Source organism: Haliotis rubra, unplaced genomic scaffold (genome assembly GCF_003918875.1).
Source record: "Haliotis rubra isolate DU_JTF1 unplaced genomic scaffold, ASM391887v1 Scf306, whole genome shotgun sequence".
NCBI lineage: Eukaryota > Metazoa > Mollusca > Gastropoda > Lepetellida > Haliotidae > Haliotis > Haliotis rubra.
Genome location: NW_025766976.1, coordinates 898,260 through 1,042,438, shown reverse-complemented (window position 1 = coordinate 1,042,438; position 144,179 = coordinate 898,260). Strand labels below are relative to the sequence as shown.

Genomic DNA, 144,179 nt, shown 5'->3' with positions numbered 1-144,179 from the left:
GTGGTACTCTGTCCCCTCCCAGAGAAGGATTCAACTGCGGCCTTGAGACAGGTGAGTCATTAAAAACTCAAGGAGTGAATGAGTGAGTGAGTGATGCTCGCCTCAGAAGGATGCTCGTCTCAGAAGATTAGTACTTTGGTGAAACGAACAACCACGGGAGTGATGCTGTCATGCCTAGATAAATAAAAAATATCCATGAATGACACCAACGATCGTAGGTTCCTGTCATGCTAAAGGGACGCAACTCTGTATACCTAATGGCGGCTCCTAAAACGGAGTGGTCGCTGGTAGCCTGCTCGAGAATATTCCAATATGCCAACACTATTTATGTATGTTTCAAGTGTTTTTTTATGCTTATTATGCATCATTACAGGCTACATTTACACAAAGCTTGGAGAGAGGTGGAGATTGTGGCTGCGGTACTTCCTGTATGACTGAGAGACAGAAAGGAGCGAGGGAGGAGAGATTAAAAAAAAGAGAGGGAGGAGGAGAGAGAAGTGAGAAAAGAGAGAGAAGAGTGATTAATAGACAGAAAAGAGAGTGGGGGAGAGGGAATTGAGAGTAAAGAGAGAGGAGAGATTAGTAGAAAATGAAGAGGGGAGAGGGCAGTGAGAGAAAAGAGAAAAGAGAAGTGAGGGAAAGAGAAAAGAGGGGGTAGAGCAGCGACAGGAGAGAGAGAGGGAGGGAGAGAGGGGAGGGGAGGAGGGGGAGAGAGAGAAAGAGAGAGAGGAGAGACTTGGGAGGGGAGAGAGGGGGAGGGAGAGAGAGAGGGGAGAGAGAGAAAGGGGAGTGAGAAAGAGGGGGAGGAGAGAGTGAGATAGAGAGGGATAAATAAATGATACATGTAGATATATATACATTGGGAGTTGATACATCGCATTCGTTTCTAATACAAATGAAAGTACATTTGACCATTATTAAGGAAATGGTTATGCATTATAGGGTGAAGTAGAATATAGATGGATAAAAAATATTACTTCCTTCAGCAATATATCATGATTGAGTCCAATGACCTACATCACCGCCCTATACCCCCCACTCCCTCATCATCACCACAATCTCCCCCGTAATAAATGACCAGTAGGTAATAAAATCACTGATAACTTTCTGCAATGAATATTATGACCTATTTCCTGTATGTGTTACGGGGTGCTAGGTGTTGCGCCGCCAGGGGGTATGATTAGCCTTATATTCCCGAACATCCCTCTTTGGCGTATTGCAATAGACACGGCCTCGTATTACAACACTGTCACTCTGTCAACGTGTGTGTGTTGGGTGGGGCGGGATCATGCGATGACCATAATGAATGTCGGATGTTATGGTGTCTGTCCCTCCTCTCCCGGGGGTGAGGGCAATGGGACGGAATGATGACGATCACCAGGTGGTACTGTTAGATATGAAGAACAATGACTTGACTTTCCATAAGAATAACAGGGTGTGGTTGTCCTGGTGATATAGTGGCCAGATCCGTGGAATTGCTTAAAAATAAAGTCCGGTTGAACAATCCAAACGGGGCCAGATCATATCAAGGGTAAGATAGTTTTATATCTGTGAAGCCATAAATGTTTTTTGTGTGTGGACACAATGCGGGCGAATGAGTAATGGAGAATGTATGGAGAGCAGTTCTACCACAGAAAGTGTCACTTGTACTATTAAGCCTCCGGTTGTCATCTGATCCGCTAGACACTAGTGTTTGTCGATGCATCTCCAACATCTGAAACATTATTTCATGATTTCTAAACAAATCAGGTAAAAAAGGTCGTGTTTAATATTTCATGAGATGTAATGCTCTAAAAGGTAATAAGATAAGCATTAAATCATGAATTTTCAATGACCTCTTGAACTATGTGTGATAAATATTCTTGATAATGTTACAACAATGTGCGTTATGTACTTGCCACCGAGAAACCCATTATATAAAGTATAATGGCACTAACGTAATTTGATAGTATATACAAAAAGATCGATTTAATGTTGAAACATTCTAACATGCGACATATCATCATTGTCAATATTGTACATTCAGTTTAATCTGGCCAAGCTGATGAAATTAGTCACGCATTACCACTAAAATGTAAAAGAGATTTATTTTACACTTCTATAATTTTACGGAATTTTTCAGTTTTTGTCTTTTCCAATACTTCTCTACAGCAAGGCAGCGCCAGTACTTTTATAGATTTCTGACAGCTTTGTCAAAACATACAGAGACATTACGAAAAACATCCAGACTTGGTTGAATGCATGTGTACTTAAGAATTTAAGAGAAAAAACATCACGTGATACTGTCCAGGGCAAGGTAGGATGAAACTGCCACACGAGTACATGCGTGACGTGATGCAACAAACAACATATGTTACCCTTTTATGCAAACGAATGGACAGGGCACTCTAACCGGCCTGTTCACAACTAATCATTGATGTGTAATGATACAATTTTTACTATACATTTTCAGCGATATATTTCCTTTTTACTCCCAATGGATTCTTTTCCCGCGGATAGTCGAGATCGGTTGTGCTACGAAGCTGACGTTATATATTACGACGATTTTTCATTATGATAATTATTGCTACTCTCCATGGACCATAGAACGATATTATTATCCAACGACCATTCATGAAATAATACCGGCTTGGCAAAACTTGATTACTTGTTTATGTCTACTGCTCCTACAAACAAAATTTTCAAATGTTTGGATAACACAAAGTTGTGACAATATCTGCTAAATTTATACAGATACCCTTCAAAGATGAAATCCACTCCTTCAGCATCCGCCCATATCGTACAGTCCAAGGCTTCGTGTTCCGCACTATTTTCAAATGTACCCATCCAGAACGAAATACAATCAACTCCCTGTACCACTTTATGCACTATACAAATAATGCTCTAAATTTCAAAAGATTTCTTTATCCCTTTTTCAGGATTTTGTAGATGAAATTTAATATTGCCTAATATATCGCCTGACCAAGCACATACAATCTTTTCTGTGGCATTTGTCATCTCGCCGGGAAGCCTGGCATACCAAAACAAACATCCTGTCTTGGCATGTTGGGTTGTGTTGACAAAATTAAACTGTCCGCGAAAAAAATATCTTAGGATTCTGCATAATTTGACTGACTGTGTTTTGGGTACTATTTCCCCACAGGACAAAGGACCTTTAGTTAGTTGAGCAGCGATCCAGCGACAGGATCCAGCGATTATTGCCATCTGATGTTCACATATTATGATTATGAACGTTGTTTGGTCAGCTGGCTGAGGAGGATGGAAATGTGTCGCTCTGGGTTCATCCCAACACCACGTCTACCACGACGTACAAATACTTTTCACTGCTTCAGATTCTTTAAACCCAATCCACTCGCTAGTATCAAAATGCATGTCTTTGTAGATCACGTGAATTCTGCAGCCTGTAACAGGACGAAGTGCGAAAATGGAGGAACATGCTACACAGGGGCAGATAACTCTACTTCCTGCTATTGTCCAGAGGACTACTACGGACTCACGTGTTCGTACAGGCGATGTAAGAATTATAGTTTTTAATAATCTATCACAATGCTGATTGATATTAACAATACCCACACTGTCTCAACACACGTCCTTAGAGGCGAACAGGGCTCCGCGATGTTGCTTATATATATATTGCTCTATTTCACTGACACAAACAAAGTAACGCAAACAATATTATAATAACTACATAAAAATACGTATTTATATAACCGTGAACATCCGGGTTAGAATTGGTCTCCAGCAACCCATGCTTATCGTAAGAGGCGACTAACGGGATCGGGTTGTCAGGCTCGCTGACTTGGTTGACACAGTCATCGTATCCCAATTGATGCTCATGCAGTTGATCACTGGATTGTCTGGTCCAGACTCGAGTATTTCCATACCGCCGCAATACAGCTGGAATATTGCTGGGTGTTAGAACCAACCAACCAACTTATTTATATGACTAGAATGAAGTCATGACATAAACATTATGTTATAGTTATATAGCTGAGGTTTCAGCTGCCAGAAGTAAAGCAAAATCTAATGGGTGACCCAGTCCACTAATTCGCATCTTGCAATAAACATAGGTTGCTTTAGACACATTCCATCCCTGAACCCTCACGGGTGACATAAAATGCACATTAGGCGATACAGTCTGATCCGAATTGGAAAATACATACATGTACTTTAATCTTTAAGACCGATAGTTTTAAGTATAAAAAAGGATGTGAATATGCCTTCCTTCCCACGTACTTTCATACAAGAAATGGTTGTAAAAAAGAGCTGCAGACCCTTGCTTGTAATGCATTGCAGTTGGAAGTTCATTTGAATAGGTCCGTTTTATACTTAAGAAAATAAAGTGAAATTATAGATTTAAACAGAATCGAAGGAAGTATTTGTATGAGGACATGTTTCATCACTCGTTCTAATTGCTCCTTTGATGACAAACTAGATGACGCAGAGAGCACTGCAACTAAGATGATCATCAACATCAACCCATCCTCCAACTTCCTCGGCCTCATCTACGTTTCCGGCTACCGAAACATCCCTGACTGTCTGTTGGCTCGTGTTCCTGACCCCCCTGACCCAGCTGACGACGTCCCCGACCACTTGGAGGGATACTACGGAGATTTCGACCATACAGGCGACGTATGTGGGGACGCCTCAAAGGTGAGGGTACAGGACTGACTTGTTGTGGGTTGGGGTGGGTGGGGAGGACAGTGGTAGGGGGAGGTAAGATGCGATAACAGTTTTAGGTACTAACCCAACGTGTTGTGTGTCGGGAGGGAAGAAGAGGTAGATCATACAGGTGATGATTATGTGGACACCTAGAGAGTTAGGGTTTACCGCCGACATATTGCGAGTGAGAAAGAGGGGGCAGGGAGGACAGGCGCGTGGCAAGCCATTGTTTTCGTGTGAGCTCGATAGGTTGCAAAGCTTTTTATTTAGATAGTATCGAGGGCTTGCCCAACTTTCATAGCAAAATCTTGTGTAAGCCTGGGCCCTTATTCTCGAAACGTCCGTAGCCCTAAAAATTCTTAACTTTGATCGTAGCCGGTGTGTTAAGAATGGGCTTAAGAAGTTCGTAGGGTTACTTACGTTTCGGGAATAGCTAGCCTGGTCTTCTTTTATAATGGTAGGTACTATCATACAGGCGATAAGTATGGGGGCACCTAAGGTTTAGGTAACATTCACCAGGGATGGCTGTGAGGTGAGATATCAAAACTAACTGGATGCGATTGCGGCCGCGGGTGTCTCATGATCTGACCAGTGGTATTCTTGTAGACGTCTCGAAGGTGAGGGTACACTACTAATCAGTAATGTTGTGTCGATACCCGTCCGGATCCGAGTCTGAGGAAAATGGCGGTCCTGGGTTCGACGAAGACGACGTTCGAGTGAATAAGAGATCCAACAGTTTATGACTTTTAAAAGATAAAATATTCAGCGTGTGAATATCATTCTAAGATGCCTAGCGGTTAGAATAATCGAAAAAAAATACATTATCAGACAATAAAGGTATAGTTTTTTGATGACGTAACAATTAAATGACGTTATCCCGTCACTGCGCCATTCTAGTGTGCCCCCTCGTAATCGAACCATTTTTACATTACATCACAATGTAAGCGACGTCACGATGCATGTCAGTTGTCATCGCCTCGTACGGCCTCCTACAGTAAACTACACCGTTGCATCCAGTTTCTTGGTTTGCTGTTGCTTCACGCAGCTAACATCACTGGTGGAAACATTACGTTTATGCTTTACGACGGTTAAAATGTCTCATTTCGACTCACAAGTTTTCAGCGACACGGTAACGTTCGTAATGTGTACATTCCCACAATGCAATTGTGGAATGTCGCTTGACTACTCAACTTCCTCTGGATGTACTGATCTAAACTTACGCTGGTAGTAGAAATGCAACGTTCATATTGCCCCATATGGTTTATGTTAATGACAGATGTGATTAAAATAATTCAAAGAAGATATTTAATCCGAACGTAAACCGTCATCAAACTGGGGCAGACACATCAATAGAACAGCGCGCCAGTTAGCCCTGTGCGAGGATTCTTAATTTAGGTCACCGGCACCGTCGTTTGTTTTCTGCCTTAAATTAATCGTAATTATCTTTAGAAAGTATTAAATTTGGCATCTTAGAAAAGAAATACAGTTCGCCCTACCACCATGTATAGTGTAATTAAACACACTTTCGCCCTGAACTTTTATAACGTTAAAGCACTCGGACGCAAGCGTCCTCGTGCTTTAACTATAACAGTTCAGGGCAAAAGTGTGTTTTATTACACTATACATAGTGGTAGAGCGAAGTGTATTTCTTAATTACATGCATTACGTTCATTGCACTTAACGCTGATTGTCAAAGTGTATGATTCATTAAATATATGTATATATCAATAACATGACATCACTAACATTACAACATCATTAAGTGATTATTTTATGGAATACTTGAAGATAATCTTACGAAATATAATTCCCATATTGCTTTAGAATAGTACAACCGTAGTCCGCCAGGTGACCATCCAGTTCAGAGACACCTACATCACCGGCCTTGACCTTCAAGTGACGCTGACTAATACCCTCAATCTCAGTGGTGTCGACGTCGCTGCAACGTCCTTTTCCGTTGCTGCAGATGAGTATGTCAGTGGAACATTTCACACTGCAATAGTTACCGAACAGGCCAGAATTCTTTTTAAAATGATTGAAATGCAAGAAATGGTAACCCGTCGGTGAAGTATTTGCTACAGGTATCATAGATCTAATAGATTATGTGGTTTGGACTTTATATTTGCAATGTTTCGTGGGCTAGTTTTAGCCTAGATTGAATTAAGTTTGTAATGTTATTTCTTAATTTTCTTTCTGGCAGTTTATGATAATTCTGTTTCTTACTATGTGTATGTATTTCTATATCTAAATTGTCTAAGTTGGAAAGAGGCGATTTCCATGCTTGAAGATAATACCATTACAAAGTCTGTCCAAACTAACTGCAAATATTTTGATTTATTTTTGTAACTTTTATTTACTCAAAATTGGTTATATTATCTGTTATTGTGTACAGGTAATATTAACTATATCCGGTTATTTTAATAAAAAAATTGTTAAATCTTAATAGAGCCAAAAAGTAACAATTACAAATTATTACTATTTTTGTACTTATTGGAGTGAAACAACAAACGTGCTGTCCACGTAATCGATGTTCCAGTAAATCACGAAACTATCAAATGAATATGGATTTTAGTGTTACAAACTGACATGTTCAAAATGAAACCATGCAAATTCTTACTACTTTACGTTAAATCTCTATCAGACAACAGGGCCTTATAATCCATCCATGTTGTTTTTCACATTGTCCAGGTTTGTTCTGAAACGGCAAGTGGTAAGCAGTACCTTCAATCCGGTTACCATGGTAATTACCACAGTTGATGGAACTGTACTGGTGGACACACCCGTCTCAGTTGGCATGGTGCTTGTGTTTACATTCAGCGTCCCCCCCCATCTGGTAAATATATCACTAACCATTATGCTCACTTGCTGGAATTTATTAGCATGTAGAGTCCGGCATGACATATGAATAGATATAGATCGATCATGCCCTTATTAGCTCAAAATACAGGTCTGCCTAACAAAATAATTCATTTCAAACTGTGTTTCGGAAAATATAATCCCCAGTCGCCCGGATTAACAGTGTCTGGATTAACAAAACCTCGATGTGGAGTAATATCTTTAGCATACGTTTAAATGAAGTTAATGAAAACAGTATTCTACAAAGATTTCGTGACTGACACCGTTTCTCGTATGATGAATATTCATAAGCCCGGATACCCGTGAAGATCCGGGTTAGAATTGGTCTTCAGTAACCCATGCATGTCGTAAGAGACGGGGTCGGGTGGTCAGGCTCGCTGACTTGGTTGACACATGTCATCGTATCCACGTTTCGTGGATCGATGTCCATGCTGTTGATCACTTGATTGTCCATATAGCTGGAATAGCTAACAAAAACCCAAAACAAACGTAAGCCCGATCCCGTTTATCCAAACACCCCGCCTTCCTGGCGATTACTGTTGGGAGCGATATGTTAATCCGGACATCCGATAATTCGAACGAATTTACAATACAATAATACAACGTCAGAGGATATTCAGTCTCGAATATCTACAGAAACACATTTGTTTGGATGCAGTAGGCAGTGAAAACTGTATAACGAATGGGTCACAGAAACAGACACTGTGACGACATTAGCTGATACAGAAAAGGGTAAGCATGTCTTGCTCAACGGGTATCATATACGCCTTGTATTTACAAGGAGTTGGAAATGTGTCTACTTTGTCATTCGCCAACCCCCAAGGGATGCTTGTCAAACAAGTTAGTCTTTCTTGCCTGACGTCGCACAGCAGTACATGCGACATCATGTGATCGCTGGACCAGAAAATCCAGTGACTGATTTGGTAAAAACTTGCCGCGTACAAATTCAAGGAACGCCATCTTTTGAAAAAGTAGTTGTTACACTGTTTTTACATGTGAAGTAAGAGGCTGACGGACTGCTTTTAGAAATATTCCACAATATCACGGCAAGGGACACGCGAAATGGGCTTCAAGCTATGTACCCGTGAAGAGAATAGAACTTGGGACTTTGGCGTAATGAATGAACGCTTTATCCACAAGACTACTCCACAGCTTTAGATACAAGTGAAAGATAAAGTTGAATGGTGACTTAATCTAACAAATTAGCATTTATATAACCTCAGCGTTAACTAATTTACAAAATTAATCAATCACATCAATATCATTCACTGATCCATAAATTGAAAAGACATGAACATACACCAGGATAATTTGTAGGGTTGCACGATATTACCATTTTACCGGTATATTGCAATACGCTTTTCAAACGATACGTATTGCAATATTTTTTCTGAGAACCGGTATATTGGATAAAGAATATATCTTAATTTTTTTGTTATTATCTTTATGGTTTAAATTAAAATCTACACATACTTTCATGCACAGCAAATGTTTCCCTTCGTTATTTAATGACAAAGGGCCATACTGTAGCACTATAAAGTGTATAAAAAAGAAAATAGAATCCATGACTATGCAACCTAATTTCGAGATTTCTGTCATCAGAACCATAAAATATATTTTTAGGGACTTTTAATGTAGAAAATAGAATTGACATACACAATTAGTGTCACTCACTGTCAAATATCTTAGTTCCCTATATATAGCAATACGTATCGCAATATGGTTACCTGAATCGCAACATAGTGCAATACAATGTATTTGCCAATACACAGCCCTAATAATTTCGCCAATTATATCCTTCCCGTCGATCAAATTATCAATTGTGCGTGGTCAACGTCTTCTAAGGATATTCTATTTGATCGGGTGTTTCTCCTCTCGGGCTAGACAGACATCTGGAGCCAATAACCGTGGTCCATTCTGACGCACTGATTTAGCTCAAGGTGTAGATGTAAACAATTGAACCAGATAATGATCATTGATCGTGCCACAATCATAACTACATGGTCATGATGACCCTTTGAGAACTACTAAGAGTTCATTCTCTTCCGACATATAGTCACGATATGGCTGAAATATTGCCGATGTGACTTTAAATTTTAACTCACTCTTCCGACATATTAAGGTAAAAAAGTGTAACAGCCTCTCTTTACAAAGAAGAGAAACGCGTGTTGCTTAGAGTAATCGCATTATTCGGAACTGATCACAAATCAGACATTTAAGTAATGAGGAAATATGACATAGAAACGAATTTCACAAACGTTGTAACGGAGCATTGTAAAGTGACTGAAGCGGCCTACAAATCATCCCCGTAACACCTTTATATGATCAGAGTTTGCAGCTTTGAGACTTGAGACAGCTGTCGTCACAAACGGCCCTCCGGATACAGCCACAGATGCTGTTACCTTGGTTACAGGAGGGTAAGAAAATTACAGCAGATGTTCTGAGACCGGGAAATAATGATTTTTAACACATCTATATATAATGCAGATCGTTTTGTGAAATGTGTGCCGAGTTATCTCCCTTAGTACACATGTGTATATTTTCGACCATATGCAATAACTGTATATATATATTGGTAAACAGAATTTTATATGTTGTTGAATATATCATTTGTTTCCGTGAAGGTGTTTGGACACGACGGTGTTGTCGGTGTTGGAGGACGTTCCCGGCCCCCCTGACCCCGCCGTCAAGTCAACTATCACTTTCCGATTGAGAACTTTTAAGTTCGTCTCCAGCGACAGCATTGCTCTCCGGTTTATTGTTAAAGTCTGCATCGTGGACGACGACTGTGAAAGTGTGAGTTTACGAATACGTACTCGGCAAGAACAAAACATGTCTACCGTGACCTTTACTTCCATGACCACCAGGAGCGGTTTGATAGCCTAGTGGTTAAAGCGTTCACTCGTCCCGTCGAAGACCCGGGTTCGATTCCCCCTCATGGGTACAATGTGTAAAGCCTATTTCTGGTGTCCCCACGCCGTGATAATAATAATAATAACAATAATAATGTTAAGTGTTGCGCCTAGAATCCAACACGATGCTGCTCTGTGGCGTTACATTATTACCCTGACGGAATTGTACTTTCAAAGCCGCTATAGGTCCGTAGATCCCATTTTCAACAGCTGGGTGGACTTAGTGCAAAGTGGACTAAGAATCTTGCCCAGGTACACAACACAGTATGAGACCCAGGTCACAAATTTTGGTGTCTCCACCGGGATGATTCGAACCCGGGCCTGTGGCGTGAGAGGCCAGCATGCTAACCACTACACCACTGTGCTCCACTGTGATATTGCTTGAATATTGCTAAAAACGGCGTCAAACAATACACACTCACTCCTTGACCACTACGGTAAGCCGTAAGAGTCAAACTACTTGAGGTCACTTAGATTACTGCGTGTAAGCATACCCCGTAGGTGTGGATCATTATTCATAATACGACCACTGGGCTCTCTGGTCCAGGGCCTAGATTTTCTGCTGCTAATGTATGGCACTTACGACTATCTTAGCGCTGAGAGAGCTTCGAAAATCGAGGCCCAGACTCGCTTATCCATAGGCACCGTAATGTAGCTGGAATATGTTTTCATGGGGTGTAAAACAACGCTCAAATCCAGATATGATTATGTACATGAAATGATATACGAGGGTGAATAGATAACTAAATGAAATTTGCTTAAACGCTTACTCGGGTATTTTGACATGGAGAACGATTTACATTCGCTGGATGCTCTATCGTGCACTATGCTGATTTTGAAAGGCAGTTGTACATGATCCTTCTGTTCTGACGTCATTTGTTTTCACAAGTCACATGTTTCAGGTCCCGTGTCCTAGCAGTAGTCGACGGAGACGTTCTCTTGACCAAGACGAGGCCGAGCTGACCAGGGTGCTCACGATATTGGATCCTCAGCCCAATAGGTCAGGTAGGTACCCGGCAGTGGATTGGCGTGGGTGACTCTTGATACAAGTACAACTTATGAAGCCACATGCATGTGTCTCATGCACGAATGCGTCCCATGCATGAATGCGCCCAGTGCATGACTGAGAGAGTTTGGTTTTACGCCGCTTTTAGCAATATTCCAGCAACATCACGGCGGGGGACACCTGAAATGGGCTTCACACATTGTACCCATGTGGGGATTCGAACCCGGGTCTTCGGTGTGACGAGCCAACGCTTTAACCATTAGGCTACCCCACCGCCCCCAGTGCATGAATGTGTCCCACCGCTGTACATGCGTTATGGCAGGCGCAACGCTAAACTCGGCATAAAACAACATCCTCTCGCCGATCTTCATCAATATTAGATCAGGGTCCGATGTCCTATGTTTCTTATTTGGACAGTATGAGAAGTGTAATATGAGCCTCTGGCTTGTTATGCAACCTTACAACAGTATGTTTTACTGCTATCGATTACTACAAAACATTACTTCGTTCAGCAGGTGATATAAATCACATCATGAAAGATTCGTGGATGGCATTCTATATATCTGAATCACATGTAAAGGTTTTGAAAGCAAACTCGCTCGGAAGTGTTGAAGTTAGCAAGTACCTTACATGTTCTTAGAAATTGACTGTCACATGAGAATGCTCGGGATAACTTGCATTTGATTACATATGATGTACAAAATATAATTATATATATAGTTCAAGTACAGTGATTGTACAATGTACATATGTTTTGTCATATGTCTTATTCACTCAGATAATAATAACTTCATTTTATACATGCCCAAAAATGTTTTTCAAGGTCATGGACCATCGGAACAAGCGACAAAGAACGCCGGAAGTGACGTTTTCCTCATAACTGTGACGTCAGAGGCCACGGTACTCATTCTGTTTTCCGCGATACTTGGGATAATAATCATGTGTTTCTGTCGCCGGAGGAAGTCCCGAGTACACCAACAGACACAGACAGAGAGCAGGACCCTCGTACAGACGTTTAGGCACTAACAGAGCAGGAAATCTCTTGGACATACTGGCCGTGCCTCCAGTTCTCACAGATGTTTAGGGACATCAGAACCTTTGACAAGATGATGTTATTTTTGAGACAAAAAATTTATCAACATTTGGGAATTGAGTGTGTGTGCGTGCGTGCGTGTACGTGCGTTTGCGTGAGGGGATACCGAAGGGCGCTTTTCGAGAATTATTAATCAAGGCACCACACACTTTTGGGTGGACGTAAAATATTTATTTGGCTTAACATTCAGTGCCTGAGTATGGTTTTATGCTGCGTTTAGCAATGTTCCAGCAACATCACGGCGGGGGACACCAGAAATGGGCTTCACACATTGTACCTATATAGGGAATCAAACCTGGGCCTTCGGCGTGACAAGCAAATGGTTTAACCACTAGGCTACCCCACCGCCCTTAACATCCAGTGTGTAGGGGAGACCGGGGTCAATTGTAACACGTTTTACTTAACGTCTTGTAATTCGATACTAGTCGACCGCTCACAAAGTTAATCGGTACTAACTAGTACATTCGCATCTTGGTTTTATACCTCAGTGTCATTTAAAGTTCACTATCATGTCGTTACAAAGTTATTACGTATCAAATGCAATGACTGCAAGTGTTACAATTGACCCCCCAGCACGGGGCAATTGTAACAGGCGGATGGGGCAATTGTAAAAAAGAAGGTTCAAATGTAACAATCTGTTTATTTTCCAAATAAAATCAAAATATAATGTGGAAAGATGTTATCTTGATCAATTGAGGTGGAAATGGATTAACATTAAACCTTTATCCCCATCGACATTTAAAATGTTTTGGTTTAATATTCTTGTATTGGTATGCCTAAAATATAATACAAAGACTAACACAAGAATGTGTCACCCGAGGGCTAATACTATCAACATTACACTGAACATGTTCTACTATGATAAAACTAGTAAAGAACTAACATAAAACCTTCATCATAATTTGCTTCATTATCATAACACAAGGGAAAATTACATGGGGCAATTGTAAAACAGTGTTACAATTGCCCCCGATGGTAGTAGCCATGTTTCATGCCACGTCACACGTTAACAACTTTGGGCTTCTCAAATATTTCTACTTCAAAATATGTCGTAATACCTCAATTTTACACTTGTTAATTAGTTTCATACCAAGCAACATTTACTGCATTAAGAACCTTTTATTACGTTTTGTGAAAATTTACTTTCCCATGTGAAAAACGATTCTTCGTTAACTGTATCTCGCCATGAGCGAGCAGCTGAAAAACGCCTGGATGTGTACCGTAGGAAAGTAAAGGGAAATAACTCTACTCACCTACACTATGCTTGAGCGAAAACTATTAGAGTAATCGCCCGTGTTACAATTGACCCGTGTTACATTTGACCCCGGTCTCCCCTACTAAATAATTTCAAAACCTTTACCGACAATATCAAATTTCCATCAATGATATGCTCCCCAACTGGAGATGCTGCAGTTGTCAGCAATTCGGTATAAAAGTTCCTGTATTGAGATTGCATTGCACGTGAATCTTAACTTAACAGTTAGTGTGTGGACATTGCAAACATTACTGTTATAACCCCCAGCTGTGTTAGTATCTGTTAGTATCACCAAAGACCAAAGTTGAAACCATCGTAAACGCTCGATGCATCGCAAACATCATCATTATCATCGTCGACGTCGTTATTATCGTCAACAACCGAGTGGTCTGTGTTCACTATGCATAATTGTCAGACCAACACACCATCCAGGCTTGAATACTAGCCTATCCTTCAGCCAGGTGACGCCCATTGGGATAGCTGAAGATTCTTTGAAGCGGAGTTTATATTATACAGTCTGTAACAAACAGGCAACTACCAAAGAAACATGTGTTCATTTATTTCATGTTGAATAAAAATATATCGCCATTATCAATTTATGCAAGATGTATCAAGTTTTTTTTCACTACAGACATTTTAGAATTTGTACAAAGTACATGTTTAACATTAAACAATTATTTTGCTGTATAAAAAGGTAAACAAACATGTTTAAAATGACCACAGTGACGAATGGCAATCACCCAAGTTTTGACAATGCAAAAAGATTCAAATATATCTGTTCATATTTGGTCCCCGTAAACAACCAAACATAGTTACATATATGCGTTTATTGTATTTGTTTTCCTTGAATAAACTGTACAGTATTGCAATCGTGGTTATTTAGAAACGATACAGCGGCGTCTCTCAACTTTCTACAGTTATATTTTGTCCAGTCGGGGAAAATGTATTACATATGTCATTGTGTTGCTTGAAGTGTGTCAATTTTAAGCTTACACTAGACGCCAAAGAAACGTTACCCTCCTACCTTTATGAATTACTGAAAAACTATCAAAGATATTTTAGAAGGTTTTAGTTTACAAGAAAGCTTAACAACACAGCTTTATGCAAATCACGAAAAATAATTCTCAAATGGATTTATATTTGGAAGAAATGCTTCTTTTTGAGACGTGTTATATTGTCCTATATTCGTCCAAGCCGAAATAAACCAATAATATTTATTTTGATGTCCAAAAGAAAGGTTGAAATAAAATTCTGCTTTGGGACAATGATAAACCATTTAAAGTCACCATTTTTCAACTATTAAAACAAGAAACAACTATTGTAGAGTGTGTAAAATTGTAAAATAATCATTGCTATGATTTCAGTCTTTTACACATTTCTGCTGATTTGCATTAGTGAAAACAAGTAAAACGTATCTTGATATTGTGAAAAAATGTTTAGGAACATCTACAATTATCTTTGTTAAAATGTTTGCTTGCAAAGTAACATTTTTCCATTTTCTGTTTACACATAGCAGTATCAATCGCCAAAACGTAGCAATATTCAAACCGTATTTACATCCATTTCACATGCAGAATGATTCTATAGGGTATAAAGAGAGCCTCGAAGACATGGTCTGATACACAAGTACGAGAAATATGCCACGATTAACAGCTAAGGGAGAGAAAGAGCCATTGGGATGGTGCAGATGGGGTCGACATACAATGCTGTTGCCAACGCCCACGGATGCCACCGTACCACGGTTATAAGACTTATTCAGGGCTTCAGACAGACTGGGATCACCGTAGACAGACCAAGAAGTGGACGTCCACGCATCACAACGCCAACTGGGGAGGGTAACGTTTCTTTGGGCGTTTAGTGTATATTATCATATGTTGTATTACTGTCTTAACAACATTAAAGGTTATGTGGGCCCCGTTTCACAAAGCTATCGTAGCGCTACGACAGTAGTAAGCTAATCTATAGGAGGTATAGGAGGTACGAATGCCACGAGAAAAGTTACGAGATCTTAAGGTTACGAGAGCTTTGAGAAATTGGGCCCTGGTGTGTTGCATAAACATATTGCAATGATATTTTGATACGAAGTGATAACAATTCTAACATAACCAAAATCGCATAAACATTATGGGTCCAAAGCTATAATACATGTATGCTCGGCAAGGCACCAATTGACCACAAGCGCACATTTGTACATAGCGAATAATTCACACTAAATATCTCACCGGAAAATATACAATCATTGTATTTTTCTTCTAATGATTTCAGGCTATTACCATAACCTTGATGATTACATACGAAAAATTTGCAAACCTTAAAACTCACTAACGTTATCCCCAAACCAATCTTTGATTATGTTTCTACAAACCCGACGCAGACAGAACTATCTGGCAAGGAAAAGAAAGTATCTATATACTTGACAACTTGATTTGTCACAATGTAAAACAAAATGCCCGTGATATATCGCAAATCAAACATCGTCTTCTTGATTTTAGTCACCATCAAACATAGATGTATATTATGATGTATTTTTTCACTGCTAAACATCCATATTAATGAAAATCTGGGACTATTCTAGCCATGAATGTCTTTTTACTGCTGGAAAAAATGTTTGGAAAAGTGTTTACGTGGAAAGATCAAATGTGGCTTCATTCGTTATCCACAAAATTTCCGTGACATTTCCGTGATTTTTTCAAACTTGGAAAGACAACTTTCTTAAGCTTCATTGCACTCGTTGACATGCTCCTTTCGCCAACTAATATGTTTATATTTGCTGAAGCGCACGAGTTTAATTTGTGAACGTGGGAAACACAAAGATATAAGAATGCGCTACTACTGTGTTAGTGTTCTAATTAGCCCCCTCTTCCATAAGCTATTATATATCATATTATATTATTATAAACTACCCATCTTCGTAAACGCATTCATCTGGTTACAACGTAAAGTGACATATTGTTTCACCGAACTGGTTGAATATGTATTGCGGCCACTTAGTTTCGTCACTATTCGTGTTTAAAATGCAAACAGGGTGTTTATTCAACACTTACACATACAAATGCTACATAAAGATTATACGATCAGATGAAAACTCTCGTCATTAAAAATACATGTATACAGTTAAGTGAGTGAGTTTAGGTTTACGCCGCTTTTAGCAATATTCTAGCAATATGATGACAGGGGACACCAGAAATGGGCTTCACATAATGTGCCTATGTTGGGAATCGAACCCGGGTTGAATTCCTTAACCACTAGGCTACCCCACTGCCCCTGGATACACTTAAGACAACTTAAGTCCCTTTAGTTATAAACTCTTCAAATAAAAAACTATACATACCTAGCATATACTGCAATATATATATCTATACATTTATTGTTGTGTTGTCAAAACGTCAAAAAATGAACGTGTCCATAAAAGCAAACCACCATCTCGTTTACACGTACAGCAGGGACATCTCCACCAACCGGTGCTAGATTTTTAACACCGCTGTTTATGCGGTACGAAAGCTCATGGCAACAGAGACGATAGGGGGCAATGAAGAGTCACACCACATAGCGTAAGCATTATAAATAATGTCAATAAAAAAATTATGGCCGATTGCAATTTTCGTAACAAGAAAGGGTTTCACTCTTATAGCAACGTAATTAAGCATAACTTTACAAAAATATATAACAGATTTCTAATATATTGCCAGTAAATATTGATGTTTAAGCTGAAGCAAATTGCATTGGGCGAAAAAGACAAACTAGTGGTGAAAATTATACAATGGATCACTCGAAATCAGAGATTACACCAGGGCCCCGTTTCACAAAGCTCTCGTAGGCCTAAGATCTCGTAACTTTTCTCGTAGCATTCGTACCTCCTATACTGTAACATAGGGAGTACGAATGCTACGAGAAAAGTTACGAGATCTTAGGCTTACGAGAGTTTTGTGAAACGGGGCCCTGGTGTTTGTGAACGGAAATATCGATTTTATACTGAAGCAAAATCCCATTGGGCGAACAAGACAAAATAGTGGTGAAAATTATTTGAATGAATCACTAGATATATATGACGACACCAGATGATTCCGAAATGAAATATCGACTTCACGCTGAAACAGATTCCATTGGACGAACGTAGAGGTGAAAATTATTTGAATGAATCCCTCTAAATCAGTGCTGCCACCAGGTGTTCGAAATAAATGGAGTAATTTTAATCATGCTCCTTCCCTACCGGTAGTACATAGGTAGAGTAAATCAAGAAAACGCTTGTCATGAGCTAAACATTTCAAAGACACTCGACCACAATAGGAGGTTATACTGGTGTTGAGATCATGTTGAAGTGCATCGTATCATAGATTAGTCTGTTTATTTTAACTTTTTCTGTCTGTCAGCCAACAAACCAGTACCAGCTGGTGAGACTCGTTAGCTAATCAGAGTTAAAAGTTGGCTGGAGAGAGCCGAGGAAGGGACATCGAGGGCTGGTATTCCGATTGGGGGACGTCGACGACCTTGGTGCCAGCCTTCAGCAGCTTGCACGTCATCACCATACAAGCGATCATGAGGATGATGACAGTTGCCGCCATTATCGCCAGGACAACGATGATCTCCTTCTTCATCAGACATTCGTTCTCGCCTGCCTGTTTGGAGGAGTCGTTCTTGCACTCATCTGGAGACAGAAGTCGGAAAGTGTGAAAGTCGGAACCCGAACTAAGAGTTCATCACCCAAAAGTGTCATTTTTACTGGATGTTTCATTTTTTGTGAAGAATACATATCTGATAAATATTCGAAACTTTGATACTTTATAATACAAATTTTTTGTTAAATGGCATTTATTAAATGATCAACTCAGGCACATGATAAATATCATATTTATCAAGTGAGCAAGCTCGAACATTACATGTAGGGTACAAGCTGGGCTACGCATCTCAGAGATATGCTATTGTTGTTCGATTTTTGTTGGTGGTGGTGTTGATGATGGTGGCGGTGGTAGTAGTGGTGGTGGTAGTGGTGGTGGTAGTGGTGTATAGTTTGCTGAACGCCGCACTCAGCAATATTCCAGCTCTATGGCGGCGGTCAGTAAATAATCGAGTCTGGACCAGACATTCCAGTGATCAACAGCATGAACATCGATCTACGTTACTGGGATCCGATGACATGTGTCAACCAAGTCAGCGACTCTGACCACCCGATCCCGTTAGTCGCCTTTTACGACAAGCATGGGTTGCTGAAAACCAATTCTATCCCGGTTTTTCACTGGTTAGTGGTGTATAGTAGTAGATGTAGTAGTAGTAGCACAGTAGTAGTAGTAGTAGTAGCAGCAGCAGCAGCAGCAGCAGCAGCAGTGCTGTTGTTATTATTGTTATTACCTTCACCGAACGCAGTGGAAGATGAATTCATCTGTCTACAACGTCTCAAACGATTTTATCACCGTTGTGATAAAACTCTGAGCTGATGCATCAATATGAGATTAGGAAGTCTATGTTTTTCTACTCTTTCTCAGGAAAACGTAAGGTAAGGAATAACATACTATGGATGACGTGAATTAAAATTAACGTCACATCGGCAATATTTCAGCCACATAGTGGCTAGAGGAGTGACGTAATATACGTTCCACGCATATTATTTTGAAAGTTTAAAAAACTCACACGTGAGAGATTCGCAGTTTCGAATAACTTCAAAAATGATATATAAATATGGATCTGTTCGGCTTACCTGGCGTCTTATCTGTGGGAGATTGTCCGGCTGCGGCGGCCGCTTGAGGGTCCTCAGTAACCTTGACAACCGTCTGGATGGTCTTCTGGTTTCCAACGTCCCTCTTCCGGCGCCCGGTGGTTGATGGCGAAGCTTGTCCGTTACACGTAGGCTACAACAATCAACACATACAAGGCAGGTGCTACGATGGGTGAAAACCACCTTCATAATGAACTGATGGATATAACGAACAGTTTTTGTGTGTCCGGGCTATTTATGTTAAGTTTACTGCTTATTTCAAACTACGGTTGTACGGTTCGCGGTCTCTTCGAGTTCGTATAAACGTGACCGCCTCCATGGTGTAGTGGTTAGAGCGTCCGCCCGGAGAGCGGAAGGTCGCGGGTTCGATCCCCGACCGCGTCATACCAAAAGACGTTAAAATGGTACTTGTTGGTCCCTGCCTGGCGCTCGGCATTAATTGGTACAACAAGGACTGGTCGGCTCGGAGTCAGTATAATGTGTCTGAGTGGGGTATTCATGCTTCACTGCGGCGTGGTATCTCAGTGGGCTAGCACTATAAAACCAGGTTCAGTCTGGGCTAGTACAAGCAGCCGCACCTACACATACACACGCATGCACGTCGTCATATGAGCCAAATATTCTCTAGCGCGACGTTAAACCCAATTTCACCTCACCTCGTATAAACGTATATGTTGTCTAATCCAGACAAAATAGTTGTACTGCTGTGATATAGCTGGAATATTGTTGAGTACAGGGTAAAACAACGAACACGTAAGAGTTTCATGTTGCAAAAATACAGCGTTACTAGACGCTGTTCTCACGTCTGAGTGACTGCTATGGTAAGAGCGAAATGTGCCACAGTCGTAATGTGTCATTTTGTTTGTCTGCCAGGGATGAAATCTCAGTTTCGTTACCTCATCACACAGGCCATCTGATGTAGTTATTGTATTGTCTTGATGCTGTTGAATTTCAGTGATAACTTTTGATATGATTCAGAAACTTTTCACTCTGGTTCTGGGCCCCGTTCCACAAAGCGATCGTAGCGCTAAGATGATCGTAACTGCCATACTTTAACATAGACTTACGACAATCGTAGCGCTACGATCGCTTTGAGGAACGGGGCCCTGAGCGCGCCATGAGGTTATACAAATACATATAAAAGTGGCCCGGACACTCTCAGTCGGAATATACATAACAAATTTAGGAATAATATATATTTATTACAGTCATTTTGTGATGGCATTCGAAATATACTTCCCATCAAAAGACTTACTTAAAGCACTCACTATATGTTATGCGCATAATATGGTTACATCGAAGATCAATTTCTCCACTAACTTAGGGGAACCAACTGCAAACCTTGTGCTGATGAATTGCACGAAGAGTATGCATTAAAATGCTGAAAAGCATGTGCAAATATCGAAAGGCATGGCGTATGTATACCAAGGGACGCAACTCGTGTTCGACACAGGGTGGAAACAATGTCGAGCCAAGAAATGTCATGTGAAAAACCTAAGCGTTGTTATACGATAGTACACACTCTGGAAGTTTGAAGGTGTCAACGTTTGGCATTCATTAATACTTTCTTATTTCCTGTCTTTAAATTACATTGACATCGCTTCTAGTGGAGTTTCTGTTTCGTTGTAACATTCGTCAGTAGGTTACCAGTGAAAGCTTATGGCATCCGTCACCTGGTTAGGTACATATCTGAACGTCATTTGTTTTTCTAATGGTGAAATCTCGTTACTATGGACTCCTTTAATCCGGGGACCTGTTCTTCTGGACGCTTACCATTGTTTCATTGTTTGTTTATCGTCGCACTCAGAAATATTCTAACTGTATGTTCTGTAAATAATCGGGTTTTGGCAAAGCAGTCTCGTGAGAGACATCATGGCATCCTCTACACAACTAAGGTACAATGGCAGGCATGTACCAAGAATTTGGAGTTTACTTTAGTAAGATATACAGATCTACTTACCAAATCACACGCTGGGTCACCGGCCTTGCATATCCTGGCATTGCATGTGAACCCCACACTGTCTGAGTCGACAAATTTAAACACTTTGACTATCACTGTGACTATTCTGTTGTCAGATGATCTCTCGAAGGTCGACAACACGGAATCAGCATCGGTGGCAGGGCACCTTGTCACATGAACAAGTACATTAAAACAAAAACATAATAAATAGAACTCCATGAACCTTTAAATGTTTTTAACGCGGCACTTAGTCTGTCTCACAGTGCCTGGACCATATTATTTTGCCTACAGCCTAGCACTCCCTGCAATGCTAAAGCCCTAAATGAAGCAAGTCTAGATTTCCCCAGGTTCAGGCTCTGAATCTCTAGTCTCCCAGGGGTTCCTTTTCAATTTAAATGGGTTTATTTGTTACAATCAAAATTATATATTCAGAGGCTAAGCGTTAGTCTACGCCGCACTCAGCAATATTCCAGCTATATGACGGCGGTCGGTACATAATCGAATCTGGACCAGACAATCCAGTGATCAACAGCAGGAACATCGATCTACGCAACTGGGATACGATGACATGTTGTCAACCAAGTCAGCGAGCCTGACCACTCGATACTGTTAGTCGTCCGGACCTCTGACCATCCTCAAGACGAGTTCCATCTTATGGCAAGAATGCGTTGCTTAAAACCAATTCTAACCTGTCTAGCTATTCTCGAAACGTTCGTAGCCCTACGAACTTCTTAAGCCCATTCTTAACACATTGGCTACGATCAAAGTTAAGAATTCTTAGGGCTACGAACGTTTCGAGAATAAGGCCCCAGGTTCTTAAGGAGGTCACGCACACGTATAATATGGTGACTTCGTAATAAAACAAAACAAAGATGCATTTGCGCAGTACTAGGTTCGTCGTGATTCAGTTGACATGATCTTTGACCCCTTACAGACGTCAGCGTAGCAACGACGACATTGATGTATCAACGGATACAAGTCCCGGTGATCACCTCTACCTGCGCACAACCTCCCTGGTAATGGTTGGTTTGTTGTTGAACGCCGCACTCAGTAATTTTCCAGCTATACGCAGCGGTCTGTAAATAATCGAGCCTGGACCAGACAATCCAGCGACTGTGATATTTGAATTTGAATTTGTATTTGTATATATGTTTACAATATATGGTCTTGTACCACCAAGGTGGTTTATGAGAATAAAGAATTGAATTGAAATTGATACGATGACATGTGTCAACCAAGTCAGCGAGCCTGAGCACCCGATCCCGTAAATCGCCTCTTACGACAAGCATGGGTTACAGAAGACCAATTATAACCCGGATCTTCACGGGTCTCCCTAGTAAAGGGAGTGTGCCTATACTTACTTGGACTGACTGACTGAGTTTGGTTTTACGCCTCTTTTAGCAATATTCCAGCAACATCACGGCGGGGGACACCAGAAATGGGCTTCACACATTGTGCCCATGTGGGGATTCGAATCCGGGTCTTCGGCGTGACGAGCCAACGCTTTAACCATTAGGCTACCCCACCTCCCCTATACTTACTTGGAGGTTATGATAACGAACGTGCTACCGCCTGCTTTGGTGTCATTCGCTGTGAGAGTCTCCACAGCTACCGCAACATAGCCTGAAACAGAACCAAGAGCTTACATTCTCGCAGCCAAAGACAGAGCTGATCTGAGCCTTATACGAAACACTTGACTTCATAGGAAATATGTTGTTAGGATTGTTGTTTATCTTTGAGAAAATTGGTGTTCGTTGATGATAACAAAAGTAGAAAAAAATCATTTTAAGTCTGTTTCTGAAGGTACAGTTAAACTACCCCGACGTGATATAACGAGCATACTGTAAGAACAGTGTTTATACCGAACTTATACATTTATCTCCGATCCGTCAACATTCTTGCCCAAACTCGGGTGTATATCATGAAACATTGCATCCATTTCATATTCGACAACATCCATCTGCAGTAGACAGGACATGTGTTGTTTTATTTGTTTTGTTTGTCTGTTTGTTGTTCTTGTTCTTGTTCTTCGAGGTTTTTATTTTGGAGTAGTTTTGTCTTGTTTAACGCCGCTCTCAGCAATATTCCAGCTATATGACGGTGGTCTGGACCAGACAGTCCACTGTATCAGTTAGTACTCGCGTTTCATGTATCTTTCTCAGTTCCTTCAGGAGAGGTTTAACTTATACACTGATGTACAAAAGAAAGTACACATCTGGTGTTTTGAGACTATTAAAACAACGTAAATATTTTGCTGGCAGTGTTCCAATTGGGTACGATATCTATGGTGTTATTGCAACACGTATACAATGTTTGTGACTTGTGAGTCGCAATCAAAAGACTTTTCTAAATATTTCGCTGTTTTCAGGAAAACATTTTACCAAAGCATCAGGTGTGTACTTTCTTTTGCACGTCAGTTAATAACACCTGGTGCAGTTTTGTACCTGTTTCCACTGGAATGTTGAATGAGAAGGTCAGTTCCTGTCCAATCAGCATGGGTTTGTTACTGAGCGGTTGATTATTGGACATAACCTTGAACACCACCGGCTCATAGATGTTGGTGATTGACGTGTTGGTGTATTGAGCACTGAAATACACAACAGATACATGTGATAAATATATAGGAATGTATCAAACTCCCAAAGTTATTGAGGGCCCAGGTAGCTCAGCATTAAGAAGCACTATAATTCGCTGAGCAGGGTTGCGTCCAGAGCTCGTTCGAATCCCTGTTTGACCCGATTAAGGTATACGATGAGCAAGATGAGTGAGTTTAGTTTTACGCCGCTGTTAGCAAATATTCCAGCAATATCGCGGCGGGGGACACCAGAAATGGACTTCACACATTGTACCCATGAGGGGAATCGAACCCGAGCCTTTAGCGTGACGAGCGACCGCTTCAACCTATGGGCTACCCCGCCGCCCCACAATATATGAACAAGGGGTGACTAGGTGAATGGGAATCCATGCGTTAAGATACTTCAGATTTGCCCCTGGTAATAGACGATTCTTAACATTTTAAAAAATAAAATAATTTTGACATTGAAGTAATTTTGTTTCACACACATATATAATTCGCTAAATTTTTTTTGTTTCACACACATATACATATATTCGCTAAAAAGTAAATGCATGGACATACACGTCTTAGATACCAATAAATGTGCTTACTTGGTCACACTGGAGCTCACCACATCCCCGTAAAGTGTGCGGTTCGTGCTGTTGTCGAATTTACACATTGCGGCAAGTCTTTCATCAAGGGTGGTTACAATTAGTGGTTCATACTCGATGCTGGCAAAACGCTCTTCAATCAAAGTTGTGCCCTGTAAGATTCAAATATGGCGATGCTCAAAACCTGCTCGAAAATGAACGACCATTTTAACGTGCGGTTCAATCAAACCTTACGTTTTACTCAAAAAGAAGGTTTTACCCCTTGTGTATTTATGTAATGAGTATTTCTTCGCCGATTTTGTTCAATTTGAAATGTATTTAATTATAACATATAAAAACAATAAATGATTACAAAAGCCTAGATTTATATTTTCAAAAGTTATTGTCCGAACAGTGATTTGAACCCATGTGGTTCTACGGCCCATTTAGCAATATTCCAGCAATAACACGCCGAAGACCCAGGTTCGATTCCCCACATGGGAACAATGTATCCTCCGCTGTGATATTGCTGGAATATTGCTAAAATCGGCATAAAACCAAACTCACTCACTCAATCACCCCAAGGGATTAGGTGGTCAGGTTGGGTTTCTTAGACCGTATACAAGGTACCCGCTATATAGGGAAACGCGCGTTAAATCTCTCAACATAAGGACGGTTACTTGGAGCATGTTATAGTTTTATCCTGAAATGGCCGGAGTTATCCCCCTTGTGATGTAACCGTTTTCGAGTCGGCCGTACACATTTGATCAACATATCTGTGTTTATGGAGTACCCAGACAACGCTACACATCCAAAAGCGTGCATTAATGCTCATGACAACAATCACTGGCTTGTCTGGTCCAGATTCGGTTATCTACAGACCTTTCTTATGTAGCTGGAATATTACTGGGTGCGGCGTTCAACCACAGACAAAATGAAGCCGTGAATAAACGGGTTAGAATTGATCTTCAGTAACCCATGCTTGTCTAAGAGGCGACTAACGGGATCGGGTGGTCAGGCTCGCTGATTTGGTTGACACATGTCATAGTATCCCAACTGCGTATGGATTGTCTGGTCTAGATTCGATTATTTACAGACTGCCACCATATAGCTGGAATATTGCTGAGTGAGGTGCAAAACTAACTCACTCACTCACTCACAAACAAATTGAAACTTTAACTTCGAGAATCATAAACCTGTTGGCATGTCCAACCCATCAGGAAATATTTTACATTATTTAACTAATCCACTGCACTCACTTCCGTTCTTTCCGCGATATTTCCACACTCCGTACTATTGTCAGGGATCACAATCGCCAAACCTTCACTCCAAGTAACATTTTGCGGAATAGATGAGATGACATCAGTAACATTCTTGAAGGTGCAGTTTGCCATGCCACGTTTTCCAACGATGTATATCGTGCCTTGAAACCCTTCAGGGTTGATATGGATAGCCTTTCTGTCTCCGAAACATAGTATTTCCTCTGCAACAGAGATGATAATAATAGTAATAATAATAAGAAGAAGAAGAAGAGCTCCACGACGAAGGGACATTCTCTAAGCGCATCACATGATGGACAATATTACCCCAGCTGCCTGTGAGGCGCAAGAAGGTCAGCAATCTTATGACTTATCCAACCGGGTACCCATTTTTTGTTGGGTGAAGACCACATGTGTGCTTCGTTGTGGGGCAGGACAGAAGTCCTAAAAACTCTCAGCCGTCAAGCTGCCAAACACGGTCGCCCACCCAAGTACTCTCCGTGACCAATGTTAAGCAGAGTCAGATCCAGAGGGGGGATATGTGTAATAGGGCGTGCGTCAGAACCTGCTGAATCTGAATTTTTGTTTTAAATTCCGCATATACTCCCATGAAATCTGATGAAATGGTTCTGATGAATCCTAATTAGTGAGTTAGTGAATCAGACAAAGTTCAATTTGTGTATAAACAGTATGCGAAATTGCTGCACGTGTTGTTGCCTTAGTCCTGACTATTGAATATTTAGAAGATAAATAGTTTTGTTTGTTCAATTTCCGGGATTCATTCGAATTCAACATAGGCAAATTTAGTTTAAAACCGACGGCGTTAGGCGGAGGTTTTAAACGGTAAAATGTGCCTATGTTGAATTCCAGTGAATCCCGGAAATTGAACAAACGAAACTATTTATCGATATTGTAAACCAATTTGTAGTGAGAAGCCTATTTCCAAAGAGCTCTTTGGATGTAGCGCGATCGTGTGTCGCAATGCGGTTAGCCACTCGTGGTCAAGTTTGCTGTCGCCCCAGATACGAGAAACGACAAAAGAAGGGTTACGCTATTAGCTAATGGGGGACATGTTCGAAATGAATAACTGTCAATATAATACACAAAACAAATTGTAAACCAATAGTGAGTGCTTTCCGCAATCTCATTGGTTAATTACCCTTGTCGAATATTGTTCGACATACCTGAAAATGATTGCCTAATAACCGCACATTAATACATTGGCACTAATACCGTACTATTTTCGCTGCATGAATTTGCATAATTGAGGAACATTACCACCTCAAATTCTTTCTCCGGGATTTTGATACAATCTTTGAAGACAACAAATTCTTGGAAGAATTATTCAATGATGATGGTGTATACAATCACATGGCACATAATCATATGTGATCAGATAATAGTAAAGTGATTGAAGAGCCATAAAATAATATCCTTCAATGATGTTTATTCACAAATGAACTGCTCCGCAAATTTCAAGCATTCGTGTATTTAATTTGGTACAATATTCCAAGTTTAAAGATTATTATTCAGCCAAATAATTCTTCCATTCGACAAGGGTAATTAACCAATGAGATTGCGGAAAGCACTCACTATTGGTTTACAATCTTCTATGAAGATTTGGAGTGGAGATACTGTTGGAGTAGGGTGGGTGCCTGAATTTTTATAGAACATTAGACATGTCTAGCAGATGAGAGGGAGGGAGGGCGCATTACTTAGTGCAATGGGAACGACTGGACATGTCTATCATATCAGAGAGAGGAAATGGTCTATCTGAGTACAATGAGAAAAACTGGGCATGTGTAGCAAATCAGACAGAGGGGAGGCTTCTAGGGGAATATAATGAGAAAGAATGGACATGTCTATCTCATCAGAGAACAGGAAGGCGTCTTACGGTGTACAATGAGAAAGACTGAACATGTCCAGCAGATCAGAGAGAGGGAAGGTGTCTTACGGTGTACAATGAGAAAGACTGGACATGTCCAGCAGATCAGAGAGAAGGTAGGTGTCTTACGGTGTACAATGAGAAAGACTTGACATGTCCAGCAGATCAGAGAGAGGGAAGGTGTCTTACGGTGTACAATGAGAAAGACTTGACATGTCCAGCAGATCAGAGAGAGGGAAGGTGTCTAACGGAGTACAATGAGAAAGACTTGACATGTCCAGCAGATCAGAGAGAAGGAGGGCGCCTCACGGAGGACGATGAGAAAGACTGGACATGTCCAGCAGATCAGAGAGAGGAGGGGCACCCCACAGAAGGACGATGAGAAAAACTTGATATGTCCAGCAGATCAGAGAGAAGGGGAGCGCCTCACGGAGGACGATGAGAAAAACTTGATATGTCTCAGGGAGTACAATGAGACCTCAACATTCCCTGGAGTACGCTGATAAAAGCAAACAAGGGTGGCGAACGGGACTTCTATACAAGATTCAATAGCTTTTACCCATGCAACAGAGGATTGAATTGAAGGATGTTGAAGGATTGAATATTAGTGGAAGTGATTTATTTCTCATGTTTCATCGTCATTTTAAGTGTAAGTAAAGGTCAGGATGGGTGGTTTGGGGAGATTTTAATCTAAACGAAACACTTGAAACAGGTAAATATGATGCAAACTGTTGTAAATAGGAAGCAATTTTGTACCGCCAAAAACGTATAAAGAGACGTCTTGTTTATTTTCATGAAAACAATAAGTTCATGGTTTGAATTTGGACAAACCGATTGATTTGCATGTATGGCTGAAAAACAATACGCAGTCTACATTTATCATCTAAAACTCCATACAATAAGTGCACCTTAATTGTTTTATAGACGTAATACAAAATACACTTTTTCTACCTACCTCTCTTGTTGTTGCAATTAGCTCCATAGTAATTCTCCATACAGAAACAGGTGTTGTTGGCACAAACACCGGAGTTGAGACATGCGGGTTTGCAGCTGTTGGCTGCGCGACCACCTGTAAATATTTCAACCATATATTATACACAAGTAATAGAACAATCTAAAATAACTGTCCCTCCAACAGAAGAACCAAAGGAATTCCTGAACTTACGAACTTACGAACTTACGAAGACGTAATTTGAACGAAACAAAATAAAAAACATCAAAACAATTCCAACTGTTGACCCGTTGATCTTCAGCAACATGTTTGTCGTAAGGGGTGACTAACGGGATCGGGTGGTCAGGCTCGCTGACGTGGTTGACACATGTCATCGTATCTTAGTTGCGTAGATCGATTCTCATGCTATTGATCACCAGATTGTCTGGTCCAGACTCAATTATTTACAGACCGCTGCCATATAGCTGGAATATTTCTGAGTGCAGCGTTAGACAACCAAGAAACAAACCACAGCTGTTGCCTAAAATGTTTCTCGTATATTGTATATGGCACTATATTCCTAAACTGTGATATAAATGTCAATGGTCCGTATGAATGGTTAAAACTATAGTTAACGGTAACCTACTATTCTGAATACGGCAGTTGTAGCCATCGTAGTCAGCCGTGCAGCTGCAGGTTCCGTTGGGCTGGCAGGTGCCGCTGTTGAAACACTCTTGTCCTTTCCGACGGCAGTCAAAGGATGCAGTGGCTAGATAAAATAGATCTTTATAGAAACAAGTAGGGGAGAAAAAATGTCCACATGAGTTTCATCAGATCATTACTTGTTCTTTAAGAGGACCCCGTGAAGATCCGGCTTAGAATTGGCCTTCAGTAACCCATGCTAGTCGTAAGAGGCGACTAACGGGATCGGGTGGTTGACACCTGCCATCGTAACCCAACTGCGTAGACAGATGGCCATATGCTGTTGATCACTGGCTTGTCTGGTCCAGACTCGATTATTTACAGACCGACGCCATATTGCTGGAATATTGCTGAGTGCGGCGTTAAACAACATGCAAACCAATACAATGTTTAAAGGGTGGTGGAGTAGCCTAGTAGTTAAAGCTATTGCTCGTCAGGACGAAGACCTTGGTTTGATTGCCAATATGGATGCCATGCGTGTAGCCCATTTCTGGTGTCCGCCGCCGTGATATTGCGCGAATATTGCTAAAAAGCGGCGTAAAACTAAACTCAAGTGTTCTTTGACGAAGTGGCAGCTTACAGTGGGAAGAAAGCCAGAAATGATGCCGATGACAGGCGTTCACAACTTTGGTTCAACCCACGGATGTGGTGCTGACACACCTAGCAGCATGATCGGAGAGACCCGGGATTTGAACCCTGCATCTTGTGTTTCTGACTTAGCCAAGGAATGTTACACTGTCGATCCACCGTGGTGTCAACACAAGGACTCGGATAGACATGGAAAGTGTTATTCTAACACCGTCCGGAATTGTGATAAAGATACATAAGGAATCAGGAGGTATTCTTGATATGCATGGTATCTCATTGGGTCCGCGGTGGCACTATTTAAATCCAGAGGCGCGCGCGCACACGCACACACATACACACACACACGCGCGCGTGCGCGCACACACATTCATATTCACATTAACATTGCAGCAGACGCAGCACATACCTATAGCAGACAGAGTGACGATTATTGCCACCGTCAGCAGCACATTGTGCTGTGTAGACATCAACGACATCACAGCGGATGTACGAGTCCTGTAATGAAACAGTTAATGAATCATGTTTAATGTCAAACAAGAAAAATGTTCGTGGAATGTTCATGAGCCAATTGCTAAGGTGCTAGTTTAATAGTAACTATAGGAATTTCCCTCTCCCCCTCTCCCCCTTAGTTATCAGATATTTACAGCTTCTTTAATGACCAGAATTTAACTTATTTTCACGACATTCAAATACTTTATAGTCAATACTTCGACCGTAAAGTAGACGGATAAGTTTAATTAGTTGAATTTAGTCATGCTGCTTGCAGGTACACCTTCAACCCGGGAAACATGCGCTGTGGAAATTATTCTGGCACATGGCATTGAAGTTAAATTCTGCTTCGAAAAAACACATGGCCATGAAAATAACAAATATTTTGTAAAATTCCTTGTAAGAACAGCGCGGATAGTTTCCCGAATGAACCTGTTAATTGTTAAATAATGAAAAGAAAAAGTTTTGTTTGATAGCGTCGCATTCCCAACAAGTTCATACCCAAACTTAACAAACACACATGCACAGTAAGTGGATTTGGTTTGAGAAAGAATAGAACAATCCCAAAACATATCTTTTTTATATTGTCAGAAAACTTAAGCAGAAAGATGGTTAATTCTGGATTAAACTGTATTCCTGAGTAGATAATACTTTATATTCTAATTCAAAAAGACCCTTGACGTAAATATAATTGAAAACCTTACGCAAACCCTTTTAGAAACAGAGATATTTTTAAGATTTAGCTGTGTGACATGACACAACCGAGATTATACAAAACGTTTACACTGTGCAGCGAACGACGCCTTAAAGTAGCCTATCAACAAAGTTCATGTTAAATACGATTAGCAACTGACAAAATGAATACATTATGCATCCCGGATCTAGCGAACAGGTTGAAATCAATGTGTGTGATTAATGATATTCAGGAATCACACGATCGTGAGTCACACCTCTTCCCTTTGCAAATGTTGGGACATAAGTTGCAAAAATCAGTTTGTACGTTAAAGCATATTTTGTAAGATATTTTGTTCAAGTGTCCTTGAAAATCAAATTGTTTGTGCATCAGATGTCCTACCTACGAAGAGGATGGCTGAGGACAAATGATAGACGTGTTGGTATGTTGTTCACTGCTCCAATGATCACTGTTACATGTGATTAATATATTGGAGAAAATGTGTCAGTATCCGATACACAACCGTTGTTGAATATACAGAGATTCCAATGTAAACACAAAGTACGTTAACGGGGAAATGAAACTGGACAATTGCCGAGCCCGAGTACATGACCTTATGGCGATCCTAGAACAGTACATCATGACAATAATCAGCAAAATCCGTACAAAGAGAGATACATTACTGGGTCCAGTAAATGCACCACCAAAGCCCTGTCTCAAATATTAATCATAATCCTGAATATTATCAAAGAAGGACTATGTCAATATTCACACAGAAAGTATCTGAGACGAGGGGAATAACACCATGTGGATTCTCCAAAACTCAAAGGGTCAATGCGACCTCATGTATAGGACCTCAATGCGACCCCAGGTATAGGACATAAATGCGACCTCTTGTAAAGGACATCAATGCGACCTCTTATATAGGACACCAAGGCGACTTCATGTATAGGACATTAATGCGACCTCTTGTATAGGACATTAATGCGACCTCTTTTAAAGGACATCAATGCGACCTGTTGTATAGGACACCAAGGGAACCTCGTGTATAGGACATGAATGCGACCTCTTGTAAAGGACATGAATGCGACCTCTTGTATAGGACACCAAGGCCACCTCATGTATAGGACATCAATGCGACCTCTTGTATAGGACACCAAGGCGACCTCATGTATAGGACATTAATGCGACCTCTTGTATAGGACATCAATGCGATCTCTTGTAAAGGACATCGATGCCATCTCATGTATATGACATCAATGCGACCTCATGTATAGGACATCAATGCGACCGCTTGTATAGGACATCAATGCGACCTCTTGTATAGGACATCAAGACGACCTCATGTATAAGACATCAATGCGACCTCTTGTATAGGACACCAAGGCGAACCTAGTATATGATATCCGACAAACGCCTAGACCACGACATTAATTCGACCTCTTTCCGCGGATATCAAGGCTACCCAAGTACTGCACATCAAGGCAACAAAAAGCTCCGTGGGCTGAGTGAGTTAGATCGCTGACTCTTTGTGCTGGCGATTTGGGGCCTCACCCTGACAATGTAGGTTCAATCCCGGATGGGATTCAACCCAAAATAGTTACAGAATCTAAACGTTACAAGAAAGTGTAATTCCAAACATATATGACATTACCACATTCGACCACTTTCTATGAGGTATTGTGTGTTCATCATATTCACTATTTCCACACCAGTTTCACTGTCAGATTACAACAATTTTCGCCTGGTCCTTGAAACTGATCATCATTCCAAAACATCGATGTTCAAAATAAAAAAGCATTGCATCACAATAACTCAGGGTCAATCGTGCCAAAAACTGGATATTTTAAATGAAAATCGAATATAATTGTGTTGATTTGGGCGAAGCACGTTCCATGTGAGAAGAACAAATAGAGGCGAACGAGGGTCGTGAGGATGGAGTTTGGAAATAGAGATGTGATTAATCATGTTCAGGGATCACACGATCGCAAGTCACACCTCCGCCCTTCGCAAATGTCGGCCACAAGTTGCAAAAATCAATTTGTTCGTTGAAGCATATTTTGTAGATATTTTGCTGACGTGTCATTGGAAATCAATTTTTTGTGTATATAAGGTGTCATACTTACGAAGAGGATGGGTGATGACACATGGTAGACGTGTTGGTACGTTGTTCACTGATCCTATGTTCAGTGTTATAATGTGATTAATATATTAGAGAAAATTTAAACATCACCATGTTAACGGCACCAATGGGCAATTCAACAGACAATTCTGACATACGTTTACGTCCAGGGTCCGGATAGACGAACCGTTCGTAACGTTACGACCTATCGTAACTCTAGATTTTATAATAGGCTTACGAATGTTGTGCGCTACGAACATTTTGTGGATCGGGACCCAAGATTATATAAACTGCTGTGCGAAGGAATATACACGTATAAAAAATGGGATTTCACCAAAACAATTACAAACGTTATCAAAACGTTCGAGTTAAAACAGTCGTCGAAACGCTGCAATTTTAAGGTCCAACACACACCACTGATATTCGCATCAAATTCACCACCATCGAACAACCTATTCTTGTTGTTCATTTTCACCATCGATTATTAAATGTTGCTGTTCTAAGCAACCTTGTAACCAAGATGTATACTTTCTTTAGACCGGCAGTTCATGTACCAACAATAATGCAACAGTAAGTCAATGAATCCTCAAAGCTCAGACTTTGCCTTTGATGTTGGCTAAACGTGAGATGCTTGTAATTATATGGAATGGTTATACCTTATTTAGATGGGTTTCTATAAATTGTATGATGCTTGTAATTATATAGTCGTAAAAATTATCCGAATTTTTTTACATTTGGGTATTATTTTTTTAAATGGTAGCAAGCCATTCAGATTAATAAGTAATAATGATGGTACGCTTAAACAACACGCCCTTACTGTCACTATGATTGGCTTTGTAATAAAGTATGTGGTAACAATATGCGAAATAAACATAAACTTGTTGTAATAGTCCACTATAATTCATCCCCAGTACATTTGCTTATTCCATCTACGTGAACATGCGGACCGCACATGTTGTGCTATTGATCGACAATTCGCGTAACACAGTTTACAATCATACTTGACACACCTAAGAAGAGATTGATTGAAAATCTAGTTGCCTTTAGTATAGTTTTATTGTACATACAGTAATACCAGTCATCAATAACTTTCACAAAGGGTTGTGTGACTCACACTACGTAGTGTCGATACTTCAACAGCTGTTAACAGGCCTACTCCCCAACGCCCTGATAATTGAGCATTTATTTTACACAATTACGTGTGCAATAGAAACAACTAGATGCATTGAAGCATCATTAAGATATTGCAGAGAATTATCCACAACTTAATTATCATTTAAACAAGATTATCAGAAATACATACAATCAAACATCGGTGTGTCGAAGCTGAAGGGACATGTAAATACTTAAAATACTTATACTTAGTTATTCGAAGTTCGATTCCAACAGAAAATGATGAAATAAGGAATACACAGGGATGCTTTTACTTCGAGACAACCGTCAGTTTGACACATTACAGCTCGACACAATGGAGATTTACTGCACACGCATCTGTGGTTTTTAGGAATACAATCTGTATTATAAGAACAAGCATGTTATTAAGATAGTTCTTTATGGTTGTTCACTGTGTTCCAGAATTTTCCGACAGGCGGTAAATATCTGCGTTTGGACAAGAGAAACCAGTGATTGATATTATGATGATTGGGCCATGCTTTGAGATAACAAACTATCATGTCACCGAGCCTAACCACAGTTCCATTTGATCCCCTCTTAATACCACCAAGGTATGACATATATATGGTTGCCATTAGTTCAAGGGGCAACCACCACTTATTGAAATAGAAACGGTTTCAACTGACATACACTCAGAGAAAATCACATTATGACATAAAATGTAAATGCGAGATATGTATATATCAGGAAAGGGCAAATTATATATTTTAAAACTTATGAATAGACCTTTCATTAGGCATGCGGGATGACACATTTATGACCCCCAAAAATATGTTTCAAGACACCACAAAAGTGCTTCAGAGTGGCTCGTGACCTCCTCCACCTTTTGAGTCAAAATACACCCTGTTCCAAGATTGTGTATGAAAGAACAAAATACGTAAATGTATGATTTTACGATCTAAAATGTACTAATTGATAACACAGGTATGTAACGTGATGAAAATGTGAATCACTGTAGTGTAGTCCAAAGTGATATATCGACAAAACTATGAGACAATTGTGAATATTATTTGTAAACAATTGAAAGACACACACAAAAAATTCATAATATTCGAAGAAGGATAAATATACAGGGAGGAGAATTATGTCTGAATTATGTCGGAAGTTTAATTTTCAACACTTAAAGGTGAATATTCCTTATCCTAAACTATACACATTTGAATTCAAGAGTGTAGGCAACTGGTTGTCATCATCAATCATTACTGGGATGTACGGAATTTGATGCATCAGACGTTGTCACTCTGAAAATTGTAATATCAGAAGCTGCCAATCATCTGTGCTGATCGCAGATATTGCCACTCTGCTGTGCTTCTATCAGATATTGCCACTTTGCTCTGGTAATATGGCACAACTGATAATGACACCTGGCACCTGTCTGGCGGCAGCAGTTGTACTTCAAATACATTCACACCAATGGGCGAGGTTTAACCAGGGATTGGAGGAACAATTCATAATGCACTCACTGACATATCAAACATAATTGGTTTGTCATCTTCTAGTGAATCACGTTGATTATATTTTGCGATGCAGGATGTGGTGGTACTTCTTTGCTGTGCAGCATCCAAAATTCCGGTTTACGTACCAGTGAGTTTTGTCACAAAAACAAACATTCGTTTCATTTCTCCATTTCCCCCTTGTGAAAATACTTCGCCATGGCATAACTCTGAATTACTTTTCTCACCGAATCCCCCAACCTGTAACCCCAAACCCCCGACCCCTCCACCCAAATTCATCTTGAAAATAAAATAGAAATAAAAGCAAACCGTCCTCACACACTCGACCATGAACTGATATGTTCGACACAATGCATAACGTCAGTACAAGAGACCAACTGACCAACGGTACCACCGCCATCACACACCGTGCATAGATAAGCAGGCACCTATTGCATGCCACCCAGACATTTTATTAAAAAACATCAACCTATTATGTTACCCATACAAGTTTCCATACAAGGGCAAATTGAGGTAATGTTAAATCGAGCAAGGTGCTTTTTTTTCTGCTAGTTAAACATTTTTTTCCGTCGGTGAAGAAAATCGACAAAAGTGATGATAATCATCTTTTCCTGACATCATATTGACTAACATCAGACTCTCCTTCGTATGTGTTTGTCTAATGAATTCTGTTGAAGGAATTGTCAATACAGAAGGATTCCGTTTCTGCCTCAGCGGGTCAGGTGTTTGCAAATCACTACAGCTTGGGAATGTCAGCTGTTCACAAACTTTATACATGCATACACTGTATGACAAGTAAGTTAGCAAGACCTCATTGCTATCAAGACTATTTAAAAATAATGGGCACAGATTGTACCCACTTCGTACGTCGTAGTCATTTCGTCGACTTAACCAGACACAATTAGTTCACATTAAAAGACTAAATGCAACCCTAAATGGCAGTGAACCGTTACATCACCCCCTATTTCATTATTCGTTCCTTACAATATTCCCTAATCATAAAATATCTCTGACAAAAATAGTGTCATTAGCACGACCCCGACCCCGTTTATGAATCACTATTAAAACAGAGACCTGCACAAGCTGTTATAGATTTAAGCATGAGTACATACACCAGACGGAAGTGTTGTTTTCGGAGTGAGAGTGGTTTTACGCCGCATTAAGCAATACTCCAGCAATATCAAGGCGAGGCACACCTGAACTGGTCTTTACACATTGTACACATGACGAACAAACGCTTTAACCATCGTCCCGTGAACGTTCTAAGGAGAAACGTTTCCGTAATGATAGCAAGGAAGAAGTAGGCCAAAAAATAGAAGGTGGTACTGAGAGTCACGTGTTTTTACATCAGCATAAACATGGCCGCTTTTCAAATAGTTTCTGTTTGACTTCGATTTTCCAAATGTCACTGTAGATGTGTAGGGTGTACATTGTATTTATTATATCGCTGTAAAGTACATGTGAGAAAGATATATGGGTGTTACCTTCGCATATGGTCTGTAGTATTGGACAGCTGACATGGTAAATGTAATGGGGGGATGGGAGTGTCGGAATACAGAGAACTGCACAAACTGTTATAGATTCAAGTACGAGTACATTTTGTTTTGTTTTCATTATTTGGCAAAGAAGTAAAAGGATAATTATGTATTTGTCCCAATCAAAATACAACTGGTGACGTGGCGTTAACTATAACCTCCTCCTCCCTCTATCCCATACCCCAATATATCCGAACCCCCAGCTGTTGTGTGCTCGTGAACATCCGGGTTAGAATTGGTCTTCAGTAACCCATGCTTGTCGTAAGAGGCGACTAACGGGATCAGGTGGTCAGTCTCGCTGGCTGACTTGGTTGACACATATCATCGTATCCCGATTGCATAGATCTATACTCATGTTGTTGATCACTGGATTGTCTGGTCCAGACTGGATTATTTACAGACCGCCGCCACATAGTCAGAATACTCCAACAAACCAACCACCTTACTTGTGTTGTCTTCGTCCACTCCTTACATGCATGTATGCGTCATTGTGAGGCCTCGTCATTTAACACTTGTCACTCATGGTCTGTCTGTATCACCAGGAAAATATGCATTTATGAACATTTAAAATTCAGGCATGTTTTGTTCCTTTAAATATGAATTTGACATGCAGATGACAGCACGATGGAAGGTGACCCATGTGATATGACCGGTCTCAACCGGATGGAGGATAGGATACCTTCGGGACTATAAACAGACCGTCGTGATACTATCAGGCGGTTCTTTGTCAGGAGCTCCTTTCTTATATGCAGATATCATGATAAAGGGGGACATTGTATGGACGTCAACTTCTGTGTTATGAGGAACACGACGTTTCAGAGTATATTCTTCCGTCTTCATCGGGTGATTGATGAAGGAATAAGAAACGATATGTCGTGCTCCTCTTATTACAGAAGTTGACATCGATATATTGCCCCTATTATCTGCATCACTTTCTAAATGCGATTCGAATATTTCAATACCATAGTATTATGATGTCTTCATTTCGTTATCAATTCGTTATAGGCACAGAAATGCAACATCGTGTGTGCGCTCGTGCGTGCGTAGGTGTGTGTGTGCTGATACATGTAACTTACAGAATTCATCTTACGTTCGGTGAAATATTATTGTGCAACAATATCTGCTCCAATGGGTGACCGCTGGCAGAGTCGGTACTTGTTAAGGTACATAAAGTGAAAATCTTACGTAACTGTTATGCTGGGGAAAAACCCATCCGACTTCTAACCTTGTTTTACAACACGAGGGCGGCGGGTCAGCCTAATGGTTAAAGAGTTAGCTCGTCACGCTAGAGAGCCGGATTCGATTCCCCACATGGGTACAATGTGTGAAGCAATGGTCAAAAGAACCTTTAAAATTTTAGGGATAAATATTTCGACAGACAAATGGTTTCCTTGAATTTTGATAAACAAATTGATAAAGCAAGACAGATCTGTTTTTCCTGGTCAAAAAGATTGCTAACATTAAATGGCAAAATAACGATTATTAAATCACAAATAATCCCTTTTTTTACACATCTATTTTCAGCCCTTCCACTGCCGGATAAAACCTTCTTTAAATCGCTAAACTCAATCTTGTTTAAGTTTATTTGGAAGGGAAAACGAGATAAAATTAAAGGAAGAATGTTGATGAATGATCATTCAGAAGGAGGTCTTGGCATGGTTGATGTTGAAGCTTTTTGTAAATACTTGAAATTGAAGTGGATAAAACGCCTGCCAAAATGATGGTTCATGGCAGCACTTGGCACGATGTTCCATGGTAAACTTAGAAAATATCGACATCCTGAAATTCCCAAAGCATCGATTAAAAAGCTAATTAAAGACATTAAGAACGATTTTGGGAAAGATATTTTAACTATTTATAACAAATTGCAAATTTCAGAGATTAGGAATATTGACGAATTCAGAAATCTTCCCTTCATGAGTTTTGTTCCTTATAAAGATTTTAAACTATACATCAAATGGTATCAGTGTGGAATTAGATATATTCGGGACCTAATGAGTGATTCAGAACACTTAAAGAAAATTCAATGTATTGAGACACGACTTCAGACTAAATGATAATTTCATTTCTTATTTCAGACTGATACGTTTTATACCCAACACATGGATTAAATTATCAAACGATAACCAGGTTATTAATTGTCCGATTCTCAGGGACATTATCTCATCACTAGATTGTAAATTTATCTATAAACTGATTCGTAATGATGAGGGTATTTGTTCTCTTCAAGATCTTACTTCTAAATGGAACTTACCTGTCCCAATGTTTTAATATAATACAAAGTTGTGTTGAGGACATCAAGACACGGAACTTCCAATATACACTCATCCATCGTATCATACCATCAAAATCATTTCTTTATAAAATAGGACTGATAGAGGATAATCTTTGTACATTTTACCAATCAGAGAGTGAAATACTAGAACATTTATTTTTCCCTGTCGAAAAGTTCAAACTATGATACATGAGTTCAAATTTTGGTATGAAAGTAGCACCAAATCAAAATTAGACTTAAATATGAATAATTTCCTTCTTGGCGATTTAAAGTTGAGTATCCTTGAAAACCACCTTTTCATAATAACCAAGCGTTACATTCAAAATTGTCATTACAATAAGACTATTCCCATATTTACCCAATTATTACCGCTAATAAAATATAATCACAACATAGAGAAATTCATTTCTGGAGCCAAGACCAAATTTGCCGAAGAATGGGCCCCTATACTAATATAGATGGACGCAAACCAATGCTTGATAATACCACCCTTTCTCTCCTCTATTTTCTTACTTTCCTACATCCCTATACCTCTTTCTTTGTACTTTATTCATACACCCATAAATCATGTCGTCTCTCATTTATCCCGCAGCTTGAATATATGTGTCGTGTGTATTATCCAACTGTATGAATATTGTATCACTTGCTATCACAATAAATAAAAAATCAAAAAAATCTGTGATGCCCATTTCTGGTGTCTCCCGCCGTGATATTGCTGGAATAATGCTAAACGCGGCGTAAAACTAAACTCACTCACTACTCACTACAACAAGAACTAATGTTAGTTCGAAAACTAGATTTCCGGAAGGAAAAAAATACATTACTTCTACAACAAACATCAAACCATACCACGTCAATGGCGTGAATATATAAACGTCAAAGACGTCAAAAGTCGTTACATTAATATACCAGAAAGCTGACTTTTTTCAAATTGCCTATTCTCTCTCATAATGCATATTGATAGGCAATAACCGTGTAGACATCTTGTGTTATTGAAACGTCAGCATGGCGAAAGAATCACACATACGTCTTTCCTAATATGCCATGTGTTTCCAATTAACGATTACTGCATTGAATAAACGATAAATGCTACTGTTTCTATATGAATTTATTACCTGTTTATGACAAATCTGATTTGTCATGTTTACAACAATCGTAGTCCCAACACGCAAGCTGTGCCAGGGGCTGCAAAAACATGACCGGGCAATAAAGTTTCATTTGAAGTTCACAACCGGCTGCAAAACTTACAACTGCCTTTGCTTGCCGTAACAGATGACAAACCCGACCAGGTAATTAGGTTCATTGACTTAGTTGATACACGTCATGGTATCCCGACTGCGCTGATCGATACTCGTGAAATCAATCACTGGGTTGTCTAGTCCAGACTCGATTATTTGCATGCTGTTGTCATATTGATGGAATGTTGCAGAGTACAGAGTTCAACAACAAACAAACAATAGTTCTGTGAATGATGCACAAGAAATGATACGTCCCGCAGTTCGTTAACCAGCCATGTATACCTCTGTTGTGTTACATACTTGGGGTAGCTGACACGAAACAGATACAAATCGGGGTCTCAGAAAGCTGCATTTGCAGGAAACGTTTTGTTTTTGTTTTGTTTTTTTTTGTTTTTTGTTTTGTTGTTTGTTTGTTGTTGTTTTTTTATTTTTGGGGGTTGGGGTGATGGGGGGTGTTGTTTTAAGTTGTTTTGGGGTTTTTGGGGAGTTTTTGGGTAAAAATACAAAATATAGGCTGGACAGAAGGGAGTAAAAATAAAAAACGCTATCGGAAACATAGCAAACCTTAATGTGCTTTGTAACGTGTAAGTAAATAATCCATGGCTTAAAACATTATCAAAACACCGTATATAAATTTGGGTATCAGGCCTTAATCTTACATTAAAATCATGCATGATTTAAACTGAGAAAAAAAGCAGCATGATACAACAATTCTCCCACTGATCTGACACATGTTGGATATAAACTTTACCAACTCGTGTGCTAAAAAGTTTATTTGCTCTATGAAAATTAACGAGGCGACAGCACACGCCCTGTGTGAATGAAAATTATTGCCTGGTGTGATCCTGGTGACGATAGCGTGAACAGGAACGATGCTGATTGTCATCCCAAAATGTATGGGTTTTTCTGAACCACTGAAGTCATGGAAAAAGATTGCCTCAACGGTCAAATAATTTATGCTGAGAATTAACACTGCGGTGAAGCGTTTTCAACGGCAGCGACAAAGAGTTTACGGGCGTGTACAGTTAGAATCTCGTTATCATACGTTACACAGAGATAGGGTGACTTTCGTAACCTTTATCACCTGATGACGGATGTTGGAGATTACTCTATATGAGCATGACCTCAGTGAATCATATGTTTACTTCCGGGTCATGTGAGCTTCCTTTCATCCACTCTTCTTGTCATCGCGTCAAAATGTATGTATAAAAGAGTCAGTGTGATGATAAAGACGAGAACAGATCTCGCCCAGAGGGGACAATGTTAACAATGTAATGAGACAGTGATTGTCTCAGTGAAGTAATGATTGTATAGCCCAGGGTATATGTGCAACAGTGACTATTAAGTGGGACAGTAAATGTGTGAATGAAGAAACGAATATATAAGTGACGTTAAAAACGTTAGATTGACTATATAATGACAGAGTAGTGCGTGAGTTTAGTTATATAGTTTAGTTTATATGCCTTTTTAGCAATATTTCAGCAATATCATGGCAGGGGACACCAGAAATGGGCTTTACACATTGTACCCATGTGGGGAATCGAATCCGGGTCTTCGGTGTGACGAGCGAACGCTTTAACCACTAGGCTACCCCACCGCCTCTAACCACAGAGTAACCAAGTTAAGTACTGACTATATAATCAAGGTTACATATGCAGCAGAGACCATATACGTGAGGTAATATTGATCCACTTAAGTATTGACTCATATGTAAATGAGGTTATATACATGACAGTGACTTACGACGAGACAAAAGCTGCCCGAGTGACTATGTAAACCTGGTTATATACGTAACAACGACTACATAACGAGACAGTAATATCGAGTGAGGTACTTGCCATAACGATGTTATGTACGTTACGGTGCCTGTACAGCATGGCGGTAACTAACTGCGTGTCGTAATGATTATATGTGCGAAGTCATATGCGTAACAGTGACTATATATGTGACCCAGTACTTGACTGTCTCAGGTAATAAATATATAAACGAGGTTACATACGTAACAGTGACTATATATGTGATCCAGTACTTGACTGTCTGAGGTAATAAATATATTAACGAGATTACCTACGTAACAGAGGCTATATATGTGATCCAGTACTTGACTGTCTGAGGTAATGATTATATAAACGAGATTACCTATGTAACAGAGGCTATATATGTGATCCAGTACTTGACTGTCAGAGGTAATGATTATATAAACGAGGTTACCTTCGTAACAGTGACTATATATTTGATCCAGTACTTGACTGTCTGAGGTAATAATTATATAAACGAGATTACCTACATAACAGGGGCTATATATGTGATCCAATAGTTGATTATCTGAGGTAATAATTATATAAACGAGATTACCTACGTAACAGGGGCTAAATATGTGATCCAATAGTTGATTATCTGAGGTAATGATTATATAAACGAGATTACCTACATAACAGGGGCTATATATGTGATCCAATAGTTGATTATCTGAGGTAATAATTATATAAACGAGATTACCTACGTAACAGGGATTATATAGTAACCTACGTAACAGGGGCTATATATGTGATCCAGTACTTGACTGTCTGAGGTAATGATTATATAAACGAGGTTACCTACGTAACAGGGGCTATATATGTGATCCAGTACTTGACTGTCTGAGGTAATGATTATATAAACGAGGTTACCTTCGTAACAGTGACTATATATGTGATCCAGTACTTGACTGTCTGAGGTAATGATTATATAAACGAGATTACCTACATAACAGGGGCTATATATATGATGCAGTACTTGACTGTCTGAGGTAATGATTATATAAACGAGGTTACCTACGTAACAGGGGCTATATATGTGATCCAGTACTTGACTGTCTGAGGTAATGATTATATAAACGAGGTTACCTTCGTAACAGTGACTATATATGTGATCCAGTACTTGACTGTCTGAGGTAATGATTATATAAACGAGATTACCTACATAACAGGGGCTATATATATGATGCAGTACTTGACTGTCTGAGGTAATAATTATATAAACGAGGTTACCTTCGTACCTTCGTAACAGTGATTATGTATGTGATCCAGTACTTGACTGTCTGAGGTAATGATTATATAAACGAGGTTATCTTCGTAACATGGGCTATATATGTGATCCAGTACTTGACTGTGTGAGGTAATAATTATATAAACGAGGTTACCTACGTAACGGGGGCTATATATGTGATCCAGTACTTGACTGTCTGAGGTAATGATTATATAAACGAGGTTACATACGTAACAGTGACTATATATGTGATCCAGTACTTGACTGTCTGAGGTAATAAATATCTAAATGATGTTATACACGAAACAGTGACCCAGTGACTATATAAGTGACCCAGAAGTTGGTTGAGTGAAGTAATGCCTCTATAAGATGAGGTTATATAAGTAACGGTGGCTGTATATCGAGGCAGTAGCCAGATGAATGAAGTGAAGGCTATGTACACAAGGTTATATTACCTAACAGTAACATTATAACGAGGTTGTAATTAGCCGAGTATATAATGTGGTAATATATCTAACGGAAACATATATAGCAGTTGGTAGCAAGGAGATGTATGACTATGTATACGAGGTTTTATAGAAACCTGTAAGTATAAACCTAAAAGGGATGACATTGGTTATATACACAAGGCAACATATGCGGTATGGGACTCTTCAACAAGGCAGCATATTTGTCACATAGGTTACACAGCAAGGCAGTATGCACGGATATACTGTCCGAGCGAGAGACTGTTATTTTATTCCGCGTGTGTCTATGTCCCAACATGATCATGTAGAGGACACCGTGCCTGGGATTCACACATTGAATCTAATCCGAATGACGAGCTGACACCCAGTTAACAATCAAAACGTGAAGTGACTGAACAAACGGGGCGGGGCACCATATTCGTACGTGCAACACTGACGACGCAATAACTGGTGGAAGTATAATGACACATACTTTATGGTCATGTCTAATATATGGGGCAAAGGCAGCGTAAACAGTGACGCTGTGACACATGACTCCGTAAGTGACTGAGTTTGTGTACATGAGTCAGTGACAATAAGAACGTGAAAAGGACAATAAAAAGAATCGCAGGAGCAAGAATTTAATCTACACTTGAACCTCTTTAGGTTCATTTATGTACACTCTTGTATCGCGAGTAGCGGTGGGATGGCCGAGTGGTTTAGGCATTCCCGCGTTCGATTCCCCACATGGGTACAATATGTGAAGCCCATTTCTGCTGTTCCCGGCACCGTATCTTTAGCTTTGGCGGTACTCCCCTACTGCCTTGGAAATAAGTTCTCCCGGGAATTCCGAAATATACATTTTAGCCTTCCCGGGACATCTGAAAAATAAATTTTAGCCTTCCCGGCACGACACCGTTTGTTATATCTCGAATTTCTAGGTACACCACACCCACCCACCGACGCTTGTGTCGCGATATGGTCCTGCTTTTGATACTCTGACACTAGCCATAAATCATAAGTCGACATCTTGTAATTATCACATCAAAATGAGGATGGATTGGGAACAGTAATCGAAGTAAAACTAATTTATTCAAAATGTAGCACTTAACAATTCGAAAATCTATTGAAAATGTTCGATCGATCAGGTCACCTCTCAACAGCTGACTCCGACACTGTTGCCACAGGTGTGACTCGCTACAACACAGGTACATCCGTGAATGTTCTCACTTTACAAACACAACTGCGTGCTAGGCGATGCTTCTGCTGTGTGGACTCTCACTACGATCAGCGATAATATGATATGATATGATATGATATGATATGATATGATATGATATGATATGATATGATATGATATGATATGATATGATATGACATGATATGATATGATATGATATGATTCCGATGGAGAGGGTGGGGTAAAATAAGGATAAAACACATCTTAAGTCAAAGACTTAAACAAGACTTGATTTTGTTCGTTAAGTTCAGAAAAAAATCTGCTTTCACTCATTTTGATTATATCAGAAGTCCAAACCAATTTAAAGGGTGATTTTCAACACATTGACAATATGGACTTTCACCATAATAATAATAATAAATTTAAGTTTAAGTGCGGCATTACTTCTGACATTCTGACAAAATGAGTCCATAATACATGTGCACTCAATTAGTTAGTATACTTACTACGAAAATGGCCCTACAATAACAGAAACGTGCACTTAAGTGCAATTAGTTAATATACATACCACGAAGGGACATCATGACAAAACGGTCCTAAAACAGACACTCTTTAGTTAGTATACCCTCCACAAAATGTGTCTAAAATAAACAGCCATATGCACTATTTAGTTAGCATACCTACTATGAAGGGATATCATGACAAAACGAGCCTACTTTAAACAGACATGTGCACTATTTAGTTCGTATGCCTACCACAAAATAGGCCTACAATAAACAGACATGCGCATTATTTAGTTCGTATGCCTACCACAAAATAGGCCTACAATAAACAGACATGTGCACTATTTAGTTCGTATGCCTACCACAAAATAGGCCTGCAATAGACTGACATGTGCATTATTTAGTTCGTATGCCTACCACAAAATAGGCCTACAATAAACAGACATGTGCATTATTTAGTTCGTATGCCTACCATAAAATAGGCCTGCAATAAACAGACATGTGCACTATTTAGTTGGTATGCCTACCACAAAATAGGCCTGCAATAAACTGACATGTGCATTATTTAGTTCGTATGCCTACCATAAAATAGGCCTGCAATAAACAGACATGTGCACTGTTTAGTTGGTATGCCTACCACAAAATAGGCCTGCAATAAACAGACATGTGCACTATTTAGTTGGTATGCCTACCACAAAATAGGCCTGCAATAAACTGACATGTGCACTATTTAGTTCGCATGCCTACCACAATAGATATCATGACAAAGTGGGCCTACAATTAAATAGACATTAATTCAGATACAAGCCTGCCAAGAAGGAATATTGTGATGATATCGGCTTCCAATGAAATACATAATTTCAGTTATTGTGCCATACGAACCCGGTTACAACGGGTGCGCCTACATTGAATTTGATATGGATGTAGACGCTCCAGCTGACGAGGATTAGAGACATAAAAGGCAACGTGAGACTGTGATAGTGAAACAGACTATTGACTAAGGACACTGTGTCAATTGTGGTGAACACAATGGTCCAATACTACTACATTACGAAGGCATGTTCTCTCTCAAGGTGTACATGTAGACGAAATTGGGTAGAAGCATCCATACCTACTTGAATGTAGATGACTTCAAAATAGCGAAAGCCTATGTGCCACTTTAATATATAAGGGAGTCACATTTTAAGTGACGTCGGCAGTATTGCAACCATACTGAGACTTGAGCAGTAATTACAGCATGCCTGTACATATACTTATTGCAAGTATAGTGATTACGGTATGCATAAGCATATACTAGTGGTGGTCCGATTACACAGGTACATCCGTGAATGTTCTCACTTTACAAACACAACTGCGTGCTAGGCGATGCTTCTGCTGTGTGGACTCTCACTACGATCAGCGATAATATATGATATGATATGATATGATATGATATGATATGATATGATATGATATGATATGATATGATATGATATGATATGATATGACATGATATGATATGATATGATATGATTCCGATGGAGAGGGTGGGGTAAAATAAGGATAAAACACATCTTAAGTCAAAGACTTAAACAAGACTTGATTTTGTTCGTTAAGTTCTGAAAAAAATCTGCTTTCACTCATTTTGATTATATCAGAAGTCCAAACCAATTTAAAGGGTGATTTTCAACACATTGACAATATGGACTTTCACCATAATAATAATAATAAATTTAAGTTTAAGTGCGGCATTACTTCTGACATTCTGACAAAATGAGTCCATAATACATGTGCACTAATTAGTTAGTATACTTACTACGAAAATGGCCCTACAATAACAGAAACGTGCACTTAAGTGCAATTAGTTAATATACATACCACGAAGGGACATCATGACAAAACGGTCCTAAAACAGACACTCTTTAGTTAGTATACCCTCCACAAAATGTGTCTAAAATAAACAGCCATATGCACTATTTAGTTAGCATACCTACTATGAAGGGATATCATGACAAAACGAGCCTACTTTAAACAGACATGTGCACTATTTAGTTCGTATGCCTACCACAAAATAGGCCTACAATAAACAGACATGCGCATTATTTAGTTCGTATGCCTACCACAAAATAGGCCTACAATAAACAGACATGTGCACTATTTAGTTCGTATGCCTACCACAAAATAGGCCTGCAATAGACTGACATGCGCATTATTTAGTTCGTATGCCTACCACAAAATAGGCCTACAATAAACAGACATGTGCACTATTTAGTTCGTATGCCTACCATAAAATAGGCCTGCAATAAACAGACATGTGCACTATTTAGTTGGTATGCCTACCACAAAATAGGCCTGCAATAAACTGACATGTGCATTATTTAGTTCGTATGCCTACCATAAAATAGGCCTGCAATAAACAGACATGTGCACTGTTTAGTTGGTATGCCTACCACAAAATAGGCCTGCAATAAACAGACATGTGCACTATTTAGTTGGTATGCCTACCACAAAATAGGCCTGCAATAAACTGACATGTGCACTATTTAGTTCGCATGCCTACCACAATAGATATCATGACAAAGTGGGCCTACAATTAAATAGACATTAATTCAGATACAAGCCTGCCAAGAAGGAATATTGTGATGATATCGGCTTCCAATGAAATACATAATTTCAGTTATTGTGCCATACGAACCCGGTTACAACGGGTGCGCCTACATTGAATTTGATATGGATGTAGACGCTCCAGCTGACGAGGATTAGAGACATAAAAGGCAACGTGAGACTGTGATAGTGAAACAGACTATTGACTAAGGACACTGTGTCAATTGTGGTGAACACAATGGTCCAATACTACTACATTACGAAGGCATGTTCTCTCTCAAGGTGTACATGTAGACGAAATTGGGTAGAAGCATCCATACCTACTTGAATGTAGATGACTTCAAAATAGCGAAAGCCTATGTGCCACTTTAATATATAAGGGAGTCACATTTTAAGTGACGTCGGCAGTATTGCAACCATACTGAGACTTGAGCAGTAATTACAGCATGCCTGTACATATACTTATTGCAAGTATAGTGATTACGGTATGCATAAGCATATACTAGTGGTGGTCCGATTAATTGAAATTAATCGAAGATTTGCCGCAGTGACTAAACGACCAAGCAATCGATCATGTTTTCTCATAATCGAACACAAACGATTCTGGAACACTTTTTGCATTAACACTATTTTTTACATGGTTGGTTTTCTCTGTTACATTTTATGAGCTCTACAAGCTCGTTCCAAGTCACAAATGAATTTATCTTAAAGGCCCCAAGAAATGTATGTTCCTAACATACTAGTCATCTTTTAAAGATGTGCAATTGCAAAAAAACACCCCAAGGAACTACATGTTTTTCCTTTATGTTTTTGTGTATTAACAAAAATAACCAGGAAAATTTCATATATGACGCTTACCAATTATTTTCGATGCTTGATCGGTTGTAATGAACCAATCATCAATTATGTGATTTTAACCAATTCCCAACACTAGCAAATACATCCAGCAAGTGTTGCAATTACAGTAATACTATGTACATATACTTAAGGCGACGAGTAGTAGTAAGAACGTGTATGTACATATACTATTGTCGGGTGTACTAATTCCAACATACAGGTACGTATGATACTTAATGATTTTCTAAGGACAACGGTTGAACTATTATATTATATATAACAATAGTCATATGACAAAATAGCATGTTTTTCATTTCGTTTAGTAGTGCACTCCCGGTACAGGGGTGAATTCACTATACGATACATAAGGCAAGCAGGACACCCTGGTATAAGTAGAATGTAACTATGTAAACGTTGAACGTTACGAACAAAATAACAGATGTTAACTACCAACCATCTCCCTTTTAACTTGTAAACTACTTAATAATCAAATGAAGTCAAAGTTAACGAAAATGTGAACATAAATGAGTTCATGTTTACAACTACAAGATACAACAAAACAGATTATTATTTCATCATTTTTAAATTGTTTATATCAAGAAGTCAACGTATGCAACAAACGTATGTAAACACGATAAGCTGATACGAATGTAATGACATGAAATATGGAAAAACGATATAACTTAAACATGGTGATAACTGATAAAAACGAAATTACTCGAGCGGGATATCATGAAATGTTTATATCTCGTGTTATATTTCATTCTGAAAAATAATCCAAAATATGTATTAAGAGTTGGAATAAGTTTTTAAAAGTTGAACTGGTATATAAATATACAAGGGTAGTCCTACCTTACGTAGTCTGAAGTTTGAAGTGGACACGCTGGACAGAGAGAGAGTTGTGTCCTATTCACAAAGTCGCTCCCAACTGATGTTACACGTCTCTATTGAAGATATATCTCAATACATATTGATCTATCGCAATCGTGTGCATAAGCTACAGCATACTGATTCATGTGCACAATGACGGAAATTATAGATTTGTTCTTGACGTATTGACGGTGTGAGGCCCCTCCCGGTATTGTTACATGTATTTACCATCGAACATACTAGTACGTGGCATTTTTCTAGATATATGTTTTGTCGCGTGGTCGAGCATTTGAATAACAGTGTGTGTTCTATCGACTTTCAGCGACCATTTGTTGACAAATCTAAATCGTACTAGTCCTGGCAGATTGTCGGGTCCATCTGTTACCGCCAGTACCGCCTGTGTTGAGACGACTCTAGGCCACACAATACTGAGTGCAGTTCAACACTGTTGTATAACTGATAGCAAATTATTTTGTTGGAATACAGCTGAACATCCTGAATATCACATAATGACTTGAAATTAAAGGTAATTAGATATCTTCAAAATTATCACAAAATGATAAACGCATAGAATTATATTGCATGATTTGTGAGTTTTTGCTACTGAAGTGTCTTGGAGAAAAACTACATGCGCAAATACAACATTTTTAAAAAAAGGATGTGCATTTTGTTAACATGATTTAACATAGAGCTTCTGTTTGAAAACAAAACTTCCTCGAAAAAAATACTGATTGTTGTCATGTCATTTTCATTGATGTTATATCACAATATGGCGCCCATGCTGAAAATTAAACTCGAGGCTCTTGAAAACATTCATATGATATCATAGCGGGAAGACGTATGTCAGGTTTCCTAGGAGAAGATGTTTTATAAGATCACTTGACTTTTAGTCAGGGCGCTGCTGCGCTGCGACAATATTGGGGAAGGAAATAGTTCATACGGGTTTAACAGAAAGACAGCAGTGAACAGATGTGAAGTATGTCAAGCACAACTCTTAGTATTTGTCGCATTACTGGAAATGTTCCTACCTAATCTTTTTCATTAATTGTTTTGGAATTTTCGTGTGTAAACCTTTCACTGATATGAATACTTTGTATCAAATACTACAATAAAAGTAATAAAGAAATATTGGCTTTTGTCACGTGTAGACCCTTTTAAACCGTGATGTCGACATGACGAATGCTGGCGTATTATAAAGATTATTACAATGTATTTAATACGAACATGTCTTTAACTTGATCGGATAACCCACACATCTGATGAAATGGCAATCTCGGGAAAGAGCGTCTGCTAGGAGAGCAGAAGACCCGTGTTTCGATCCCAGTTTGCTATGCTGTTATTGTACACTATGTTGTTCTGTTACACGCTGTTTAGGTACATGTTGCTGCGGCACATACTGTTTAAGTACATACTGTTATGATACATGTTGTTTTAGTAGTTGTATTATAGTATATGTTGCTGTGGTACGTAATGTTTTAGATCATGCTGTTATGGTACATGTTATTATAGGTCGGTGCATACTGGTATGGTACATATTGTTATAATACCTGTTGTTTTGGTACTTGTATTATGATACATGTTGCCGTGGTACAATGTATATAATGTTTTGGATCATGTTGTTATGGTACATGTTGTTAAACGTCTTCTCGTGATACATGTTGCTACTGTACAAGATGGTATGGTACATATTGTTATGATATCATGTTTCTGTTTCTTTGATACATGTTGTTATGGTACATATTGTTGGTACATGGTGTTATGAAACATGTTGTGACACACCATTTTATGGTAAAAGTTGCCATGGTACTTGTTGTTATGCTACATGTTGTTATGGTAAATGTTCAAAAGGTACATGTTGTTATGGTAAATGTTCTCAAGGGACATATTGTTATGGTAAATGTTCTCAAGGTACATGTTGTTATGGTAAATGTTCTCAAGGTACATGTTGTTATGGTAAATGTTCTCAAGGTACATATTGTTATGGTAAATGTTCTCAAGGTACATGTTGTTATGGTAATGTTCTCAAAGTACATGTTGATATGGTAAATGTTCTCAAAGTACATGTTGTTATGGTAAATGTTCTCAGGGTACATATTGTTATGGTAAATGTTCTCAAGGTACGTGTTGTTATGGTAAATGTTCTCAAGGTACGTGTTGTTATGGTAACTGTTCTCAAGGTACATATTGTTATGGTAATGTTCTCAAAGTACATGTTGTTATGGTAAATGTTCTCAAGGTACATATTGTTATAGTAAATGTTCTCAAGGGACATATTGTCATGGTAAATGTTCTCAAGGTACATGTTGATATGGTAAATGTTCTTAAAGTACATGTTGTTATGGTAAATGTTCTCAAGGTACATGTTGTTATGGTAAATGTTATCAAGGTACATGTTGTTATGGTAAATGTTCTCAAGGTACATGTTGTTATGGTAAATGTTATCAAGGTACATGTTGTTATGGTAAATGTTCTCAAGGTACATGTTGTCATGGTAAATGTTCTCAAGGTACATATTGTTATGGTAAATGTTGCCATGAACCTTGAGAACATTTACCATAACAATATGTACCTTGAGAACATTTACCATAACAATAATATTGGGTGGTGTCTTGGGGTTAACATCGCTTTGACCTTGCATGGTGTAAATCCCGATGGCTGTTGTTTCAAGCGTAAAATCTGGATCCAAATTGTATACATTCTCAACGAAACCTGATTGGGTGTGTTTTGTAACCGTTTCATAACGAAGGAATACAAATACATGAAATATTGTTTGGATAGTATTTCCACGTGCACACTATAACAAAGCATCAGTCCTCAGTCTGCATATCTTCTCGAATGTGCAGTGCTGTACAGAGGAGGTGGGGTGGCCTAGTGGTTAAAGCGTCCGCTCGTCACGCTGATGACCCAGGTTCGATTCCCCAGATGGGTACAATGTGTGAAGCCCATTTCATGTAGTCCCCGCAGTGATTTTGCTGGAATATGGCTTAAAGCGGCGTAAAACTAAACTCATGCACTCACGTACGTGCTGCACATGCTATCAACGGATACATCTGGCAAAATAACCTGTGCAACCTTACATGGATATGTACAGTAAAGTGTGATATATTATAGAACGCGCGTGAACTATACTACATGAATGAAATTTTAGATGTAGTGTACATAATTTGTACAATTAGTAATTAGCAAAACAATGACGAAATAGAGGCAAAAGCACAAGATTGAACGGTAGTAGAAGACATGCGCACTAACAAAAGTACAAAATGGGTACACACGAACTGTGTGACATATTCATGAAACAATCAATATTAATGCAATTATTGGACGATGTTAGTCACACCTTCGTTAACTGGTGGGGTGCACCGTTTGAACAACATAGATCAATACAACAATGTTTAGACTACACGAGTGAGTGAGTGAGTGAGTGAGTGAGTAAAACAACTAGGTTATCACAGATAGAGATATAAAACTAGTATGGGATTTACAAATTATACTATAATGCAGGACAATAGGATATATAAACGGGCTACAGATAACTAGAAACTGAAGGTAGATCACCATACAAGGGACCATTGGGACTTATAGTACTTTTGTTACCTGCATGGACTCTAGCCGGATTTACATCATCCCTTCAGCCGTTGGTGATTGTAGTTAAATTTAGCCACAATTCAAAATTACAAAGACACTTTTTGGTAAGATTAATTTCTTTGATTACTTTGGGACTTACGTACCCTCTTCGGAAGAGTGAATGAGTTTGGTTTTACGCCGCTTTTAGCAATATTCCAACAATATCACGGCAAGGGACACCAGAAATGGGTTTCACACTCAGGAAGGCAATAATTTCACAATACTTCACCCCCTGCGAGGATACAGTCATTCACAATCTCAGCTGCTCAATTAAACTACCAATAATAAAACATTTATCTATTTACAAACCATTTATCAAAATGTGTCTAATAATTCTATTTCTTTTTAAAATTCAATATTTAAATGACAATTAACAATAAAGACTACACGATATGTCAATGGAAGGCATTTAGTAGCAGAATGTACTTCACGTTTTGACAGTCATGGGCAGCAACAGTGACTGTAAGCTGTCAAACATCAAAATTTTGTCATATCGACTTGTGGAAAGTGGGAAAATGTCGAGAATGAAATCTGCCAATCGAAGAAGAATAAAAGAGAATCTATAGGCTCAATATCAGGGAACACCAGAAATGGGCTTCACAAATTGCATCCATATGGGGAATCGAACCCAAGTATTCGGCGCCAGGAGCAAACGCTTTAACCACTGGGCTAACCCAGAGCCCCGCTTGATTAATTAATTTCAGTTGAATGCTTTGATTGAACACAGTTAAATGTTTTCATGTGGGCTTCTGTCTTTAAGGATATTCATTTCAGAAATTCTGAAGAAAATTAGTATTTGTATGAAATTATCCATATGGTGATACCCATAGGTTTATACCGACATAATAGTCCGGATATTTCAGTCGTGGAGGTAGGGTAGCTTAGTGGTAAAAGCATTCATCAGTCATACTGAAGTCTCGAGTGCGATTCCCCACAATTTGTGAAGCCCTTTTTGCTGTGTCCCATCGTGGAATAACTTGAATTTTGGCGTGAAACGATTTTCACTCACTCACTCACTTATTTCAGTAACAGGGACTCGTCGTGAAATTTACACTGTGAGAGGGCGATGGATTTAAGGCGCTTTGAACAATATAGTATTCATATCAGTTAGTTCGGTTTGATGTGAAAGAAAGTTGTCAGTGCACTGGTGTGGTAGAGCCAAAGGAAGGTTAGTTGACACACGCTTAGTCAAAACCAAAGAATATTTAAATATTTTTAATCAAAATATAATATGGACTTTTACAACATTATGAGAATGAATGAGAACATTATACACATATATTCAATAATGCTATTCAATAAATTTGTCTGTTTTGGGGTCACAAATTCCACTTCTAACATGGTAGATGCTGTTGCAAATTCATTATTGATTGAACCTCTCACAGACGACGTTTTACAAACTGTTGCAGAAATCAGAGATGATTAAATAGACAGCATCATTCGGGTTTTTTCCAATTTTCATTTAAGTTTAAAACAAACTTGGTTTACTTTTTTTACCCACACTCTGCTTGAAGCATATTGCTTATAATCATGAAAGTATGTTTTAGCTTTTACTTTCATGTATATGGGAATGGTTTGTCACTTTTATTGAAATACGCCTATCACAACGAATAAGTTAGATTTAATGTCGCAGTGAAAAGTTATATTTCATTTATATCATGAGTTTAAATATATATTCATATATATTTATATATTTATATATTTATATATTTATATATTTATATATTTATAAATTCTATGCAATCAGTTTGAACTACATAGGCTGTCAATGTGTTTTTCCATAATGTATAATATATCAGCTTTAAATCGCTCAGGTCATGATGACATTAATGTATGCATTTTTATGTTACGTTCTGACATGTATTCAGGCAATTACAGAGAAATATATAAGACAAATCAATGTTTGCGTTCAAAGAAACTGCGTGTTGTGAATATTTCCATCCATCAATAGTGAACGTGGAATAAAATAATTACCAATCACCATAGATACAGGAAATATATGGCCTCGTTTCAACTTGTGTCAAGTCTTTAGAATCAATATTCCGTGCTGATAGAATAATGTAACAGTGCATTACATATTTTATACACTTGTGCTTTCTGTTTTGTGAAATGCCCAGACTGAGAAACCTACATGCATCAGGCTGAAATCAATAAACAATAAACATGCAATTATCTTCAAGTAAACGAGTGAAAGATACGTTTTAGTAGGTTCGATCACCTCATGGGTATGCTAGAAGGGTATAACGTTTTAGCTTCATTCCTAGTGTACTCCCAGTCGTCTCGGTAGACGACTGCATAAAATAAGACCCGTTCACAATCTGCTTCTAATTCTCTTTAGAATTAATCTGAGAGAATCTCATATTGATAGCTGACTATCTATGAGGAGATTACGTTTTAATATGTTTTCATAGCATAACACGACATAGATGCATTTACTTGCAACATGCTGCATCGGTAAAACCGGTGCTTTTATCCACTGTCGATGTATATTTCTTCATAAATATTCATGTTTAGGAATATGATGCCAGACACCTGCGCTAATCGATAAGACATGTTCACTATTATTAGTGAACACCGCGTTGTGAGCCGTTTTCTGGCGTGCTCAAGGGACGCAACTCTGAGCAACGACTGGGCCACATGTGCTCCCGCCCAAGACAGGAATTTTATTCACTTTATTAATTTACTCTACACAACATTCATATGATGCAGCCGTGATACACGATGTGGGTGGACAGTTTGATTGTGACATTTCCTTTTATAAACTACTGTATTTGTAATTTATACATATATTTTCTCTATGGGTTGTAAAAAAATCAGATTTATTCAATCAAGTAAAGTCTGAAGTTGACATCTGCAACTTCCGACTTAACGATTTGATTAGTTGTTGATCATAAATGCACCATAACGAAAAATATTAACACAATGTCTATGTTACAATGAATGTCATCGAAATACTCGTGTCTCGGAGAGCTGACTCTGATTGAGTAGAGGGGAGTGTCCATTATTTTTAAGGAACGGGGTGTCATGAGTATATTTCCCTATTTAAATTATATTATTATATTATATGTGACTTGGGAAAACGTGTCTTAATACATTTCCTAGATCCTAATGAAGAAATTAAAAACGTATCGCGAGAACGAATATATAGAAAAAAATAATGATCGGTTTGAAGCGGCCCCTAATTGAGTGTCTCACAACAACCAGCGTCATATTGTTGTCTGTACATGTACGACGTGTACAAATCATGTAACACGTGCACTGAAACAGTCACTCTCCATTACTTTATCAACTCTTCATTCTTTGTGAAAAATGGAGTGATAAAACAATATAATTAAAATGGAACAATGTACCCAAAACAGAAACATCAAAAGCGACCAGGGCCATCGGTAGACGTGGAACATCATCCCTCATTGTCAATTCAAATCATTTGCATCAAAAACATGCCTTTCTCACCCTGAGAATAATTCAGAGATTCATTTCTGGCTTTGACATTTTGAATATATTTTATTATTTACATGAGGAAAATATACTGAGTCAAAAAGAAACTTCACATTCTTTCTTCAGGGCACTATAAAAGAACAAGAGATGGTAAGATGTTTAAATTGTTATTATTTCATTGCTGAGATCTGTGTGATGTACTCGATACACTGACAGTGCCATAATCAGTTCCATTAGGCTACACCGCCGTTCCAAAACATGGGTATACAGAATGTCAAGTCACAAGAATAAAAATGCGAAATTTCTCAGTTAAATATCGTGTATGGCCGCCCCGCGCATTCACCACTGCCAAACACCGTCTCCTCATCGACTGCCTGATGCTTGTGAACACGTGGTTGGGGATTCTGCGCCATTGCTCTTGCAAGGCAGCGCCAAGTTCCTGCAAATTCTGAGGTAGGTTCCTAAGGAAAGGAACGAGTTCAGGGGTGAGAACATGGTCGCGGTAAGCAGCAGCTGTGAGGTTTCCACGGATGACCAGAAGTCGGGAATGGTTGTTCCCACAGAAAGCACCCCACACCATGCAACTTCCGCCCCCGAATCTGTCGACTTCCTGTACACAACATTGGGCATACCGTTCACGACGTCGTCTCCAGACTCTATGCCTGCCGTCCGCGAATCTGAGGGTAAACCTGGATTCATCGCTAAAGACGACTCGATTCCAGTCTCTCTGGGTCCATCGGAGGTGACGTTGGGCCCACAGCAGACGTTGACGTTGATGAAACGGCGTCAATATTGGCCCACGATATGGACGTCGAGAATGGAGATTGGCAGCCCGCAACCGATTTCGAATGGTCTGTGAGGACAGTCAACCTCTAAACATCTCAGCCCTGGTTCGTGTGGCCGGCAGAAATCTGACACGTAGGTGACGTAGGACGATTTGACGGTCTTCTGCTCGTGACGTCACACGTGGACGACCCGACCTTGGGCGATCAGAAGTTGTGCACGTTTGTTGTAGACGACCTTGCAAGTCATACACAGTACGACGGCTCTTGCGACGTCAATAACTGATCTTCCCGCTTGCAACATGCCAACGGCACGTTCATGTTGCACATTTGACAATCGTGGCATTTCAAGTACCGTTAGAACTGTGGTTTAAAAGTGTTTTTTTTAATTCTTGAGGCCAATTCAAACAAGTGCATATGAAGAAAACTTCGATGCGAAGATCACGTGATCGACTGCACGTGCAAAACCGGATTTGGCACTAACGTCATTTGCACGACGAATGGATTTGAGTGGATTTTGCTAACGTTATTCTAGAGTCGAAAGATAGGGATCCCATTTCGGATACATAGATGTATCATCAGAGAAAAATTATTCATTATTTTTCAAATTACATTTTGTGAAGTTTCTTTTTTGACTTGGCTGGGTTTGGTTTCCCCTCTTGCCATCAATATGCGTTATAGCACGTGTTAAATCAGAATAACTGTTGAGTTTCATCGTCAGACCAAGGTCTCCTACTCCGAGGGCTAAATGACCATCGTCACGGCACTACATATCTACCCCATCACGGAACGTAAGCCACCCTGACACTTGCACGAATTTTGTCCCCGCACTGCCGCGCAATTCGTCGTGATAATGCGTGACTGTAATTTAGATGGTACGCATGAAAGCGTGAAGCCTAGTTTGCGCACACTTCATCATCCCCAGCTTCATACACTGCTGTGGACCTACAAGAAGTTGAACACCAGCGAACCAGCTCTTATTGTCTATGTCTCACACGTGCAGCAATATTACTTCTTGAAGACCAGCAAATGCAACAAGAGCAGGCCAAAGAAGAAGACGTAACCCCAACTAGAAAAAGGAAAGCAAGGACAGTGTGGGTGAGGGAATGGTTGACTATAAGACATCACTTCGGACATTATTGACAGAACTCCACAAGAAAGATCCAAGAGGCTACATAAATTACCTGAGAATTTCCCCCGACTTGTTCCAAGACATGTTGGAGAAGTTAACCCCTCATCTCGAGAAAAAGGCCATATTCATGAGATAACCGCTTAGACTGAAGCTGGCAAACACTCTTCGCTTCCTAGCCACTGGTAATTCCTATGCAAGTCTACAGTACAGCTTCAGAGTTGAAGCTACTACAATCGGCAAGTTCTTACGATTGAGGTTTACAAGGACGAAGAACTCAGGTGCCCCAAAACTGAAGAGGAGTTGAAGGAGGTTGCTGAAGGTTTTAGTTCCAGATGGAACTACCACAACTGTCTGGGGTTGCGTTGAAGAAGCCACCTAGAGCTGTACCATTCTGCTACACTTATAAGGGCTTCCACAGCATTGTACTCATGGCCCATGTAGATGCTGGATACAAGATCTTGGATGTTGATGTTAGGGCAGAAAGTGGTGTTTCAAATGGAGGGACATGGAAGAACTGTACGAGGACAACCGAGCCGGACTGCCTGGACCAGCTCCAGTCTCTCATGATGATACATTTGGGGCGAACAAGCATCATATAGTTGTGTTCTTGTAGGTCTCAGTAGGTCTCGCCATTGGAACGAATGCACTAACATCTCGAGCAGAGACTTTCAGTTAATCTTTCTTCTCCTCGGTACCATCTTCACCAGCAATCCCCCCACACATCTATGCGATCTCTTCAAGGGCTCCACAATGTTTTGTTTCGGCGGTGGCGTTTGGGAATTTTGTTTGAGGTAGCATATTGTTCAGGACACACCAAAGGCCATTTGCCAAACGTGTACATCAACGTTGGGATATAGATTTCCAGTAACACAAATTTCAAATACATCAGATATACATTAAGAACTTGGAGTAATGTTATCCTGTTGATTAAATATCTCTCAGCTTACGACCCAAACTGGAGCTGTAAGTGAGTGAAAAACGTTTTACACCAAGTTGAAAGATGTTCCAGCAATATCACGGCGGGGGACACCAGAAATGGGCTTCACACATTGTATCTATGTGAGGAATCGAACCCGGGTCTTCGGCGTGGCGAGGAACATTTTAAACACTAGACTACCCCACCGCCCCAAAACTGGGCGAGATTAAAGTGTGTACAGATAGCTTTACGTTTGTACCTTCAGTGTGATGATGAGCTGGAAGTGGCTGGTCTGCAAATTGATTTATTATAAGTTTATATATTTATGCTTATACTTAACTTGAATAAAATATTATAAACTTTGTATACCGATGACTATTTAAACAACGATGAAGATTACAATATGCGCCAATATTTACATTTTGATGGCAGATTGTATACAATGTATGCATTCATGGTGCACTGAATTGTACACACGCTGGCTTAAGTCAAGCACCCAAAGGGTCAAAGTTTACCGTGATATACAACTGTGCATTTCGGCAGATGGCATTTTACAAGGAGACGCCTTGTGTCACATCGTGCATAATGAATGGACAATGTTCTACTCTTGAAGTTTGCTCACCTGGTATTTTACCAAGTATTCCGACACCATATTTTAATACATTGTACTGATGTGTGCCATCTTGCATAATGAATGGACAATGTTCTACTCCTGAAGTTTGCACACCTGGTATTGTACCAAGCAATCCGACACCATATTTTAATACATTGTACTGATATATGCCTTCTTGCATAATGAATGGACAATGTTCTGTGAAGTTTGTTCACCTGGTGTTTTACCGAGACATCCGACACCATAGATGTTAATACATTGTAGCATAATGAAATTAAAATGTGTTTAAATGTTCATCGCACCTTCACTCCTGTAATATGTTATCTGGTAGTTCGACATGATTTGACCTTAACGTATCATTGTGAGAGTGTTACATCGTTACAGTGGACCCCGTTAATCCAGAACCCCTGAATTCCCGACAGACTACTGCAGCACACCCTCAGAGGGACATTACACATCAGCCACAATTTAACATGATGCGTTGGTTGTTTAACGCCGCACTCAGCAATTTCCTGACGGTGATCTGTAAAACATATAGTCTAGAGCAAGCAATAATACAAGTCAGGGAGCCTGACCAAGCGATCCCGTTTGTCGCCTCTTACGACAAGCATGGGCTGTTTGAGATAAATTCTAATCCGGATCTTCACGGATCTCCGTTTCATTAACTTAATATTCATTAGGAAAATATGTTAAAGACTATACAACAACGTATGGTATGGATTTACAACTTCTTTATTATTTACAACACGACGTTTCTAGGCAACTTCTTGCCCCTTCATCAGGTGAATGATTTAAACATATTAATTCCAATGAAAGGAAACGGATTAGTAATGTCTAGGAAAGGGTGTTGGTGTTGTTGTTTCTCAGTCTCCATAGTGAACTGGATACGCTGGTGTTGTTTATTGAGATGGTCGAGCAGGATTAAGGGGGGGGGTTGTTTTTTTGTCGTGATTCATGTTCAGGATAGTGAATGTGTCATCCAACTTCCGGAACCAGCATAAGGGTTGGATTGGAGAGGTGAAATATAAACATACCACTTAATCTCTTTGAACTCTGCACATCTCAATCAAAACATATCAGTTAATCCCCTTGATCTCTGTACATCTCAATCTTTAATCCCATCCCACTGGCCTCCTGTATGCACTATATATTTTATTTGTAAATCATATTGTCATTCACCTGATGAAGGGGCAAGAAGTATCCCAGAAACGTTGTGTTGTTAATAATAAAGAAGTTGTGAATCCATACCACAAGTTGGGTTACCATCCAACTTCTAAATATCCATCAAGCATCTGTTAAAGACTATGAGCATATTTTGTCTCGAGTAGTTCACGGAAAAGAAAAAAAACTTTCAGAAAAACGTATCGGTTTTATCACGCCTATAGTATTGGTGTGGTGGGTTTGGATCATGATGGTGTATTGTACAACTTAAAACCGATTTGAACAAAATTCTAGATGCATCACGGTCTGGGACGTGAATGTGACGGAAAGTCTGAATGAGAGAGCTGTGGATAATTCTTTATTTGATATAAAATAAACATTCCACGTAAAACTCAAAATTCTGCATAAGTGTATGCATTTATAATATAACTGACTCGTTCAACCGTTCAATGCTGATAAATTTAACAATGGTTCAAGATTTTTTTACTAAATACAAGCTAAACTTCGTATAATGCATAACCGTTTCTAAAATGACTACTGAATATGAACACAAGAAGTAGTTATGTTTAATAACATGTATATATATACACACAAGAGGTGGACATCACTTTCCTCATAATACATGATGAAGTAAACCAGCGGCAAGTGATGGTCAGGAGCAGTCCGCTGAACGTGAAGGACGATCGTTGACGAGCACTCAAGACACGTGTATCGCGGACACGCTCCACATATATCAATGTTCCTATCTGTGTATTTTTAACTAAACGTGTCCCGCTCTCAACGGAATTGTGATGTTGGTATATTTCATGATTACTTTCTTGACTTCTGATGAAGGTTGTGTGTCATCATCACACAAATTATTTCTGACATTCTGCATTCTCCACATTCTCCTTGGTGGGCAACCGGAAAGTATGACAGGTCAAGCACTTCACACTAAATTATATGATTACGTGGAAAAAAGGTTTATTCACTGACATTGAATAAGTGTTTGTGACGTTTCTATTTAGGAATAACCTTCTAAAGAAATGTCTCTGATAGCAAAATCTATACGATTCAAACTATATCATGAGCATGGGTTTATGAATCACTATCAAATATTGATAACGCCAGGTTGAGACCGGTCTCATTGGTGGCACCCGTCACAAACACATGCAAAGGCAAGACAGCTGTTCGCCTGGTGAGTGACTGAGTATAATTTTACGCTGCTATTAGCAATATTCCAGCAATATCACGGCGAGGGACGCCAAAAATGGGCCTCACACATTGTACCCATGTGGGGAATCGATCCCGGGTCTTGAGCGTGACGAGCGAACGCTTTAACCACAAGGCTCACCTGGAAAAACACGGGGTATATAGGTACAAGTCAAAACAATAAATTCCAAAACTCCAGTGTATACATGCATTAGCTCAGTAGGGAGCTGCGTCTAAATGATTTGATGTTTAAATCACTGCATCGTGGACTCAGCAGCACACCCTCAGAGGGACATTACACATCAGCCACAATTTAACATGATGCGTTGGTTGTTTAACGCCGCACTCAGCAATTTCCTGACGGTGATCTGTAAAACATATAGTCTAGAGCAAGCAATAATACAAGTCAGGGAGCCTGACCAAGCGATCCCGTTTGTCGCCTCTTACGACAAGCATGGGCTGTTTGAGATAAATTCTAATCCGGATCTTCACGGATCTCCGTTTCATTAACTTAATATTCATTAGGAAAATATGTTAAAGACTATACAACAACGTATGGTATGGATTTACAACTTCTTTATTATTTACAACACGACGTTTCTAGGCAACTTCTTGCCCCTTCATCAGGTGAATGATTTGAACATATTTATTTCCAATGAAAGGAAACGGATTGGTAATGTCTAGGAAAGGGTGTTGGTGTTGTTGTTTCTCAGTCTCCATAGTGAACTGGATACGCTGGTGTTGTTTATTGAGATGGTCGAGCAGGATTAAGGGGTTTTTTTGTCGTGATTCTTGTTCAGGATAGTGAATGTGTCATCCAACTTCCGAACCAGCATAAGGGTTGGATTGGAGAGGTGAAATATAAACATACCACTTAATCTCTTTGTACTCTGCACATCTCAATCAAAACATATCAGTTAATCCCCTTGATCTCTGTACATCTCAATCTTTAATCCCATCCCACTGGCCTCCTGTATGCACTATATATTTTATTTGTAAATCATATTGTCATTCACCTGATGAAGGGGCAAGAAGTATCCCAGAAACGTTGTGTTGTTAATAATAAAGAAGTTGTGAATCCATACCACAAGTTGTGTTACCATCCAACTTCTAAATATCCATCAAGCATCTGTTAAAGACTATGAGCATATTTTGTCTCGAGTAGTTCACGGAAAAGAAAACTTTCAGAAAACGTATCGGTTTTATCACGCCTATAGTATTGGTGTGGTGGGTTTGGATCATGATGGTGTATTGTACAACTTAAAAACCGATTTGAACAAAATTCTAGATGCATCACGGTCTGGGACGTGAATGTGACGGAAAGTCTGAATGAGAGAGCTGTGGATAATTCTTTATTTGATATAAAAATAAACATTCCACGTAAAACTCAAAATTCTGCATAAGTGTATGCATTTATAATATAACTGACTCGTTCAACCGTTCAATGCTGATAAATTTAACAATGGTTCAAGATTTTTTTACTAAATACAAGCTAAACTTCGTATAATGCATAACCGTTTCTAAAATGACTACTGAATATGAACACAAGAAGTAGTTATGTTTAATAACATGTATATATATACACACAAGAGGTGGACATCACTTTCCTCATAATACATGATGAAGTAAACCAGCGGCAAGTGATGGTCAGGAGCAGTCCGCTGAACGTGAAGGACGATCGTTGACGAGCACTCAAGACACGTATCGCGGACACGCTCCACATATATCAATGTTCCTATCTGTGTATTTTAACTAAACGTGTCCCGCTCTCAACGGAATTGTGATGTTGGTATATTTCATGATTACTTTCTTGACTTCTGATGAAGGTTGTGTGTCATCATCACACAAATTATTTCTGACATTCTGCATTCTCCACATTCTCCTTGGTGGGTAACCGGAAAGTATGACAGGTCAAGCACTTCACACTAAATTATATGATTACGTGGAAAAAAGGTTTATTCACTGACATTGAATAAGTGTTTGTGACGTTTCTATTTAGGAATAACCTTCTAAAGAAATGTCTCTGATAGCAAAATCTATACGATTCAAACTATATCATGAGCATGGGTTTATGAATCACTATCAAATATTGATAACGCCAGGTTGAGACCGGTCTCATTGGTGGCACCCGTCACAAACACATGCAAAGGCAAGACAGCTGTTCGCCTGGTGAGTGACTGAGTATAATTTTACGCTGCTATTAGCAATATTCCAGCAATATCACGGCGAGGGACGCCAAAAATGGGCCTCACACATTGTACCCATGTGGGGAATCGATCCCGGGTCTTGAGCGTGACGAGCGAACGCTTGAACCACAAGGCTCACCTGGAAAACACGGGGGTATATAGTACAAGTCAAAACAATAAATTCCAAAACTCCAGTGTATACATGCATTAGCTCAGTAGGGAGCTGCGTCTAAATGATTTGATGTTTAAATCACTGCATCGTGGACTCAGTGTGTAGAACTAATTCGTTGGCCTATAGTCACCATGACAGATTTTAAAGGACAGTTTCAGTGGGTTTGGTTTAACGCCAGTGTCATCTGTAGCAGTTCACTTAGATGACGACCTGGTGGTTCGTGGGAGGATATCCCGAAGTGACGCAGGTCGTGGCGTAACAGAGAGCATTGAGTCTCACGTGTACACAGCTTCATCCGGCGCACGACGGAGGCGGTGAATAAGGTAAAACGTTGCCCTTCACATATAAATTTCACCAGCGTCTATGGTAACATTCCGTCACGTTATAGGAGGGTGTGTTCCCCGTGCCAGAACGTAGTCTTGTGTCTTGTCCAGGATGTCTGCAGTTGTCCACAAATCTTGTAGCCGTCTGATGATACATGCTATTCGTTGTTGACAATGACCTTGGTGTACCTTCTATATACCCAGGCAACGTTGGAGAGTCATACCAACAGCCACACTACAATACGGCAACATGGGTGTGCTTCCACCTCATTGTCGACAATGCAACGGAGATTGATGATGTGTTCTGGGCGTTGTACACACTGTCCACAACCAACACACTAGGCATGACGTACATACTTCGTCTGTACCGGCGACAGCACACCTTCACTTGATGGATTAAAGAAACAATTGAAAACGTTTTTGAGGTTACAATCTGGTTGTCAACATATGTGTTCTGTGTTATGCTAACATTAGATCACAACTAGAGGAACAGTTAAGAACGCCTTGTGTCAAGTCTTGGGGCGATACTTAGGTTTGAATCCGAACAACGGAAAGTGTATTTACATGTGTGAACCAGTTTAAAGCGTTTTTGAAAAGCTTTTGATAATCTGATGAAAAATTCATTGTCATCTGAAATGTGTGAAATTCTTACAGTCAGGCTAGTGATCCAGCGTTAGGTGCCGGGATAATATAAAAACCTTCGTGCAGACTCTTTCAGTGTTGTCACAACCCCTAGTACACTAACCCATCCGTTGGTATATGACCAGATGGTGGCCACATGCGAAACACCTTTGTGTACAGCAACGTGCAGTGAACGGACAAAGTGTCCCTATGTGTCCCAGTCAACCCAGCTGTGAATGGGTACAGTCAATAACTTAGTGGCTGCAAGAGTTGTATACGGGAGTTGAGATTGATGCCTGAGATTGAGACAAACGTTCTTGGATATGTGCTTATAAATAGGAGAGAAATACCTATATATAATAATATTATCTTACGTTGCATGCCTGGATGAGATAGATATGCAAGTTTTGTTAAACGGATAGATATGCAAGTTTTGTTAAAGGGGCCATAGAGCACCAGTCAGATAAGTTGTGTGGGCCTTTTATGTTTCAATGATCCAGTTTAACATAAAACATCACAACAATTATGTCATGTCAATTCATTGTTGAGAAGCCAGTAAACATCTTGTAAACCTATAAACTAGTATGTCTCATAGTCACTGAACCACATTATTTTCCCCCTTCTGCCCAGCTCTTTCTGTAATACTAAAGCCCTTAATGAAGCAAGTCTAGATTCTCTCAGGTTGCGATTCTCCCACTCAGCTGGGGCTGCTTTTCAATGCAAATGGAATTGTTTGTTACCATCAAAATTTTATTGATTTAGAGACTATTTAGTCTAACCTGAAAATCTAAGTGCTGGATATTCAGATTGCACAAATAGTTCAGCTTTATTTGTCCCGGACACATAAACTAACCCACAAACTATGTTATCATCGAGAAACAAGCTTTCCTGTTATGCTCACTGCCATTCAAAATGGCCACGCCCATGTTAAGCTGTGACATTAAGAGTGCCACAGAGTTTGATGTGGTGCAAAAATAACTCGAGTCATTTGAGTTGGTCAGATTATTGCATTTTCCATTAAATAAATCACAGTGTGTATTATTTTTATAAGTTAAGTCTTGCCGCCAGGGCACATTGAAAATATTTCATTCGTGCCGGTTCAATATGTAACTGGCCAAGGCACTATATCGATCCTTTTAAAAGCAATATAGCCATGTCTATATAGTGAAAAGTGCTGATAGTAGAATCCAATTTGTGATTCTGTTTATGAAACAAAACCGAAATGATGATCGTACAATGCTAAACCGGCAGTCACAAACACAAGTACAGGCAAGTCAAGCGTTCACATAAATACACACAGGAACGTAATTCCGATACAAGGAAAACAGAGAATGTCATCGGACATCAGTTTTGTCTCCAATGCGTCCATATATGTCCTCCATTAAACGTTCCGTATTCGTTAGAAAGACAAAGAACGTTTAACTTAAACAAAATTTAACTTCTTTGAGTTGCTTTGTTTAGAAGTTGGGGAGTAATATACAGACAAACTTTATGGATAAACAACTTCTTTATTCGGTAGATGCGACGTTTCGATACAGATTCTTGTATCGTTGTCAAGCAAGTATGAGTAAGGTAGAAAACTGGGGACTATATATACAGTAAATAATTAACTAAAACAACAAGGGCGTGAATTGGGATGTACAGTAACAATGTGATGACAAGGAATTACAAGTAGAAGCCAGAGAAAAGGGGTACATGTAGAAGCCAGTGACTAGAGATACAAGTAGAAGCCAATGGGGTATACGGGTGTTTGTACAAGTAATACAACCAGTTAAGGTTGGTTGATGAGTTCATCGTACGCAGAGGGGATGAAATTTCCCCTGAAATTCTCTGAAATTTAGTGAGAAGAGCCGAATACATCTCTTTGAAATTCTCGTAGAAAGACCATGGTCGGTTGGTCCTGTAGAAGTGAAAGGCTGGAGATGAACCCTAAACCAAACCTCAAACCCATCGACCAACCCTATGTACTGATTAGCATACAAGTGGAACACGGTGTAATAGGTCATTTGATAATACGGGCCTCTAGATGGATGGATGGATGGATTGGAAATTTTGGAAGAGGACACTTACTTACAGAACCGAGGGAGAGAATGATCAGTCTCTAGTGCCAAAGAAGGAGCATTTGCCTTACGCCCCCGTCAGTTCGGTATATATGATTCATGTCATGACGCCGTGTCAAGTTTATTACCATATTGTGTAGAACTATTTTTTAATAATATTTTTTTTAAACATATTAAAAATGGATTTTAAAGAAAATTCTCTTTCAGGGCACAACATACCTCGTTTTCTAAAATATTTTTATATACCAAAACTGATATCACTTTGTTAAGGGCCTATGGTAGCAATTCTCCCTTGGGTAAAATATGACTTTATTGTTTTACAACAAAACAAAGCAATTACTCACAAATATATCCATTACGCATATTTTCATATTAGTTTCATGCAGACACAGACTCGTAAACACATTGGTATTATGTTTTACAATTGCTTGAATGACGTACCCTATGTAAATACATCGCGTGGGTTTTGAATTATGAAACTTTTGTCGTCATCTGTGTGGTACAGGATATTTCAAACTTATTCATTTACGTCAAGAAAAGCTCTGATAATTTTTCTGAACGAACAGAAACGCACCTAAGCAGGTAATTGCAAGAAATTGTGCATAACAGTCGCCCCTCTGTTTGTCGCCATGTCAATCAAGAAGGAGGAAGTGCATACGACTGTCAAAATTACGCACATATGTCTCGATTTTGTCTGAATATGTCAACGTACAGTTGTGCTAAGAATGTACTGAAAATGATTGAATAGATTTACATATAATGGATGGGCATTTTGGCAAGTAAAAGTCCTGTGTGTTTTACCTGATAATGATATTGCATTTGTTACCTTTGCTTATCGCTGGGATGACAGTTGCGTGTTTCTGACATACTTTATCGCAGTAAGGGAAATATTTCATTATGTGTACTAATTCTGAACGTTGTAAGAATGCCTATCTACATGAAAACGGGGGTTTCAAAGGTAAATTATTCTTCGGTAAATTTAGTTCTTTATCACATATGTTGAAAGTAAATTCAATCGAATCGTTACAACCAAATATAAATTTTATGTGTGTCAATTCTATGGAAGGAGAATTCCGAAACTATGTATGCATTGCGTATATTACAAACAGATACCAATTTGAACTACTTTAAAAGACTAGAATTGATCCTCAGTAACCCATGCTTGTCGTAAGAGGCAACTAACGGGATCGGGTGGTCAGGCTCGCTGACTTGGTTGACACATATCATCGGTTCCGAATTGCGCAGAAAGATGCTCATGCTGTTGATCACCGGGTTGTCTGGTCCAGACTCGATTATTACAGACCGCCTCCATATAGCTGGCATTGTGCTGAGTGCTGTCGTAAAACTAAACTCACTCACTCACCCAATGGCGAAGATCGATGCTCATGCTGTTGATCACTGGATTGTCTGGTCAAGACTCGATTATTTACATACCGCCGCCATATAGCTGGAATATTGCTGAGTATAAATCTGCTTATTATGACTATCTTTCCACAGGCGATGATATAACTGAAATATCGTTCAAACGTTGTGGAACCTAACTCACTTCTTCCAGGCGTCATAAACTACCCACTTCATCTTAACCCAACCCGGACATCATGTTCCTTACGCTAAGCTACACGTATTGGCTGTTTATGAAACTTGAAATGTTTACAACGGTTATTAAGAACAATGTAAAGGGAAATATTAATGGTTATGAAAATGGAAAAGTGCTGCCCAAAAGCACTCGCCTGAACGCATGTTGCCAGTACATGTACGTGCAATACAAGTAACAGTCAATATAGGTGCATTGGTTCAGTCCTAATGCAAGTAGACTTCACTGGACAATTACCATGAATTGTAATGTGTTATATCTGTTGTTATCTGTTATCAGGTATCAAACACACTATGACGAATCTTCAGTTTGAGAAGAATAAATTGTGTGCAATAAACCTGAAATTCCACGAGAACAATGGTTCCTTGTGATTCATCAAGACATGCTCTGTCAACGTACGCATGGTGACAATCACTTGATTGTCTGTTCCAGGGCCCCGTTCCTGAAAGCGATCGTAGCGCTACGACAGTCGTAAGTCTATGTTAAAGTATGGGAGTTACGATCACCTTAGCGCTACGATCGCTTTGAGGAACGGTGCCCAAATCCGATTTGATTACAAACAACACCGTACAGTTGTAAGGCTGCTGAAACAAATGATATACTCACAATTGTCCAATCGACTCTGCTTTTAGCAGAGACTTCTTATGGATATGGAGAGGATTTTGTCGCTTCTATTTAAATGCCTGTCTGGGGACAATGGTCTTCCAGAAAATTAAGCAGATGAGAAACTTGTTTGGATGGGAACCGCTTGTAAGATAACTGGTATCAACATATGTATGTTTTATGACAGACAATTTCGTATCATTTTTCAGCAATCAGAATCATCTCTGTTTCAAACAATTTCTGCCACATTATATTTTTGCCTTAAAAACTTCTACAACATACTCGTTCTTAGATGTTATAACTTTATTCTTGTGCTAGGAATAGATATAAATATAACATATTGTTTTGTTACAATTTATTTACATCGAAACATGGATCCAGACATCGGAAGAAGAAAAAAAAGTCCGTCAAAATTAGTTTTGTCTAATCGTGGAACAGATTTTTCTTAGCTAACATATATAAATCATACAACATTATTCATATGCACCAGGCGACGCCATGGAAGCATTTGATCAGCTTAAAAACGACAATTTGGGAAATAAATCAGTCTGGTTCAACAGGTCTATTTTAAACGCTTTAGCTAAAACAGACTTCCACATCATAGCGGAGGCAGAGCTGTATTTTAAGGTCTCTCGCTCTCTCTGGACTTTAACCGTTATTTTCACTCGGGACATATAATCCGTAATTCCTCGTAGCACGTAAGTATTACTAAGAGGTCTGCTGCGGTGACAGGTATCATGGGTCTTTATTGCCGATAGATATATACACTAGGGACAGAACAAAACAGAACTTTTATTACGCTCAGGTCGGGATAGATATTGAGCTTTACGCCGTGTTTTTTTCTTCAATTTTTCAGCAATATCACAGCGGTTCAGGCCGGGATACTCGGCATATTGAGTGAGTATGCTTTTACGCCGCTTTTAGCAATATTCCAGCAATGTCACTGCGGGGGACACCAGAAATGGGCTTCACATATTGTACCCATGTGGGGAATCGAACCGAGTCTTCAGCGTGACAAGCAAACGCTTTAATCACTAGGCTACCCCACAGCCTCGATACTCGGTATAAGAGGTACAAGTATACAGTCAAGAGTTCATAGGATGAACGGGTGGCTTACATGGACGTTTGTCCAGGTTTCATTATGATATTACAGAATATACATTGTTTTGTAAAACACATGTTTGTGTACAGTTAAGCAATTCGTTAAATTTTAACACATTGGGTTCTCTAATATAATGTTTTTCCGATGGTGTTTGAAGAAAGGGCAGAGAAAAATGTTAAACTCAATGTCATGGGTTTAGCTAATCGTCGTAGAAAGCTTTGATTTCAGATTTCACTGTGGATCTATTGCTAGTAAAGTGTTTGGCTTTGGGATTTGAAACCAGGGACATTTGTTCTCTTATTGTTATATGGTGTTTGTGCTTCTGTGTGAACTTTATTTTATATCATGATTATTAAAACCAAATACAATTAGATTAAGACGATTGAGTACAGACTTAGTATCGTATGGATAACACACAAGGTAGTAGTAGCAATTTCACAGCTTGCAGCCAAGAACAAGTTGAATAATTTGCCGTTTTCTTCATTAATGTTTTCACAACTGGGTTAATGTTCTCAGACGTACACACTGTATTACTTGACACCTTTTTATTTGTCTGGGAGGGTCGCCTTCTTACATCCGGCGACTCTGACCTTTTCTAAACCTGAAAGTCTACGATGGAATAATATCTCCACTGAGAGCAGAATCCATTACACAATTTTAACTTTACCATAGCTATGTGTTTGTAATCAGTATCAAACAGTGTTGACACCAGGTGTTCCCATCAAGATGAGCGTATCTTCATCCGACAGCTTGGCATGTTTAAAAAGTGTTACAGGTTCGTGAAAACAGGAAAACTGACGCAATACTTTACATAAACCTCATGAATGTATCCTTCTTTTTGATAAATTTGAATTTTGCACCCGCCAGATGATTCATTTTATCTTATTCAGATTGTGTAAGTTTCTACATTACATAAACCTAGGGAGTGGCAATCTGTTCTGTCAGCTGCTTGCTGTGAGCATCAACTCTGTAGGCGTCACCTGTTGCCTCCGAGGTAACCTTCAGCGTGCTTTGTCATTTCCCGCTTCTGTCGTGTATAAATAATAATTTATCCAAAGTAGAGGAGTAGGCGACTTCATGTGAAACCTTTCCTCATATTTAAACACAGTTCTTATCCCCGATATATTCTTTGTTCTTTGGGGGCGGTGGGTTAGCCTAGTGGTTAAAGCGTTGGCTCGTCACGCCGAAGACCCGGGTTTGATTCCCCACATGGGCACAATGTGTTAAGCCCATTTCTGGTGTCCCCCGCCGTGATATTGCCGGAACATTGCTAAAAGCGGCGTAAAACTAAACTCAGTCAGTCTTTGTTCTTTATCCGTTGGAGAGACACGAATGTGGACACAGTGGCGTTTTAAATGTATTTTCCGAAATTAATACCTATTGGCGAACACCTCGTATTGATGCTATTAACTGACAGTGTTATTATTACTATTAAAGCGGAAACCCCTTTCCATCCTTTACGAAATATCTGCTATATCATAAGCATGTGTCCATGAATCACGATCAAACAGTGATAAATACAAGCTTATTATGTAATAGCTGTCGGAAAATGGAGTGTTGGCAGGGATTGGAAAGGATTTTGTAGCTTTATTTCATTTAACCCTCAAACGTATGCCCTGGGTCTTTGAGGCCCACCTAGGTGTTTTCATGTATACACAAACTTTAATATTATAAGCACGTTAATTTCGCTTCATGTATTCCTCCAAAAGGTCAAACTCTTGAATTCTTCAAAACTATTGGCAGTAGATGTAAAAAGTTTTAAAATTATTTAACAAAAGATTATTTTTATAACACTGAGGTATACCTTGGGCTTGGGAGACCCAGGTAAATGGGTTTTTCTAACTACGGACTGTGAAAACTGTCCATGTGACAGATGATGTAATTGCGTCAGGAGCACTTCACAATGATCAGGTAAAAGTGACCTTGAGGAAGTGATATTTGACTTTCTGACGACAATTCTTCCGAATGTGATTTAGTTCCTTTGCACTTTTTCCGATGAATAGTCGACAGATTATGAATCTACAGAAACATATGGTGATGATTCAATGCGTTCGTCTCATTCAGAAGACCAAGAATGTTATCTTGGAAAAGACAGAGGAAAACTCCCCCTGGATCTAGTCGTACTCCTCAACATCTCATATCATCCATGGTCGAATCCAGAGAGTAATCAATGCTGACAACGTTGTCCATGAAGAAGACAGGTTTACAAAGTATATTACAGGAAACATAGTGGACACCATTGTGAAACTTACTGACATTCAAGGAAAGAAAGTAATAGGAGATAAGGGGACGGGCGATACAGAATGAGAAAGATACAGACAAGACAGTATTTTTGACATTCATAGGATTTCTACTGACATGTGGACATCTGAAACACTAATGTTTTATGGGATAAAAAGTATGGCGTTCCTATTGGGAGAGGTACTTTGTCTCAAAAACAAAAACCAAGTAAATTGAGGGTTGGTGACAAGGAAACAAGTAGTTTCAGACGCGCAAAAGACAAATTGGCACCAATCAGAGATGTCTGGGATGAGTTTGAAAATGCTCTGAGAAAACATTATATTCCTGGTGAAATCCTCAATGTAGACGAGCATCTTGTACCGTTCTGTGGTCGGAGTTCGTTCATCCAGTACATTTCAGCAAAACCAGACAAGTACGGCTTTAGGATTTTCTGGATTGTAGATTCTGACACCAGCTACCCCCTCATAGGGCTAGAACTGTTGTCAAATGTATTGACTATGGTTGGGACAGTCTGTCAGAATAAGTGCTTCTTGCCTCCAGAGTTTCGAACAAAGAAAGGAAGGGGTGTCAACACTTTCAATCTTTGGATTCCAGGGCAGGACCACCATAGTCTATCCACACACATCCACACACACTACACAATACACCCACATCGACCACACACGACATACACATCCACCACACACGACACACACATCCACCACACAATACACTCACGTCGACTACACACGACACACACATCCACACCCACTACACAATACATCCACATCGACCACACACGACATACACATCCACCACACACGACACACACATCCACCACACAATACACCCACGTCGACCACGACACACACATCCACACCACCACAATACACCCACAACGACTGCACACATACATCCACCACAATACACACATCCACCACACAATACACCCACGGCGACTACACACGACACACACATCCACACACTACACAATACACACCACGGCGACTGCACACGACATACACATCCACCACACACGACACACACATCCACCACACAATACACCCACGGCGACTACACACATCCACCACACAATACATACACGACACACACATCCACAACACAATACACCCACTACACACGAAACACACATCCACACCCACTACACAATACACCCACATCGGACACACACATCCACCACACATTACACCTACCACCACCAACGACACACACATCCACCAGACAATACACCCACCATACCACACACGACACACACATCCAGTGCACAATACACCCACATCGACCACACACGACACACACACCCACAACACAATACACCCACATCGGACACAAACACCCACCACATAATACATACACGACACACACATCCACAACACAATACACCCACTACACAATACACCATCATCCACGACACACACATCCACCACACACACATCCACCACACAAGACACCCACCACACACACACACACGTCCACCGATGTATAGTTGAAATTGCTGGACACGATATGCTTATGTTGTGCAATCTCTCACCACTCATACAATATCGGTGGTATAGCCTAAAACATTTTCGATATAAATATGCCAATGACAAATTACACATCAAAATAACAATTAAACATAGTGTTACATACCCTTTGGCACAACCTTTTGTTGAAGACGCTCCATGATTATGTTGCCAAAGTGCAAGTGCATCAGACTATATATTGGAAACTAGAATGTCAACCTTCCTGAAGTATGGTGGACTGGGCCTTTGGGCCCATGGTGTACGGGATACGATGTTAAAAGGGTATTCGTTTGAGGGTTAAAATCGATATTCACATTAACATTATATCGATAATCAATTAATTAACTAAATATATACACCGCCTTATAATTAAAGTGTCACTGTATTGATCCCTGTCCTTTCATTCTGTGACCTTGTTACTTCTAAAGATTTTGGAAGTGTATCTATCAAAGACGATATAATAATCCATAATATAATTTTGTCGAAACTAATAACGACAACACCGCACCATTCCATAATCATAAGAGATATATGCCCTCAAATAACTATCCATTACACTACTCCGACTTTATCAAGATCACGTAATCAAACAGATGAGACTTGAACTGCAATATTACGAAGTGTACTACCAAAAAGTTACAAATATTAATTACATCTTCGACCTCTGATCAATTGTTATGGTATATGTATTTTTTAATTGTGAATATTCTGAGAGGTACTAATTAATTATTTTTTATCTGGCCCCATCTCTAAGCTGACATGGTATCGTACTGCGACTTCTATACCACGATTCTCAATCAAATTGTGCAATATTTTCTTAACATGTTTCAACTAAAGCAAACATTTGTTTGGAGAGATGTATAAATCCAGACAATGCCCATTCCTTCCTTCCATAACACCTAAATCTCTTTCAATCATACATTCCTATAAACCGTAAAAATTGAGAACCTGTTAGATATTTCCCTCCATGTCGCATAATTCAAACTACAATGACATCTTAAGGACATTACGAAAAATGCCAAACATTGCAAGGAAGGTTCATAGATTACTATGGGAGTACAACTGCAATAGACTGGTAATGACATCACAATAATGTAAGGTATGTCGAATCAAATACAAGGACGCCAATAATGTAAAGAAAGGTACTGATATTGCTATCAAATGCTATTGGAACAAATAATATCTTACTGGCATCACGGAGAATGTCGAATAATACAAAGAAGCAAACAATGTAAGAAAGGTACTGATACTGCTATCAAATGCTATTGGAACAAATAATATCTTGCTGGCATCATGGAGAGTGTCGAATAATACAAAGAAGCAAACAATGTAAGAAAGGTACTGATATTGCTATCAAAGGCTTTTGCAATAATAATATCTTAATAGTATTATGGAATACGGCGAATAATACCAGGACGCCAATAGTGTAAAAGAGGTACTGACATTGCTATCAAATGCTAATTGCAACAATAATAATTATCTTAATGGCATCATGGAATATGTCGAATGATACAAGGAAGCCAATAGTACAAGGAAGCCAATAGTGTAAGAAAGGTACTGATATTACTATCAAATGCTATGGCAACAATAATATCTTAATGACATCACGGAGTATGTGGAATAATCCAAGGAAGCCAGTAGTGTGAGAAAGATACTGATATTACTATCAAATGCTTTTGCAAAAATAATATCTTAATGACATCATGGAGTATGTGGAATAATACAAGGGAGACAACAGTGTAAGGAAAGTATTGATCTTACTATCAAATGCAATTGCAACACGGGACAGTACAGCTGCAATAATATTTTAATGACATCACGAATTATGTCAAATAGGACAGGGATGCCAATAGTGAAGATAATGTACTCGTGTCATCATCAAATACGATTGCAACATGGGATCACAACTGCAATAATGTCTTCATGATATCACTCAATATGTTCTTTGCAATGCTATAGCAGTTCTTAACATAAGCTCACAAGTCCCATTCAGAAAAAACAATATGCCATTGTTAAGACTGAGAGCGTGTGTGCTGCAAACATCAGTTTATGTTCAACTAAACATTAGTATATCATGTCGCTTGTTCCGCCCCTCATACGCACGTCATGTTGGCTACCTGAGATATTAAACCATTTGGGGAAAGGTACGTATTCGCCAGCCTGATTAATATTTGCACTATCCCTAAATGAAGGAACGCCAGTTACTCCCCTTGAAGAACACGTAATTCTCGTGGCAGTTTTAACGAGACACCCTTTTTAGATATTTATAAATGTACATTTGATTTATGTCGAGCCTGGGGCACGGGATGGTGGCTTTAGTTTAAGGAACGTATTGCCCGCTCTGTATCGTATCCGGCTCTCTTAGCAACAGGGATATATTACATCAGCTGCTGTGGAAAAGCAGCATTTCGTTTCAAGAAATCCACCAAGTGTAACAGTATTAGAACTGGCAGCTAAGGGTGAGTTAATTACTTTTCTTTTCTTCACTTTTAAAAAAACCCTATTCCTTCTTGGTATTTAACGGACAAGTGATACGAATGCTGCTGAGAGAAAGCGCCTTAATCTACGCCATGGGAACATAACCATTTCATTATTGTTACTGCCAAGAACTGTACTGGGGTTCTTGAGAGGTATATAGAAGTTGGCATTCAAGTATAAGACAAAATATTATTGATGTCAACTTCTTTTTATTGTAACACAACGTTTCTGGGCTTTTCCTTGCCCCTTCGTCAGGTGAATTCAATAAAGGGAAGTTGACATCCAAAATATGTTGTCTTATGCAAGAATTGTAATGTTTCTTTAGGTTAAATATTGCATTCTAATTACACTATTACGTTCTTCCTAACACTAAATATTTCATTGGCCATTAATGAACACTTTGCAATAAAATTAAACTTAGACTCATACATGAATCCGTGATTCAAATTGTATAGCACAATTAACCACATCCTCCAACGTCATACATCTAACAGACTGTCATAATCTCGTCATTTGTTCTTGCTTCATGTCAGAGTAGTAAAGCAGCCGTTAACTGATATTAAAGGATTAACACGACTTGTCACATTACAATGTTAACACCTGCATTTGGAAGACGTCGAGTTGCTTTCTTGTTTTTTTATTTGTGCAGGTTTTAATGCACTTAGTCATGGCAGACATCGTGCGTTCTAAACCTTCCACATGTTGTTGCAATTTTAGTAAATACCAGTGGCAATGTAATGTTAAGCAAGAGAATATCGATCTATTGAATAATTAAAGTGATTAAACCCTTTCCATAATCATAAGAAATCTCTGCTAAAGCAATAATTCAATACTACGAAATGTATGTGTGAACTGCAATCAAACAGGGATGATACCAGGTAACTTCGTTTATACCCGTCATTAATACATGCAAAGGCAAGTCAAACATTCTGAAAAATATGCAAAAGAATATATGGTATCACTCAAAGAGGTAATTGCACCGGGCATAATAAATGGAATATGGCACTAATTACAAGCCGGTATTGGCGTGAAATCCATCGAGACTATTGACTGTGACAACTCAAAAAGTAATAATGGATTGTAATACCTTTTGTGGAATATAATAGTTTTTCTCATCGAATGAAATGAAATGTGTCTCATTCATGTAGTGACATATCGCCAAGTAACATGAATATAGTTTTAATCATATTGATGTGCATTATTTCAGTTTTATGTGTTAAATTTGAAGACATTCATTAGTCTTCTCAACCCAACTGGTTGTATGTAAATTCATTGCTGGATGACTTAATTTCATATGTAAATGCTGTTATAGTTTCCGTAGTTACCACTTCTGACCTCATCCATGTGGATGTTTAGATAAAAGCGAAATAGTTCACTACCACGCCCATCATTTCGTGAAGATCCGGGCTAGAATTCATCAGCACATGCTTGCCGCAAGAGGAGGCTAACGGAACTAAATTGTTGGGATCCCTGTCTTGGTTGACAAATGCAATCGTATCCCAATTTATTGCGTAGATCGATGTTGATTATGTCAACCATTGGTTTATCCGGTCCAGACAAGTTATACACACACCACCGTCATATAGAGGGAATGTTGCTCCAGCGGCGTAAACAAAGAGCAGACACACCAATTGACAACCGTCACTTTTAGACACTTTTAATACAGATTCAGGAAATGTCGTACGTCGCGATAACTACAACACTTTTTGATAATCATCTTTTTGATAATCATCATTTTGATAATCATCATTTTGATAATCATCATTTTGATAATCATCATTTCTCCTGAGCATAGCAAATATTTGCTAACTATAACAGATTTACAAAATCAGTAATATTACATGGGCAATATCATATAGCCATATGTGTCTTGGGTCTTAGCCGAACAGTCTTATATATCCTTTCAGCTAATATAATCATTATGATACTAGCAACTAATATTATGTTGGAATATGCTTCCGAAATGAACACTCCATTAAGTTATGGTATAATATGGATCATGACTGATGTTGCAACGGGATGTTAGAAGTATGACACAATTCATATCTGCCCTATTTTGCAGTACGAAACAACAGTCTTGGTACAGACTTTGTAGCTATATCTATTCAGTTATGGTCATTATGCATCTTCAGCAGACATAACAAAATTTAACCTAATTCATTTCAGCTTTGAATATACACCACACAAACATATCGAATATAATCAGTTCTTGATCCATGGGGCATTTGCTTCTAAATGCAGTGACCATCGGTCTTAAGAAACTCAGCTCAAAGCATATGTTTCTTAGGATACAATATGTGAAATGTCGGACTTAACAAAATCTATGTGAAATACATATCTAAGACATATAGACAAGATGGCACCCCATTGACACTAGTTTCCCTTTTTGCTGATATGTTCGTTTAGAATATGAATAATAATTTGCGGTATGACTGATAAACTCAGGGACGTTTGGTCAGAAACTTTAATTAACCCATCTGGAATATTTTTATCTGATATCGTTCAATAATTGTCAAAAAGCCAATTCCCTTCCTTCGGTTTACCAATCTGACGTAGAAATAAAGAGACAAGTGAAACAGCCTTGTCTGTTTCATATTTAGATGTGTGCATACAAATTAAGAAATGTAAAACCTATTGACAAACTGTACCGCAAGAGATGTAAGTTCCCTTTACGCAGATAAAAAATCCAGCATCCCTTGCATTTGGTGCATTTTGCAGTACAACCGAGAATGCCCCTCCTACGAATACCCTTGCTCGAAAGTTGTGTCACCAACTTACAACATTCAGGCGCCAGCAAATCTTTCAAAAAAACAATGTGACAGGCATTTGGGGAACACATTTCCAAATTTGAGGGATCCGTGACAAAACGGATTCTGAATTGAATTCTTTTGGATACATAGATATTTTTAGCTTAAAATCAACAAGCTTTTATTACAAATTATCCCACCCCCTCTCATTCATGTCTTAATGCATATTTGAAATCGTATAATATACTTAAAGTACTATAAACAATGGTTATTAGGTTTTTGCTTCATAATTATGTTTGCAGTACTGATTTCACAGACTGTTAGAATGAATGAAGTATTTGGGTGGTCACAAACATTTACACCGTGTCGCCTCGAGTGCCAGCCTCCGACGTCTCCCAGTCCCTGAACACCCTCGTTATATTGCTTGTTTTGTGTCCGTGATGTGATGTGGAGACCTTGTGAGCACCATCACAGTCACCTTGCACGTTCTCAGATGACGGATCACCACGCGGGAGGAAACTGACTTGATGCCTGCAACCAGTGTCAGGCCGAGAGGATGCTACTAACGATAAACACGTATAGCATTTAGTAGATGTTTCTCTCCAACCATTACCTGTCAACCGCAACACCTGGTGAACGTAAGCCGGGGTCAGGGGGAGGTCACGTGACGCGCCCAAACAGTGGGCGAAGTGAGTCGCCGACAGTCTCATGGTCACGTGACTACTTTACTGTACATTCCACTCTGCTTTACTATCTCCGATTTGACAGATCTCAGTGAATCATAATAAAATCCAGTTTATTGTTTTGTCTCGTGGAGAATTGTCTGTTTATTGGTGGGGGCGGTGGGGTAGCCTAGTGGTTTATGCGTTCGCTCGTCAAGCCGAAGACCCGGGTTCGATTCCCCACATGGATGTGAAGCCCATTTCTGGTATCTCCCGCCGTGAAATTGCTGGAATATTGCTAAAAGCGGCGTAAAACTAAACTCACTCACTCACTGTTTATTGCTGTATGATTTATGTAATCCAATCTTAGAGAACGCTCATTTCTTAAAAGTGTTTGTTTGATTTATGGCGTCGTGCTGGTATGTTTATTTAGTTTCTGAAATGATAAGACAAGTTGACGTTGTCAACGAAAGCCTCATTGTGAAAACGGGACAATTCCATTATCATAACTCTCTATTTACTTAAGACATTTTATTAAGGACCTTACAATTACTACTGGTTAAGACGTCCACAGTTGCCAATTTCAGAATCTGATCTTCTTGTCTGATAATGTATAATACGACAACAAGCGACTACTTCTTCCTAAAAAATATTTTGTTCATGATGCCTTCTATAAAAATCCTCATCTGGAAATATTCCGATAAAAATTTGATCATTTAATAAAACTACTAGTCATAACTAAGAAACGCAATTATAGATCAATATCTGTAAAGAATGAGCGATTGGCTGACTGCAGAACATAACATACTTAAATTTGTTCGTGAACATATGATTTAATCATTGAATTCAGCGATCCTTTTTGTTTGCAATTTTCATCACCAGCTTATCTTTAACGCAATATTGAATTTGTTTCGGTGAACAATAGCTATTGGTTATTCCCTAGCCTTGACGTTTCGTTTTCACTGAAGAGTTTCGGACATCGAAACGCATGGGTCGTCTTTAGTTTACTTGTATTCCTTCGTAAAGTTTTGTACAGGTTACACAAAACCAAATGTTTTCCCACAGACTTCCATACTAACGTTAAATGTTCTTAAAAAATATCAAGGGCGTTTCAAGCCATTAGAGGTGCAATAAAAACACAAGTTTTGACTAGGTTAACCAATTCCTTTTCCGAGTACAGGAAGCTGGTGGCACCAACCCCAGTTTCGCACAAAATGTCACCTACTTGAAAATATCTGTGCACACATTCAACATAAGCCATCGTGTTTGAAAAGGCAGCAGTAGATATTAATAAATGTGGTCAGTTTTAGTTACTGGATGGGTGTTAATTTAAAACACATTAATATCCTACACAATATCATCCAATCACAGCTGTCACAAGCCTCCATCAGAACTGAAGTTCTCTGGGAGCTCAGGGAGCAACTGATTTTTATTTAGTGTAGTAGAACCTGTATCACAGGCAAGTAAACACGTACTGGGCCAGGCCGTGACAGGTCTGTCAGGGTAGATATATTGGTAACCATACGTCAATAGCCTACATGAATAACTTATAACGGTACATGCCGACATATAGGTGGATGAAAGTCACTGTGACTTACAACGCTGTTTTATGACGGACCTAAGAAGCATGTACCTTTGACAGTTTAGCTACACCCAGCACATGTATGCACCGAGAGGTTATGTACGTGAAGGCCGTTACATAGAAGGGACAGATGAAGGTGAAGAGAGTGTCACGCAACCTCTGAAGATAACATATGGAACAGCATTAGGGCAATAGTCTAAAATGTATTTAAGTCAGTATAAATGAAGCTAGACATAAACAGACCGGGAACTATTGTCGTCTACTCGGGAGTGAGTGAGTTTAGTTTTACGCCGTTTTAGCAATATTCCAGCAATATCACCGCGGGGAACACCACAAATAGGCTTCATACATTGTACCTATGTGGGGAATTGAACCCGGATCTTCAACGTAACGAGCCAACACTTTAACCACTAGGCTACCCCACCGCCCGTCTACTCGAGAAATATGTTAACAAGTCGAAAATTCTATACTAGAATGTACCTCTACAACTACATAAAAGATACTTTCAGCTATGTAGATGAAGGTATTTTCTACGTAAATGTTAAAATTATTTTAAACTGTGGCACTTTCACCCTTCCATAGAAACATGCCTCTGTCACTGCCAGGTTTTCTGTCAGTCACGCTGATGCCCTCCCAACAGTGATATATCGCGGTATTGTCTCCGATCCTTTAATCCCTTCCAAGGCCATTTATTCAGACTTTATTATTTGTTTGACATTTTGATCGTGTATGTCGGTGATAGCAGCTTATTTCAAATATACTGATGCTGTCTCCCTTTAGGGGATTATGTGAAAAATGCTGAACGAATTTTGTAAGGGGAATATCTGTAGGTGTTCTGCGATCATTTCCTGGTGATACAGACAGACCATGAGTGAAAAGTTGTAAATGACGAGACCTCAAAATGACGCATACATACATGTAAGGAACGGACGAAGACAACAGTTAGGTTGGTTGGTTGTTGTTTATCGCCGCAGTAGTCCAGTCTGGACCAGACAATCCAGTGATCAACAGCATAAGCATCGATCTACGCAATTGGGATACGATGACATGTGTCAACCAAGTCAGCGAGCCTGACCACCCGATCCCGTTAGTCGCCTCTTACGACAAACATGGGTTACTGGCCCGCATCTTCACGGGTATTGACAAATATAACTAGCAGGTATTATATGAGTGTGTTCCAAGTGATTTTATGAAACAAATGTTAACAATGTCGTATATTGCTGCTCGAGAGCACATTCTGAGTTACTTAGAATCTCTGGAACTTTAACACGAATTAACTCACTATTGGTGTCCTCTCATTGTTAATGTCCTGACATTAAGTTTTAACCATGTTGCATTTATCCAGGAACGCTGTAATGCGATTCAAAACCATAGCTACAGGAATTGCTTTTTGGAAGCGGATTCGCCTAGTCTGAGCCATTAATGAACACACTACTTTAAATATGCCGGTTGAGACTTCTTGACATAATGTTATCTAAACAGTATGCATACAGTGTCGAATAGGAATTTCCTTCTAAAAGTTGACTGCACGATTCCTACAAGATCATGAACATGTGTTTATAAATCACATGGGAATGATCCTAGATGTTCCCCAAAATGTGTTCCACTTTTGTCATCCGGCATAAACGCACGCGAAGGCTAGTCATCTGTTTGCCGATTTTACTGTATCTAGTCAGTATTGGCACACGTCATGAACAAGAGCAATAATTGACCTGAACAAAAATATATGACACTATGGAACATACGCTACAGGTCAAAATATCACATGTCATTCGTCAACAGTTGTGGCACTGGTGCGTCCGTTGTAGAAATGTCTTCCAAATGTCTACAATAAAAGCTTTTGAAGTCATATACATTGTTTCTAGTCATGCCTTACTTTACACATGCATGCCGGATATGTACTGGGTGACACCCATTCTATTTGCAATGTCCGCTAACCTGGACGGTTTGTTTCTAAAGTTCCCTCTCGAACTGTCGAGCAATTAGCATTAGATTCGCAACACACCAACCACATGTTTGTATCTCGAACTGAATATAATCAGACGTCATTCGTCAATTACGACGTTTAACCAATGAAATTGATCTGGGGATGGGTAATGCCTAGCTGTGGTTTCCTCGCCGATTCATACCAAAAGATGCATGCATGAGACATTTTTATGGTGGCTGATTAGGGCCATCGCTTTCTCGCTTTCTCGTCTCGTGTTATCGCTTTCTCGTCTCGTGTTATCGCTTTCTCGTCTCGTGATATCGCTTTCTCGCCTCCGAATTTTACGGCGAGAAAGCGATGGCCCTTATCAGCCACCATACATTTTGCAGTATAATAACGTGAGCGGTAAGATACATTCAATCTCCGTATCCCTCGGATAAGATTGGTTGATGTACCCTCTTTGCTTGTAAAATTTTGTCCCAGCCTTAAAAACAAACATCAACTAACTTAGCGGGTGCAAAAATCCATGTCCACCTCGAAACCAGGGGAAAATAATACTATACGTGTTCATACAAGATCAACATCGTCCGTTCATTGTTGTTCCCAATGATACAACAAGGATTTACTATATTCAACATATACCCTGTGATATCTCTCACACTTTTATTTTACCATATTCACTCAAGTGTAAATACTACATTACCGTATAGTTTTAATAACTGTGCCCCTTGCTGCGCGAGTCTGTTATCTGGCTAATGCCGGGCAGTTCAAACAATAAGGGTTTGTCTCTGACCTGTACTGCACTAGCGACCTTCTTATATCGCTGCAGGCAAGGTTTCTTCTTTGACCATAAACAAAATATAAAGTAGTGATCTCTCACTGACCTGTCCGCGAAGAGGGCTATACGCTCACCCCACTTAAGACGCTACAAACAATTAACAGCTGTTGAGTCTAAAAGCAACAAACCCTTTCCACATCCATAAGAAATCTCTGCTAAAAGCTGAGTCAATTGTACGATTCTGATTATACCATCATGAGCATGCGTTTATGAATCGCTATTAGATATTGATGATGCCAGGTTTCAGCGAAACGTTGAATATATGCAGTCCCACCGGCGACATCAGTCATAAACAAACACAGAGGCTAGTTAGTTGTTCACCTGCAAAATACGGGACATATGGAAGTGACATTAATGAATTTCGTCCTTTTGTGATTTTTGTTGATTCGTCAAATGTAGTCTATCGTAAAACATTTTTAAACCTTTGCTAGGGCATTGAATATCACCGGCGGTGGGTAGCCTAATGGTTAAAGCGTTCGCTCGTCACGCCGAAGACCCGGGTTCGATTCCCCACATGGAGACAGTGTGTGAATCCCATTTCTGGTGTCCCCCGCCGTGATATTGCTGGAATATTGCTAAAAGCGGCATATAGTAAACTCACCCACCCTTGAATATCACAGCCATGGTATAACAATTTCTGAGCAAGAGTCGTCAAACAGTCGTGCGATGTCATATTACACACAGCGCTTCAAAATATATACATGTAGCGAATTATGTGGAAAAAAACATTCGCATCTTCCTTGACAAAACAACTTACTGTAAATATATTGAAAATAATTTTAATTGTAAATATTATCTGGATGAATGGTGCTTTACACAGCATTACGATTTTATTGCCATAATACCATAACATCATAGTAATATCGCATTCACATATCATAGCGACCTAGAAACACATATATTTACTTTATAGATTCATCAAAGTCTGTCTCTGTCAGTCCCCTCAAGTTCACTTTGGCTTCAGGGTGATATATTCCTAAGACCTGCATCACCTTCGTCCCTATGCAAACTGATATATCTTGATGTAACTAAAATACTCTTCAAAGTGGCATAAAACTATACTCATTCAGTCACTCTGTAGGTCAAGAAAGGCACACAACAATGAAATAAGCAGTCCGAATACCCGTGATTACTTTCCTCATTTATATACAAAGTAATAGTACTCCATCACAATGATTCATTGTACATGACATTCGTTTATACGGTCGATTTTGGAGGACAGGCTAGTATTGTTGTCTGCTATTTACCTCCATTTAAGGAATAACATGATTTAGATTTCATATCACACCATTACAATCTTCTCTCTCTTTCTAACAGCAGGATGCGGTTTGCTGCGGTAGTCGGGTGTGTCCTGGCGCTGGTTCTAGGTGAGTCGGCTTAATCAACAGCGTTGTTAAAATCCCATAACTCCCCTAAATACTACCAGCGTTGCTAAATGGGTTATAAAATCCAGTCTGACAGTCGAGCCAACGTCAGTCGATTACTTTCACTGGATATACATTGAACATGGATACTGCCATAGCATCTCTAGTTCGTGTGGCTTTCCTGCTTCCGTTAAGGAATCCACCAATAGATGAGCGTAAGTATTACAGGAATTATTCCTCGTTGCCATAGCAATTTGTAATAGCTTGCAGTTCCAGGTAATAGCTGGCACAAAGACGTGCATCCCCACCCTGATATTTCGACAGGTCAAAACCTGGATACTATCGATAATATATGGGTTTCCCTTATTAAGTCGACAAACGTGATTTTGATTTTAGGATATAGTGCCGATAAGTCGACAGAACATAATACATTCGTAACTACTCGTCCCTTTCCGTAACCTAAAAGAAGACTCATATCGCTCTCGTCGCCATGTCCGGGAGAAATATTTCCCAAGCCAATCAGAATGTGCGTATGTAGAGAAGAAATTGGGTCAAATTAGTCAGTTGAAATAATTTCATTTCGGCTTACACAATTTTTTTCCTAGACACTTCAAGTATATTTTAATTAGTGCATAGTCCTCCTGGGTTTCCTGAATTTCTTATTAACATTATGGCGTAGGAAAGTATTTAAGCATGTTAGACATACCCTTTGAGGTAATTTCCTTGGCGTGGATGCCATGTTGGTTTTCCAAGTAAACTAGAGCTACATGCCCGTGAAAATAGTTCGGCGACTAGACTATTTTTTTCTCTCTGCGCTTTTGCGCTCAGACAGAGTCAAGTTCAGTAAAATGGCTACGAGAGGGGTACGAGTCTTCTTTCTGGTTACGGAAAGGGACGAGAAATTGCGAATGAACGTAATATCGTCTTAAACGACATCGCGTTACAATGAAGTTTAAATTATGCATTAAGCATTAAATGGCTACAGCTCTGACAACAAAGATAGCTCACGGAGGATGAAAGTCTAGCAAACTATTGACCGTTTCATGGAAAAAGTTGTACAATTGTTATTACTATTTTAATTCATGGCTTTGTAGAACTACAATTCATTAGCATTATCTGTATCTATGACAATGTGGGTATTCTGTGACACATTCTTGTCGTGTGTAGATCTGATTGTTGTGATGTCGTGTTGTCACAACGCGCCTATGGCGATGTACATGCTTTCGTTCACTGGTTTGTCTCTCGCCAAACAACGTTTCACACTCTTTCAGAGGCCTGGCAACATCTGATATGTTGAAGGAAAACCAACTTCTATGGATAGTCAACTTCTTTATTGCAATGAGTTCGACGTTTCGGTGCAGGTACTAACACCGTTACAAACGTCGCACTCAATGCAATCAAGAAGTTGACTATCTATAGAACTTGGTTTTTCTTCATCTATACATCTATATATTCTAAAAGGCCTCTCAAAGAAGTTAGCTGATATGATTACAACTGGTGCAGCTACCAGTGAAAATGTCATTTGTAGGATAAGACAGACATGTCATTTGTAGGATAAGACAGACATGTCATTTGTAGGATAAGACAGACATGTCATTTGACAACTCTCCATAATTGTACAGCACCAATGTTAAGATCGTCATCAGCAATCGATAGTGTCAATGGGGCTGACTGTAAATAGAATCGTTCGTTCACACCAATAAGATCAATGTTCATTAATGAGTAATATTTTCATAAATCGCCAAATTCTTTTTATTTTAATTTCTTCATGGTAAGATGTTAAGTTATGTCTTGTAGCTTTTGGACAGCGTTCTACTTCTGGGAACCCTTTACCCTCCAGCTTGAAGTTGTTTTTAGACGAACGACTTCTTTTAATGAAAATCCATATTAAAATATCCAAAGATAGAACCTAATTTTTGCTGAATTAAATAAAATAATTCTGGTTCATATTACTGCATGAAAACATTCTTCCAGACATTTCTGCAGGGAAAAAATAATCCTGCAGGAAAAAAAAATTCTGCCAAACATTTCTGCGAAAAAAATGTTCTGCCAGATATTTCTGCAGAAATACATTTTGAGAGTCAATTTGTGAGCTAATGAACATGTAAACACACTTGCACATGTGTTTGGGGATTTATCTCCTCAAGATCTTTCCTATGATATAACAAATGTCTTTGTAGCTTTCTTCCTTTTGTGTGTCAAGATTTGCTGGTCTTTCTTAAGTTGTCCCGCCCGGCCTTAATGCTAAACGTAATTTTCAAATTACTTTAGTATATACCTGGAAAAAGTACCGCAACACCCCATATGTATCAATATGTTACCTTTAACCCTAGCAGTACACTGTGTGAAGCCCATTTCTGGAGTCCCCCGCCGTGATATTGCTGGAATAGTGCTAAAAGCCGCGTAAAGCTAAACTCACTCACTCACTCACTCAGTTTAACCATAGCAAATGAACTTATCTAAATGCTCAATTCAACTAACTATCTGGATCAGTTGACCCTCAACGGATAATCAAATGGCAAATCAAAACGCAAAAAGAATGAACAACTGTTAGTTTCCAGAGAAGGAAGAATGGTTAATATGAACTAATTTTGTAGCACTGATAAGTATGGCCGTATGACGGTGACAAATGCGGTCATTTTCAAGATTCTATGTCACAATCCTCAGGAAATCACGTAAATATCCGTATGTAACCATCGCCAACTATAATAACATCTCCGACTCTCCTTCTCATTGGGCTATTTGACGTTGAGGTAAATGCTTTCGATTCTCGAAGGAAGGTTTGTTCCAATACATCCTGGTTTTGTACCGGAAGGTATCTCTGGCGTATTCTGCGACCAATAATGTCCCAAACATGCTATAAGGGATTGCGATCTGAATTCTAGGTGGGCCAAGTGGACTTGCTACTGTCTCTTGGCCTACAAAATCACAAGCGGAACGATTCGGCCCTCTATTGTCATTCATGAAGACTGACTTTCTGTTTCAGAGCATGATCATTGAAATGTGGTACAATAACACTATCTATAGGATGTCATTGATGTGCCATTGTCCATTCAGATATTAATTTGCTGACTATCGCAACGTCATCCCCACAGCATCAAGAAATCGAAACCCCGCCAAACGGTAGTTGCTCCCGGATATTCCGTTGTGTATATGCAGTATTTCTGCAGCATCAACACGAGCTCAGCCATCGGTCATGAACAAAAGAATTGGAATTTCGCCCGGCCAGGGTACTAATCCCCATGACATCAAATTCGAGTGATGTCGAGCTTGACACCAGGTGCTCGTGCTGTCTTGTGCTCTGGGGATAACAACGGACGTCTGATAGGTCGTCTGGCTCTTTGCCTTGTCGGGTTCAGGCGATTTCGCAAACGACGACGTGAAGGTCACTCCGATTTTAACACGCCACACGCCACACGCCACACGCCACCTGACATGAACGGTTGACGTCTTGTGGTTCTGAGAAGGGTTGTATCCTCCCTAGGAGTTGTCACTAGTGTTCACAGGAACGCTGAAGGTCCTCAGTTTGTGTGCGTTTTCTGACCACTCGGCAGAATGGCAACCGTCAGTGCAGTTGCAGTAGCCCTCAATGACATGCCAGCATACCAAATATCAAAACCTTGCCATCTTTAAGCAGATTTCAGATGACCTCATATTTGCTTATCAACTAATCTTCCAAGTTATAGAGCTGTCAAAACAGGTCACTGAGAACTGATATTTGCTCAATGACGGGTACACGTATTGCGCGTGATATCGATGCTCGCCATTGGTCGTAGAGCATTTCTAAAACCATGGTACAGGGCGCCCGAAGGATCAAAACAATCAGACATAATTGTTATATGAATATATTGGTTACATAATAGGTGTTGCGACACTTTCACCATGTGTCTAGTTGATGATACCCCATTAGTCAGACACTCCTTAAGTCAGGGACCCCAGTTGTCAGACACCTGAGTGGCGGTGGAGAAGGCTCATCCCTTCAGTAACAATAGATCAGTCCTAATTAGTATATCTACTGTTCTTTAAGATCAAGTGACCAGCATAAATGCCTAAATACATGATAAATCGAATTATCTGTCTGAATTATCTATCTGACACCAAAATATACATTATCACAGAAATTATTGTCTTATCCTATAGATAATAAATATATATTTAACGGGGAAATGGAAAATAGGCTTCTGCCTTGGTCATGTCGCATTATTGAAGTAAACATCCAAAACAGGATGTAGAGTAAGGATTTAATCACAATAAGTGGTATGTGGAGTTTATGAAGCAATCATCTTGCGCAAAATGTTGAGCTGAGTACTGGCAACATGTCGAATCGAGTTTACCCATATCCGTTAATCTGGTTTATGCAGTGAGTGATGCATACTTTGACTGTCGACGGCGGGGGATGTCTTGCAATGGGGGAGCGTGTGACCCCATCACAGGGAGCTGCATCTGCATCAACAACTCCACGGCGAAGGACTGCGGCCTAGGTAGGTGAAGCCTGCACTTGCCATACAGGATGTTACAGACACTGTTAGAAGTACACTGTATATCAAGCATACATTCATCCTGACACATGTATTGTAGACACAGATGATACGAATGTCATACATGCATCTCCACATCCAACCAGACACCTGGATTTCTGACACAGGTGCCACGGACACTGATTGTAGCTATAGTTTAGCACAGTATTGTCACGAATATCACACATGTATCACCACATTCAACCAGACACCTGGATTACTGGCACAGGTGTCACGATTATTACACATGCATCATGGCATCTAACCAGACACCTGGATTACTAACACAGGTGTCATTATTATTACAAATGCATTATGGCATCTAACCAGACACCTGGATTACTAACACAGGTGTCATTATTATTACACATGCATCATGACATCTAACCAGACACCTGGATTACTAACACAGGTGTCACGATTATTACACATGCATCATGGCATCTAACCAGATACCTGGATTACTAACACAGGTGTCATTATTATTACAAATGCATTATGGCATCTAACCAGACACCTGGATTACTAACACAGGTGTCATTATTATTACACATGCATCATGGCATCTAACCAGACACCTGGATTACTAACACAGGTGTCATTATCATTACAAATGCATTATGGCATCTAACCAGATACCTGGATTACTAACACAGGTGTCACGATAATTACACATGCATCATGGCATCTAACCAGACACCTGGATTACTAACACAGGTGTCATTATTATTACAAATGCATTATGGCATCTAACCAGACACCTGGATTACTAACACAGGTGTCATTATTATTACACATGCATCATGACATCTAACCAGACACCTGGATTACTAACACAAGGTGTCACGATTATTACACATGCATCATGGCATCTAACCAGATACCTGGATTACTAACACAGGTGTCACGATAATTACACATGCATCATGGCATCTAACCAGATACCTGGATTACTAACACAGGTGTCACGATAATTACACATGCATCATGGCATCCAACCAGACACCTGGATTACTGACACAGGTGTCATGAATTATCACGCATGTATCTCTACAGCCAACCAGACACCTGGGCACTGTTTGTAACTATAATTTAAGTGTCGCCTGACATCAAACTAAACATTGTTGTCGAAGACGATGTTTAGTTCCATATCACAAAAGAAACCACCCATAAACCGTTACTCCGTTCGTACTTTCAGGTTAGGAATCTCGAATACCCATATCCTTGCCTCAGGGTTTCACCAATCTCATAATCGTCTGAAACTTGCATCACTTTGGGCTATCCTCTCACGCAAAGCTGGCAATATAATGATAAACGTAATATGAATGGACTATCGTCAGAAACAGCGTTAAAGCGAACTGAATAAGTTACAAGAATCCTATACCCCTCTGAGATCGATAATCACCATATCATCATTCACTGAATGTCGTGTTTACGTGTAACAGGGCCTGAGACCACTGGATGTGTTGGGGAATGTCAGAACGACGGGACGTGTACCGACATCTTGGGTCCCCCGAGCTGCTACTGTAACGAGACTTTCACTGGTCCCCTGTGTGAACTGAGGCGATGTGAGTATTCAATGTTATTACATGAAAATATGTAGCCAGTCCTTAGATCCATGCTAACATTATCTTGTCTCTATGTAGCTGGAATTGTGTACAAAATGAACAAACATTTTTTTCTGCAGATGTTACAACAATCGTGAACTTGATATCCTGAAAAATTTGATTTCACAATGGTTTCAAAAACAAATTTCTTGGCTCCCCACTGCCGAGACCAGAACTATATGTCAAAGCGTTGATAGAAGAATACTGCATCTTTTAACCAAAATATTATTCCCATCACCCCAACCCCTCTCCATGGGGGCAGATGGTGTAGCCTAGTGTTTAAAGCGTTCGCTCGTCACGCCGAAAACCCGGGTTCGATTCCCCACATGAGTACAATGTGTGAAGCCCATTTCTGGTGTCCCCCGCCGTGATATTGCTGGACTATTGCTAAAAGCGGCGTAAAACCATACTTACTCACTCACCCCTCTCCCAATCTCCCAAAGACCCCCCCCCCCCCCCCCCCTCCTCTATGGCACTCACTTCCCACCCGCATATTACATGGTGGGTAGAACATTTTGTTCACGCCAACATTTCAGGTATAGAAATGGGGATGATGAACGAGCCTATCGCATCAATAAGCAGGTATGTTCCTTAATTATTATGTTTGACTGTGTCCAGCCCAAGTGGAGTGTAGCGGAGAGAATATGACCATAACTATTCGGCCCTACACTGGATTCGTCGGCAGAGTGTACATCCGAGACCAGGCCAATAATGATCAGTGTGCATTCGAAGAAAAGACAGATGAAGCAACACCATACTACCAGCAGATCTACAACCTTCGTGAAGATTGTTCCGCTATCGTGAAGAATGACACCCCTGGGGTAGGCGTGTCTTCAACGTCTTCGGGGGCGCTTGGGTAGCCTAGTTGTTAAAGCATTCGCTTGTCACGCCGAAGACCCGGGTTCGATTCCCCACATGGGTACAATGTGTGAGGTCTATTTCTCGTGTCCTCCACCGTGAAATTGCTGGAATACTGCTTAAGTCGGCGTAAAACTACACTCACTCACTCAAAGTCTTTGCGATAGGTGCAGTTAATTACAGCGTGTTAAGTGCTTCACGCCTGGTAAATGACGACTGTCTGTAAATAATCAAGCCTGGACCAGACAATCGAGTGATTGAGCATCGATATATGCAATTGGGATAAGTCTGCATAGATATTAATTATATTATCCCCATGCACACTTGTCGTCACAACTTCAAGTAAAGCAGGATAAAGCCGTATTTTTTGTTCTAGAAAACCAAAGTAAACAGGTTTATTTGTTTCAATTATAATATGACAAACAATTCTGTGTGGTAAGACTCCAGTTGTCAGCATTAAGATGTCAAGTTTGTTGTTAAGCCGGATTGGAGATACATGGTCGTCACTTAGGAGATAAACATACTGTGTTTGAAAATCAGAGGTATATAACGAAATCATAATAGCTCTAAATTTGATTTAAAACCGAACGCGTAGTGAAAGGATTGATGTATAGGTTTAATGTGAATGAAAATATGTTTACCCTGATAAACAAAGCAGCAATGCTGTTTTTTGCAGGTTGGTGACGTGACGTTTCAGCGGGAGGTGATTGTTCAGTACAATCCCAATCTGGAGACGCGGATAGATCAGATTATCACAATCTCCTGTGAACATATCGCTGCCAACACTTCAGATCTAGATAGCACTATGCCAAGCGTCGACGTCGACCAAAGGTGCGAATGGGTTGTGTGATGAAATGACTGATAGGAGAAAAATATTCTTGACGATTTTCTTCACTTTGTGCCTGTGACGTGCATGAGAAGGGGTGAGCAGGGAACAAACATCTTTATCTGATCAGCACCGGCATCAGGTGACGTCATCCGTTAAGACCAATGAATGATTTTCCAACAGAGAGGAATGGATTCGCTTAAACTCTTATAATGATTGGTTGGTTGGTTGGTTGGTATATCACTGATGCGACCAAAATATTTTGTTGGGGTTTTTTTTAATATCAAACGCCGCACTCAGCAGTATTCCAGCTATATGGCGGCGGTCAGTAAATAATCGAGTCTGTACCAGACAGTCCAGTGATCAACAGCATGGACATCGATCTACGAAACTAGGACACGATGGCGTGTGTCAACCAAGTCAGCAAACCTGACCACCCGCTCCCACTAGTGTCCTCTTACGACAAGTATGTGTTACTGAAGACCAAGTCTAATCCGGATCTTCACGGGTCCTCGTATAATGAACAAGCCACAGATATACCGTGGTATCTTGTGCATCCTTCATAAGCATGATTCTGGCAGCCTTCTTATAAACAATGAGTCCACTTGTCGGCACTCTGTAACTCTGTAGTTATATTTAATGATCCTGAAGGCTTCGACTTCAGTATTTGTTATACTACTCTACGTGTGGTATATGCATGATAACCTGCTGAAAGTATTCAATCATGGGACATTGAAACATATAAATACTAATAAAACAAACAAGAAATATTTATTCGATAATGTTCAGTGAATGAGGGTTTCGTTGGCAATAATAACCGCATCATATCAATAATTATCTTACTACAAGCGACTGTGTCAGCCCAGTAATGTCTTTGGTCCGGTTCAAATTTCAAGTATTTACATTCTTCTGCCCGTCAGTGTTATAATGGTTCTGGTCATTGTGTTTGGTAAAATGGTGTAGGTGCGAACTGCCATAATGGTACTGGGTACGTATTTGCAGAACCAACCTTACAAGAGACGATACGAAGTCGGTGTACGAACCAGTGGAGTTCGAGATTCAGGAGAGAACTGGAGGCAAGGTCACTCCACCCGTCTTCATTGGCCGGGAGCTGCGATTGTTCTTCTCTCTCAAGGACACGGCAGGTAAGTATCATCTAAGGAACCTATCACCCATCTCCAAGAAGCTTACAGTGTCTTTGGTTAACAGGGCCTTGGGTCACTGGCGGTGGAAGTCTTCAAAATGGACTCACTGTTGTTTCACTGTTTCTTTCTTTCTTTATTTATTTTGTTTGTTGGTTGGTTGTTGTTGTTGTATTGGTTGTTTGTTGGGTTTGTTTTGTTTTTTTGTTGTTGTTTTTTTTGTTGGGGTTATGTGAGTGTTTTTTTGTGTTTCTTTGGTTGTGTTTTTTTTGTTTTGTTTTGTTGGGGGAGGAGGAGGGGGGAATAAAATATTGCTTCTTTCTTGGGAATACGATTAGTTCCTTCCTTTTAAATACCGTACCGCTCCTTTCCTGGCAATATTATATAGTTTCTTTCTTGTGAATACATTACATCTTATTGTTCGTAGCTTTCAAGGTTCGGAAATAAGAAAGAGACAGGAAACTACGAATGGTTATTATACAATATGCAGTGTATGTTACTAACAGACAAGTGGCATTTTCTGTACAGTGTTCAAGACGTTGAACGTGGAGAGTTGCATGGCTGTGAACGGGCTAACAGGTTCCAACAGGAAGACACAGAACCTGGTCCAAAACAGGTAAACTGCCCGTTACATCAAGTGAATTCCGGCAGGAGATAGATGAACATGGAACACACCATCACACAACCGTTGCAAAACATGTATGCAGAGCTGATGTTTACAACGTTTCAAGAAACCACAGAGATGCACCTGATACGTTTTCTAATCATCTCTCAATAAAGGTTCTCATCGTTATTCTGTATTCAATAGGATATGTTGTAAAAGACATTGTCTTCCCTTATGCGGCAATGTTGTTTTTTAATGTTGAAAAATGAACTACGTAAGAGCAGGAATCACTTCTAGAAAGTGATAGAAGCTTTAGTCTTGTCCTAAGTCTTTGCATAGATTGCTATGGCAGTACGAAGGAAACGGGATGTTTTTTCAATAAACGACTATGATTTGTATAGTGTCTGTGGATAAACAGAAAAACTAGGTGAGTAAACACAACGGTCGATAATTGACATATCAACAACTATGATGAACGATGGCTTAATATAAAGGTACAAAACTCTTTCCACATCCGCAAACCGACGACTTCGCCTACGTCATGAGCGTGTGTCTATTAATCCTTATCAAGCAGTGATGACAACAGGTGCCCCAGTATGATATCCCACTGGTGGCAGGAGTCATAAACACACGCAAAGGCTAGTCAAATCAGGGGAACGTTTGGTACAAGTCATGCATTGCTACAGAGTGTCAGTTATAAATCAATAGTATCATACTGAAGGGATAAACAAGGCTTTACAATGTGCATATTGTCTGTCAATGCATAGCTTGGATATTGAAATAGCATGTCTACCGCTCCACTTGCTCATGCTTGTCAAATGCGTGCTTTATATATGTGCTTCGTACGCGTGCATGTGCTTCCTTATTACTTGATAAATGTATTGATCATCCGAAACTAGCTACCACAGCAAATACTGTAACAGTGAGACTGAGTGAGAGTTCGATATCACTGGAGGTAAATTGGAAGGCTTGTGAATACATTAAAGGAATTAAAGGAAAGAAAGTAAATGAATTGCATTGCATAACAATGATTTGTAGACTATTCTGACGTCATTGACTCATGATCATGAGACGTCTCACATTCCTTTAATCGTAATGAGCGCAGTAGAGTTATAGGAATGACTATACGATGCCTGGTTATGTGAGTGGTGAGTGAGTATGGTTTTACGTCGCTTTTAGCAATATTCCAGCAATTTCACGGCGAGGGACACTAGAAATGGGCTTCACACCTTGTACCCTCATGGGGAATTGAACCCGGGTCTTCAGCGTGACGAGCGGGTGGTTTAACCAATAGGCTACCCCACCACCAGGTTATGTAGCATTTGACAGAGCTTCCAGCTGAACTTCATCTCTTGTTTCAGGATGTCTCTTCAGCTATACATATTGTTTGGCGCTATTCCTTCTTACATGGAGCCGAGACTTCTCGTCCTCGTAGTGAACAGGTCACATGTTGTATAGTCAGAGAAGGATAGTAGAGTAGAAACAATATTCCCCTAACGACTCACAGCGTATTATCCAATTACAGGCAAATACCAGCATGCGGTTAGTTGTGTTTCACGACTTAATAGTCATACGTCAGTAGTGACGTCGTTATAACGTCGTTGTGACGTCGTCATTGAGATTTATGATTGACATGTCTTGCCATTATCCCTTCCTACACTAAACTGTAATGAGTGGGTGAATGGTCATGGATGTATTCTCTACGGAACTGTTGTATGTACCGTTAACACAAGTCTTGCATATTCTGTAGATGATTATATTTTGCATAACACTGCTTTTTGCTACAGTCAATATGCGCAAATATGGATGCACGGTTGTCATGTTGCTGGTTGTGAGTCTCAGTATTGTATTCTGCTCTTGCATTGGCGCATCTTTCTTGCTATTCTGATACTGCTGCTGATAGTGCTGCTGCTTTTCATTGTTTGGATCAAACCACAGTTGGCATAACCATATATACATTATGTAAATGCGTTGATAAAAATAATTACTTATGTAACGTGTATAAAGAATCAACCTAACCTTCAGTTTGATGTCATGGAAGATCGTTAAGCCGATCTTTCAACATATTGCTGTTCTGTCGCCTGTAGCGATGTATGACTTCGGCCGAACCTGCTAGGAATCTCCACGTGATTGTCCACGAAGTATATTGTAAGTATATTTTCCAAAGGAACCTGGTGCAAATTTTAGCATGAATAAAAATTTTGGACACTGCAATTGACTGTGGCAAAAGAAAAAACACTAACATTTCATAACACTAAACGTTTTTGTTGACAAATGGTGTTTTGTTTTTTCCATCTGCAAGATCCTCCCTTTAACTAAAATATAAAACTTTTAGCAGAAGCATATCGGTACCGTTTGCACCCTAATGTCTTTAGTGACAGCCCATTAAGTTGAGTGAGTGAGTGAGTTGGTTTTAACGCAGCTTTTAGCAATATTCCAGCAATAACACTGCGGTGGACATCGGAAATGGTCTTCACACATTGTGCCCATGTGGGGAATCGAACCCGGGCCTTCCGCGTGACGAGCGAACGCTTTAACTACTAAGCTACCCACCGCCCCTCACATTTAGTTGAGGCATTTCTCATTCATCCTCGGTGACGAGCAGACTCTGATTGCAGATATAAGACTTTGACTGAATATGTTAGAATAATTTATCATATCTGACCTATCAGGGAAAGTTTGTAACCTACTGCACAACCAACACAAGAGAAAGGACATAGAGGGGCGCAATACCGAGCACTTTTAACACATTTTAAGCATTTTCACTAAATTTGATTTTGTAATGTATTTAGGTTGATCCTTTTAGAATATGTTTGTCACGATAAATATGATATAACCTTTTGTCTCTGCAGCTGTCCAACAATAGAATCGTTTGAAGTATTACGAGGGCCCCCAGCACGAAATTCGGACCAGACCGCTGTTGTCATCAACTTCGACGCTTTCAAGTTTGTAGACAGTCACGAGCTGGAGTTCGAGTGTAAAATCCGCACGTGTAAGGAGGGGGACACAAGATGTGAACCGGTGAGTATCGGAAAAGACCATCAACAACAAAATGATGATGATGATGATGACGACGACGACGATGACGACGACGATGATGACAGTGACAATATTGACGATGACGCTGACGCTGACGATGAAGACGATGAAGATGATGATGACAATGATGACGACGACGACGATGACAGTGACAATATTGACGATGACAATGACGCTGACGATGAAGACGATGATAATGATGATGACGACGGTGACAATGATGATGGTGATGACGACGATGACAGTGACAATATTGACGATGACAATGACGCTGACGATGAAGACGATGATAATGATGATGACGACGGTGACAATGATGATGGTGATGACGAAAACTGTGACGACGGCGATGATGATGGTAGAAACTGAAGACTGTGAATTGAAAAAAATGACATTAGCAGTCAACAGTGTCAATAATGTGTCACACCAACATTACCCTTCACTTGTTAATTTTCACAGCAATGCTTCGGAAAATTGTAGTAGTTGTGTTTAAGTCTCAGGAACATAAACATTTCCCTAAATATTTAGATAACCCGATGTGATTAGTGATTAGGGTACTCTAGCTCACGTCCTCTTCTCGCAAGATGAGCCATATGATCAGTCCATTTTTATCAGATAGCATTGTATTATTTTCAAGAATTTGCGACATTTAGTTGATATGGCGTCAGGTTGCTTTGGGCCTGAAAACAATGGAAAAACCAGTATGGACACGGCAATTAGCTGGAAATTATGTTATGTTCAATGAAATTTAATTTCAACTGCTTAAAGCAATTTAATAACTTATTAACTCACCTTGTAAAGTCCGCTTTATATTTATAGGTTAAAATTGTATGGCACTTTATTCTACTCTCCTGTCGCCACAGGAAACATGTTTTGGAGCCGAGACGGGGTTCGGGAGGAAGAAGAGAGACACTGGGAGTAGGATGCTGGACGATGATGAAACGGTCATGAGAAGGAGAATCACAGTGATAGATCCTCACTCATCGCAGATTATAACTGGTAAGTAGAACTGAGATGAAGGTGGGTCTGTCGCAAGTAAGGATGGAGTTCTCAGATGCAGAATAACTGTGGAGCGAATGACACGTCGACAAAACCCAGATCTGGACACGTTCGTGAAGCTTACATTCTCGGAGACATTTCTAATCATGTATTGTGATGGTACAACAACGACATCGGCTCATGACGCCAATGATGATAGCATGGAAGAGAATTGCAACATTAAGATGTACCTTTAAAGACGTTGCAAAATAGCATAGAAAGCAACCCCGATAAAACTCAGCGTTATGGTTACTTCAGTAACGCCGATCTGTTGTTCCGTGTATGATATGGAATCTAAACGTATTTTTGTTATATTTTTAATAATCCCGACGTTACGAGTTGATAATATAGTTACATATCAGGATAAAGTAACGTGTAATTTCGTAATGTGAGAAATCGACGATGTCTCACGGAAATCGAAAAAACTATTATGTCTGTTTGTATGTTTTAAATATGTCCATTTTTCATGTTAAATATCGGTGGGGGTAGGTTATTATTGACAGCGTTCACTCGTCACGTCGAACACTCGGGCTCGATTTCTCATATGGGTACAATAGGGGTACGTTTCATGTGCACGATATTAATTTAATATAGAGGTTTATTTTAGAAAGTTGCAATAGCATTGCGTTTGAAGTGTCTGTAAAAATATTTTAGTAGTTTTATTGTTTTGTTTTAAATATAGTTGAAAAAACTATATGAAGACATAGCAATGCACCAACGTGTGTCCTATTTGTTTAGGTTCTCCGAACAAATCCAAAGAATGCATTCAGAGGATAGAGATCATCGTTACCATCGCCATTCTGGCTGCCGCCGTCTTCATCCTCTTCATCGTCACTCTCTGCCTGGCTTTAAGAGCTCTACGGTCACGTGCTAAAACATCAGCCAGCAGCGACACCGACTCAACGACGTCGTCCGACGGCACACGCCTTAGAATACCCCGTGTCAGATCGGTGTTCTAGATCCTCTGCTGTTAAAAGCTAAAACAGGAAAATGTTTTTCAAACATCGGTGCGTCATTTGACGCCAGGCCTGTGAGTCATTGGTATTGCCAAATGCCTTCTCCGCGTCATGTGACGCTTACGTATCCATTAAATGAAATATTGACCTTTGACATTGCATTACAAGGCCGAGTGCAATGTGTATCATTTGTTGATATTCTCGGTGGATAAAACATTTCAAATAATCCGACTGCTTAAGCATATTTTCAAGTCCTAATCTCTCCACTCTTGAGAAAACTATATCTGAGAAATATATAATTTATATATTAAGAGTAATAATAGTAATCACACGTACCGATGCATGTAATGATAAATACAATCAAATCAAACAATTCAACATAAGTGTATCATTAGTTTATTCTCAAATATAATTTAACGTCCAATGCCCACGTGGATACTTTACACGGTTGTTTTGTAGACATTATCCAAGCATGTTGAGTATATCTTAATGATAATCGATCAATAATGTATTGCGTGAATACTAATCAATTCCAAGACACAACAATATTTTTGATAAATAAACATTAAACAATATATCACGTCTATTTACAGTTGTACCATGCAAAACAATGTAGTTCCTCTACGTTAATTTTATATGTCTGATTTACAATTGACAAAAATGAAAAATAATCTTACGTTGACGATAAAATATGGATTGTGTTACCAATCAAAGAACACTCACAATATGCATGATTTTTGTAATATAAGGTGATTAAAACGTTTAATACAAGACTGTTGGTGGGTATCGTAGACCCTGAGTCTTTAAAAATCAATCAATTTGAGGGCATAAATATACATTTTAAATAGGGTATTGCCATATGGTTCCAAATTCTGTGAATCAAATGTATATTTTTATACAACCAGAGATTAGCATTACAAATTCCTGCAGTCACTAGAGATGGTAACATAGACAGAATCAAATTTCACCAAATCGTTTAATCGTCAATATAACTGGTATACTTTCCTTATATTCCCAGTGGCGGTGGGGTAGCCTAGTGGTTAAAGCGTTGGCTCGTCACGCAGAAAACCCGGGTTCGAATCCCCACATGGGTACAATGTGTGAAGCCCATTTCTGGTGTCCCCCGCCGTGATGTTGCTGGAATATTGCTAAAAGCGGCGTAAAACCAAATCAGTCAGTCAGTCAGTATACTCCCAGTTTATGATCAATAAAGGCGGTATGAGGTATACATATACAAAATATAAATAAAGGTACACAAAATATTGCTGAAAATACTTTCCCAGATCAGATAATATAGTTGATAGGACACTTCTCTGTATATGTGTGTACAATATGTTACATTTTGTAAATGCCAATTTGTAACTGGAACATATGACAAATATAATATGCATGTTATTTGTTCAGAATGCATGACAGATGTTCTATATTTGTTATTGTTAATTAAATGATGTAAATATTGATTGTATACTTTTTTGTAATATCTATATATTTTTAAATAAAGGATGTAAACTAATCCAGTGGTGTACCGCCGTAATTGTGGATTGCAGAGACGGGGATTAGAATGATTGGTAGATTTCCCCAACCAGAAACATATACATGTACCATTATACTACAGTTATTGTCATAGTGCTTTTATTGTCTAAGCACTGTTATTGTCTCAGTACTATACACGTATACATACAAAAGGTCCTCTGGCCACTGACCGTGGCTTTCACACAAGATACACATAACCATAACAGTGTTTGGGGAACATCTAGTTCCACGATAGGGCCGACCTTTGTTATTCATGGAAGAAGTGTGAAGCTTGCCTTGTGATTTTATCTAGAAAACAATTACCCCGGAGACAAAAAAAAAATAATTCTTTAGACCGTTAATAATTATACAGGTAAGTGTCTGCCTCAAAGAAACACGTTGTTGCAAGATGATTTTTGTATTTGTAATTTCGGATTGGGTTTTTAATTTCAAATATATGCGGTTTTCAAGCTGAATCCCAAAAGGTATCCATTTTGTGTACTAAATCCTTGAAAACTTGAATCCTTGAAATGTTTGTCAGAGAACTCCCTATGAGAAATGAACGTTTATTCTCATTACGGACAGTCAGGTTTCACATATTCTGTTTACTGGACCTTTACTGGGTCTTTTACTTGCTCATCACTGAAATTCTGTTGCGAGCCCATGGGAATACCAAATTAGAATAGGTCTCCATTAACCAATGATCCTAATAACCGCAGGTACAGATGTAACTGGATCGGGCTGTCAGGCTCGGTGACGTGGTTGATTGCGACCCTTCATACGTCGACGGCATTGATGGTTGTTCCTAACATCAATCATAGGATTGTCTGGTCTGGACTCCAACATTTACAGGCCTCCGTCATGTAGCGAGAATATTATTGAGTGTGCCCTTAAATATTAAACGAACAAACAATTGCCAAATTTCATGAATAACTTTTAAAATCTATTTCATTTTGTTCGATCCAACTTATTAAACCAATAACTACACAATTCGTGTTGGGTTACAGGAAGCCTCAACTTGGGCGAAACTGCCCGATTATGCGAAATTGCCCGTCTGTTAAATGGTGATGGCGGCAGCGAAGTAGTGGGCGTATCATGCATTACCAGTGTCACAAACGCATGAGAAGGAAATGAAATTTGCTCATCGGAAATAACGCGGGTACATATAGTACAAGTCAAAGCAGGGTATAACATCGGACATAAGTAGTATGACACTGTAATGTGTTAGATAGAAAGGACATCCTTTAATATTGGTCAGTATTAAGGGAAAGTATATGTGAAGTGTTCTGGTTGTCCTTCTGGACATACAACGACATGTACAGGTTTATTTGAGTTGGGTTTTTAATGTCTACAGGTTAAAGAATAAGTCAAAAAGTATCAGGGGCGGTGGGGCGGCCTAGTGGTTAAAGCGTTTGCTCGTCACGCCGAAAACCCGGGTTCGATTCCCTACATGGGTACAATGTGTGAAGCCCATTTCTGGTGTCCCCCGCCGCCGTGATATTGCTGGAATATTGCTAAAACCTGTGTAAAACGAAACTCCCTCACTCAAAAAGTATCAACGCTCCCCCTTAAGAAAGTTCATAACTGCTGAAACGTCTGTAAAATCTCTCATGTTTTGGAAAGTCACTCATCTCTATGCTCTTCATCTTCAATACCTGGAGAAATTAGCAAACCTCCTGCAATTTTGTACTATTCAATATGATAATTGTATTTAACAGAAATGTTCTCAATACGTCGGAGAGATATATTTTAGGCCATGTAATGAATTTTATTAGCTGCCATATCCGCTGACGATCATCTTGCTTCTCGTCCTTAGTCCGACTTTGCCCAGCTAAGAGCCTACAGAACGGAGATACAGTGTTCAACCACACGAACCGATTCTCCTGATTGTGTTGCGACGGTGAAGGGTAGTGGCTAGAGCGAAGACCCAGGTTCGATTAGCTTCATGGGCTCAAAATGTGTCCATTTCTGGAGTCCCCTGCCGTGATTGCTTGAATATTGCTAAATGGGCGTAGTACATATTTACTTTTCAGTTTTCATTGCGTTTCCAACTTCATTTTCCTGCACTACAGTGTTTATATATTCAGGATGAGGTGTTGTGTCATGAAGCTATACACTCAGGATAAAGTATGGTGAGTGCAAGTTCTAGTCTGTCATACAGACCCTGAAACAAGTATTTCCCAATGCAGCCCATGCAAGCCTAGAATATGTGGCATGTCTAGATTACCAGGTCTCAGGACTTGGTTTTTTTTAATATTTATATATGTTAATTTCAGAGAACTATATGTTCTCCAAGACGGCTTCCTTGAGATCTGACCTCTGGAAAGTGCACATACGTAATGAAGACTTCAACATATGGTCAACAGAGACAAAAGGCTTTATGGAGACTCAATTACATTTATGCACAGTATCCGTAGTTCGAGACAGCCGGAGAGCCAACATGTAAAACAGATTTGGTTCCCCCCTAGTAAAAGTTCCGTTGGAACTTTTCATTCCAACATTTGTTCCTGTAATAGTGCATGCGGAACAATTATTTCGTTCCGCACACACAGAATTTATTCCGGGTAAAGAGGAACTTCCACACACATCATAAAGTGTCTAAAAGAGGGTTTTGTTTGTCCGGGTGGTCTTAACAATTGGGTCGTGGGGAACAGAAAAGAAAAAAAAGAAGATTTTCCTACGGTATTTGTTTCATATGGAACAAATCATGTGGCTATTAAGAAGCAATTATCATGTGTGAAAGTTCTTTTATTTTTTTTATGAAAATACATTGTAGATTCCCCAGAATCCGAACTGATGATTCTAAATGAATCTTGTGTTAAAAAGAGTTCAGTTATTATGTAACCAAGTTACCTTTATTAATCAGGTTACAATCATTAGCCAGGTTACAGTCAACATGTAACCAAGTTACAGTCAGTCAGTAGCCAGGTTACAGTCAACATTTTACCAAGTTAGTCAGTAGTCAGGTTACAGTCAATATGTAACCAAGTTACAGTCAGTCAGTAGCCAGGTTACAGTCAACATGTAAGTTAGTCAAGTTACAGTCAACATGTATCCAGTAGCAGTCAGTCAGTAGCAGGTTACATGTAACCAACATGTATCAGTCAGTCAGTAGCCAGGTTACAGTCAACATGTAACCAATTAACAGTCAGTAGCCAGGCTACAGTCAACATGTAACCAAGTTACAGTCAGTCAGTAGCCAGGTTACAGTCATTATGTGACCAATTAACAGTCAGTAGCCAGATTACAGTCAACATGTAACCAAGTTACAGTTAGTCAGTAGCCAGGTTACAGTCAACATGTTACCAAGTTAGTCAGTAGCCAGGTAACAGTCAACATGTAACCAAGTTACAGTCAGTCAGTAGCCAGGTTACAGTCAACATGTAACCAAGTTACAGTCAGTCAGTAGCCAGGTTACAGTCAACATGTAACCAAGTTACAGTCAGTCAGTAGCCAGGTTACAGTCAACATGTAACCAATTAACAGTCAGTAGCCAGGTTACAGTCAACATGTAACCAATTAACAATCAGTCAGTAGCCAGATTACAGTCAACATGTAACCAAGTTACAGTTAGTCGGTAGCCAGGTTACAGTCAATATGTAACCAAGTTACAGTCAGTCAGTAGCCAGGTTAGTGAACATGAAACCAAGTTACAGTTAGTCTGTAGCCAGATTACAGTGAACATGTAACCAAGTTACAGTTAGTCAGTCGACATTTAACCAAGTTGAAGTTAGTCAGTAGCCAGGTTACAGTCAACATGTAACCGAGTTGAAGTTAGTAGACATCTCGGTATTGACAAGTTGGATGAGTCCATTTTGCATTCAATAATCACTGGAATAGGTTAGGCCTACGGTATTTGTTCCTTTTCGATGGAATATTTGCCGTATGTGCGGAATTTTTATTCGTGTCATCCATTCTCAATTTCACGGCATTTATTCCGAACCGGAACATTTACTACTCGGAACTAAATCATGTTTACAAACATTATATACTAATAATAGGAAGAAACCTCAGCTATATTTCCAATTCAAACATATACTATACTTCACATCTGGCACTTAATAACATTTACGATTTACGACATGTGATCTGTACACAAGCCCTTGGGCCGCCATTTCATCATGACGCCCGTATTCGTGATTTCAAAGGAGCTGTAATAATGATATAATGAAATAATAATATTATACAACAGAGTTCGGGTAAACGAGGTTTTCATCTCGAATGTTAGAACATATGAACACAAACCTGCAAACCGTCTTGAAAAAGTCACTCAAACTGAATGTCAACAATTTTGTGAAATCGTCCATCTTTAATTCTCACACTGACGCCCTTGGTTAGATTCATGACTTCAGTCTCAGTGCCCTCATCGTCATCAACATCAGTAAAAGCATCGTCATTGAGGTCATCTCTGCTGGAGACTTTGCATATTATACCCTGACTAGCCGAGAAGGCAGATTTCAAATCGGTCTTCAATGCAATGTCATTTTCGGCGTAAGGGCGACACATTCCTTCAATGGGCTCGGTTGGGTAGTCATACTTGTGACGACGTCGCCCGACTCCCAGCTTTGAGTATTCGTGAACTTGTCCTGTGGGTAGCTGCTGGTCTTCTACCTCTGGAGCCTTGCGAGGGAGGCGACTATTGCAGCCGCAGCCTAGCCTGTGGGAAAATAGTTAATGTGTTATGGGGTTAAATATTAAACGAAAATCAGGATGCTCAAATTATCTACAATTGATATCCTATTCTTTAAGATGAAACTGTTTGAACTGATTAGGCCTTCTGGATGAGACTGGTTACTCGTAGGCGTCTTAATTGACCCCTGGATGAACTTTTGACAGTATTCCGGTTAATGTTAATATAATAATAATGCATATTTATAGGGCGCCTGTTTCCACACGTGTGGATGCTCAAACCGCTAACAGATTATAACCCAGGTTGCCTGTTAGGCGCTAGAAAGTTATAATATAGTCACATGACTTATCCCATCGGGTACCCATGTTCTGCTGCGTGAACAGGGGCAATTTTGAACAAACATTCTTGCATAACGTGAGACCACATGTATCACATATGAAGTCCAAGAAACTCGCAGGAGTCAAGCTGCCAAATACGGTCACCCATCCAATGACTCTCCGCACCCAACGTTGCTTATTTTATGAGCTCTCTGCACAGGACCACACACCACCACATGTGATAACGTTGCATCAGCTGAATGGGAGATGAAAGTCCAAAGTGATTTTGGTGTTAGACGGTTATGATTTATTTCTGAAACCCACAAGCATGAGTACAGTACTGACAAAACTAGGACTATTACCGGGACGAACCGGGATTCGAACCCACAGTGATACGTTTCTGGCGTGCCAATGGGACGCAGCTCCGTGTAGCAACATTGCGGCCCCTAAGACAACTGGTTTAACCTTGCCAATCACTTACCCCTGATTAGCTGTAAGATGGCCTTGTGAGCAAAGGTGTCGCTTGTATCAGACTGAATAAAGTTCCAGTTCTCTGCATGGGTACAATGTGTGAAGAACATGTATAGCTTTCTCTGCCGCAGTATGGCTGCGATAATGCTAAAGGGGTACAAACCATACTCTTTCGCTCTTATAAAAGACAAAGAGAATTTCTTTAGAGTTTGAAAAGGCGTTAGGAGAAATGAGAGTATTCTCAAATGGTGCCTTAAACTGAACATTGATTGTGTTAGTTCGGGTAAAGAGTGTAGTCGAACCTCGTGTCTCCGGACTCCGCCTATGCGTTTTAGCAAATACCATTAGGTAGTGGATGTCTGTTACATAGTCATCTGGTGAACATTATCTTGTTGCCTTAACTCATTCGTAAATGTTATTATCTTGTAAATGAATCTTTCGTCTCTCCAGGGGATAACGGGTTTACTTTTGGTCAAAGCAATCGCTCGACAACCCGAAAGCCCGGGTTCGATCCCCCACATGGGTCTTTGTGTGAAAAAACGGACAAACCCTTTCGATGTTCTTAAGAAATCTCTGGACGATCCAAACTGTTGTCATACCAATCCTATTTCGCGTGTCACTCACCGTGACATAAAGTCACAACCACTCAGGATGTAATCGTGAGTGAGTTTAGTTTTGCGCCGCACAAAGCAATACTCTAGCTTTATGGAGGCTGTCTCTAAATGATCGAGTCTGGACCAGGGGCTCCTTTCACGAAGCGACCTTTACTAAGGTTAACCTTGACTCCCATTCTTTAACATTGCACTAAGGTTACCTTTGTGACTTACGATCACCTTAGTGCTTTGTGAAAGGAGGCCCTGATCAGCAACATGAACATCGATCTACGCAATTTAGAAACGATGACATGTGTTAGCCCTGTCAGCGAGCCTGACCACACGATCCCGTTGGTCACCTCTTACGACAAGCATGAGTTACTGAAGATCAGTTCTAACCCGGATCTTCACGGCTCACGAAGTAATCCCTGACAGACCTCGATTGTATGTACATATAGTACGACTTACCTACAGAGCGCGGAGACAAGTGTGAGGAAAATTACAAACAACACCAGTAAACCAAAGCTGCAGCCGGCGATCACGTATGCATCTGAAAAATAGATAGATGTACATGTGAGGTAATATCACTGATTCCGTCTTTCGGTAACTAGCAAAGATCCGAGTTAGAATTGGCCTTTAGCAGCCGGCGTTTGCCGTAAGAAGCTACTAACGGGATGGGGTGGTCAACCTCACTGACTGAGTTGACGCTTAATGTCATGAGCATCGATGTACTTGGATACCATGACAAGCGTCAAACAAGAGAGCAGATCTGACCACTCGATCCCGTTAGTCGCCTAGCATAGATTACTGGAGGCCAATTCTAACCCGGATGTTCACGGATCAGGGATCAGGCCCCGATTTCTCGAAACAAACTTAAGTTTTTACTCAAATTTCAAACTGAGTTTGACAATTTGAAACAGCTGAATTTTAAACTCAACTGCATTTATAAAATATAAAAGCCTAAACAACTTAAGTAATCCATCCACCAAACTCAAATTGTCTAGTATGTTTGAGTTTAATATCATTTTCAGTTCATTCTGCTAAATGCATTTTCTCTATTTGAGTCAAAACTCGAACTTAAGTCAAAACTCAGACTTAAGTTTGTTTCGAGAAATCGGGGCCAGGTGAGGCCCAGTACGTCAAAACTGTTTGGCACCTCCATATCTTGGGTATCACCAAGGTGGGTAACGTCAAACACATTTGGCTTCTTGCGGCATCTGGTGACACGCCTGCATGCCCTTATACACGTGGTTAATTTAATGTCATTAGTAGATTCATATTCACTGCGTGCTCACGTCGAGAAGAATGTCTGAAACTGGGACAGTGTTGTAAGTCTGGATCTAATTATCAACCTAGGGTTGCCAATCAAACCGAACCTCATCTACACGTAGGGCGATGGGGTAACCCAGTGGTTAAAGCTCCCGCTCGTCACGCTGAAGGACCGGGTTCGATTCCCTACATGGGAACAATGTGTGAAGCCCATTTCTGGTGTCCCCCGCCGTGATATTGCTGGAATATTGCTAAAAGCGGCGTAAAACCATACTCACTCAACCACTCATCCACATATATGTGGGCAATACGAAGCGACATGACAGAAGGAAGTTAGCAGTTTTTCTGTGAATTACCATAGCAACAATCAAGTTGAATCAACATAGGGTAACAACATTCAACTCAGCATAACAACATTGGAACCAAAATAACAACATTCGACAAGCTATACAACCATACAGACAGAATCTATCAACATTCAACACAGCATAGAATAATCCGCAGCAATAAAACAACGTTTTATACAAAGCAACATACAGTGTAATATTCAATGAATTATAACAGAATATAATTCAACACATAACAACATATAACTTGATATAAAATTTCACGCGGCAAACTATTTAGCACGCCATTAAACATTCAATACTGCAATACAAACATTACACGCTTCAAACACTGACTGACTGACTGACTGAGTTTAGTTTTACGCCGCTTTTAGCAATATTCCAGCAATATCACGGCGGGGGACACCAGAAATGGGCTTACACATTGTGCCCATGTGGGGAATCGAACCCGGGTCTTCGGCGTGACGAGCCAACGCTTGAACCACTAGGCTACCCCACCGCCCCCGCTTTAAACAACATTTAATATCGCATAGCAACATTGAACACTGTATTACAACATATCACAGATGCATTCAGCAAATTATAATATCATTCAGCGTATCAAAACAGCTTCCAGTGTGTCAAACAAGAAACATTCATCACAGCTTAGAGAATTTCAGCACGTTTCAACGTTGGGGAACGATTAATGCTTCATATTGTACCCATGTGGGGAATCGAACTCGGGTCTTCGGTGTGACGAGCGAACGCTTTAACCACAGGCTGTCCCTCCAGCCGATAAATGACATACTGCCGTATTTTGTTTGGTTAGTTTCATGTTGAGTACATAGTGGTTTATCAGCCAAGAGACAAACATTTGTTATATATTCCTGATTTACGATATTTCAGACATGCAAACACCCGAGAAAACTAGGCATCTCTTTTGACAATAATATGACTGGCAAATGGAAAGATAGTACCACTAACCTGTGGGTGAACCCGGAGTGCTAGCTTCAGTGGTGTTATTGGACATTTTGCCTGCAGTAAAAAAAAATCGGTGTCGAGTACAAACCGCCTTGGTCCTTTATATCATGGGAGGAAATTCAGTTTGAAACTGTTGTTATAGTACTACAGTTCACATCCTTTTGGAGTTTCATAACGGGGAGCAGGTAATATTTGTTATCCAACGGCACGTGTCGATCCCAAGCGAAAACTAAACCTTAACCGGAAATCAGCCCGTAATAGAATTAGCTGCGAAACAGACAAAGAGACAGGATGTAATTCACAATTATGTTCTGGAAGTAAGTTTACAATGAACACAAATCGCCATAAAGGCATCACAGTGATACTACAAAATGGAGTGCCATTGCAAATTCCAAGGCAGTTTAATTCAAAAACAGTGATTACAGCGATATTCATCTCATTGCTAGTTCCAATGGTCAAGTTTCCAAAGCTGAGTAATTGAGCTTGAGTGAACGAAATTTTATGCCGCCTTTTGCAATATTCCAGCAATATCATGGCGGGGGCTTCACACATTGTACCCATGTGGGGAATCGAACCCAGGTCTTTGGGGTGACGAGCGAACGGTTTAACCACTACCCCACCGCCCCTCAAAGCTGAGTAACCAAGGTAAGAATGGCAACACCCAACTGCTGGTCTTGTGGCTTGAGATGTAAAGTGCGATACGAGACAAGAGTTTACTCCCCTTATATAAATAAGAAAGAAATAGTGAGTGAGTGAGTGAGTAGTTTTACGCCGCTTTTAGCAATATCCCAGCAAATAATTTCACGGCGGGGTTACATCAGAAATGGGCTTCACATTGTACCCAGAAAGAAAAAACACTTCAGAAGATTATCTAACTCCCTAGGTCAGAATATAGTGGAAAAGGCCATAGGGCTGTAGGGCTCAGTCTAAGTATATGAAAGGTCTAAGCACAGCACACCACTGTCCCTAGCTGACAATTCACTTGTACAATATATTATACGTGGAACACTGTTACATAATGAAACAGCTGCTAAATAACTCCATGTGTATTTGTGTGTTAGTACGCGTAGAGTCAGAAAGCATAGTTTGTCAGGTAAAGTCCGTCACGTGCAAAGTGTGGAAGCATAGTTTGGCAAATAAAGTCCATCACGTGCAAAATGTGGAAGCATGGTCTATTGGATACTGCTTATCACGTGTAAAGTGTGTGAGCATGGTCTGTTTGATACTGCTTATCACGTGTAAAGTAGTGACGCGTGGTCTGTTGGATAATGCTTATCACGTGTAAGGTGTGTAAGCATGGTCTGTTGGATACTGCTTATCACGTGTAAAGTAGTGATAAGTGGTCTGTTGGATACTGCTTATCACGTGTAAAGTAGGGATAAGTGATCTGTTGGATACTGCTTATAACGTGTAAAGTAGGGATAAGTGATCTGTTGGATACTGCTTATCACGTGTAAAGTAGAAGTGATCTGGGATACCGCCTGTAACATGGATCTGTTGGATACTGCTTATCACGTGTAAAGTAGTGATAAGTGATCTGTTGGATACCGCTTATCACGTGTAAAGTGTGCAAGCATGGTCTGTGTTGATACTGCCTGTAACACGTGTAAAGTAGGGATAAGTGATCTGTTGGATACTGCTTATCACGTGTAAAGTAGGGAAGAGGGATCTGTTGGATACTGCTTATCACGTGTAAAGTAGGATAAGTGGTCTGTTGGATACTGCTTATCACGTGTAAAGTAGGGAAGCGTGGTCTGTTGGATACTGCTTATCACGTGTAAAGTAGGGAAGCGTGGTCTGTTGGATACTGCCTGTAACGTGTAAAGTAGTGGAAGCATGGTCTGTTGGATACTGCTTATCACGTGTAAAGTAGGGAAGCATGGTCTGTTGGATACTGCATATCACGTGTAAAGTAGTGACGCATGGTCTGTTGGATACTGCATATCACGTGTAAAGTAGGAAGCATGGTCTGTTGGATACTGCATATCACGTGTAAAGTAGTGACGCATGGTCTGTTGGATACTGCTTATCACGTGTAAAGTAGTGACGCATGGTCTGTTGGATACTGCATATCACGTGTAAAGTAGGGAAGCATGGTCTGTTGGATACTGCTTATCACGTGTAAAGTAGTGAAGCGTGGTCTGTTGGATACTGCATATCACGTGTAAAGTAGTGACGAATGGTCTATTTGTGATACTGCATATCACGTGTAAAGTAGCGACGCATGGTCTGTTGGATACTGCTTATCACGTGTAAGGTGTTTAAGCATGGTCTGTTGGATACTGCATATCACGTGTAAAGTAGTGACGCGTGGTCTGTTGGATAATGCTTATCACGTGTAAAGTAGTGACGCATGGTCTGTTGGATACTGCTTATCACGTGTAAAGTGTAAGTGAAGCATGGTCTGTTGGATACTGTTTAGCACATGTAAAGGAGGGAAGCATGGTCTGTTGGATACTGTTTAGCACATGTAAAGGAGGGAAGCATGGTCTGTTGGATACTGTTTAGCACATGTAAAGGAGGGGAAGCATGGTCTGTTGGATACTGTTTAGCACATGTAAAGGAGGGAAGCATGGTCTGTTGGATACTGTTTAGCACATGTAAAGGAGGGAAGCATGGTCTGTTGGATACTGTTTAGCACATGTAAAGGAGGGAAGCATGGTCTGTTGGATACTGTTTAGCACATGTAAAGGAGGGAAGCATGGTCTGTTGGATACTGTTTAGCACATGTAAAGGAGGAAGCATGGTCTATTGGATACTGCTTATCACGTGTAAAGCAGGGAAGCATGGTCTGTTGGATACTGTTTAGCACATGTAAAGGAGGGAAGCATGGTCTGTTGGATACTGTTTAGCACATGTAAAGGAGGGAAGCATGGTCTGCTGGATACTGTTTAGCACATGTAAAGGAGGGAAGCATGGTCTGTTGGATACTGTTTAGCACATGTAAAGGAGGGAAGCATGGTCTGTTGGATACTGTTTAGCACATGTAAAGGAGGGAAGCATGGTCTGTTGGATACTGTTTAGCACATGTAAAGGAGGGAAGCATGGTCTGTTGGATACTGTTTAGCACATGTAAAGGAAGGGAAGCATGGTCTGTTGGATACTGTTTAGCACATGTAAAGGAAGGGAAGCATGGTCTGCTGGATACTGTTTAGCACATGTAAAGGAAGGGAAGCATGGTCTGCTGGATACTGTTTAGCACATGTAAAGGAGGGAAGCATGGTCTGTTGGATACTGTTTAGCACATGTAAAGGAAGTGAAGCATGGTCTGCTGGATACTGTTTAGCACATGTAAAGGGGGGAAGCATGGTCTGTTGCAGTCACACATAACATAGTACACTTGGGGTTTTGTAACATCTGGGAAGCTGATAATAGCAGCACATGCCATGGTGAATACACACATTAAACACAACAGTTAATTAATGTGAATTTACTTCATATGAACTATTTCCAGTGTCAAGTAAATAAACTACTTCCCCTTTCAAGTTTCAAATATATAAAACTACTTCCCTGATTCCAGTCAAAAGGTTGTATAATTTGGTACAGGTCAGTGACGTTCAGTTTGGCATGTTGCGCTATCACATGATGCGGAAGTTTGTTTAATTGCCGGATAACTGTTCGTGCGCGTTAGGCACTAATGTAATAATTAGATCAGTGGAGCAATGGAGGGTAGGATCGGGTGGCCCAGGTAGTGGTGGGATGGAATAGGGTATGGAACGGTACATGGCGTGGGCAGGGAGTTGTGGAATTGGACGGGAGGGTAGGGTAGGATGGAGGTGGGCAAATAAGGATTTACGCCACTCTGTACAAAGATATGAATCGAACATTGCTAATTTTGCCAGAAATGACATACTTAAATAGTTAAAGTAGGATGACTAATTGTTGGGGTTTTTTGGTTAAAAAGTCCATAGTCTGTTACAGCATTGTGAATAACTATATCTTTTACTTTCTATTTTACAGTTTACTTTCATAGTTACCGATGCGAAAAAGTATTATGGTTTACATTGTTCCAGCTACAGAGACATCTGCATTTCAACCATATGCGATTTTCTAGAACTATACATTCATTGTATAAAAGATATGTGGGTTCTCTCCTAGTTAAAGTGTAGCAATGGTTTCTGCTTAAAGATGAGAACTGAGGGAAAGCTCAAACATGCACACCAAATGATAACTCTACAAACTGTAACTTATTGTTTTGCTTAAAACCTGAGAGGCAGTATTGTGTGGATACTTATTATGACCTTCATTTGGATGACCTTCATATGGGATGAACAAACGAGGAACGAGGAAGAAGATATGACAAATATTATTTATGTACACATTACTCATATATGACCAATATAATCTGAATAACTGTAGGCTAATACAACCAAAGAACTTCCTGAGGTTTCTTCTTTCGCCGTATTATACGTATATCTCGACTTTACGAAAGATTGCGCCAAGATTGTTTTGTTTTGTTTTGTTGTTTTTTTGTTTGTTTGTTTATGTTTAACGCCGCACACAGTAATATTCCATTTATATGGCGGCAGTCTGTAAATAATCGAATCTGGACTAGACAATCCAGTGATCAACAACATGAGCATCGATGACACGTGTCAACCAAGTCAGCGAGCCTGACCACCCGATCCCGTTAGTCGCCTCTTACCACATGCATGGGTTACTGAAGATCAATTCTAACCCGGATCTTCACGGGTTACAGCCAACCTGTAGTACCATATAGAAACCCGCACAAACACCCCTCAAATTATAGCAAATCAAAAAGATGTTTTCAGCTTTTGTAGTAAGTGAGTGTGTATAGTTTCACGCCGCTTTTAGCAATATTCCAGCAATATCACGGCGGGGACACCAGACATGGGCTTCACTTATTGTACCCATGTGGGGAATCGACTCATCGGCGAGACAAGCGAACGGTTTAACCACTAGGCTTCCAACCATCACACAGTTTTTGTTAGCATTCTCTATTTACAACTCCACCAACACATTATCTCGGTTGCCGTGTGTGATAATATGAACACGTTTCATTATTATAAATACCAAGGACGTGAAATTATAACTAAACCTTTATTTTTCTTCTTAGCAGACAGTGAGTGAGTGAGTTAGTTTGGTTTTAGGCCGCTTTGAGCAATATTCCAGCAACATCACGGCGGGGGACACCAGAAACGTGCTTCACACATTGTACCCATGTGGGGAATCGAACCCGCGTCTTCAGCGTGAGGAGCCAACGCTTTAACCACTAGGCTACCCCCACCGCCCCTAGCAGACAAGTAATGTTCCCGAAAGACAAGCATTCAAACACAACTCCCATACTGCAGGCACAATCTTCATCAATGATTGCTGGAAAACATGTATATACAACATATAAAATCACTGTCGATGGTGACACCTTGGCACAGGAACTTCCAACATCCGCATTGTTCCACAGCAAGAGTAACTAGAAGTAAATATTTACAGTTTGGGGTTCCTTGATTTCTAAACATACTTTCCTTTCGAGCGTCGAAACTTTTGTGTTGTCTGTTTCGTTTTCTTGGTATTGATTGTCACTACGCATTGTATATTGACCACACCCAGTAGATGGAGAAGCTGTGAGATAGCCGTCCGTTCCAACCTCAGGGCAAGGTTGTGGCAGATAGACGTGATCGTAGTGATCTCCGCTGAACAGTTCCATGTACTCATGGACACTTTCTCTTGTCGCCGGCTGTTCTTCGACAATGTCCTTTGTTTGTCTCTGTCGTCGTGTGCAACATCTACATCGGTTGCTGAAAAACAAAAATCAACCGGATAACTTGTCTTTAAAAAGTACGTCTTTTGAAAGGAATCGCTATGTTCACGTTTCTTTAAACCAACAATTACGTGGTGGTAAAATTGGTCCTCAAAACCTATTCCGGTCGTAAGAGGCGAGTTTGTGGATCGGACGGTCAGACTTTGGTTGATTAATATGTTATCATGCCAATGAAAGTCTAAATATTTACTCCTAATATTAATCACTGGATTGTGCAGTTCAAAAGTTGTGGGACTTTTCAAACGAAAGAACCAACGTAGAAGTTCATTTACCAGTTTTAACCAAGACAAAAACTAATGGTATAGGTTTCCTCATCACACCATTACTTCCCTCAGCTGATGCAGGATCCGGATTTGAATCCCACGTGTGCCTTGATAATGATCTTTGGGCTCAGTGCCCCTGTGTTCTGGGTGACAATACACTAACAGTATGTTGCACCACTTTAGGCTTTAACAAAGGACAATGATGTAAATGAAGCCCTGTTCAGAAAGACGTTATACCTAAACTCACTCACTCACTCATTCTTACCGGCAGAGGACAATAAGAACCAAAAGCAGAACCAGCAACATCACGGCGACGCCCGTGCTGCATCCACCAACTACGGCGGTGACATCCATTGCTGCAACAGAAAGATGTTGCGGAATGTCATCCACAGAAGAGCATTGAAACACAGTGACGTTATGTAGAATAGTCTTGAGACACAGAGACTGTCGATAGAATAACCCTTGAGACACAGACTTTATCCAGGACAGACTTCTTGAGACAGAATGACTTTACAACAATGCCATGGCAATGGGTTAAAAAGTATATAAAGGTGCACCTACCTGGCATTGTTGCATTGTGTAGTACTGTCAGAAGACATCGTATTGAATTGAGACAGGATTTGTTTCACTCCCTCATCCCCAAATAAAACCTATGCATCATACTAACACGAAAACGTTAAGTTACGGAAGCGTTGAAAGCGAGTGTATCGTATTAACATGAATATTCGCTTCCAAGCCCGCCCCAACTACGAGTTTCATGTCCTAAATCCTTCCGTGTGTTAAACAATAGAACGAGATTCAATAAATATTCGTAAATCATTTAGATATAGTCGGTGAGTGCCCGTACTACACGTTCGGACATCGTAATTGAAATTACTTTCAAATAAATGACCAGTCCCTAAGAAAAGATTTATTTGAAATGTGAGTGCAGTTCCTTTTGTGTCAAATGGGTGACTGCAGGGTGTCTGGGATTTTAAAAAACAATTATTATGCTTCAGACGGGGAAAAATAGAAATTATCTGTTACAAAAATTGCACTGGAATTATTTTGTTGAAAACAATTAGGATCCTAGTTCTCATTAATAACGTATCAAGACTCCACACAGGGTAACAGCCTGGTCGAGCAGAGATAATATAAGCGACACATATAAGTTATTCCCTGAAAACTGGGGAATTATAAAAGTTATTATACTCGTCAGGACAATGTATATTTTCCTAGTTTTTGCTTATGTAAATAGTTATGGTGCTGGGTCATAACCTTAGAATGACATCTTGTCAGCCAATGAGAATACAGAAAAACTTAGAGCACACACTACTGATAAATAGCGAGTCTGATGCCGAAATTGGACAAAATGGAAAACAATGAATGTAACAAGTATCTTAATGATTTGCCGTTGCATTCGGTAATTTTTTCGGGTAGACTGTAGCATTTAGGGCTCAAAACCGGAACGAACGTTATAGTGAAACATTGTCAAGCTCATGTGAACTCAAGGTCAAAAGGTCAAAATATGTCTATTTGTATGTAAGGCCACCGGCCCATATACAGCGGTTACAAGGAAGGTTCTCATTTAGGAGGATAACAATTGTTTTCTTAAAGAACCACTAAACTTTGTTTTTTGTTACTCTTTTAACCATTACATATGAAAGATTTGTGGTTAGTCTTATGCGGAACACCAAATTTATTCTTTAAAAACTTGTGGTTAATTAATACCGAGCGATTAAAAGTGGCCAAAAAGTCGCCTGCTTCCCTCTCGCCCGCCAACGAAACCACAGACAGGTTACGTAACTCTGTCGCCAGAGCACTGCAGTGACGTCATATGAGGAACGATTTTCAGTTAGTTGTATAGAAAATGTGTAGCACGCTCATCATTTTTATGATTTCTCGACATCAACGACGACATGCCGAATCGTTGCTTTGTCGTCAATTGCTCCTAGGGGTCGGGCGATGGTGTCCCCATGCACAGATTTCCACAGGATCCCGCAGTTCGTGCTAAATGGGTTATGTTTGTGAGTGCGAAGCGAGCGTTGTGGAAGCCTGAAACGATATCTTACTTGTGTTCAGATCGCTTCACGGAAGTTAAAGAATCAAAACTACTTACTAGTTGTAGTAAAATATGCATATGATTGATGACCATAAAGATTTTCTATGACACAACTTGTAACATAACGATTTCTTCCTCGGAAGTGAGGTTGTGGTCGAAGTAACAATAATATTGTAAGTAGTATTATATTGACACCCACCTCGCTGCCACGAGAGAAATTGTTATGATATACGCTATGTCATGCAAAATCCTATTGGCCATCAATAAAATACATATTTTACTACCAGTAGAAAGTAGTTTTGATTTTAACTCAGTGAAAACAAACCTAAATACCATTTATCCTCAGACTGGCGGATGTTCCCGACAGGGCGCCGCCATTTTAAAAATAAAAAATCTGTTAGAATTAATGAGATTATAGTTTGTTTTCATCAAGTTAGAAAATCAAGACTACTTTCTACTCGTTGTTAAATATGTATTGGAATCATAACCAAACGGATTTTGCATGACACAACTTATAACATAACGATTTCTTCCACGGAAGCGAGGTGGGGGTCGAAGTCACAATACTGCGCGATAAATGTCTTGCTACATTCCCATGGTTAATGTCCACTCACCAGTATGTAGATACTAGTCAATGTGCGTCTTTATATTGGGTCTTATAATCCTAATTAGTTTATTATCACACTTGTATGCATTTTGAAACTAAATAAAAAGCTGACGATCTGCTGATACTTATAGTGAATTTATAACAGAACTGTAATATCTAGACATTTTATAGTTTGCCAATGTGAATCATAATTCGCACACACACCCTAGTGCATGTTGTCTGTCTCATTACACTTCACGGCGAAAACAATGATTCTGTTGAATGCTACGACAAATGAATAAAAACAAAATGCAAATATTAAAATTAAAACAGATTAAAGTTATAGGAACAATATCAGGCCATTACCTTGTTCGAGGAATGTATCCATCAATATCCACAAAACTGTTCCAAATGATGTGTCTTTTAACAGTTTAATATACGAAAAAGTGATAAATCTTTTCAGGTATTGGTGTATAGTCTCATTGGTCACCCAAGATAGCAACCTGGCAACTAATTACATAATGTCCGCCTTTCTTTAAAAACAGTAATTTAGTTAGCCAATAATGGGCAATCAATCAATGTATTGCCGGTTAATCCTTTGAAAGAAGGACGTTGTTTTTACGCAGACACCCACACGACAGAGTGTATTCAGTATAGATTAGTAAATCTACATACATAAACACTACCTTTTGACAATTCCGCTGTGTAAGATAAAAGTAATTAATCAATCAGCGTGTTATCGGTTAATCCTTTGATCGATGTTTATAATGTTGAATATTTACTCCAGACACAAGAAATGCCAACTGGGAACCTTTGTCGGGTAATCTAAGTGTGTTACCACTAATTATACCTGTTATAAATTCATTAACTGACCATCAAGTGAATGATGACAAATAACATGTGTAGGTTTATACCACCTAACACGGGTTACAACGAGGGAGTATTAATTGCTGTATTGCATGTGAAAACTTATGGGCCGACACTGTTTTGAGAATACAAACAGATTTTACATGACATGATTAAATATCGAGGTAAAAACAACACAGAAATGGGATCAATTTGGATCAGTCATTATACAAATAGGGCCTAACGACACCAATCGATTTTGACAGAATCGTCTATGAAAACAAGTTGTAACTCGGAAACTAGGCAAAGCAGGAGACAAAATTAAATGACAGTAGATTGTGAGAACATATAGCTTTCATTTTCCACAACAATTGTCACGATTTCAGGTTTATACAAGCCTGTAAACACGATAATTTACCGCCTAAAATGTAGATGAATTCTGCATCGGCTCTCAAAGCTATTCCTCATATGACGTCACAGAGGCGCGCCGCTCTGATTGGTTGAAATTTCGTTCGCGGGTGAGAATTGTGCACTGTTGTCAAAAAGGTCGATTTAAGTCAATTAAAGGTCGAAATGAGTAGTTTTAATGACGGGGTTTCATTTATAACGATGCCAGTTAGTGATTTATGTATTTGTACCCCCTAGGGTTTATGTGACCTTTAACATAATAGCATGATGGATATACAGTGATAATATTTTTAAAATGGAGACATCGCATGAGGAAACAATTTTGTAAAATGCTGCATTATTACTTCTGATTGTAATACAGTTACGGAGATAATCAGAACGGATTTTATCATAGGCTGGAAATCTCTTACTGATTTTGATTTTGATCTCATGGGTACCAGTCGTACTGCCCCAACTACGAAGTGCCCCAGCAAATTTGGTCATTGATCCTAATTTGGTAAAATTTATTTAAAATGATTAAGTATATACCATGAAATGCATAGTTTTTGTCAACTTTGATATTACGTTCTTCGTATAAATGTTATTTGGAAGTAATATTTCTGATAAATGTTCCATTAGTAGTAAACACTTTTATATGAAGAACATAATATAAGGGGAGATAAAAACTATGCATTTAGAGCATATATTTAATCATTTTGAATAAACTGGGGCAATTTGACTACCTCTCTGGGCCAATTCGACCCAAAATCTGAAGCAATTTGACCAAATTTGCTGGGGCAATTCGACTGGCACCATGCCATTTCATCAAAATAGGACTTGATTTAATCTATGTCAAAAATACTACTGACAGTAAGTTGTAACATGGAATGATGTATATAGTACAAATGACGCTCGTGGGTACTGATTCCTTCTTCAGCCTAGCATTTGGATATTCATACCCCATATATGCATGTCTCTTTCATATGCGCTCGACTCAAAATGATCGGAACATTTCTCCTACCTAAATCCGTCTTTTTACTTGGAAAACGGAAGAAATGGTGTCTCTTTCCATTGTTCGATGATGCTGTGCATCCCCAGGCAACCGTATACCATCGTACCATTTACAAAAAACGACAGAAACAACACGATCTGTATTACTGTAGCACTTGGTCTTTGGCAATATGGCGGACGCTAGTCACATATGACGTGACGAGCGGAAAGGTCACGTGAGTTCCAGCGGAATATGCATAATGGCCGGAGCTCAGATATCAGGAACTGTTTAAAACATAAATAACCATTTTTGCATTTTAAATTTGGGTACAAGTTTCTGATGACTTTATCTTTCACCCAGCAAATTATTGTAATTGTCTAGTACTCTCCTTTAACGCCACACAATATTTCAGCTATATGGCGGCGGTATGTAAATAATTGAGTCTGGACCAGACAATCCAATGACAAAACACATGAGCATCAATTTATGCAATTGGGATACGATGACAAGTAAGCGAGTCTGACCACCCGATCCCGTTAGTTGCCTCTTACAAGTATGGTGACAAATTCTAACCCTGATCTTCTAAATTACAGGAATGGGACAGCCTCTAACTAGTACCAATATTACGTACTGCTGTCGTGAAGTAAAATGGGTTTAATGAGCGCTTAGAGAGCGAAACCCGTGAGCGTGCATGTTTATTCTTGTACCACTTAGGAATCAAGCCAGATTATAGTGCTACCCCTCTGACCATGCACACCCCACTCATACAATGCACCGACGGCGTTCCGACCAGGACGGCCAGTCAGGGCAACAACAAGTAGCCCGGTGTCAGGGATTTGCGACGATGTAAGACAAAAACGTATTTTTTATCTTTAATATCATTTAAAGTTTTATTTCACTAACCTTGAGGGATAAAGGACATATTCATCTATTTCACGCAAAAAGATCAAGAGTTTCCTGCAAAAAAAGCGTTGATGATATCGTATCGGCGAAACCTTTCCACGATGAGCCATACCTTTTGCTCCGCACTGCGAGGGAGTATTGTGATCACGTGGCTTCCTATTATATATTGCCTGTCACCAGCAGACGACTGATCTTACTGAATTTTCGCTTGCTATTTTTGGTTACAAAAGGCAACTGACTGGGCATCCGCCCTGCCGATAAAACTGCTTGTGCACTTCGATATAGCGCGAGCTGAGCATTCGTCGAAATCACTAGAACGTCGAATTCAGCTCGTTTTGGGATCCACAATCCTTGGCATGATAGTGGGGGTTAGAAACCCCGACCTTTCACTCTCTGGACAGACGCTCCGTCCACTAGACCATGGAATACAGGTCTCAAATGCTGAAAAGGACTAGATATGTAGACAGTGTATGTATTGCATAAAATGTCTTTCATTTAATATGACTTAAAAGCATTAATTGCAGTGACAAGTTGGATAACAAAGGTCGAAGAAATCTGAAATTATCATATTATAGTAGGACAATCATACTCATATAGGGTGCCATTGCAAGGTCAATAGCAGACACTGGGTACCACAAGAACGGACGTCATATGTGTCACACTTCCCATACTGAGATAACATATTCTGTCATTAGACACGTGCTTCCTAATCACTAACACATACACAACGTCACGACAAGAATTCAAATTACACACTTTAGATATCTGACAACATAGCGTATGACCAAACATGCTAGCGTGTTCAAATCAGCTTTCCCAAGTCATTGCTCATTTACAAATGATTTTACCTTTTCAACTCGCTGGGGAGCTTTTAACAGTTGAGAACATACATTGTGTCCAGCTCTTCGCAAATGGCCTCATTATGCAATGATTAATATATACTACTCAATATGTGCTAAGGAGCACGCCTCTGACTACAGATTTAACTTGGTGCTTAGCAAGTGTTCGATTGTAACATTGAAAGCCTAATATCAATAACAAAGTACGCGTTTATCTGTGTCATCACAAGGGTTCACTTCTACACTTCTATTACTTTTTTTCACCTAAGCTGCGAAGAATTGTGACTCGTGGCCGAGTCATGATCCGCTAACAACTGGTTCGAATTCCAAATCTGCCTTATTTCCATGCAACTTGTTAATAGATGTCATCAGAGTGATAACTTATAAAAACAAATGTCTCTACCGGCCATCCATCACGTCAGTTGACACAACCTCGTTATGAGTGAGTGAGTGAGTTTGGTTTTACGCCGCTTTTACAAATATTCCAGCAATATCACGGCGGGGAACACCAGAAATTGGCTTCACACATTGTACCGATGTGGGGAATCGAACCCGGGTCTTCGGCGTGACGAGCGGGAGCTTTAACCACTGGGCTACCCCATCGCCCCACCTCGTTACGACGTTGCTGTCTTGAGGGTAGCCAAGAAGGTAAAGCTTTCGCTCGTCACGCCGAAGGGTCGGGTTCGATTCCCCACGCAGGTACAATATGTAACGGTTTCTGGTGTCCCCGTCTTAATGTTGCTGGAACATTACTAAAAGCGGATTAAAACCATACTCATTCATTGTTACAGTGTTCATAATGAATTGCAATAAAGTTAACTATTTTGTGAATTGTAATAAAAACCTGCAGCAACTTGCAATAAGTGTATTTGTGTGAGTTGTAATAATCCATACATAAATTCCTTTGCAATTGTTCAAGGAAACAAACGTGAGTATGTGTGACTAAGTTACTTGGAAATCAAAACCCGGACACTGAAAACATTTTAGTCATTGCTTAAAGAATCATTACCATAAATACATATTCATATTCTTAAAGGAAGCTATGAACATTCACCTCGTGTACGATGACACAGTTTCGTGTTTTTGTGCGACGAGAAATAACTCAAGAAATACTTTCCTATACATGTACTTGAATAGACTTTGTTTTAGGCCGTTCATCCGTGCTGTCTGAACTATGACTTGGCACTTTGTAGTTCCATCCTTCATTGTCCATAGGGGGCGGTGGGGTAGACATGCTGAAGACCCGGGTTCGATTCTCTACATGGGTACAATGTGTGAAGCCCATTTCTGGTGTCCCCCGCCGTGATATTGCTGGAATATTGCTAAAAGCGGCGTAAAGCCATACTCACTCACTCACTCACTTATTGTCCATAGATTTATTATCATGTTTGCTCTGCATCATCCGTGTGATGTGTTCCAGATGCGCAGTGTACGTCTTCATAACTGGTGTTTTCTAATGGCTGGTCCATGTTTGGGTGGAAATGACTTGGATTTGTTTGTTTCTGATAGCACGATGGTGGTCGAAACTGGCCATATAACACTAAAATTGGAAATTCTTTTAATCTGAACAAAAGAAATTGTTTTAGGTTAATTTTACATTTTGCCGTAGTTGATTACACTTTAAGCCAATCCTTATAGCAGTTTATAGCACCTATATGAATAGACTCAATGACTGCTTTTATCTTGAAAGTCCTCGAAATGGGCATTAAACGGTCGTCTTTTTCACTCATTGGTTGTAATCAATAACGTGACATAAAATGAGTAACATTGGCATATCGAAATCTTCATCTGTTAAATTAATAAATGACAGTAACTATATGTATTTTCCAGGATAAGTGTTCACTATTTGTTGTAAGAGGCCGACAGTCACGGGAATTATCTGTAGACACGAAGACGATACATCATCAACGAGAACGTCTCAGGTTGACGTCAGCCATTCCTTTCTGATGTTGAGAAATTGTCCCTTGCACGTATGGCATTTGCTGATAATAAACAGCGACTCAGGAACACCTCCAAAAAGAGGAGCATGGTAAAAGTTGAAAGTCCATACTCCTTATGTTGCCCATTTTGACTTATTCGCATACTCAGGTCGGTTCCAGTTGGGAAAAGCATGTCTTTGTACATTCCCCTTTGATTTGTGATTTGTACTGTGACTATGTGTCCCAGTCCACCCAGCTGTGAATGGGTACCTCGTTAGGATGAGAAAGCCACAATAACTCGGTGCGCCTAGTGGCTGCAAGAGTTGTATACTCCCCAGGGAGTTGAGATTGATAATGCGATGTGCCGCTGAGATTGACATCCAATGATCGAGGGAAAAAATACCAGCGCCTTGAACATGCACTAATTGTATGGATATGTGCGCTATATAAATATCCTATAATAACTTATCACACTGAAGAATGCACCGATTAACAGACAGTGATGACTGACTGACTGAGTTTGGTTTTACGCCGCTTTTAGCAATATTCCAGCAACATCACGGCGGGGGACACCAGAAATGGGCTTCACACATCGTACCAATGTGGGGATTCGAACCCGGGTCTATGGCGTGACGAACCAACGCTTTAACCACTAGGCTACCCCACTGCCCCAAACAGTGACGAACACCTGTCCTTATTTAATACTTTCTCAATGTGGTCATTGATTACACAGCATGGAAAAGATTGAGATTTATTTATAGTTAGCTATATCAAGTTAGTATTTAATCATTGACAATGTATTCAATGTCCGATTTCGAAATAGCCTAGTTGCACTTTTTCAATTTCTTTTCATAAGAGATAACATATAATAATAATAATAATAATAATAATAATAATAATAATTGAATTTTACCCAAATATTGGGATTCTCTTTGGTTTTCAACCTACATTCACTCACCAACTAATAAGCAATAAAATTGATCTCATTAATTTCACTGGCTACATCTCTGAGTTCACTGCAAATAATTCTATCTTAGTCTCCATTCGTCAGCAATTTTCTCAAGCCCGTATACCGTAAGTACCTATATTCTCTGGCATGTTGGTCTTTTGAATCCATGCCTTAAAATCTTCCCTAATATTTTTTTCTCAAAAATGTGGGACATTGTTCGTTATTGAAGTGTTTACAGTTGATAGGTTTTAATACATTTTCATTGTAAATTATTTACTAGTCACGATATGGTGCAAACCTGCCGTTGTGGCCATACTTTTAAAGTACTCACTCACTATCTAAAGGTCTGGTTCCACTTTGATAAGATAGGTCAGTGTCGGGACAAACACACGTCACACACCTGTACATTGTGCCGCCATGAAGTGTCTCGTTCTCCTCGGGCTCGTGCTTATAATAGCAGGTACGTTTAGTCTTTTCACTTGTTCTCCACCTAAAACGGCACATCATCAGCTGGCAGCAACATACAGGAACCCTAAACTACAACATTGAGGCAGCCCTCCAACAGGTCAAACACCCCAGATAGAAACTGACCAACATATGGAACCACAAAACATACACTATTGAGCCAACTCAATATTTACCGGGTTAGGGTTAGGTTTAGGGTTGGGTTAGGTTTGGGTTCCATAATCGATATGGTGTAATTTATTTTATTTCAGAGACCATGACGCACCTTCCTTGGCACAAATTATACCCCTTGGTACTAGGGCTACGGGAGAAATGATATATAGAGAGTTTCAACCGATTGTGTTTTCGTGTCATAACTTTGCAACAGGAATACAATTTGCATTATAACTTTGCCAGGGGTTTGCCGAGTGGAAAACATGTTTGTTTCTTTTGAATAGCTGACGTATATTAAAATACGGAAACACTCATGGACAATGCAAACATTATTATAGTCCGTTTGGCTCAAAAGCGGACCGATGAATTGCAATCTAACTCGAAAACTAATAAACATAAAATATTCAATGAAACGCTGATCATAATCAAAACATCAGACCAACTCTGTAATTTGTTTGCAGAATTTATGTTCTAAAATTAAAAAAGTTGTTTAACAAACTATCATTAAAATTTTGACACGGTTCACTATTTGTTAACGAGGTAGGAGTGCAGAGAAAGGGACAGCCAGGTGTTAGAGAAGCAAGTGCCGACAACGTTATTGATTCATTAACCTGTGCTGTGCCGTCTCCATCCTTTCTCGCGCTCCTGGCTGTCCCTTTCTCTGCACTCCTCCCTCGTAACAAATAGTGAACTGTGTCGATATTTTAATGTATGTTTAGGACATAAATTCTGCAAAAACCTCACAGAGTTGGTCTGAGGTTTTGATTATGATCAGTGTTTCATTGAGTATTTTATGTTTATTAGTTTTCGAGTTAGATTGCAATTCATCGGTCCGCTTTTGAGCCAAACGGACTAGAGATAAAAGCTAAAACGTCACCAAAGCAACTTGAGAAGAGCCGTGGGAAAATAACGTCTGAGTGAATCGCCCCTTGTGTTATAATTAGAATGCCCGATCGTGACCTGAAGCTTATCGGACTGATTATTTTATATTCGTAATATATGTCATTATGCTACTCGGATGAAGTGGAGCCGCCTCCGTGGTGTAGTGGTTAGAGCGTCCGCCCGGAGAGCGGAAGGTCGCGGGTTCGATCCCCGACCGCGTCATACCAAAAGACGTTAAAATATGGTACTTGTTGGTCCCTGCCTGGCGCTCGCCATTAATGGGTACAACAAGGACTGATCGGCTCGGAGTCAGTATAATGTGTCTGAATGGGGTGTTCATGCTTCACTGCGGCATGGTAGCACTATAAAACCAGCTTCAGTCTGGGCTAGTACAAGCAGGCGCACATACACATACACACGCATGCACGTCGTCATATGAGCGAAATATTCTCCAGCGCGACGATAAACCCAATTTCACCTCACCATCACCTCGGATGAAGTGAAAAGGACACCGATTCATTGATAGTTTACAGTTTATGTATCGAGTTGTATGTGCTAATGCACTATGGGTAATCTTTGACTCACGTCATCGTAACGTAGAACGATGCCCATGATGTTGATCACTGGATTGTCAGGTCCAGACTCGATTATTTACAGGCCGACGCCATATAGTTGGAATATTGCTGAATGCAGAGTTAACCAAATATGGGTATAGTCAGGAAACAGATCGTATGTTTCCATGGTAAATTTGTGATGACCGACTCCAAGAAACAGATGGACTCAGTCATCTTAGGCGCCTTCTGTGGAGAGTTGCGTCTCTTGGCCACGCCAGAAGCCTATGACTGTGTGTTCGATTCAGTTTCCGTTTATAGATTTGACAGAACCAGATATCTTCCCCATCCTCGTGGTGACCGCCTTCATCATAAAGGGCTTTCCTCCAGCATTCCCCGATTTGACACCAATACTGTTAAAAGTGGTGTTATGTGACCAAAGAATTGAACATCGGATATGCATTTATATGACATAGCAAAAGGTCTCCATTCGCTCTGAACAACGGTGTATTAAATTTTACTCCTTGCAAGTGTCTTATATGTTCAAAATTATGTGAAGGGTTCGTATGCAAATATTAGTTAACCAGAGGCCATTTTCTTACAGAGTTCACTGCTCTTGCCTGTGACTGTTCAGGATGCCCAACAGGGGGCGTGTGTGTAGGCCCCAGCGGAATGTCGCAGAAGTTCTGTGTCTGCGTGGACGATAAGATCCTTGGAGTAAGATCTATCGCAAAGCACCTTTCAAAGTATCTAGCTGGCAAAAAGGTTTGCGAAACGTTGCTTTTCTCCTAACTGAAAACAAATGAACAGATTATGAAGTGTACTTTTCTCTGCTGACAGAATCATCTACATAACACTTTGAAATCAACGGCTGGGGCTAGACCAGAGACACAGACAAATCAAAATTTGATACTTCCCCATTGTTTGTACACACTGAATTAGGAGTGAGTGAGTGACTTTAGCTTTACGCTGCTTTTTAGCAATATTTAAGCAATATCACGACGGGGGACGCAAGAATGGGCTTGGCGCATTGTACCATGTAAAGGGATTCGAACCTGGGTCTTCAGCGTGACGAGCGGACGCTTTCGCCACTTGGCTACCCTGCCGCCTCTCTAAATTATGAAAAATCTGGTTATAGCCAAGAATACATAAAGAGAGGATTACAACAGTGCCCGAAGTTCTTGGAAGGTGAATTAGCCTAGTAGTTCAGCACGCGCCGATGACCCAGGTTTGATCCCATATATGACTTCAATATTTGGAGCACATTTCTGCAGTCACCCGCCATGAAATTGCTAGAATATTTGCTAAATGCAACGTAAAAACATACTCACTCACTATATGTTCTCACACAATTGTCATTACCGGGAAGTGTATATTATAACATGGGGAACGAAAACAATCGCTTCATTGATATTGTCAAGCCAAGATACAATGGAAAACCTACGTACATCCTGCCCATACCTCTGCATGTCTGTTTATGTGGTAGGACATCCAGGTGGTTGAATCGTTCAGTAGTCAAACCAAGGACCCTGATCCCTACATGTGAACAATCATTTCTGGTCGCCCCAGCCTTGATGTTACTGGAAGTTTGCTAAAAGCGGCGTAAAACAATATTATTTACTCTGCTTGATTTGAACATTTCTTATCTCAATATTCCAACATTTATCTCCGTTTCCAGTAATAAGGTGAGCTACATTTAACTAAGGTAAATCTATTCGGAACTCATATCAAAATCTAAAAGCATGATGAGCTTCAAATTACTGGTTTTATTGTTTACAACAAAACAATGTTTTCCTGATTTGATATGAAGACGTAACTACGACAGTTTCTTGTTTGCCCAGGGCCACGGGTCCAAGCCCCATCTCCGGCAGCCACTCCGAGTCAACAGGAAGAAGGTCAAGCCCACAAATCTCCACAGGAAAAGGCCAAGGTCGCCAGGCTCCACAGGAAGAAGGGAGCCAAGAGAGTTTAGACCACGTGACATGGACGATCTCTAGTAAACTTCAGCATCGATGAAAAGTGTTTCTGTTATTTGTTACCAATCATAAAAGAACCAAAGTATTTTGCTTGTGCGTGCGGGGTGGTGGGTTAGCCTAGTGATTAAAGTATTCGCCCGTCACACCGAAGACCCGTGTTCGATTCCCGACATGGGTTCTGTGTGTGAAACCCATTTCCGGTGTCCTAAGCTAAATCCCAATCATAAAAGACGCAAAGCGCTTTACTTAGACCAAAATGGCAACTTCAGTCTAGCATGGATACAATGATGTTTACCACGCGCATGTGTATATTGTTCCAACAAGCCAAAAATATAATCACGTCAAGTTTGGGATTTACTTAAGTTGGTTGGTTAGTTTGTTGTTCGACGCTAGCTATATGGCTACGGTCTGTAAATAATCGAGTCTGGACCAGTGGTGTGTTGCTGCTGAGTGAGTGAGTGAGTGGGTGAATAATTGAGTATCGACCAGACAATCCAGTGATCAGCATCACGAGCATCGATCTACGCAATTGGGAACCGATGACATGTGTCAACCAAGTCATCGAGTCTGACCACCCGATCCGTCAATCTCATGTTACGACAAGCATGGGTTGCTGAAGACCAATTCTAATCCGGATCTTACGGGTAGGATTTACTTACGAACTTAGTGTAATTGTCTTTAGCGTATATGGAAGTATAAACGCAAAATCCGTGTGCACACGTTGCATGAATCTCACCGCTGTACATCGGTTTGTTTGTTTCATGCAAAGTGTTATACCCCCACAAGGTCAAGACGCATTTCATAAATTCTGATATACATATATAAATCAATCTGCAACAATAACCTCGACATGTTTGTTTAAAGCGATGTGGAACGGTGAGATCATGCAAAGTGTTATACCTCCACCAGGTCAAAACGTATTTCATACATTCTGATATATACTAGGCACATACAGAAACTGTGCATACAAAAAAATTTAAATCTAAATTTATCAAACCTGTGTAGACACATAAGGATTTAAACTCAGAGATTAGTGACATGTATCCAACATGCATGCACGTGCCATGTTCTGTGACGTCAGTGGGTTCGTCCTTGAGACGTGCAATACGTTGTTGCACGTGCATTCCGGGAAAGAGAAACAGAGCAAATGAATGCCACACAATACTGTCACTTTGGAAAGGTCAACCCCTGCCCTTGCGCTCGTTCAAAAAATTAAACGGCTATTTAAACGCATAGCATGCCAAGGCCCACGTCTGCACATCGTCATGAGGCCATTGGCATGGTCCGTGGGGGAATGTCTCAACGACAAGTGGCTGCACATTTCCACTGCCACCGGAACACCATTTCTGCACTGGTGAGACGCTACCAGAACACAAATGACGTCATCGATCGGCCACGTTCTGGACGTCCACGTGTAACAACGCCAAGACAGGACAGATGGATAAGGGTGACCCATCTGCGCCACAGGTTTCAGACTGCAGTGATGACTGCCCGAACCATCCCAGGACTTCGCCGTATCCACCCCAACACAGTTCGACAACGTTTACGTCATCACGGGATCAGACCACGACGGCCCGCCATACGGCCTATCCTGACACAACGTCATCGACAAGCTCGCCGAATGTGGTGCCGAAATCATGTCCCCAGACCCTTGTTTTGGTGGAGAAATGTTGTTTTTACAGATGAGTCCAGGTTTAACATTTCCGATAGTGATGGACGTCAACGTGCCTATAGACGCGTGGGAGAACGTTATGCACAGGCCTGTGTCTTGGAGAGGAATCGCTTGGGTGGTGGTTCCGTGATGATTTGGGGTGGAATAACAGCACGCCAAAGAACTCCTTTGGTGATTGTTCAGGGCAACTTAACTGGTGTGGGCTGCAGGGATCAGATTCTTCAACCTGTGGCAATTCCTTTTCTGCAACGTCATGGCCCTGGGTTAACATTCCAACAGGACAATGCCCGCCCTCATACGGCAAGGGTTTCTATGGATTTCGTGCAACACCTAAACGTTGACTTATGTTTGGGACGAGATGGATCGACGTCTACGCCGTCTTCCTCATCCGCCAGATAACGTCCTTGACCTTGCAACAGAACTTGGCGTGACATCCCACAAGCCTTCCTTGCACGTTTGATAGGCTCTATGCGTCGTCGATGCACTGCTGTTCTCAATGCCGATGGTGGACATACCCGTTATTGAGCTTGTGACATGGTCGTTTGACCCTTGTCCCGCTTGTGGACTCGTGACGTCATTGTGATTGACTTTTCAGTTGAAATTCTCCCGACTTGTTATGGTCTCATGATCCCTCCATTAAGGTTTATATGTACCTTTGACATTGTTATCGTACTTATCAACTCGGATAATATTTTGACAATGCACAGTTTCTTTATGTGGCTGGTATACATATCAATCTTTAACAATACCTTCGACATTTGTTTCAAGAGGCCGACATTCATGTGAAGTGTCTGGAGACACGAGAATGTTTTTTGTTGGTGTGAGCCATGTCTTGAAGATTTTCAGCCTGTCATGTCCTTTCCTCGTCCACCGTTTTCAAAGGTGTCTTCAGTCCGAGGGTCATTATACCTACGTCATAGATATGTTGTTTAATATCGTTTTGGTTCCTCTATAAGGTCGTCATTGGAACTGATTGCCCCTGAGCCAAAATAGCAAATATGTCATTTGCTGATATTGAACAGCGACTCAGGAACACCTACAAAAAGATGAGCATGGTAAAGATTGAAATTCCACACTAATCTTCTTGTTGCCAATCATGTGTAGCAGCGTCAATACCTGCGCTTACCTGTTTTGAAGCAATTGCGGCTGCATGTCTGTTCCAGCCGGGACAAGCATTCCTTTGTACATTCCTCCTTGTTTTATCAAACGGAAGAATGCACAGTGTAACAAACAGTAAGGAACACCTGTCTAAACCAAATACTTTCTCAAGTTGGCCATAGATAACGCAATTCAGTTCTGACCAGTTTTAAGCAGTTGGGTTCACGCTGTTTTACTACAATGCATCGATGTTTATCACAATTTATGCCGTTATCTATTTTACACGAATATAGGGGACTTGATCTTGTTGATTTCACCGTTTACATCACTGGCTTCACTGCAAATAATTCTAATTATATATTTCTGTCAGCAGTTGTTTCCATCCCCGATCCCGAAAGTCCCTATAGTCTCTTGTATGTTGGTCTTTTTTGTCCCGCCTATACCGTCAACACGTCACAATTTCATACTGAAAAACCAAACATCCAGAAACTCTCCGCACTGTGGCTAATTTCTTAAAAAGGATTTGACAAAATCCAACACGCAGTTACAATGAATATATGATAAGGATGAAAAACACTACATTCCTTCGAAAACGTAAAATTTATACTACCTCGCCCATGGGTCTATTTTTGCCCATAATTCATGTTTTGGGGGTTGTAAATGAATGAAAGTATGCTTATAACTTATTTAAACTTATTTCTTGGCGCTATTAAAATATCTCGCCAACGGGCGAAAATGATTGGCCCAATAGCGAGAACAGTTACTTCTATTCCAATTCAAAACATTTGAGTACTAAATGGCAGTGAGTGTTCATAGTCATGATAAAACCCTCGCCCACTATGTACAGGCCTAACATGGTCCCTCGTCGTGGTAATTGACCTTCAATTGTTGTCGATCTATACCCTATTTCTATATTGTGTTGTCACTTAACAGTTTACTATTTTATATGCTCCCTAACTAGTTTTAAATAAAATGTGATGTACTATAGTCTATTTGCAGTGAAAACGTACCGGTGAATTTCATTGTAAACAAAAAAGTAAATCGATTAAAGCGAAATTAAGATTGCAAATCCTCATAATTTTACCTTGCCAATTGAACATTTAAATCTCAGAATTTTATTCAACTTAGGATAAAAGTTGTTTAACAAACGATCATAGTTTCAAATCGCTATTATTGGTTTGTATTACAAGGGGGTATGCACATTAGATGAAACACCGAGAACAAGTAGGGCTGGTCTAAGTTAACGCTCATCACGTACAGCACGTGCATTTGTTTCACTGTTCCATCTACTGCGCTTATCCCCTTGTAATACAAACCAATAATAGCGATTTGAATCTATGATCGTTTGTTAAACAACTTTTATCCTAAGTTGAATAAACTTCTGAGATTTAAATGTTCATTTGGCAAGGTAAAATTATGAGGATTCGCAATCTTAATTTCCCTTAATTTGATTTACTTTTTTGTTTAAAGTGAAATACATCGGTAAGTTTTCACTGCAAACAGACTATAGTTGTTGTACTGTCCTTTGGCGACAGGATTTTATAACCTTTAAATATATTTCATACTTGTTTATTGCTGTATAAGGTTCTCTCGTCACGATATGGCTCAAATACTGCCGATGTGACGATAAATTTTAACTCTATCACTCTACAGGTCTAAATGGTTCCACTTTGATAAGATAGTTCAGTGTCGTCGCAAACACACACAACAGAGCTGTATATTGTGCCGACACGATACGGGTGAAGTTGCGGATGTGACTGTAATTTTTAAAACTCTTGGCCACCACCTACAGGACCACGGGGTACTAGTTTCATAAGATAGTTCAGTGTTAGTGCAAACACACCTCATCCGTCTTTCCGCATTCTTACGAAATCTCTGGAACGTATTCGCCCACCACCTACAGGACCACGTGGTACCAGACTGTGGCATGGCATATCAGTGGGCTTGCAGTTGGCTATCTTAAATCCGGACTTGTACAAGAACAAACACACGTCACACACCTGTGCATTGTGCCGCCATGAAGTGTCTCGTTCTCCTCTGTCTTGTGCTTATAATAGCAGGTACGTTTTGCTTTTTTCACTTGTTCTACACCTAAAAGCTTACATAATTAGTTTGCAGCTACTGTGCAGGATCAACATATAGGATCATTGACAAATACCAAAGGAACTCATCCCCTGACATATCTCACGATTGAATGAGCCCTTATCTTAACCCGTGAAGGTCCGGGTTAGAATTGATCTTCAGCAACCAATGCTTGTCGTAAGCGGCGACTAACGCGATCGAGTGGTCAGGCTCGCTGACTGGGTTGACACGTCATCGTATCCCTGTTGCGTAGATCGATGTTCATGCTGTTGGATTGTCTGGTCCAGACTCGATCAGTTACTGCCATATAGCTGGAATATTGCCAAGTGCGGCGTAAAACTAAAGTCACTCACTTAACCTTTGGAGCATATCTTGGACATGATCGGTCGTAGTGTGCAACAAAGGGATCCTCCTGTACAGAACCTGACCCAATTGGAAGCTGCTTTACATGAGGAATGGCGTAGACTGCCCCTCCAGAGGATCAGGAGACTGACAGGGGGCATGAGGAGGAGAGTTACGTGGACGTTACACTCGGTATTGAGACAACGCTCCAACGGCTTCCTTAAGTAGCTCCTCAAATGAAGTTAAAGAACATCCGAATCATCGATATTTTACAGTTTATGTGTTGTATGAAGTTGCATGTGATAATATGCTGTGAGTTATCAGGAAACAGATTGTGTACTTTTCCATGGCATATTTGTCATGACCGACTCCAATAATAAGATGGACACACGTGGTCTGGTCGTCAAAGGTACCACATTTTGCTGTGGAGAGCTGCGTCTCCTGGCTACTCCAGAAGCCCATGGTTGTGGGTCCGAACCAGTTTACGTTTCTAAGTTTGTCAACACCAGATATCGTGTCCGTGCTTGTGGGTTTCACCAAAGTTTTGAGCTTCTGAGACCTGCATCACTTAGGGCTATCCTTCCACATGCTGTGATTTCACTGGAATACTGTCAAAAGCGGCGTAAAACTCCACGAATATATGAATTGTGAATTAAACGCTGGACATTTAGACAATAACTAACGAGTGACGGGGAATGACAGATTATCTTTCCCCAGTTATATTAATTGCGTAATTCTCGAGCCTTGGCAAGAGAATTACATAAGTAATATAACGAGGGAAGGATAATGTGTTATTCTCCGTCACGAGTTGGTAGTTGCGGGGGATATAGAAACGAGTTCCGTCCGTCCGTGCTTCCGTGCGTGCGTCCGTCATACTTTGTCCGAAGCATATCGCCTAAACAATTCGTGATAACTTAACCAAACTTAGACCCAGATATGTATTTTATTTTTTGCGGTTTCAATGGAAGCATGACTTAAGGCTGTGACTATGAGGATATCATCTTGACCGGAGCACATCTTCCAAACTATACATACTAGCTTCATCAAACCTGGTACATATGTCAAGCATGATCCATAGATGTGCCTTTTGGGGTTTAGACCCAGATATGAATTATATTTTTTGCGGTTTCCATGGAAACGTGACTTAGGCTGTGGCTATGAGGATGTCATCTTTTAGGAGCAGATCTCCTAAACTATACATGCTAGCTATATCAAACTTGGTACACATATCAAACATGGTCTATAGATGTGCCATTTGATGGTTAGACCCAGATACGAATTCTATTTTTAGCGGTTTCGTGGAAACGTGACTTAGGCTGTGACTATGAGGATGTCATCTTGGTGCATTTCCATGGCAACAAGTTAGGCTTCAACTGAATTTGGTGGTAGTGTTCCTTTCTGGAGCAGATCTTAAAAAACCTTTCAATACTCTCCTTCCACTTTGCTATATACACTCCAAAACATTTGACATAATCATAACTAGTAGACATATTCATAAAGAGTATTTTGCCGTTGCGGGGGATATTGATGACTTCGTCTTCTTGTTGTGTTTATTACCCATATCAGTTTTCGATCTTAAAAAACGCTAAAATGAAAACAGCAAAAAAGGAAACCCGCGATGTTGGGAATCCCCATATGGAAGCCTCCCAAAACGCAGACCCGTTAAAACAACACTTGTTATGGTTGGTTGCATCTGGGATTAGTAGGCTGTACCCTTGATTAAGAAAAATGGTATCACCCATGTAACGAGCTTTGGCAATGTAACAAGTGCTCCTTTCTTTCATCAATATTTATTTAATCAATAATATTTAAAAGTTGTTACAAGTGAAATTTCATTTATACACTATACGACATTTCATCAGTCACAATCTTCCTCACAACAATCATTCTTACTTCATCAGTCACAACCTTCCCCACAATCATTTTTAGTTCATCAGTCACAATCTTCCTCACAGCAATGTCAATCTATACATAGGAGAAGTTAGTTGATTGTTTTAAGGTTTGAATGTTTGAATAAGATTCGTTGGAGGAGTCGAACTATCTGATCCTCTAAACACAGCTTCTACTCATCAAATGTATCAAAAGCAGATTAAAGAATGGAGCAGTGTTTTCAGACAATGTTGTTGTTGTGCACTATTACTGAGTGACTTAACATAGCGGTAATCCCTTTTGGAAGGGGAGTGGACCGGGCCATTCATTAATTAGGGATGACCAGCATGGCCCAATTAATTAGTGTGCTTTTTGTATCTGCATTTTGCGAGGTCTGCGTTTTGGAGGTCTGCGTTATGGGAGTAAACCCCCCATGGATATGGGGATACGCGTTGATTGGCTGTTTTATTTTCTGAAACAGCCAATCAACGTTCAGAAAAAAGCGAACCTCCCTCGGGACTTACAGGAAAAATACTACCCTGTGTCCTCCTTCCCATATGGGTAATAAGCATGTATATGACATGCAAATGCTCACCATTATGTAAGGATTCATATCAGAATATCAGTTAACCAGAGGCCATTTTCTTTTTTTACAGAGTTCTCTGCTCTTGCCTGTGACTGTTCGATATGCCCACCAACTAAGGGAGTGTGTGTAGGCCCCATCGGAAAGGAGCAATGTGTCTGCGTGGGCGACTTGCCCACAGGTGGAGGCACAGTTGGAAAAAGATCTATTGCAAAGCATTTTTCAAAGTACCTTGCTGGCAAGAAGGTTTGTAAAACGTTGAGTTTCTCCTTACTAAAAACAACTACAGACATTCTGTCAGCAGAGAAGTACGCCTTGTATACTGTAAGCCATTAAAAACGCAATTTGACATTCATACTTTCTTTACTCACACCAATTTCAACATATATAAACCTAACTGGCAGATATGTTTTAAGTGAACATCTGTGAATAATTTCATCTGAAAATGTCCAGTCAACAACAACATCAGTGACTCAACAACGTCTTGCTGTTGCCAAGATTGGCCCCATTTGCTGCCCATCGCTGTCTGGCAAGTCTGTGGCGATGCAATAAGGTTGGACCACGGTACGGGTGACGACACCGGATGTTGAAGGCAGCAAGGCGTCCTTGCACCTTTTGGGCGCTGAAATGACGTTGACTTGTCCCAATTGTCCTCCTTGCCTCATCATCAGCTGTTTGGAACCGATTTCGCAAGTGTGAAACTCGGATATTGCGGTTTTGTCGAGCTGTTATCACAGGTGGTGCACCAGGTCGCGGACGATCAGCAACACTTCCGGTAGCCCGAAAACGTTGTCTGAGTCGACTTACAGTGGATGGATGCACATTAAAGTGCCTGGCAATCATCACATCTGAAGCACCTCGGTGACCATACCGATAACCTGATTCCTTTCGTCTTGTGTCAAGTGTGGCATTTTCTCAAAGTGATAGAGTTCCACAATTCCTTGTGCTTTTACAGGGACTGGGTGCAGGTAATGCATGTGCACAACGTGTTTCATGAATGTGGTTGTGTTTACGAGAAATGTCAAAGATTCAGTTTTAAGTATCAAAGTTCATGTGAGAGGAATGCTCCGGGACTCGAACTGGGCCAGAATAACAGCCTTTTATCCCTACATCCTCTGTATCGCAGGCAAAAATCTTCAATAGAACTTTTGTGAGTTTCAGGACAACAAATACCAATTGCGTTTTTAATGGCTTACAGTATACAAGGCGTACTTCTCTGCTGACAGAATCATCCACATACCACTGAGATCAACTCCTGGGGTTAAACCAGTCACCCAGAGAAATCAAAATTTGCTATTTGTTTGTTTAGTTTGACCTGATCAAGTGAATACTAATGCTTTGCGTGACCGTGTCAAAACTGGGTGGGTCTATTATTGTGAAGTTCATTGTCAACATGTCCGAACAGCCGAGACGAGGTCGCCGTTAACATTCTCTACTCCCCTATTTAATGAGGTTAACTCGACCTGCCGTTTGTGCCATTTGACCTCCTGGGTCATGCATATGTAGAGTAGCTCAGGTCAAGCTGAACAAGCTGTAGTGTTGTACATTCTAAATCATGGATATTCTGGTTCTATCCAAGGATACATAGTGAGGGGATAGGAAGAGTGTCCGATGTTCTTGGGATGGTGGGGTAGACATTATGAGATTCAATGTTTCAAGCACCTTTCTGCAGTCACCCGTTGCCATATTGCTAGAATATTGCTACTCACTATATACGTTCTTACCCAATTATCATAACTGGGAGTGTATAATAATAGGGGGATCGGAAGCCATGTCTTCATTGATGTTTTCATGTCAAAATACAATGGACAACTAAACTAAACCTGCCCATATACCTCCGCATGTCTTTATAAGAGGAAGGACAACCAAGTGGTTAAAGCGTTCAGTAGTCAAACCAAAGACCCTGATCCCCACATGTGAACAATGTGTGAAGATCATTTCTTGATGTTACTTTAATTTTGTTAAAAGCGGCGAGAAAAGATGCTTTCTCTGCGTGTTTATCTTAATATTCCAACATTTATCTCCGTTTCTATAGATAAATAAGGTGAGTTACATTTAACTAAGGTAAATCTATTCGGAACTCGTATCAAAATCTAAAAGCATGAGTTGCAATGTTTAAAGGAACTAGTGTTATGTTTTATAACTTAACAAATTTTACCTGATTTGATATGAAGACTTCACTTCTCGTTTGCCCAGGGCCACAGATCCAAGCTCCATCTCCGGCAGCCAATCAGAGTCCACAGGAAGAAGGCCAAGGTCGCCAGGCTCCACAGGAAGAAGGGAGCCAAGAGAGTTTAGACCACGTGACATGGGCTATCTCCAGTAAACTTCAGCATCGTTGAAACGGGTTCCTGTTATTTATTTCCAAATCATACTAGACGCAAAGCACTTTACTTAGACCAAAATGGCAACTTCAGTCTAGCATGGTTACAATGCTGTTAACCACGCGCATGTGTATTGTTCCAACAAGCCAACAATATAATCACGTCAAGTTTGGGATCACACCATCAAAGGAATCTGGTACGCCTTACGGTCGCAATCAGCACCCGATTTTATAGGAACGGATTTACTTAAGTAATAATTTACGTTTGCGTTTATGGAACAGCTGCACCTCCAAAAGTTTAACTGTATAAATTCTTATATATAAATCAATCTACAGCAATCACTTCACAGAGTTCTTATTAAATAATTTACATATTTTGAGAAAATGGGAGTATATGAGATGGATTAAATGTTGCTTTCAACAACTTTCAAGTTATACCACAGTATCAGGGGGCGGTGGGGTAGCCTAGTGGTTAAAGCGGTGGGGTAGCCTAGTGGTTAAAGCGGTGGGGTAGCCTAGTGGTTAAAGCGTTCGCTCATCACGCGGAAGACCCGAGTTAGATTCCCCAGCATGGGTAAAATATGTGAAGCCCATTTCTGGTGTCTCCCATCGTGATACTGCTGAGATATTTCTTAGAGCAATGTAAAACCGAACTCACTCACTCACTCACTCACAGTAACAGCTAGGGGTGGTGTGTGTGTGTGTGTGGAGACGGAGACGTAAGGCAGATCTCTGACGGTGAACTACGAGCATGTATGATTATAATACAATAACACTGGCCCAAAGAAAAAAACAAAACAACAGTAGCATGTCAACAAATATGTATATTTAAATGATGGGTTCAGCTAGTAAATGAAAATCAGTTTATGCCACCTTGGAGCATAACCAATTGTCTCTGAAACAAGACATAATTTAAGGGTCCGTGTTATTTCTTAACAAGGCATTACTTGATGGACAACCAACAAGCTCCAGATAAATATACACAAAATCTTACATTTATACAACAATATCATACACAGATTATTATGTCTGGTTACACAATGTTCAATGTATTCATGCACCATCTCAAAACTGCCGTTGCTATAGTTACCGTTGCCATAGATACATGGGAACACTGCAAACAGATTAAAATACTACTGCATAGCCCTTTTTACCTCAGTGACGTTGCTTTCATTCAAGGATCATCAAGAAATGACAGAAAAGACTGAAAATATTTTTGTGATGCTGACCAGAGTTTTGTTCAGGATGGACTTTCTATTTCCCACATCTAAGGTCAAGAAGGTGGAGTTTTGGGGTGATAGTATAAATAGTGAAACAACCAAAACCACATTATATTGATAACCCAACTGATCTAATATCAACTGGAATTAAAAAATTCATGCTTGAAAATTTAGGCAACATCTATACATCTTCCAAGGCAAGGGAGTTAACAGTTTTACTGGCTGCTATGGTCCAGGATCACCTGGATGTTAGTCAGTTACCTCCCTTGCCTCAGGAACTCAGTATCTTTCACACAACTTCACACAGATTAAAAAGGGGCAAAATATGACACATATTTTCTGATGCATATTTTGATAGAAATTTGTTGAAGTCAACCAGTACATAAGCCCCTAAACAGTTTGCTTGAACAATAAATGAAAGAATGCCCCTCAAAGAAGGATATACATGAAAGGTTTGAAAGCTTAACCATAGACCACAAACTGATATTTGTATGCACCAGAATATCTGCCATGTGTCCCTCAATCAAGTCATCTCACAATCTTCCAGGATCCTAGCACTGCAGACAAAAAGTTGTGAAAATATATAATTTTGATTGAAATTCAAAATGAGCCCCAGAGAGATTGAAGTTCAGAACCTGAACCTGAGGAAAATATATGCTAGCTTCATATGGGGCTTTTGCATGAAAGAAGGTGCTAGGTAGGAGCAAACACCAGTAATAATAAGGTTCAGGAAAAGAGAGACAAAATGTTAGCCCAGTACCTGGTTTAAGTGTATGCTATGCTAAGAGAATTACTATCATCCTAAATCGTCAGGGACCGTTCATAATGTATGGCTGCCGCTGTGTGTGTGTGTGTGTGTGTGTGTGTGTGTGTGTGTGTGTGTGTGTGTGTTGTGTGTGTGTGATGATGAATTTTATGGAGAAGCATTTACAATGTGAATGCCCCCCCCGTAACATTTATGTACAAAGTAAGTGACCCCCCTCTGCATGTCATGTACAAAATCAATGACCCCCTCCCCATCCATACTTTTAAACATAATTTTACAATATTTTTATGTACAAAATTGCTGACCCGTTACGTGTACAAAATTGATGACCACCCCTTCCCCTCCCAGAAAAAATGGGTGACCCCCCTTAAAATCATCAACCCCTTAAAATCATCATCACTCTCCTAGCCATAAATTATGAACGGTCCCTTAGATTAGGAGTACAGGATATATTTCAGCATGAAAACTATGATAGAGAAGGACTTAAATCTGACCATAGAGAAAATGGGATATCTCAAATATTACATTCTTAAATTACAAATTTCAAAAAGTACATTTTTACCCAATAAGAATGGTATTAAGAACAGAGAAAGTAATCCAGAAATTGTCAATCCAGTTGATGCCCCTCTGAATGGAACTGTCTGGATAAACAAGGTCTCACTGTATACAGTTGTGCTCAGCTGAGGTTAGTATCATACAGCTGTTACTAGTGTTAGCTGTTTACAAACACATTTACCCCACTTGGAATAATGCAACAAAAGGTTTCCCAAAACAT

The 144,179-nt window shown here is 39.9% G+C and overlaps 5 protein-coding genes across 10 annotated transcripts in view; 3 read left to right on the top strand and 2 right to left on the bottom strand.

The window, feature by feature from the left end:
- LOC124282909 (EGF-like domain-containing protein 2) overlaps positions 1–12,422 on the top strand; it is a 16,243-nt gene extending 3,821 nt beyond the window's left edge. The window contains exons 2-10 of the mRNA XM_046718958.1: positions 1–51; positions 3,383–3,514; positions 4,436–4,653; positions 6,487–6,632; positions 7,351–7,495; positions 9,848–9,935; positions 10,143–10,314; positions 11,333–11,435; positions 12,260–12,422. The exon at positions 1–51 is cut by the window's left edge and continues 84 nt beyond it. Of these exons, the coding sequence (XP_046574914.1) occupies positions 1–51; positions 3,383–3,514; positions 4,436–4,653; positions 6,487–6,632; positions 7,351–7,495; positions 9,848–9,862 (707 nt within the window). The 3' untranslated portion in view covers positions 9,863–9,935; positions 10,143–10,314; positions 11,333–11,435; positions 12,260–12,422. The remainder of the gene's footprint in view (positions 52–3,382; positions 3,515–4,435; positions 4,654–6,486; positions 6,633–7,350; positions 7,496–9,847; positions 9,936–10,142; positions 10,315–11,332; positions 11,436–12,259) is intronic.
- A 5,690-nt stretch (positions 12,423–18,112) lies between these two features.
- LOC124282908 (EGF-like domain-containing protein 2) lies at positions 18,113–50,541 on the bottom strand. The gene is made up of 11 exons (XM_046718957.1): positions 50,354–50,541; positions 30,373–30,461; positions 29,323–29,445; positions 28,701–28,814; positions 25,861–26,084; positions 24,623–24,774; positions 23,899–24,041; positions 22,996–23,077; positions 21,455–21,620; positions 19,477–19,627; positions 18,113–18,429 (listed from the first exon to the last, which is right to left on the bottom strand). The coding sequence occupies exons 2-11, from the start codon at positions 30,440–30,442 to the stop codon at positions 18,200–18,202; spliced, it is 1,455 nt and encodes a 484-aa protein (XP_046574913.1). The 5' UTR covers positions 30,443–30,461; positions 50,354–50,541; the 3' UTR covers positions 18,113–18,199.
- Positions 50,542–77,945: 27,404 nt separating this feature from the next.
- LOC124282907 (EGF-like domain-containing protein 2) lies at positions 77,946–103,333 on the top strand. 2 transcript variants are annotated; one of them, XM_046718955.1, is made up of 11 exons: positions 77,946–78,094; positions 87,187–87,236; positions 91,595–91,714; positions 93,196–93,318; positions 93,976–94,178; positions 94,892–95,046; positions 96,044–96,186; positions 96,712–96,799; positions 99,640–99,808; positions 100,690–100,825; positions 101,603–103,333. In XM_046718955.1, exons 2-11 carry the CDS (start codon positions 87,191–87,193, stop codon positions 101,821–101,823), a joined length of 1,404 nt encoding a protein of 467 aa, XP_046574911.1. In that variant the 5' UTR covers positions 77,946–78,094; positions 87,187–87,190; the 3' UTR covers positions 101,824–103,333. The 2 variants fall into 2 exon arrangements, with proteins under 2 accessions (XP_046574911.1, XP_046574912.1); XM_046718956.1 differs by having other exon boundaries at positions 77,988–78,094; positions 87,190–87,236.
- Positions 103,334–107,215: 3,882 nt separating this feature from the next.
- Positions 107,216–118,684, bottom strand: LOC124282906. Of its 3 annotated transcripts, XM_046718954.1 has the most exons (4): positions 118,523–118,684; positions 118,227–118,317; positions 117,399–117,675; positions 107,216–107,989 (listed from the first exon to the last, which is right to left on the bottom strand). In XM_046718954.1, the coding sequence occupies exons 1-4, from the start codon at positions 118,527–118,529 to the stop codon at positions 107,969–107,971; spliced, it is 396 nt and encodes a 131-aa protein (XP_046574910.1). In that variant the 5' UTR covers positions 118,530–118,684; the 3' UTR covers positions 107,216–107,968. The 3 variants fall into 3 exon arrangements, with proteins under 3 accessions (XP_046574910.1, XP_046574908.1, XP_046574909.1); XM_046718952.1 differs by lacking the exons at positions 117,399–117,675; positions 118,227–118,317; positions 118,523–118,684 and adding exons at positions 109,812–109,893; positions 111,923–112,059; XM_046718953.1 differs by lacking the exon at positions 107,216–107,989 and having other exon boundaries at positions 116,967–117,675.
- A 9,043-nt stretch (positions 118,685–127,727) lies between these two features.
- On the top strand, positions 127,728–141,435 carry LOC124282905. Of its 3 annotated transcripts, XM_046718949.1 has the most exons (4): positions 127,728–127,882; positions 130,078–130,238; positions 131,315–131,391; positions 141,339–141,435. In XM_046718949.1, the coding sequence occupies exons 1-4, from the start codon at positions 127,840–127,842 to the stop codon at positions 141,391–141,393; spliced, it is 336 nt and encodes a 111-aa protein (XP_046574905.1). In that variant the 5' UTR covers positions 127,728–127,839; the 3' UTR covers positions 141,394–141,435. The 3 variants fall into 3 exon arrangements, with proteins under 3 accessions (XP_046574905.1, XP_046574904.1, XP_046574907.1); XM_046718948.1 differs by lacking the exon at positions 141,339–141,435 and having other exon boundaries at positions 127,729–127,882; positions 131,315–131,487; XM_046718951.1 differs by lacking the exons at positions 127,728–127,882; positions 130,078–130,238; positions 131,315–131,391 and adding exons at positions 136,122–136,279; positions 139,169–139,341 and having other exon boundaries at positions 141,292–141,435.
- Positions 141,436–144,179: the final 2,744 nt, after the last annotated feature.

What these genes read in the sequence shown, in the direction of transcription:
- LOC124282906 (XM_046718952.1), bottom strand. Translation starts at nt 111,968, where the DNA reads ATGTCCAATAACACCACTGAAGCTAGCACTCCGGGTTCACCCACAG. An exon ending in CACTCCGGGTTCACCCACAG is followed by an intron (nt 109,894 to 111,922) that starts GTTAGTGGTACT and finishes TCTATTTTTCAG; the next exon opens with ATGCATACGTGATCGCCGGC. An exon ending in CTTGTCTCCGCGCTCTGTAG is followed by an intron (nt 107,990 to 109,811) that starts GTAAGTCGTACT and finishes ATTTTCCCACAG; the next exon opens with GCTAGGCTGCGGCTGCAATA.
- LOC124282905 (XM_046718948.1), top strand. Translation starts at nt 127,840, where the DNA reads ATGAAGTGTCTCGTTCTCCTCGGGCTCGTGCTTATAATAGCAG. An exon ending in GCTCGTGCTTATAATAGCAG is followed by an intron (nt 127,883 to 130,077) that starts GTACGTTTAGTC and finishes ATTTTCTTACAG; the next exon opens with AGTTCACTGCTCTTGCCTGT. An exon ending in AGTATCTAGCTGGCAAAAAG is followed by an intron (nt 130,239 to 131,314) that starts GTTTGCGAAACG and finishes TTGTTTGCCCAG; the next exon opens with GGCCACGGGTCCAAGCCCCA.
- LOC124282907 (XM_046718955.1), top strand. Translation starts at nt 87,191, where the DNA reads ATGCGGTTTGCTGCGGTAGTCGGGTGTGTCCTGGCGCTGGTTCTAG. An exon ending in TGTCCTGGCGCTGGTTCTAG is followed by an intron (nt 87,237 to 91,594) that starts GTGAGTCGGCTT and finishes TGGTTTATGCAG; the next exon opens with TGAGTGATGCATACTTTGAC. An exon ending in CTCTCTCAAGGACACGGCAG is followed by an intron (nt 96,187 to 96,711) that starts GTAAGTATCATC and finishes TTTTCTGTACAG; the next exon opens with TGTTCAAGACGTTGAACGTG.
- LOC124282908 (XM_046718957.1), bottom strand. Translation starts at nt 30,442, where the DNA reads ATGTCGTTGATGTCTACACAGCACAATGTGCTGCTGACGGTGGCAATA. An exon ending in TAATTGCAACAACAAGAGAG is followed by an intron (nt 26,085 to 28,700) that starts GTAGGTAGAAAA and finishes TCTCTGTTGCAG; the next exon opens with AGGAAATACTATGTTTCGGA. An exon ending in TCCCACAGATAAGACGCCAG is followed by an intron (nt 18,430 to 19,476) that starts GTAAGCCGAACA and finishes TTCTGTCTCCAG; the next exon opens with ATGAGTGCAAGAACGACTCC.